Source organism: Neolamprologus brichardi, chromosome 20 (assembly GCF_056152115.1).
Source record: "Neolamprologus brichardi isolate AB-2024 chromosome 20, ASM5615211v1, whole genome shotgun sequence".
NCBI lineage: Eukaryota > Metazoa > Chordata > Actinopteri > Cichliformes > Cichlidae > Neolamprologus > Neolamprologus brichardi.
The window spans coordinates 3,896,743-4,026,843 of NC_142123.1; the positions used below are offsets into that span (position 1 = coordinate 3,896,743).

The window sequence follows — 130,101 nt, forward strand, 5'->3', positions numbered from 1 at the left end:
ATACTGTCTTGTGCCATATCATTATTTATTTAACAATAACCAAAACAAATGCAGAAACTGCACCATGTGACTCAATAGCTTGTAGAACCAGCTTTGCAGCAATAGCAACTTTTCAGCTTGAAGTGATTGTTTTCAGTGATGTAATAGGATTTATCAGTCTCTCACATCATTGTGGGGAAATTTTGGCTCTTTTTTCTTTCCAGCATTGCTTCAGTTCACTGAGATTTATGGGCATCTGGTAACGTGCGGCTCTCTTAAGGTCTTGCCACACCATCCTAGTCAGGTTGAAATCTAGACTTTGAGTAGGTCGTTTCAACACCTTGATTCTTTTCTTTGTCAGCCACACTGTTTTAGATTAGCTGGTGTGATTGGGACCATTGTCCTGTAGCATGACCCCGTGTGGGCCGACAGATGGTCTCATATTTGACTCTAGAATACTTTTTGTTTGTCATGAACTTAAACATTTAACATGCTAACTAAAGGTTGTAGGGTGTGAGATGTAGCTTCGGAGTTTCTCTGAGTGTTGCACTGTCCGACCTTGGGTTGATTTTGGTGGGATGTATGGAAGACTTAAATGCTTTCCACTTTTAACACGATGGACATTAATGGGAAATTGTCTTAAAACTCCTCTCACATTGATAGGCAGCAGCAGTTACTTCTCAAAGATTTTTGCTGATGTCTTCTCTCTTTGGCTACTATTTCTTAATTCCTATGAAAGCAGTACTTAGTTTCCACACACTGTTTCTGCATTTTAGCCGAAACAGGGGTGGGCAGCACGGTGGCACGGAGTTTAGCACTGTTGCCGCACAGCAAGAAGGTCCTGAGTTCAATTCCAACATCAGACTGGGGTCTTTCTGTGTGGAGTTTGCATGTTCTCCCCGTGTTTGCGTGGGTTCCCTCCGGGTACTCCGGCTTCCTCCCACCGTCCAAAGACATGCAGCTTGTGGGGATAGGTTAATTGGATAATCCAAATTGTCACTAGGTATGAATGTGAGTGCGAATGGTTGTCTGTCCCTGTGTGTTGGCCCTGCGACAGACTGGCGACCTGTCCAGGGTGTACCCCGCCTCTCGCCCTATGACAGCTGGGATAGGCTCCAGCGCCCCCCGCGACCCTGAAAAGGATAAGCGGAAGCGAATGGATGGAGGTTGCATTTAATGATTCTCGTGATACTTAACTTTAGAAGTCAAAAAGTGTGCACTTTCTTTTTCATGTGACTTTAATGGCACAGCTAAATGGCCTGGAAGTTTTACAGATATGTAAAAGATGCGGACCATTACTGCTGCTGTTCAAGGGAAAACAAAGCGAATTGCAGACATAGAACTAAAAATATGTTCTTCATGAGAAGATAACATCATTTCTAGTGTACGTCAACAAACATTACCAAATGGCAAACAAAGGATGTACGTGTCAAAATATATGAAGCATCAACCACACCAGGAAACCATGAATTCAGAGATGCAGAAATACATCTTCCTCAATAAACCACAGGTCCAAAATTTCAACCCTCCTCTTCAGTAATACTGTATGCACACCATTTCCTTTACCAAAAATGGTAACCCAACATCTTTAAGTCAGAGGATGTGCACACAGTTCTTCGCATTTCCAAGTTCTATTTACAGCCAACTGATCTTATAGTCATTCACTTTACTTAGTAAAACTTTATTCTCAAGTTCTTGGACAAGACATACCCCCTCTGCTTTTTACACGAGACATTTGACTCTGCAAAACAAGTTGTTTATTTTCCTGCATCTGTGAAGGTACTAAGTAAACATGTTTGCACAGTAGAAAGGATGTGTTCACTGACAAAAAGCCCCATATCTGCAGTCTTGACCATTCATGTGGGAACAAGTGAGTCATGGCATGCTGGCTGAGACACATCCTCTCCCAGCTTGATATTCACATCTCCCAAAATATCATCATTTCATGGTTCAGCATTCAAACAGCAGTACACATAGTTGGCATTCTCTAAAGATTAAAGATTAAAAAACAAGTTTTCCTTAAGTCATATCTGTGTTTTGGTGTTTTTCAGTGATGTCTCAAATTGTTATGAAATCAATGCGTGCATGAGAACTTTATGGGAAAAATACAAAAACATTTGACGCAGTGCTTCTTGCCAAATAGGACATGTTAGTGATTGCTAATGAATTGAGTCATTCTGGGGATAAAGCAATTGAAGATGTTGCACCAGCAGTTGTGCATGGCAATGATGAAGCAGGTAGTTCCCAAAAATCTGAACCGCAAAAAAGCAAAACCAAAAAAAGCATGTAAACTGCAAAGGAAGTAAATGTGAGTGTGTGCTGATTTCATTGTTACCATTTATGATGATACATACTAATGCTTAATGCAGCAAATAAAAGAAATCATTAGGTTACTGCCTTAACAAAGCAACATTTTCTTTCCAAGTTTTCGATGCGATCCTGCGTCTGGCTTGACTTAGTTTGATGTTTCCTTTGGTTTCAAAACTTAACAAAAAGAGGAAACAAGTTGTATTTATGAAAAAAGTGGAAGCAGACATCTTTTTATATCAATAATTTGAGCAGAAATAACAGAAGTGTCTAGCTGAGTCCCATGATGACACGATGAGTGTGTTATGCTTTAAAAATACAAAAAAATAAAAAAAACAACAACTTCACTGTTCAAATTTAACCTTTTGTTTATTTTTTTTTTTAATGGTGTTAATATCTTTTGTTATTTCCTGAATGTTTTTATGGTGTTTTTTGAATGGCTGAAAACACATAAAACTTTCAAAGTACTTCATCATTTCCTAATTTTTTTTGTGGGTATCTGGCATCATACATTATTTATTTATTTTTTTTAATCAAAACACAAAACAAGCATTGCTGTTTACCAAAATTGGTCTTATCAGCCATTGCCAGGTAGTCAGTCAGTAACACTCATTTCCAGTCTGACAAATCTACCCAAAACTACATTAGGTCAGTCACTCATTAGCTGTTATATGTAAAGCTAAAAGTGGATATTTGGAAAGTCCCCATGTTCGTTCAACTAATGCAGTTTGCCAAGATGTATGTAGGAGGGATGCGGTTTTTATGTGGGAGGGGAATAAGGTCAGGTGACTAAGAGTTTTTTTGTTGTATAAATACAAGGATCCCTAACCCTTAACCAGGAGCACATCACAGCAAGAGCCTCCAGTCAAAACGAAGAAGGGAGCCAAAGCTGCAGCAAAATCCAACATCAGAGGAGAATCATTTTGACTTTTCTTTTAGTTTGTTTCTTTTGGTCTGAGTCCTTGCTGACTGCAAACTCTTAGTAAATATTTTCGTTATATTTTGCGCCAGCCTACAGTAGATCTCACCATGAGATGCTGTACTTTACTTGTGTGTTTACTTTTGGGCATAAGCACACAAAACGGATGGAGCCTTCCCTTGAAGTCCGTCTTTGTCACCTTTCCAGGAGACATTCCCAAAAACATGACTGATTCGGAGCTGGCAGAAGTAAGTATGAGGGCTATTTTATTCAGACAGAATAAAATTACATAAGTAGGCTGTTTAACCAAACTACAGTGTAAATACAGATAAAGTTAATTTCTGCGGAAGGATTGTAACAGTAACACAGTAATGTTGGTTTGTCGTGTTCTCCTTCCAGAATTACCTAAAGAATTTCGGCTACATGAATTCTGTGGAACGCAGTGGCTTCCAGTCTATGGTGTCCACCGCCAAGGCTCTGAAGAGGATGCAGAGGCAGCTGGGGCTGGAGGAGAGCGGGGTGCTGGATAGAGAAACCCTGGATGCTATGAAAAAACCTCGCTGCGGAGTTCCTGATGTGGCCAACTATCAAACCTTTGCAGGAGACCTCAAGTGGGACCACAACGATGTTACTTATAGGTGAGCAAGAAAAAAAAAGTCACTGAGTTCACTATGTTAGGGGCGGACTGTGCAACGAAGTTCTGACTGTGTGTGTTATTTTATCTCCTCCACAGGATCCTTAACTATTCCCCAGACATGGATAGCGCTATCATTGACGATGCTTTTGCCAGAGCGTTTAAGGTGTGGAGTGATGTGACCCCTCTGACTTTTACCCGTCTCTATGACGGCACGGCTGACATCATGATATCGTTTGGGAAAAAGGGTAATGTGCTTTACGATGGTCGTTTGATTTGTTTTACGCGCGCTGACGCAACATAGTTGCATAGAAAACCAAACACTAATGTGAAGTGCACATTTCTATTCAGACCACGGAGACCCCTACCCATTTGATGGTAAGGATGGCCTTCTAGCCCATGCCTACCCCCCTGGTGAGGGTATTCAGGGAGACGCCCACTTCGACGATGATGAGTTCTGGACCTTGGGGAAAGGAGCAGGTAATTAGAAACACCGACAACAAGCATTTGTCTCCCCCTAGTGTTCACTTTAAATGTAATTAAATGTCCGGTCTCTTCTGTCTATATAGTTGTGAAGACTCACTTTGGAAATGCGAATGGCGCCACGTGCCACTTTCCCTTCAGTTTTGGGGGCAAATCTTACTCCACCTGCACCACAGAGGGCCGCACAGACAATCTGCCATGGTGTTCCACCACAGCTGACTACGACAAGGACAAGAAATATGGCTTCTGCCCAAGTGAACGTAAGCTCGACACTGTATTCTCCAAGGCAAATCACATGTCACAGGTCACCCAGATAAGCGGATTTGCTTTTGTGACATGCTGACTTCAATTCTCTTTTCATCCTAACAGTTCTATACACTTTTGATGGAAATGCTGATGGAGCTCCATGCGTTTTCCCTTTCACCTTTCTGGGGGAGGAGTATGACAGCTGTACCACAGAGGGCCGCAGTGATGGTTACCGCTGGTGTGCCACCACAGGCAACTTTGACCAGGATAAGAAATATGGATTCTGCCCCAGTCGTGGTGAGGGAACACATAAACCACAACACATAAATGCAGTGCAGCGCTGCCACAGTGCCTTGTTATTTTGGTTTAACTGCTGCTGTTATGTCTCTGTTTATCCAGATATAGCTGTAATTGGTGGAAATTCTGAGGGAGATCCCTGCCACTTCCCCTTTGTGTTCCTGGATAAGGAGTATCACTCGTGCACAAGTGAGGGACGAGGAGATGGCAAGCTGTGGTGCAGCACCACCGACAGCTATGATGATGACCAGAAATGGGGCTTCTGTCCTGACCAGGGTGAGCAACAAACACAAGGCAGAAAAAAAGAGGAGGTTAAAATGACTCATTAGTCATTAATAATATTTAATATATTTGTTACAGGTTATAGTCTGTTCCTGGTGGCTGCCCACGAATTTGGACATGCTCTTGGCCTGGATCACTCCAACATTAGAGAAGCTCTCATGTACCCCATGTACAGCTATGCTGAACACTTCTCCTTGCATAGCGATGACATTAACGGCATTCAGTTTCTCTACGGTAAGCGTTTCTTCTTAGCATGCGGCATTAAAGTGTTAATGTACCTAACTTCGCAGCAATATCTCTCATGAAACTATATATTTTTTCAGGAAGTGGAACTGGCCCTGTGCCCACCCCACCTAACCCCAACCCCCCTACCGCTGAGCCCACTGAGCCCACTGATACCACCACCACCACTACTGCAGTACCTGTGGATCCAACCAAAGATGCCTGCAAGCAGGACACATTTGACACCATCACTGTGATTCAAGGAGAACTACATTTCTTCAAGGATGGGTGAGCAGCTTACTCATCCTACTTTATCGCATTCTTCTTTTCCAAACAAGTAAAAACAAAATTTCCAAGCACATGAAATGTTAAATTTTGTGTGTCAATTTTATAGACATTACTGGAAGATGTCCGGGAGCAGCAATGCAGGGCCCTTTTCTATTTCTAACAAGTGGCCCGCTCTTCCAGCTGTCATCGACTCTGCCTTTGAGGACAGTCTGACCAAGAAATTGTACTTCTTCTCAGGTAATGAACCCTCGTGCAATGTTTAACAGCCTGTATTAGCCAACAGTGCAGACGGTCTAATAATGATCATTTTATTGTTTACAGGGAACAGATTCTGGGTTTACACAGGACAGAATGTTCTGGGTCCCCGCAGCATTGAGAAACTAGGCCTGCCCAACAACATTCAGAAAGTGGAGGGAGCTCTGCAGAGGGGGAAAGGCAAAGTTCTGCTCTTCAGTGGGGAGAACTTCTGGAGGTAGGTTAAAACTCAGCCTTTACAGTCCTGAATTTAAGAGAAAACTGCTACTTTTTTGCCATTTTAATGACATTTTCTTTCTTTGTTTTGTTTGATCTAAACAGGCTGGATGTGAAGGCCCAGACAGTCGACAAGGGCTATCCAAAGTTTACTGATGTTGTCTTTGGTGGTATCCCCAATGATGCTCATGATGTATTCCAGTACCAAGGTAAATAAACTACAAAATGTAAATTTTCTCTTAAGTTTAAGGGGGGAAAAAACCCAAAACATCAGAAAAAACAGCAGTAAAGCACTTTAGGCTGTTTGCTTTAATTTATATTAACTTCATTATTTTCCTTATAGGTCACACTTACTTCTGCCGGGATCGCTTCTACTGGCGTATGAATTCCCGCAGGCAGGTGGACCGTGTTGGCTATGTCAAATATGACCTGCTCAAGTGCTCATCAGACACCCGCTACTGAATACACACATACTGAGCTGGGAATTGTAATGTGGTGGTACCCATTTCTCCCAGCTGCTGTCTGGCAGAATGTGACACAGTGTTTTTGTGTAGCACCTGCTGCGCTGATTTACGTGCTTTCTGGGATGTGAATAATTGTCTTTCAGTCATACTGGTTATAAAACATGTAGCGCCGGCCTAAAAATGTGCCAAAGTCCCAGTACACTAGAGCAAATTGCAATGTTTGGCACTGCCTTCCCTCAGTCTGATTGTCTGTGAACTGATGGTTATGGTGGCCTATAACAGAAACTTAATTATTCTTAACAGCGCTCTGGCTCAGACCCCGGAGCTGCAAAATAATTACCATGTCTGACAGGCTCAGACTATTAACAGTATTAGATTATTTTGATATTTATAGCAATATCTAACATTAATATTATTTTTGTCTCAAACTTATTTGTTTTGTACGATTATTGTGTGTGTTTTTCTGAAAATGGCTTCAGAGCCAATTACTTGCACTGGAAGACAAGGTATGTCTCCTACACATAAATTATTTAAGAGGTTTAATACATTTTGTAGGGATGCACCAAATATTTTCTTTACTGATACTGATATGATCAAAATTTGAAGTTTGCCAATAGCCGATGTTTTTGTTTTGATTGTTTTGGTTTATTATTTATTCACCCTTTGTGCAAAGAAAACAAAGAACTGCCATTGTTAAAAATAATAGTTCATTACTTTATCTTTGAATATTAATCTGTTTAACCATCAAAATTGATGCGATACAAGAGATATCATGAACTAGTATCAGTGATTGCCATCTTGTTTGTGATAGGCCAGTGGAAGTCAATGAGGCTGATATCAATCGATATGAATATGTTGATGTATCCCTAAATGTTTCTATCAAAGTCTTGCCTATCAATGCAATAAACTTTCTGTGAAAACAATTTAACCCTGTGAGCAGTATTAATCATTCACTAAACACACTGAAATGCTTTGAAGACAATTCAAGACAGCTAAAACATACACAGTGAAAAGTGTACACACTTGTGTTAAAATGCCAGAAAAAATAAGAGCACAATAAATCATTTCAAAACCTTTCTTAGCTTTAATGCGACATATAAACCAAACAATTCAAATTAAAAAACAAACAAATATGTTACAAAAATTTAAAAAAAAAAAAAAAAAAACTAAACAATACAATAACCTTATTGCATAAGTGTAGACACCCTTCAAGTAATGCTTGGTTGAAGCGTCTTGAGTAAACACGCCCACCCATCAATTTAAGAGACTCCGATTAACCCCAATTAAAGTTCAGCTGCCCTGGGAGGATTTTCTTGGCATTTACTCAGTTGTAAGCACAGTCATGTTTTGTAAAGAGCTCACAAAGCATCAAAGGGATCTCACTGGTGAAAAGTATCAGTTACTACAAAAATAAAAATACAAAAATAAGGCCGGAGAAAATATGGGACAACATTGACATTGCAAAGAACTGAATGACCCCCCCTAAAAATTAATTCAAAGATGAAAACTGGTCAGGGAGAATTTCAAGAGACCAATAGTAACACCGAAGAAGCTGCAGAAGTAGAAGTATTGACAGAAGTGGTCAATACTTGGTTTGGAGCATATCTGATTTATGAATATGAAATTTTCCTACAAGCAGCAAAAATTGAATGCAGTATGTTAGGTTTTTAATTATCATTTCCTCAGTTTTTGTCCAATATATTGCTGTACATCATTCCAAAACATTCTGACACACACACACACAACAAGAATAATTAATATCAAGGGTCAGTGTTTGTCCTTTATAGGAATATTGCTTTTAGTGACACTGCCATCACCAATCAGTATTGGTAATTTATTCAATTTGACTGGTTGGAGAGACATTATGCTTGCATACAAGATTCCACACTAGAAGAGCTTGTTTATGAAAACTAGAACATTTCACAGGTAGCTTCTCTGTTTTATAATCACATTTAAGCAAAAATGTAACCCCACCCATCAAACATGGTAAAACATGTTTTAGAAATGTGTTCCAAAACATATCTTTGACACTGAGTAAGTTGGTTAACCATTTCGCTTTAAATGAATTAGTTTGCATTTTGAAACTTAAAGGTTTAGTGTGCACGCATATTACTCCGCACCCAATTACGTAATACGTCTTCCTCTTAAAAACAATAGTCCACTCAATGAGTAAAAACATAGTAATATCTCACGGATATTTGCAACAACCAAAAACGATCAAGTGATTATTAGAAATAAAATGTTGAAGTTAATAAAAAAATATTAAGACTGGTTAAAACAAAAAGCTCCGTTTTCAATAAAAACAATAAATAAGATCCGGTTGCACGGACAGGAAGCGAGGAGATACTCATGGTGCCCGACTAGAATGAAGCAACAATTATCGGTTAGTAACTTCTGTTCGAATTAGCGCCTCCACACCAAAGGACACCCTACTACTCGAAAATATACGGTAAGGAAAAAGAGCTGCGATTCTCCTACCGAAGATGGAAATTGTTTTTATTTTCTTCAGGGAGAGAATTTGGGCGGTCTGCCGCAGCGGAGGCCCTCGAGGTCCCCAGTAGAGCTTTCAGAATGCCTGAATGGAAAAGTGGGTTAGTTGGTATAAAATGGCGACGCGGAGCAGGCAGGATGAAGGGCAGCTAGGCCCGTTTAAAAAGGCTAACGCATGCTATTTTGCACCACGTAACACCCGATATGGCGACTTAGCAGCAGCATTTAGGTTATAACTGTACTGTGCTGCTCAAACACAAGTTATATGATTGTAAGTGTCGGTTGTTAGCCCCACAAAAGCCCGACGTTAAGCGAACAGCAGTGCTGGTTAGCTATATGGAAGCTAACCAGTTAGCTGTTTTGGTCGTGAGCAAGTTTATAAAAAACTTTGTTCCTGGGTCTTCAACAAATTATGATAGTGTGAAAATCACAAGAGTTTCTTCCCCTGAATCAAGATACCCATGAGATTTACTAAAAATTAAGAATAGTGCCCCCGAGTCAAAAGATACGATGTTAACAGAAGCAAAAGGCTTTGGGGTAAATGCTCAGAAACAAACTCACTTGCACGTAATCCCTTTAAGTTAAACTGTGTAACAATATCAAGCACTGCAGTGGTTGCGGGGCGGAAAACTACTACAGCACACATTATATGAAAATAGTCTGCTATAACAAATGAAGTCATATTTAACTCTAACTAGTAAAGAAGTATAAAGTTTATGAAAACTGACAATCTATCGGAACTACACCTAAGTAAACTATTAATAATGTGCACTGTTCAGTTTGGTCTTTCCAACTAAATGCAAACTATAGAGAGTTCAATCTGACCTTGGAAACAGAGAAGTGACCACAAAACCTTCAGAGGTCATTTAGAGTTGGCTCTGTTTGTTGACAGGAGTTAGGCAGTATACAAGTTATGATCCACTGCAACAGCCTTATTCAGCAAATACACTCTTACTTAAATACAGTTGATAAAGTTGGACAAATTTTTTCAGCCCCTAATGTCCGCAGGTCTTACTGGTTTTAAAGTTATGAAATACGTTGCTGTTTAACTCCATATAACATAGCTTAGAGTGTCTAAATTTTAAAATAAATAGTGAGCTTCCCTCCTACTTAAACTATGTGCAAGTTGCATATATCTATATATACAGCACTTGTATGCATATTCAAGGTATGTTTAAGAGATGACACCTTAGATTTACAGTAGAGTAGTATAGTAGTGTAGATCTATTTTGTTTGGAAAATAGAAATAGGTGGAGTGGTTTGGTTAATTTTTTTTTGTTTCATTCTTGTGGATAGTTATGGATTTGGAGGAGAATGAGGTGGAGAGCAGCAGTGATGCAGGTCCCTCAGGGATGGAGGAGCCATCTGAAAGTGGCATGGGAATGGAGTCATCAGAGGCGATGTCTGCAGACAGCAGTGATGCTGCTGCTCCTCATGCACAGGCCCCAGAGTCTGACTGCCATGTTGGACAGAGCTCGGAGGGACTTGTGGTAAGTTTAAAAATATAGTGTGGTTAAACAAAACAAAACAAAATAAAACAAAAAAACAACAGCGATGAATGTAGCTTTTTAATCTGTAAGTTTCCAGATGTCATCCTTTCTTTCCCTCACTCTTAAGGTGTTCATCCCAGAAACAAGCTCTAGCACAGATGTCAGAGTCTCATCAGTCCATCTTCCAGACTCCTCTTCAGTGGCCCAGTCCACCAGTGTGTCCAGTGTCTCCACGGTGACTCAGTCGGTTCTTGTGTCCGAGTCAGCTCAAGTGCTGGTCCACTCGAGTGCTGTCTCTGAAGGGGCTATGATGGTTTCTGACTCAACTGCTTCTACCTCATCAGATCTGGGGTCTGCCATTGACAAGATCATAGAATCCACCATCGGCCCCGATATCATGAATGGTATATGTTTTTAACGACTCTTCGTTTTCCATCATGTCCTGACAAGAGAACAATAAACTTGTCTTAAATTGAAAACTTTATGACATGAGATTTTATATCTTTTTCTTTTAGGTTGTATAGCTGTGACCAGTGCAGAAGATGGGGGTGCAGAAACAACCCAGTATCTAATACTACAAGGTCCAGATGACGGTAAGTGGGGTGTTCCTGCTAACTTATCACCTTTCAATTGGCCAGAATAATTTAAAATAATAATTCTGATAAATGACTCTTATATGTTTTATATTTGTTTACGGTGCTTGTAAATGTCATGTATGTATGAATTTAATGCTTTAATTTTATCTTTATCCACTAGAAAAATAATTTTTACATTAGAAATGTTTATATTTTAAAGCAATATACATTTATATTGTTATACTTAAAATCTATTTAGGCTGATGACAACAAAGTTAAACAAAGTTCAGGAATTTTTTTTTAATCATTTCCTTGTTTATTGGTGCAGGTGCTCCTATGGTAGCTCAGATGTCATCTTCTGCCCTGTCCAATCGTATAGCAATAGAAGCTCTCGCCGAAGGTCCCACATCCACCTGTCTTGACCAGAGAGACCTGCAAGGCAACGTTGAGCCTGACCAGCCCGATGATCAGCCTGGACATTCAGGTTACTTAGAAGACAGCAGCAGCCAGCCTGACCAGCCACAGCACTCCCACCCCTCCCAGTACATGGACTGCAGTGCAGATGGTCCAGACCAGACAGAGGAATCTTCCTCTTCCTATGTGGAGTGTTCAGGTGAGGAACCTGACCAGACACGCTCCCGTTCAGGCTTCCCTGACTATAGTGGGAATAACAGTGACCAGGATCTGCCTGGTTATGTGGGGTGCAGTGGAGCTGACTCAAATCCTACCAGCCGAAGTCACTATGTGGTGGAGTGCAGTGCTGGGTATCCTGGGCGTGCAGCGGATGAGGGGGAGCGGCCACATCATTCACGCAGTTACATTGACAGTAGTGCAGACCACCGGACTCAGACAAGTCGTCAGTATGCGGCTGAGTATGGTGGGGAATGTGTTGTAGCTGCAGATTCTGAGCAGCCAGGTTGTTCTCGTTACCAAGCGGAGGACGACGATGAAGATGATGATCAGAACCAGGATCCAGATCAGCCACAGCACTCTCAACAGCAGCCCCAGCACTCCTGTTATATGGAGAGCAGCAATGGCCCAGAGGCTTCTCTCTATACTGACGACAGTTCCTCTTCAGACCATCCTCTGGCAGACACGGCAGGTTCAGGTGGACTTCCAGAGGCACTGGAAGGCAGCGAGAGCCAGCCGGGCCCATTCATCAGCAGCAGTGGGACCTATACCTCTAATGCAGAACCTGAGCTGGCCCAGCACTGCTCACCCAGCAAAGAGGAGCCCCAAGGCTCTCAGGATGAAGCTGGGCTCGACAGGGACATGGAGACATCAACTGTAGCAGAAGGCTCTGGAGAACGACCGCCAAACCTGGCTGAGTTAGAGGAAATGATGGAGGTAGTGATCGTGCAGCAGTTCAAGTGTAAAATGTGTCCATACAAGAGTGCCTCCAAAGATACTCTTATCAACCACATGAGAGACAAACACTTCAAACCTGCAGGTAAGCTAGCAGAATAATAGCCATGACATTGTTATCTCACCAAGCTTGGTAGTATATAGATAGATAAAATGTCTTTTTTTTCTTTTTTTTTACAATTTTAGGGGAAATGCCAAAGAAGCGTAAACGTGGACGACCTCCTAAAAGTGAGACCTTAGCCCGTCAAAAAGCAGAGAGGGAGGAGGCAGCAAAGATGAAGGCCGCAGAGTCCCAGCAAGCAGCAGAAGAAGAGGAGGATGACATTGTGGATGATGGTGCTATTGATGATCCTGAAAGTTAGTGAAAAAGACATAGATGTAATATGCAAATTTCTGTCTTTGAATAGATTATAACATTAATACTTTTCTTGTTAATGAGCATTTACTCAATCACATAGCTCTCACTGTCATTTCCACTTATCCCTCACACTGATTAAAAATAATCTGTCTCCAGAGGACAGCGACTACAACCCAGCTGATGAAGATTCCAAAGGAAGACCACCTGCCATTCTGAAAAAGTCAGCAACTCCCACTTCCTCTTCCTCTTCTCCTCAAGGGCGTCCCCGACGTAAAGCTGGCCGTCCAAGGAAGTACTCAGTTGTAGATGAAGGCTACAGCAGCAAAGGTGAGTTTTCAGCCTATCACTGCGAGCCTAGAGAGCCTACATGCAAAACTTTAGGCAAATATATTCTCCTTTTTCCACTTTTGTTGCAGAAGCAGAAAGTATTGCTAAGAAGCCTAGGGTTTGTTCGGATGCTAATGAGTCTGAAGAGGCAAGCTCTTCAGGCCTAGACAATAGTGCACCCACGGTGACTGATGGAGATGCACCTGAGGCAGCAATTAGCCAGTCAGACTCTGAGAACAAAGATCCTTCATCCAACCAACGGACGGAGGTCGAGTACTTCCCAAGAAAACGTGGCAGACCATCCCGGCGCTTCCTTCGCAAGAAATATAAGAAGTATATGAATCGGAAGTAAGTCTTTTTAACATTTTATTATAAATTCCATTAAAATATTTTAGAATGCACTAATTTCTTCTTTCTCTTTGTTATCTCCCAGTCGGCACTATAAATCTCTCAAACCACTCCTGAGACCTCACAACTGCTACATCTGTGGGTCACGTTTCCTCACTCTAGAAGACCTGCGCTTCCACATCGACTCACATGAAGGCAATGATCCGGAGCTCTTCAAGTGCCTGCAGTGCAACTATCGCTGCAAGCGCTGGTCCTCGCTCAAGGTCAGCTGCAATAAAACAGATCACAACACACTCAAGTTAACCTCAGTTTATTTGCATGTTTCCACAGTTTCCTAAAACACTTTTTTTTTACAGGAGCACATGTTCAACCACGAGGGCACTAAGCCATTCAAATGTGAGGAGTGCGATTACACAAGCGTGTACAAGAAAGATGTCATTCGGCATTCGGCAGTCCACAACAAAGAGCGGTATGAACGTCGCAACTGTGGTCAAACTCAGTTATTCCTGAAAAAGAACATGTTCATAAAGTCTTCTGTTGATGATATAACTGATTATTTCTCTTTCCTCTTGCAGGAAAAGGAAGACAGAGTCGGTAAGAATTTATATTTGAATGCCATCTACAATACTTATTGGCTTATATGTGGTTTAAGAATAATTCTACAAAATAATCTGACAGAATTTCAGTTTCTGTTGTTGCTGGTTGCTACTTACTGTAAGAGGCCGGCATTGTGATTTTTAGTGTGATTATTGCAGGTGCCGAAGGCGTCGGAGTTCCCCTGCCCTGTGTGTCACAGGGTGTATCCCATGCAAAAGAGACTTACTCAGCACTTAAAAACCCACAGCTCAGAGAAACCACACATGTGCGATAAGGTCAGAAAGAGGATTATGCAGTTTAAGAACTATTCTTTTCATATTCTTATCATTTTAAATTAAATATGGCAACACAAACGAACAAAAAACAGGGTAATCTCACTATCTCACAGAGGTGTGTCACCAGTACTAATGAATATTCTCTCCTGCTTTCTTCTTCCACTAGGAAGTTCGCTTACTTTCTTGTTTAAGATGCCTTTCTGTCTTTGCAGTGTGGAAAATCCTTCAAGAAGCGTTACACTTTCAAAATGCACCTCCTAACCCACATCCAGAGTCTTGACGACAACAAGTCAGTACTCAGACTTCTATTCCTCCTCTTTTACTCTGTCATCTACCAGTCAGTTTTCTTTTAACCCTTTAAAACCAGTCAGAGCGGGCACGCTCCGTTTTGTGCAACTACTTTTAAATCCCGGTAGCACTGCAACCACGTGAGCTAGCGCAATAATTTTTTTTGCATATGAAACCGGAGGAGTTGTACTTACATCTTATGCCATCAGCTTGTCCTCGGTCACAGTTTCCTTCCACATATAGCTTTGCAAAAACTGCATAAAAAGCACTTGCAGCAACAAAAACATAATATTCCAGAAACACGCTTTGCCGATCCGATCAGCTGTTCATAACACTTCCTACGTTGAAATAGACGTCAGCACGAACTATCGCATGTCCACCATGACCTGCCCGAAACCGGAAGTGACGTCATTTTGCGGAAATGTAGTTTTTTACCATCAGGGCCTCATGAGCCTATACTGGTGTTTTTAAAAGTTATGTTTGACTTTATGACTTTCTGTGTCGTTTCTGGGATGCTTAGGACTCATATTGCACTGCTGGAAATAGTTTATTTTGATGCATATGCTGCTTTTTTGCAAATTTGCACTATAATATTTATTTTAGTTTTTCCTGCAGTGTATAAAAATTGGTGTATTTCAAAAATAAAACTATGAAGACACTCAAAATAAATTTCCTGTGGTGGGAAACTATTTTGTGCAACTTTTTTGTATTTACAGTTTTGAGGGATAAGCCTCTTAAATTTCTCTAACTAGAAATATATGTTAAAAAAACAAAAACGATTTTAAATTGTTTTGTAGTTTATTGCTCTTTTTTGCAATTTATGTAATTACTATGCACTTAATGCAGACATATTATTAGAATTTAGGCTGTAATGGTTGTATTAATGTATAGCAACTTGAAATGCTCCCAAAAATGGCTCCACAACATGTAAAAGTATAATATAAGCTCTGGCGGACTTGGTTCTATGGTAGGTCTTAAAGGGTTAAAAACAAGGCTATCACAATAGTTAATAGTTTTTGGTAGAATAAGTAATTTAGGTGTTAGTGTGATATCATAACTAATGCCCCTCTGGTGTTAATGTGACAGGTTCAAATGTGAGTTTTGTGACTACACTTGTGACAACAAGAAGCTGCTGCTCAACCATCAGCTGTCCCACACCAACGACAGGCCTTTTAAATGCGACTACTGTAAATACTCTACTTCCAAAGAGGAGTTTCTCGTCTCCCATCTGGCCATCAAACACACAGGTCAGTGCAGCAGAAAGACAATAACGCTATATTTAAACAGCTTGAGTTTAAATTCACCTATTGAATTCACTTATTGATGTCGTGTGTGTTTTAAATTTCTCCAGGCGAGAAGCCTTTCTCCTGTGATATGTGTCACTTCATGACTAAGCACAGGAAGAACCTGCGCCTTCATGTGCAGTGTCGCCACGCTGAGGCATTTGAAGAGTGGTCTTTGGCTCACCCTGAAGAGCCTGTAAAGACACGGCGCAGACCTTTCTTCACCCTGCAGCAAATAGAAGAGCTGAAACAGCAACATGAAGACACACAGAGCTTGCAGAACACTATTGTAAGTTTGATTTGTTGTTATCTTGTGTTACTTTTATGCCAATGGGGGGTGAGAAGGGAAAAAAATCATGAAAATAACAAAATAATGAGATTGTTTTGTTTTTTTTTTAAATTTGTAAATGTCCATATTCATGAAAATTCAGCAATTTGCAAAATTTAGAAATATTATTTACTCTTAAAGAATAACCATAGTTTTTGTTTTATTTTTTCTTTCTGTCTTTTTTTTAACATGATCTTATTAGGTCACTGTGGATTCTGCAACACTGCAAGCCATGCAGGGCATGGAGAACGCCTCAGTGTCCCAGGACGCTTTGGGAAACACCACGATCATCTATGAACAAGGTCAGTAAGGATTTCTCTGAAAACATATTAAATATTTATGGTGTTATATATAACCTGAATGACAAGCTCTGAACTTTTCTCCACGTGCTTCTCCTCAGCTGAATCCAGCGACCTATCTGCTCAGAATGCCCTGGACCTACTGCTGAATATGAGCAATGCACGGGAGCTGGTTGGGAACTCCTTACAGGTCAGCTCATCAAAATTTCAGAACGGTTACATGAAAGATAGCATTGTATTCTATAAAATAAACGAACAAAAAAAATAATAACGGTAAAATATATCTTGATTGTTTTTCTCAGGTAGCAGTGCTGAAGTCAGATGGAAAAGCTATGGAGAAGGGAACATGGAGCACGGTGACAGCAGCGTCCGGTCAGGCCCAAAAGATCTTGACCTTCCATGTTTCTGAGAATGGCGAGACAGTGCTACAAGAGGCCTACGAGGCTGCCACCTCTGAAACAGGAGAGCTTACCCACATCGCCATTGAAGGCTATGAGGGGGGAGGGGACTTCAGTGTGGTGGAGCAGGCAGCTGAAGAAATCCGTAGTCCTGGATATAGGTAACATAGCACACACAGTCCGATTTGTAGCTTATGTTCAAATATTTCATAAGCAAGAGATTACTTTCATATTAAGGACATTTTGGTGTCTCAGCAGTTTCTAATCTTATTAAACTGCTTTCTTTTCAGTAATGTGGAGTCTAGCCCTTCTCAAGCTTTAGAGGTTTCTGGGTCAGAGAGCTTGAAAAGTGACAAGTATTATCTTACATCAGCACTGGCTGATGGTGTATTGCAACAAGTGGAGGTAACTAGCAACTGTAGTTTATACCATAAACAGATTTACTATCTCTGTCTTCCACTCCTTGACTGTGTTGTCTGTTCTCCGTTAGCTGAGCAGCGAAGCTCCAGCTTCTCCCTCTGCAGTGGGCTCTCCCAGTCTCACTACGAAGAGGTTTTCCTGTCGAATCTGCATGGAGTCTTTCCATGGACGCTCGGACATGGAGAACCACAAGAGGGCGCACGTGGATGCCAATACTTTTAAGTGTCCTGACTGTGACTTCACCTCCACCTCCTGGCCTGAGGTCAAGGTGAGTCCTTCCAAACCCCAGATTTATCAGTGGAAAGTTGGCAAACGTTAGCTAGATTTTTCCACTGGAGGCAGTGATGACGATTAAAATTGATGAACAGCTTCATATTAATATAAATGGGGGAAAAAAAACGACAATTGAGAGGTATACACCCCCATATTCATTTAGTTTGACATTTATACTCTAAGCCATTTTAATGACATTTGAAAAACATCTCTCTCCCTCTAACTTTTGCTCCTTTGAATTGTGATTAATGTTCTGTTTTGTTTTAGACCCACATGGGACAGCACTCCTACCTGCGTCCTCACAAGTGTCCAAACTGCAGCTTTGCCTCCAAGAACAAGAAAGACCTACGCAGACACATGATGACGCACACCAATGAGAAACCATTTTCTTGCAAACTTTGTGGACAAAGGTGGGAGCATCTAACACATCTGTATTCATTAGGCATTAGAGGTACAGAACAGCTATTAATGTGAGTGTTTTTTTAACTCAGGTTTAACCGCAATGGCCATCTGAAGTTTCACATGGAGCGTCTTCACAATCAGGATAATCCTGCTCGCAAAAGTCGAACTACTGCGTCTCAGCAAACTATAATAGTTAACAGCGATGAGGAGGCATTAGCCACACTACAGTGTAAGAAACACAGGATCATACAAGCCAAGACTTACAGTTTGTGCTTAAAAGTAATAATAAGAGTAAATGTAAAGGTGTCAGTGGTCAAAAGTCCATAAACAGAGGCCTCGGTGTAAAACAGATAAAAAATGAACACAAAGTTAATATATTGTGATGTGTGTATGTGTGTGTACATCAGCCCTGCAGGGACATCAGGCAGTGATCACTCCAGAGCGGCTGCAGGCTCTAGGACAGGAGCACATCATTGTAGCTCAGGAACAAGCACTGTCAGACCAGGTAACAGCTCTCACACAGTACAGCCTATATGTATGTAATGTACTCTCCAAAATGGATTGATTTTGCACGTGTAACTGCTAAACATTTTATAAATAAGAACCCTTAAATGTGCATTAATCAGGAGGAAGGTGCATACATCCAGCAGATAACCACCATAGACGGGCAGACGGTCCAGCATCTGATGACGGGAGACAACCAGGTGACTGAGGTGAGTTCCATTTGAATCATTCTACCGCTGTGCATGTAAAATGCGTATGCAGAAACGTGATTTTAATGTATATTTTTTGCTTAAACTTACTAAAATAAAAAGGCAATAACTAGAAAAAACGTGTTTGTATGGCCACCCTTGCTTTTGACTCATGGGTGTCAGTTTATCTCACTTGGTTGAGGTTCAGGGTTTAATTTTGACCCAGTTCCTTTGCCTTGTGTCTCCATTATCTCTCCTTGTTTACCTGCTGGAGAAGCTTTGTTGTCCTATAAAATAAAGGCAAAAGAAATAATGTTTGTAAAAAAAAAAGGTCTGATTCTGGCTCCATGCATCAAGATAAATTTGGGGCCTCAGAGGTGGTTTATAGTCTTGTGTGTGATAGAACACAATAATCATGACAGTGCCTAAGGCTTCTTTGTGGTATTGTATAATCAGTATCAATGTTAGATTTAATCTCACCTTATTTGTCCCATGTCCACTTTCAGGTCCAGTATATCATCTCACAGGATGGAGTTCAACACTTACTTCCTCAAGAGTATGTAGTAGTAGCTGATGGCAACCACATACAGGTAAGTATTTAACTGCCTAAACGGTGCATATATATGCAGTATTTAATAGTGAGAATATCTGTCTCATTTGTAACTGGCTCTGTGACTGGCCCTCAGATGCCAGACGGACAGATAATCCAGTACGAACATGACAGAACCATTGTTCAGGAGCAACAGGTGAGACAGGTTTAAGATCTAAAACATGCTGAAAGGACCTCTGTGTAGGATGCACGATCTGATATCCTCGTGTTGGTGTTGTTCCCAGATCATCATACTAAAGGTTGTTCCAGGATCAACATTGCAAGTGACCAATCAGAATGTTGTGATGTCATACTTTTGCGACTTCGGGAAAAACCGGCGTAAAACAAAAAACTGTACTTAAGCTGCGAGAAACCGCCTTTGTCCGCCGATCAACGGACCCTAACCCTGACCCTTTAATAAACGCTAAGCAGAATTGATATTGTCCTTGCAACATTGGAATTTCATAAATGCACGAATGGGTTGGTGCGCAAAAGAATAACGTCACAATAATGTGATTGGTCACTTCCAATGTTGAACCTGGAACAACATTTTCATGATGATCTGGGAACAACACCAACACGACGATATCAGATCATCCGTGTAGGATGGAGCGGGAGCTGTTTGGAGAAGTCCAATAAAGTATTCACAATCTTGTTCTCAGTGTGTACTCATCTGTACATCCAAATTTAGAAGCTTTTGTATTTTTAAATTGAAGTGATGGGAACCAGTATCTAACTGGTTACATTGAGCAACTTCACAACTAGTGCAACTGAATCATACACAATCATATACATGGAATTCTCTATAAAGTTAAGTCAAACTTTATAGACAAATGAAATATCATTATGTCCAAACATAACTCAAATTTAAAAACAAATATAAAAGAGATTATTTAGTCATTTTGGTTTGTGAGCTTAAACTGTTTTGTGTGTATTGTATATGAGTGTAAACTTGTATATAGTTAAACATGTATATTATCTGATTACATGCCAAACTCTGAACATTGATTTGCAAATTGGGCGGGAACAAATAAGTGTAAACTTCATCCTACTCCTTTTCAAGCATAATAATTGTGTGGGATGCAGAGATATTCATGACAACTTGATGTCTTTATCTTGTTTTTTTTGTGTGTGTTTACAAAGTTTTTGTTCTTGTAACTCAGTTATTTTCACATTTGAAATAAACTCTATTCTCTTCTATTTGTAGATTGCTGTAAGTCACGACGGTCAGATCCAGTACCTACCTGTCAGCTCTGATCAACAAATCGTGAATGCTGAAGATCTGGAGGCTGCTGCCCACTCTGCTGTCACAGGTTGGCTCTTATGAGAGTGCTCAGTTGATGTTCAGTTCCAAGTTTTTGGATTTTATGAATTTCTTATAATTTTGTCCCAAATATATGATAAGGTTTCTTCAGGAAAGCCACTAAGTAATTCCTTAAATGCAGACATTTTTGAAAGTGATAAACAAACATCATCAGTAGGTTTAAAACTTGCCAAAATATAATTTATTTCTAATATTAGCTTCAGTATAAATAAAGCTAAAAAGTATGAACTCTGATCTTTGTTCCTGCAGCTGTAGCAGACGCAGCCATGACACAGACCCAGACAGTCTACACTGAGGCTACACCTGAGCAACTGGAAGAGCTGCAGCAACAGGGCATCCACTATGATGTCATTACTTTCTCCAATGAATAGAGATACAAGTGCGCCAAGAGGAGGACCAATACAAACCACTATGAGCTAACAGAACAGTGACCTCAACTTATTTATGCATCTAGCTGGTGAAGTGAAAATAGGCCTTATCTCCTGCCCAGCATCACCTGCTCGGGGCGGCTGCATCAGTCAAGATCAACAGCTTCTTGTAAATTTCAATTACTGTACGCAGTGCTTCTAATTTATTCATCGGTACTGGAACGTTGGGCTCTTCTCTAATTATTCAAACCGAATTGTGTACATGTGCCCCAACAGCTCCCATGTGCAAGACAATGTTATTAAAAATTATAAAATAGCTTATTTCATGTTATTGAAAGTGTCCTAATGAACATTTTAGTTTTTGAATGGAATGAAATGAAAAGGCACGCTTTATTTTTGATGTGTAATCAGATAAGTTCATTAATAAAATGCCACAATATTGTTTTTACATAATATTATGTACATACATTTCGCATGTGTCTTCTGTTGTGCAATGGAAGACATGTTTTGATTTGATGAGTATAAAGTGTTTAATATGTTCAAAGCTGACACCAAATAAATCACTTTATACATGTATGTAATCCTTAATGTGTCTGCTCGGAATTATTTTTTAATCTTGTCCGTATCTACTTTAACATATCCTATCTATATAATATCTATATAGAAAAAGGATGAGTTTTCTGTTGTCACTGAGTGGTGCTGAGGTCTGAATCTGAGGGCAGCTCCTGAGTATTGGACAACAAATATTAATACTTGAAATTATTTCTCTCAAAGGATGTAAGCTGTATAGAGCACTGCACGGGTAACTTTGTGAACAATGGACCCTGTGCACGAGAAAATGCTAACTTCCTGGTTTGAGACCGGATGTGGGGTTGTACATTTCCGGTAGCTTTACTTTGCGGTCAATCGCTACTGCGAAGATATACTCCAAAATTGATGTCCAAAACTCGAAAACGGAACGATCGCGTTAAGTTACAAAGAGCAGAAGGTGGGAACACTCACCACTGTTGTGTCATAAAAATCTAATGATCAATTTTGACGTTTAAAGAGTTTAGATCGATCGGTTGTTTACATCACTAAACACAAGCAGAACTGCAGCAGAAGACACATCGTCCACATTCAGAAGCACATCTCTGTATAGTGACTGGTCTTATGATTTAAACAGGCAAATGTTCAGCATTCAAACTACAGGTGAACAATAGTCAAACCAGGTGTTTTCCCCGTTATGTCGATATCAGCTAGTCAAGTACACACCTACACAGCATGTTAACAAACCGTGAAAAAAAGCCACACAAAAAATTAATGATTGCTGGTAACGGTTTCTATACATTAGTATTTACGAAGGGTATGTTGTGACTTACCTTCAAAATTACAGCGGTCCCTCGCTATAACGCGGTTCACCTTTCACCTCGCTGTTTCGCAGATTTTTAGTGCAAGTTTGCATGCTTATTTACGTCCTGCGTCCTGATCGCTGCAGACGATCTCCTCTGTCTCTCCTGTACAGTACAGAATCGCTGCATCTATCGCTAGCAGTGTGACTCTGAAGTGCAGTGCTGTATGTCCACGATGTACACGAAACGTTTTGCACCGTCAAAAAATAAAATTGGCTACTTGATTTCACATATTGCTGGTTATTTTTAGAACATAACACCCGCGATAAACGACGGACAGCTGAGAAATATAACGTTTGAATCCATTTTCTCTTTTCCCCTGAGGCGTGGGGGGAAAATATCGACAAGTCGATGAACATCATTTACAGATATATTGGGTAAATGCCCGAGACATCTATAGAAATGTGAATCGCCGCTTTATTTATTTATTTGCTTAACTTGTTTTGGACCGTAAACAGGGCGCGAATAGGATACCGGAAACAAACGTCCCCACAGGAGTTTCCGCACCGGAAGTAGCATATGCTAACGTGCACATAGTCCATACCTCACTAAGAAATATTCAGACGATATCAGACATTTGTTCAACTTTGGCATAGCACAGTGACTGGACAGACTTCATTTTATTCAGCCTTACTCAGTGCTTGTAAGTAGAAGCAGGTAACTGCGCTCAGTGCTGGTTGAGCTTCTGCAGGGTTTATTTGTCAAGAGCACGTTAACTTGTTAAAAACGGCTGCTAGCTAGTACTGCTGGAACGTATTTAGGCTAACACGAGCTTAAATAAACGGAGCTACGTCAAAACACAGACAGTGCGCATGCGTGCGACGTGAAGAAGCGAACGCTTTGATCGCCTGTGACGTCGCGAACGCTTTGACGTGTCCGTGACGTTACAGTCAACTGAGCCCTTATATAAACCCCGCCCCGCCCTCACAATCTACTACTTACCGTTAAGTAAATGAGATGTACAGACCGCGATCTTCACACTCTAGAAACTTCGATTTTCAAAGTCCTTCAAATAATTTTACTGAAACAGAAACGTCCACAATGGCTGAATTTCAGACTACAGGCTCTATCCCCATTATTCCCGAGCATATTTTACCTGCTTTAACCAAGTGTTTCGATCAGTTCTCCCAGGTACAATGGGGAATGATTGAACAGGGAATCTGGGACTCTGATCTCCAAGCATTACTGGCTGATATGATAACCGAAATCATTCAGATAGTTTCTACCGGCATCCTGAAATCTGTACTTCCCACATTTCAGGAGTTAATGACAGACGAATTGTCCCAAACAGATATTAGCATACCTGTGGCAAAAATAGCTCCGTCGCTGGGAGACTCTCTTTCAACCAGCATTGGCATCGCTCTTAACATCCCCCATGAAAACTGTCCGTCCAGTAAGACGCTGACAAAACTGATTGAATCGGAAATCTCAGAAAAGGTTAACTCAGCTGTGACTCTCCTCTTAAACAACCCGAATTTACGGTCAGATCCTGCTGTTTATGTCAGTGGAAAAATGATATCCACATATAACCTTCGACGCATGGTCTCTCACGCAGCCTCGTGTTTGGAAAAATGTGCAGGTAAGCTAAGCAGCCAGCGCATGTCAAAGGGCGGCGCAGCTAGTTCCCCTAGCCCGTCTAATTCAAGAGCAGAGAGTCCTGAATCAAAGATCTCTGAGAAGGCAATGGTTGTTGAGGAGGTGAGCAGCGCTCTCACCAAATGGAGCACAGACACAGGAATCACAGAGGACAATAAGGATGAAAATGACATGACGCCTGTAGAGAAAAAAGAAAGTGAAACTGGAGAGATGGCGGAAAGTCGTTCCAGCACCCCAGGTGAAGTGATCGTGGCTGATGTTGTCAATGCAATATTTGACACTCTGAAGAATTCGAATGCCGAAGATGACACAGAAACTGAGACAGCTGAAAGTCTCCAGCGTCCCAGCACGCCAGCACAAATAGCTGCAGCTGACATTGTAAACACAATAATTGATAATCTGCAGTCTTCTGATGGTGAAGATGTCACATCTGGTGAGAAATGTGACTCACACAAACCTGCTTTTAATGTGCAGTTAATTATCCAAAAGGTGAAAAACTTTTTCGCGTCACCCATCCCATCCAGAAAAAGCAATGACCAAAAGCTGCACAAAGACCACTTCTGCGCTTTTGCCAAAAAGCAGTTTTACAAACTGATCAGAGAGATAAAACACCTGGTGAAGAAAAACAAAAGGTTCTTCGTCTGTCTCCACGAACCGGTCAAGTCTCTTGATGATCAGAGAGCAGATTGTATGGACAACTACAGTTCTTTTTGTAGCTATGTAAACACACCAGTGATGGATAGCACGCTTAAAAGTTCTTCCCCAGTTGATTATAACACCATCAAACCCATTCTCGAACAAATGTTTAATCAATTAAACGGGCCAGAACATTTTAACCTTATCTGGAACCCCCTGGAAAAGATAAAGGCAACTGAGATGTTTTCCAGGGAGTTGACAGATAAAGTGTATGACCATCTCCAGTCAACTGAAAGATATGTACTCCCTGTGATGCTATCAGGAAAACGTCTTTCAGACTCTGTGATCTCTAGGTCTGCAGAGCCAACAGATGAGTTACCCTTTTCGCCCGAGGTCCTCTATGTGACTGTAGAAGACTCAGTGCAAAAGTTTTTGCAAAACACTCTTCTGTGGTTAAAGAATGATGCTTTGGATCAAACTGTCCAAAGTGACAAGATTTCTGGTGCCGTGGGAGACATCCAGGATGTGATTTTAAGAGCACTGACTCCAACAGAGCAAAAAGAAAATGACAGACTGTCTGAACCAGAGTCATGTCCAGATTGTCCTCCCAAAAATGAAACAGTCTCCTGCGTGAGTGTACTAGAGCAGGGCCCACCCCCAGAAAACAGCCCTGAGCCTGAACCAATCACTGAAGCTGGGCTTACAGAAGCTCAAAGTCAGCCATCAACCTCTAAAAACTTACAGGAGGAGACAGGAGACCTGCAGGGCCCACCCCCAGAAAACAGCCCTGAGCCTGAACCAATCACTGAAGCTGGGCTTACAGAAGCTCAAAGTCAGCCATCAACCTCTAAAAACTTACAGCAGGAGACAGGAGACCTGCAGGGCCCACCCCCAGAAAACAGCCTTGAGCCTGAACCTATCACTGAAGCTGGGCTTACAGAAGCTCAAAGTCAGCCATCAACCTCTAAAAACTTACAGGAGGAGACTGAGAAAATTGTCAGAGACTTCATTAACTGTCTGTTAGATAAGCTCCTGGAGAAATGTAGTTGCGACACAGAGACTCTGAATATAGAAAAATACGAAGCGATCACCAGGCGTCTTACAGATCTGCTTCTAGATAAGGTCATAATCCCAGGATATCTGAGTGCTCTTAAAAATAACAAACGGCGGATTCTAAAGAAAATGAGTAAAGCCCTTATAAAGGAGCTTGACTCTGCAGATCAGTTTGTACACTCGGCTCTTACACCAGATGATTCCACTTTTGATGAACTTTTTCAGGATCTCCTGGACATGATTATTGAGGTTGTACTCAAGCCCACACTGAAGTCTAAAATTACAAGGTTCTTTCGAGCAGTGGGAAAAGCTTTAATGAAGCCGTTTAGGAGCTGCTTTAAGGGCAGCAGCGATGACTAAAAGACCAGCTTGACACCCCCACCCCCCCCCCCCCACACACACACACACACACACACACTACAATGCTTCTTTAAAGATCTCGAAGCATTTAATAATTTATTCAAAAACAATGTAATTGGCCAACAGAAGTATATTTCATCTTGTCTCCCTATATTGTCTCTCCATCACCCCCAACCGGTCGCAGCAGATGGCCGCCCCTTCTTGAGCCTGGTTCTGCTGGAGGTTTCTCCTTATAAAAGGAGTTTTTCCTCCCCACTGTCGCCTAGTGCTTGCTCAAAGGGGATCTTTTGATTGTTGGGTATTTTCCTGCTTATACTGTAGGGTTTTCACCTTACATTATAAAGCACCTTGAGGAGACTCTTGTTTTGCTGCGATGCTATATAATCTTAGATTTAACTGAATTTTAAAATCATCTATTATAGCATCAAAGTAAAACAAAATGAAATGTAAAAAAAAACCTGACATAAAAAAATAGATTTACCATCAAATAAAAATCCTAATCTCAAACATATTCTGATTTTTCTTGTGTTTTATTGTGTTGTCAAGTATGAGGATTTTTAGTAGATCAGACTCTACTGTATTAGAGAAAAGAGAAGCAGGTAGAACTGGGTTAATTTACTGTCATTGTCTTTGACAAACTTAATTAAAAGTTAATTACAAAACTCTTACTGCCTATATTCTGCTCAATAAAGTTTATCTTATCTTATTCTGTTTTCATTGCGCCATTCTCTCTATACAGTTTTTGAATTTACATACTATAACGTACACGGCAGTTGGTTTCTGTGCTTCTGCAACCTTTTCTTAGCTTTTCCTATAAGGTATTTGTAATTAATTAAAAAAAATATATATATATATTATTTTGTTTTGAAGTTTGGATAGTGCTTTATAGTAATTTAGTAAATGTTTTGAAGTCATCTGGCTTCTTAATAATTTAATAAAAAAATTAACAAGCCATGTAATAATTTGAAAACCACTAGGGACCACTTATTACTATGTCACCAATTTTTTACTTAAAGGAAATTTAGGATTTATGTCTGTCAAGTCATTTGTTCTGGCACAAGTCACCATTTTGATATATCTTCATGTGACTTTAAAGTCTGTCAGCTAGTTAGATACATTTTTGCACTGCTAGTGTTTGCTGCTTGAATTAGTCAGTTTACCATATAAACACATGCAGTGCCTTTCAGATTTTTAATTACACTGTTCATTTTTTTAGTAAGAGAATCTTTTATATTGAATTATCCTGGGAAAAAACAAAAATGTTTGTATTTATTTTCCTCACGCACTTTCTTTCATTTCCTTATCACATTAAGATTCTTCAAGATCACAAACACCATCTTTGACATGTAAGTAACTTTCATATTATTTGTATTACTGATTATTATTATTATTATTTTGAAAAGTGATGGTCTTTGGGGCATCCTTGAAAGGAGTGCATTACTTCATTTTTTTTTTACTGGTATTCAGTATATATATATTTATTTAGACACAGGAGGCAATGATCAATTTTAAAATTTAACATTTATTTAAATTTCCATCTTTTATGCTAACAATAATCCAAAAGTGTTCTCTTCACTTGTCCCACAACTCTTAGAGTTTTGGTCCTCTGCTCCCCTCACAATTGGCTGATTTCCATCTGAGCTGCTACTGTCAACTGCATTAAACTGATTTTACATTGCCTTGTTATTCTAATCTTGATCTGCGTTTTGGACTCCAAACATTCACACCTGCTGTTAGTAACCAGAGTTCACAAGAGTGTAAGGCGTGTAGTTCAATAAAGTGATCGATGTGTTCACTAGCTGATTTCAATAAACCGGTAACTTATCAAATCTTTATTTTATAGGAAGTACATTACTGATAAAAGTGGTAATAAACACGGTAACCAATAAAAAATTAAATTTCCTGTTATAAAAAAAATACTGCTGTGAGCTTGGTTTTCTAACAACAGGTGTGAACATCTACAGTCTTTAAGCTCTGGTAAAGATTTAAAAATAAAAGCATTAAATAACATAACATTAAACACTAAATTAGTTTGATGGTGTTGACTGCAGCAGCTCAATGTTAATCAGCTGATGGTGATGGAAGCAGATTAGCGTTTTTCATCATGGTTGTTGGTGATGTGTTGGTCGAAACAAGACGGCTCTTAGAGCCGACTCTTTGCTCCTTATCCGGTCGTTAAGTCTGACGTAGTGATGCACGAATCATGAACGAATCGTTCAATACTCGAGAATCACTTTACTGACTCATGAATCATGATTCACAAGGCCAACTGACTCACTGACTCATCCCTGTTGCTGTTAGCAGCAATGTATCTAGCTTATAATTATAATTGTGGAGAAAAACACAACATCCAGTATCGTAACAAAAAAAATTCTGCTCTGAACTGGAAGAAAAAACCCTGAGTAGAAGCTCACATCAAGAAAATAGCTCCTCCGTTCACAGTAGCATCGCTCTGCTAACATGCTAACAGCACATTTGAGCTACTCACCCCCTCCCTTCCTGTGCTGAATCGTAAGCGAATCACTCAGGACTCGCTCACCCCCTCCCTCCTGTGCTGAATCATAGAGCAAACGAATCACTCACTCACTCACTCGCTCACCCCCTCCCTCCTGGCTAACAGCTTCTTCTTCTTCTTGGTTGGCAACCAATGTTAAGGCGCATTACCGCCCCCAGGCTCACATTTCAGTGGACATTTAGATGAGAAAATATATATTTAACACATTTAAGGAAAATACTAATAAAATCAAATAAATGTTTATTAAGCAATTTTGATAGGAAATTGCTTAATTTTAGAAATGTTTTTGTTCTTTTTCGCTCTATAAAATAGTTGTTTTCTTTTAGAATCATTCATCTTAGCAGTAGGATTTACATGAAAAGAGAAACAAATTAAGTTTGAGTGAAAATGTACATTTTTTGCACTCTCTGGTCAACTGACTCAGTGAATCAAATGATTCAAAAAATACGAGTCACTTTGGTGAGTTACTCATTAAAACTCGATTCAGTAAAAAGAATCAAATTTACCATCACTAATGACGACAGTTGGTCCAGTGATGGGTTAAAAACAGATGAGGCATTCAAGTAGTGCTTGGAAATTTGATCATTGAACATGTCTGTGTGTTGGTCTCTGTGTGTGAGAGACATATGTCGTGTCCAAATTCATGGGCTGCATCCTCCTGAGGACCCGGCCTTCGCGGTCTACGTGGGCCGGGTCCTCAGAAGGTCGGGTAGGCCGGAATTAAACGGCTGGGGAAATTGGACGGTCTAACCTTCTGATTAGCGTCAGCGCTGTCTCGGTGGAGTTTAGTAAACTCGGCTGTCTGCTCCTTGCTATCTAAAATATAACAGGACACTGGCGTAAATTCTCGACCGTCTCACACTTCTGTTTAATCAGTTTTCTGTTTGACGTTTATTCAGCTGTGTGAAAATCCCAGAGGAACCCACCCGGGGGATTAATAAAGTTTTATTTTATCTAATCTAATAACTTTAGTCTCGGCCAAACCGATTTACTCACGAACAAATAAAACACAGAAAAAAGCCCAACAATATCATTTTTACGTTGTCTAAGTGACTTATATATTACGTTTAACCTGAGTAGCGAAACTCCGCGGTGATCTGAAAATGATGTGCCGGGAGTTGTGCCGTTCTCGGCGGCTTCAGTGACCCTCGAGCTCCCGGCTTGTTATCGAGCTGGTGGGTAGCAGATGCTCCGAAAACGTCGAAGCACTTTTGCAAATATGCGATATCTTGATAAACCGAGCAGATATTTGATGTTTGCACAGCTACTTTCTCGCCTGAAAATATGTTAAAAGTTTATTTTGTGACCCAGAAAGATTAGTAAGAGTAATTTTAAAACTTAGTAGCGGCCGCCATTATTGGAAACTGGAGTTTGGCTGGGCCGCGCTATGAATTCTGGGATATGGTAGGCCACGAAGGACACACCCGACCCATCCTTCAAATTCGGGGAAAAGGGGGATTTGTCGGCTGCATTCGGAGGAGTCTACGAATTTGGACAGCCTTCGGCGCGTCGCTGTGACGTAATCGGTCTACAAATGCGGCCTCAGGAGGATGCAGCCCATGAATTTGGACACGACCATAGAGAGATAGAGGGAAAAAATACACTAGACTAGTGCACAAATTGGTACTTTTTGCCCGAGTATAAGCGAATGAGTGACATACAGAAAAACACGGCAACTGGCATTACATGAGCAAATAAAAAGTATTTCATCTTGAACTGTTTTGTGGGTTTCATTTTAAGACTACTTTAAGTGTGTTAGTGGGGAGATAAACTATACAGACTATAAACAGAGACATTAAATGAGATTAGATTAGTTAAACGTTAATTAAAATGTGGGGAAATCAACTACAGACAGGTAGATGCTGTGAGCTTTAATTATCCAGTCAGAAAGGATGATTTTAAAGTCATCAACTGACTCCAACTGCCCAGATCTGAAAAACCTGTGTGCCAATCACAATGCTCTACTTAGTTGGCATATTCTAACTACTGACAAACTATTAATCTGTGGCAAAACCCTGTCAAATCTGTTTTATTGTACCTATTGAAAAAGTTAATCTTACTACAACTGCTTAGCTGCAGCAGACATTTTTAGGTTTAACCTTGGCAGAGTGAGAGGCCCTTTCTCAATTCTCAAGTACGCGAGTACGTACTCGCGTTCTCGGCGGGTACGTACTCGCCGAGAACGCACGGGAGTACGGACTCGCCGAGAACGCGAGCACGGACTCGCAATTTGTACAATTGGAACACCAGCGTACTTGATGATGTCACAGGTCCGGAGTTTTTACTGCCGTCCTTAATTTAACTGTGAGTAATATGTTATGAAGCTTAACTTTAATCACAGCCAAACCGGTTTACTCAGGAACAAATAAAAAGCCGAAATAAGCCAAACATTAACATTTAGAAGTGATCTAAGTGACTTTTATATCATGTTTAACCTCAGTAGTGAAATCTCTATTAATAAAAATAGTGTACATGTACATACGTGTACATACCTTAATAAAAACAAGCAGGTGAGATGTTAGAACGCTTTTATTTTTATTTTAGTGGACACTCAATACAATAGACAGCTACTGGGGTTTGGGGTTTGTTTAACCTGAGTAGCGAAAAGACCGCGGCGGGGTTTAAAACGATCTGCCGGGAGTCCGCTGTTCTCGCCGGCTGTAATAATCCTCGACCTCGCTGTCTGCTATGGAGCTGGCGGGTCACAGACGTCTCCGAAAACGTTGGACCTCGTTTGGAAATATATGATATCTTGATAAACTGAGCAGATATTTGAAGTTTACACAGCTACATTCTCGCTTGAAAAGAACTTAAAAGTTTATTTTGTGACCCAGAAAGAGTAATATTTAAAAGTTTTCAGCCCCGCTCGTCCGCCATTGCCGCGTTTGAGTTTTGGACGAAATGCATTCTGGGATATTTAGCTGTACCAAGTCCACACAAGTCACCACCGATGCATGCTCGATAAAACGGGCGGAGCAAGAACACATCCGGGACTTTTTCGCGTTCTCAGCTTGATGCGTACTTCGAATTGGAACAGTACTTGGTCTCCGACTGATGACGTATCACGAGTACACGAGAACGCAAGTACGCACAAGTACGCATATTGAGAAAGGCCCAGAGAGAGCTCGTTAAGCAGGCAGGTGTGAGCCTGGTTGCTATAGTGACTGCACCCAATGGCACGCACACAGACATGCGCCTCACTTCTGCTGCTTAAAATGAACAGAAAAGTCAGCCCAAAACAAATCGTTCCCAAATGAAAAGTACAAGTCATATTGACAAAATTCTTTCACCGTGAGCACCAGCAATGTCTAGTCTACTGACTTCTCAGTTTTCATGCCTGTGGAGTTTATTATATGGACATGGTGACAGTGTAAAGACAGCCTGTACCTCTGATTTTCAAACAAACTTTCTGAGCCATTTTAACATTGGAGTCTATGGAAGAGTTGGAGGGAGGAGGCTGTGCATTGGTGACATTTATGAAAGAACCATAAAACCTATTACAATAATACACACATTGGATGAAAGAAGACAGCGATGGCTACGTTTTGAGGGTAAAATGATGGCTGTAGAGCGAACATTGTGGACACAGCAGCAGTTTTAAGAAAAGATTTTAAGATTAATTCCCCCCCTCCTCTCACTCTGGTAGTTGAGCTGTCTCACTCTAGCGCCAACATTCCGTCCCATACACACCCATTATAAACTCTGAAACGGCTGGAAAAAAAAGGATGACATTTAAACTGGAACTGAAGAAAAAGTATAATAGATGTTGAAAATATAAATGCAAGTTGAATAGTTGAATGTTTTGGCTTTGTTTTAAAGTTTGAATGGTGGCTCTATGTCAATGTATGTGGAAGTGGTAAGAGTTTAAAGAGGAGTAAGTTGAATGAGAATTTGAAGGGTCTTTCCACTGAAATACATGGGAAATTTTTGTTGAATAAAGTTGAATAATTTTAAAAATATAAATGTTAAAAATGAGAAAAATAGAAGCTAAAAGCTAAAAATAACAGAATAAAACTAAACTCACCTAAAAAAAAAAGAATCCTCATTCAGTTATGTCATGTGACAGCCTAATTCCTATGACATCATACTACGATCAAAGGCACGTAGTATGACATCATACTACGATCAAAATATCCCTTTGATCTGAAAGCCTTAAATAGGGGTGGAATCCTAAGCATTTAGTCAGTTTATTCGCAGCACTCGTGTTCGCAGCATTCAAACGTACGCCTTAGAAACATTTTGAAACAGTCATTTTATCAAGACTACAACATGTCTGAAAGAAAACACAGCAAAAAACAACAAGCTTACGCTGGCTGTCCTCTCGAGGGTGCACAGCCAAATTCCCCATCAGCTGAAAGTAGGCAGGTAAACCAAAATCTAGAGGACAGGATTAAACAAATCCAAGCAGAGAAGATTCAACTTGAAGAGCAGTGCAGACAAATGGAGACCCATAATAAACAGCTGGAAGAAAGGCACAATGGGTTTGTCAAGAACCAACAAGTCTTGCAAGTAAAGCTTAATGAAGCACTGCACAGAAATGCAGAAATGGTTCATGAGAATAAACAATTGGACACTAAATACAGAGAACTGGAGGCCCGAAATAAAGACTTGGAAGAAAGGCACAAGGAAAGTCTCATAAACCAACAGAAGCAGCCCAACGTGGATAACATAAATGACGGCTGGGGAATAATGTTTAATCAAGCAAAGCAGCGCATTGCAAGTCTGATGACAGAAAAGAAGCAGAACAGGCATGAGTTAAGAACAATGTCCTGCCAGCTTCAACAAGCGCAAGCTGTTAGTCTGGAGATCTCTGGGAAACTCCAAGATGCTGTCAACTTGAAACAGCAGCTGCAAGTACAGCTTGATGAAGCCCTGGAGGATAACCAAGAGCTTCTTCAAGAGAAGAAACAGCAGGACATAAAGGAGAAAGAGATGGAATGCAAACTTCACAACATGAAGAAACAAAATGATGTCTTGCAAGTAAAGATTAATGAAGCACTGCAAAGAAATGCACAAGTGCTACATGAGAAGAAACAACTGGACACTGAATACAGAGAACTGGAAGGCCGAAATAAAGACTTGGAAGAAAGGCACAAGGAAATGCTGGTGAACCAACAGAAGCAGCCCAACGTGGATAACATAAATGAAGGCTGGGGAATAATGTTTAATCAAGCAAAGCAGCGCATTGCAAGTCTGATGACAGAAAAGAAGCAGAACAGGCATGAGTTAAGAACAATGTCCTGCCAGCTTCAACAAGCGCAAGCTGTTAGTCTGGAGATCTCTGGGAAACTCCAAGATGCTGTCAACTTGAAACAGCAGCTGCAAGTACAGCTTGATGAAGCCCTGGAGGAAAACCAAGAGCTTCTTCAAGAGAAGAAACAGCAGGACATAAAGGAGAAAGAGATGGAATGCAAACTTCACAACATGAAGAAACAAAATGATGTCTTGCAAGTAAAGATTAATGAAGCACTGCACAGAAATGCACAAGTGCTTCATGAGAAGAAACAACTGGACACTGAATACAGAGAACTGGAAGGCCGAAATAAAGACTTGGAAGAAAGGCACAAGGAAATGCTGGTGAACCAACAGAAGCAGCCCAACGTGGATAACATAAATGAAGGCTGGGGAATAATGTTTAATCAAGCAAAGCAGCGCATTGCAAGACTGATGACAGAAAAGAAGCAGAACAGGCATGAGTTAAGAACAATGTCCTGCCAGCTTCAACAAGCGCAAGCTGTTAGTCTGGAGATCTCTGGGAAACTCCAAGATGCTGTCAACTTGAAACAGCAGCTGCAAGTACAGCTTGATGAAGCCCTGCAGGAAAACCAAGAGTTTCTTCAAGAGAAGAAACAGCAGGACATAAAGGAGAAAGAGATGGAATGCAAACTTCACAACATGAAGAAACAAAATGATGTCTTGCAAGTAAAGATTAATGAAGCACTGCACAGAAATGCACAAGTGCTTCATGAGAAGAAACAACTGGTCACTGAATACAGAGAACTGGAAGGCCGAAATAAAGACTTGGAAGAAAGGCACAAGGAAATGCTGGTGAACCAACAGAAGCAGCCCAACATGGACATCATAAATGAGGCCTGGGGAATAATGTTTAATCAAGCAAAGCAGTGCATTGCAAGTCTGATTACAGAACTGGAGAAAAAATGCAAGAAACTTGAGGAGGAAATTACAGTAACAACCGAAGAACTGAAAACCCTCATCCTACAGAAAAAAAGAGCTCCAGGAACAGTGGCTGAAAAAGAAGGAGGAACGCTTCTGGTTTTTCAGGAGGAGGGACCCTCCTGCTTCCTCACTGGATCATGAGGCGGCATAGCCTGGTCTTCCTCCACCGCTTTTCTCATCTCCTCACCCCTATACCTCCCCTCTTGCCCTTTCTCTCCTTCCACCTCTCCATCATTCTCCATTTTTTCTTTCTCCCCTCCCTTCTTCATCCTTTTTCTCCCCCCCCCCAAATAGTCAAGGCAGGTGACCCTCCCAGAGCCTGGTTCTGCAATAGGTTTCTTCCTTTAAAGCGAGTTTTTCCTATCTACCGTCGCCGAGTGGATTTACAACCCAGATTTACGGTCAGATCCTGCTGTCAGTGGAAAAATGACAACCACAAAAAACCTTCGACGCATGGTCTCTCTCGCAGCCTCGTGTTTGGAAAAATGTGCAGGTAAGCTAAGCAGCCAGTGCATGTCACACACACACACACACACACACACACAAACACACACACACTACAATGCTTCTTTAAAGATCTCGAAGCATTTAATAATTTATTCAAAAACAATGTAATTGGCCAACAGAAGTATATTTCATCTTGTCTCCCTATATTGTCTCTCCATCACCCCCAACCGGTCGCAGCAGATGGCCGCCCCTTCTTGAGCCTGGTTCTGCTGGAGGTTTCTCCTTATAAAAGGAGTTTTTCCTCCCCACTGTCGCCTAGTGCTTGCTCAAAGGGGATCTTTTGATTGTTGGGTATTTTCCTGCTAATACTGTAGGGTTTTCACCTTACATTATAAAGCACCTTGAGGAGACTCTTGTTTTGCTGCGATGCTATATAATCTTAGATTTAACTGAATTTTAAAATCATCTATTATAGCATCAAAGTAAAACAAAATGAAATGTAAAAAAAAACTGACATAAAAAAATAGATTTACCATCAAATAAAAATCCTAATCTCAAACATATTCTGATTTTTCTTGTGTTTTCTTGTGTTGTCAAGTATGAAAAAACAATGTTGCATTTGTGCACTCTGGTCATGAGTACTGGTATTGTATTAGAGCAGAATTTAGAGTAGAATTTGATAAAGGTATACAATAGTAATACTGGGAAAATGTCGGTAGCTGTGATCATGTGCTTGTCTAGACCTGCTGTGAAAACATCCATTCTACACTCTTCATAATGTAAGTAAGCAGGGGGCTTCTTTCGTTCTAAATTGTTTAGTTAGTAGGGAAGTTACGTCTGTGTCGAGGCCTTTGTCGTTCTTCAGAATGTCATTTAACCAAATACAACCGAAGCCCCCTTTCTCTTAAACAACGTTACTCCCTCGTTATGTGATTCAAGCTTTTGAAAACACATTACAGAATTCCAGGCAGTGTTTTACGTGATCTGGGTCTGAGGTGATTCCGAGGAGAAGGCAAGCACATTATGGAGCCACTAAAAATGTTAAAATTATCAGCATTTTGTGACCATGTGACATATTCGCAAAGCAATCGCAGAGTGGATGGGTCGTTTCATAAACACACACACACACACAGACACACACACTGGACCTCATACGGGTATTCTGCAATTGATACCTGATTACGTTCACATACTCACTGATATATCACAGCAGGGCTGTTGTAGAGTGAATGACCAGCAGATGTCAGTATTTCCAAATGAGCTGTTGAATTGGGCTTTGTGTGATATTCATATTCATATTCACAGGGTTTTATCACAGCATCACTAGTACTGTAGTTAGTGTAATGACACCCGATTACAGAAAAAGCAATGTGAATGAATGTGAAACACATAGTCACATCAGACTACAGCAAAACAAATGCAAAAACAAAACAAAAGATCACGTGAATGTTTCCACGATGAAAAGAAGAAAAGCTTGTTCAGTGATCACTCGGGAGATCCGGGAGTGCTTTACTACTATTGTTTAGTTCATAAGCAGATTTGGTAAATCAAACTTTGTTTCATTTTTTCTCTCTAGGAGTTTATTCATCTCATATACCTGTTTTTAAGAAACTCTCATGTAGCTTTGGGTTCATGTCCAGGCTCAGTGGGCTTTATAAAAGATCCTTTTCTTGTATTTTAAGTGATTTCATGTTTGTATGCCAGCTTTACTCACAGGAGTGTTCCAAGATTAATTTATCAAACCAACAAATTGTGCAAAAAAATTGTATAAATAGTTTTGTGTATTAGAATGAATACATATCATACTGATACAATGCTTAAAACATTTATTAGACCAGCAGTCATTAATAACAGGAAAGCACAAATATTGTTTTTAAATCTGGCAAAAACTTGTTTAAATAAAATTTAATATATATACTTCAGTTAACAGAAGTTGCATTCGATGTGGTTTTCTTCTGCTGTAAAGAGTCGGCTTCAAGGTTCGATGTCTTGTGCATTCAGAGGTGCTTTTCTTCATATCTTGGTTGTAACACATGGTTATTGGAGTTACTGTTGCTTTCTTTTCACCTTGAACCAGTCTGGCCTTCTTCCTCTGACCTTTGATATCAGCAACACATTTTCTTCTGAAGAACCTCAGTTTACTGGATATTTTCTCTTACAGAGGACTGTGTGGGAAATGCCAGTGGATCAGTGCTTTCTGAAATACTGAAACCAAAACCAACAACCACGCCACATTCAAAGTAAATGCTTGGTTTAAGCTTCAGCAAGTATCCTTAAATTTTGACTGTACCATCCAAATGTCTCAGCAGAAATCGAAATGTGTTTTCTCAATACTCTGTTTTCCAGCTTTGGTAAATATTTGTTTTAATGTGCAATATTTTTGGCTCATGTGCAATTATTTTGGTCCCAGTTTGTTTCAATGTTTCCTACACATACACCATGTATATAGTTCCACTCCCATATGTATACATATACACAGTTTTTTATTTTATTCTATTTATTTAATTTTTTTCCCCGCCTTCGTTGTATATTGGTTTCTCTTCTTCTTACTTTACCTTTGTGGTCCAGCTACCCAATTTCGCTGTGCAAGAAACTGCACAATGACAATAAAAAGCTCTAAGTAAGTCTAATGACCTCACAAAGTCACTGGCAGGTGTAGTTGTAGTTTATGACAGTATAACGTGTTAATGGAAATCACAGCATATGGTAAAAAATTTTAATAGTATTGGAGGCTGAATCACTCACACACACACACACACACACACACACACACACACACACACACACACGATGTAATAAACACAAATGTTGCATCAGAAGTGAACCAGTTCGGTTAATCTCCTTGTGTCTTTGTCTGTGCAGTAAAATAAAATAAAGCTACCAGCATATGTTTCATGTAGTTGGTTTTATTTTATTATTGTAACCATATAAAAAAGCAATAGTACATTTTGTGTTTTGCAAGATTTTAGTCATGCAACTTAATGAGCTGCTAAAGCGATCACATTCTTGTGTAAATGCAAAAACTATGAGACAAATGTTCGCTGTTGGATATGAGGTGAAAGCATTTTCATATTTCTTTTCCAGTGATATTGACTCTCCATTGTCCATTTCCATTTGTGTCCATTTCCAATATGCAGACACATAACACAGTCAAAAAAAGAATCGGCTACAGACGTGTCCAGCAACAGTTCCCAAAGCCTCGTGAGGAGCACGTCTTTGTGCCTTCCAGCTGTTGCACAGACAACTTCCTCTTCTTTCCTCTTTAGGAGGAGCCTTCAATCCTGCAGCAAGACTTCAAAACTAAAACTGTCCCAAAGTGCTGAGAATTAGCGATGAAGATGAAGCTTTCCATTGTTTTTATTCTTTTAATAGGTATGAAAAAAAAGGCTATTCCACTTTTTTCAGTGTTTGAGAAGTTGTATTGACAGCTGTTTGTTTTCCAGATATCTGTCATCTAAAAGGCCAGGAGAGGATTAAAGAGTTCGAGCACATTTTCCTGAGACTCTCCTTTCCTTCATTTTACAACAGTTACAACAAGGCTTGCTGTAAACTGTATCCGGGAGGCTGCTACAGGCTGATGGACAGTTCAGGATATACCTGTGAACTTTTGAAAGGAAGAGTGACCAAAATAGAAAATGATGGCTGGATTGAATTTAGAATATCAAATGTGCAATTTGTAGATGGAGGCTTTTACAGGTGTGTCGTGCTGGGAACCCCAAATCACATCTACATGGACTATTATATAGAAGTGTCTGGTGAGTATTCTTATAAAACTTTTGACAGGATGCTCTAAATGCATTTCATGCAACAGTCGTTACTGTCATTGTTTATTAGCTGTATTTAAGCATGATTTTTATTTGACTTTGTTATTTCTGAAATTTGCAGAAGTTTCAGATCACTTCAGCCATTCACAGCCTCCAATCACAGGGACCACCAAAGCCCCCGGCACATCCACAGCACTTCCAGAGTCCACTAGACCTGCTTTAGCAGAGGACCACGGTGACAGCAACAGGTGGTCACTCTGCACATTGCTCATTTTCGTTGTTGCTCACTGATCAAATTGTTCCTGTGTCTGAAACATGAATAGTTTTTTTCATTTTTGTGCTCTGCTCCTCTTCAGAGTCTCCTGGAGTTTTAGTTTGCCGCTCGCTGTCATTGTGGCAATTACAGTGATGATGTTCATCAGTTCAGTGATTGGTGTTGTTTGCTGCAGAGTCAGGACAAAATCCAAACAGCTAGGTAAGCAGTTCCCTGAAAACTGTTGTCGCAAAGCTCAGACTGTCTGCCGAAGTTTATGATAAAATATATTCTTTTTTTCCTCTTATAAAATGGGTAAATGATGTGAAGTTGTGTTGTTTTTCTTTGTAGACAAATATGGAGAAACTCACTGTGACTCACTGAACCAAGAAGCTTCGGTACGAGCTAAACAGGGAACAAGCAGTCGCTGTGACTCACTATCATGTTAAATTGGAGACATGTCTATGCTTTAAACTTCCTCTAAAACACTGTCTCTTGGCAAAATGTGTCTCTACTAGGAAACGAGCGGCATAGTCTACACAGTGGTGGACTTCAGGGCTCTGCAGAAGCCCGAAGAAGTGTATGCAAATGTGAGGATGCACAAAGCACCAACAGGAGCTGCCGACGAAGAGCATGCTGGGATGGTGGAATACTCCATACTGGCAATCCAACCGTGAATTTGAGTTACAGATTTTAATGTCGGATCTACTTTAATTCTTTTGTCAGTGTTTTGTTGGAAAGTTTTTATGTATATGTCAGTTAACTGCTTAAATACTAAAAGATGTTTAATGATCAAGCAGAGACTGATCACTTCTACTTTGTTTTGATTATTTTGTATCCCAAAACTTGAATGGACTGTAAAATCTGATATCTGATGATGTTTATAATAATGAGCTATTAATGGAGAAATATTGACAGCGTAAGAAATGAAATTAAAACAGTTAACTCTGTCTCTGCAGTAAATGTGTGCTTTGTCTGTGTTTGAGACTTCCCCATTCTCATGTCCACAGTTTGAGATAGCAGCAGAGTTGTGAAATCATGTCATCAGGTTATCATCTGTTCAATCGATGTTTGTCCTTATCAGCTTCTTCGATGTCAGTGGCAACCTGCCCTTTTTTCTTCTGAGAGCTGTTCGGTCATTTTTTTCTTAGCCTGTTGTCCTTACCATAAAAAAGTGAAAACTTTTAGATCCTTTGTAAAAGGTCGAGTGTATAAAAGAACACGTGGACTGATTCTTGTTCCTGTGACATTTCAGCACAACACAGAAACACTTTATTCTACTGATGTGCGATAATAGTAGATAGGCAGTGTTGGGGAGTAACGGAATACATGTACCGCCGTTACGTATTTAAAATACAAAATATGAGTAACTGTATTCCGTTACAGTTACCGTTTAAAAAGGTGGTATTTAGAATACAGTTACTTTGTTGAAATAAATGGATTACACGGTACTTTCCTGTTTCATATTGTGGCGGGTCAGGACTGTTTGGGTTTTGTTTGACAGCTACGTTCTGTTGTTCCAGGCGGCAGCGTTACGGTTGCCATGGTTACAGGGTGCCACTCTCTCTCTGCGTGTTTCCTGGGTGAGAGAGGCCTTTTTGTTGTTGTTGTGCTAAGCTAACAGGCAGAATGCTACAGGTATAGCTCTAAAGAATGTAGCATCATAGGCAGTGTAGTCCGTGCTGCAGGGAGAATGGACTGCCATACACGTTATGTGTCTGTGAGCGCGAGGAGGGAGAAAAAGGAAAAGTACGAGCTGTCATCGAGCAAAAACGGGAGCTGGAAGCATGTAAATAATAATAATAACCACTGCAGCCAAGAAGAGTGCCTGACGAGCCCAGTTGTAAGTAAGCTATTAAGACTCGACTGTACACCGTGTTCGTGTTTTCCTCCAAAAACAATAAGTTCTGTTAGAGCAGCCTTTCAACGCCTCTCTCTGTCTCTCGCTAGCAAAGTTGACCCAGACAACAAAGTAAAGCTAGTTTTCGGCTACGAGCCGACACAGAACCCACAGTATTAGCCAGAGGTCTCTTTACTACGGTTCGGAGCCGCGGACCTTCAGTAACAGTAATAAATCACAGCAATAGTACATTCATGTAGTTGTAAACAGCATGATAATATATTAAGTAATCCAAAGTATTCAGAATACGTTACTCTCATTGAGTAACGTAACGGAATACGTTACAGAATACATTTTGGGGCATGTATTCTGTAATCTGTAATGAAATACATTTTAAAAGTAACCTTCCCAACACTGTAGATAGCCATGCAAGTCCAGTCGACACAGATACACACACACAGAAATGCTATGCGTTGCTATAATCTGTTTAATGTAAAGGCAGCTACAACATGTTCACATGCACGTTTTCCACAAACTCCTGTTTGCATAAACTCTCCCATGCCATTAAAATACATGCTTGGAGTATTTATGAGATTACTGATGTCATTACGCTGACTTGGCCAGACCGATGTTCTGGGACTGGGCATTAAAGACGGCATAGTATTCCCGGATGAAAACATCTCCCAAGATCCAGAGCTGCATGGTGCCACCCTGACCAAAGCCAGTCATACAACCAGAGGAGCTCTGTGGACAGGGGAGAAAGAAAAGATATATTTCTTCAAATCGTCATTATTGTATTGTATTATTTGGCGCTGTGGTTGGCAGGACGGTCTTACTGACCTGAGAAACATAGGCAGATGCAGGGACTGTGAAGGCGTTTCCATTGAGAGTGAAGGTGACATCAGGCATGCTCGCGATGTTCTGGCAGTTCACTGTAGCCTGTCAGCAGAACAAAGTCAGAGGCCATGAGGCAGAAGAAAATCTGTTTATTGGTATTTTACAGTTTTCCAACTGAAGCAGCTATCCGAATCCCACTTAATTATTTTTATTTCAAAGTTCTGACGTCAGAGTCTTAAATGTCTGTTTACTCTGGGTTCAGAAAAAGGGGAAAATTTGTGTCACGATGGTATGACTCACGTCTCCTGACTGGTCGGTTGAGGCTCCAACCCAGCTATTCAGATTGTTGATGTCAGTGGTTGGACCAACAATCAGGGAGGTGCCAGTGTCGATGATGGCCTGGCACCCGCCAGAGCAGGCTACAGTCTGCCCGTTGATGGTAACACTGTGAAGAGGAAAGTTGAATTACAGTCAAGCCAAGAAGTTTTATAACCTTGTGATTTTTTTGTGTCTGATATGAAGCTATAAGCAAAGATGTTGGGTAAACAGCTTTTGGATGACTTATTGGCACCTGTCCATGTTGATCTGCCAGTAGGTGGCAGAAGACAGAGGGATCCAGGTGATTGTTCCAGTGTAGTGGGTGCTGTCAGTACCACCAAAGACCACCTCGCTGCCCTGTGCACTATTGCTAAGATATTACAGAGAGAGAGAGAGAGAGAGAGAGAATCATATCATAAATTCACAAAATATACTCAAAAAGAAAAACCCAATAAAGATTTTCCAGCCAACTGAATTCCATTTTATTTCAGTACCCGCTCAGGTAGACTGAGAAAATGGGCTCTGACACCAGCCCCTGAGTGATCATGTTGTTAAAAACTGGTACAACATTGTCAGAGGCGATGCTCTGGAAGGCCAGTCCTAAGATCCCATCAGCCTGCATGTAAGTCATGAAGGAAGCTTCTGACTCACTCAATCCAAACACCTGCTTGGCCACAGAGATGCCGCCCACCTGGACATGCAAAACAGCTGTCACTCACAGTTCAGCAAACCACAGAGAGATGCCCATCTGAAGTCTAAATAGACTATGATTTTTGTTCCACGGCTTTCGGTTACCTGAACAGTGTCGCTGCCCAGTAACCCAGTCATGCTGCCAGTCCCGTACTGGATGGACAGAGACTCGTCACCCCACTGGAAGGTGGATGACTGTGATGGGTTGAATTGATTGTGGTTCTCTGCAGAGGAATGCATTTTTAAGTTTTGCAATTTTATACAACTTGGATGTCTAACATTTCAGTGATGGCAATGAGTGTTGTTCTGCTGGTAAAGTTACAACTAGAACAAGCTAGAAAGAACGTGCTAGCAAAGTAAACCAATTCATTATGTGGAGAATCTTGCAAGTGCAAATACTGCAGAAATCTCAAGTCACTGTGATAGTTCATCTAGGCTTGTATATTGATTTCGCCTCACGAGTTAAGAGCATATTTTCTGTTGGAAAAAAGTTACATTATGGATAAAATTCATGAATGAAAAAGAGCCTAAAATGAAAAAGGGATATTTTTGAACAGTATCTAATAGCAGAAGTACACATTTCTGTATGTTCAAACCACACTGGCCAGGTTGTACCATGTTGTCCGAGCTTCGGTAGTCATCATAGTGGCACTCACCACAGGCTGAACTGTTGCAATACACTGAAGGGACCCACAAGTTGGAGGAGCCGGTGTCAAAAATGACAGAGAAGGACTGAGGAGGGGTTCCAATGGAGATCGTACCATAGTAGGACAACTAGAGGGACAGATAAAGAAGGCACATGTGCACAGATGCAGGTACAGATTTAAAAAGACAATTTTGAAAAAGTAAAGCAAGGTATGTTTTCAACGACATGAACAAAATCTAAAGCTTTTTACTAATCTGGGCTTACGTCAGCGTCATTGGTCATGGACTCGGTGCCACTGTTGTAGAACTTGGCTGTTGGGTTGTATGGGTGATTCTTCCTGTACTCCTCCCACAACCCTTTCTCTTTGAGGGTTTGCCTGGCAGATTTTCCCTTAATCAGGGGCATCCTACATGTAGCAACGTGAGCAGAAAATCATGCAATGAGCAAGGCAGGCCTGAATACAGCTGGAGAAATGTCTGTGCGATATTCAGGTGAGCAGGAGGACCTGTAGATTTCCTCATAGGAACAGTTTCACAATTTTTTATGTATTTAATGTCAAATACCTAAAACAAATAAAGAAACAACCAACCAAGTCAGACTTACTTATGGAGACATTCAGCGAAAGCCACGAGGGCAGCCAAAACGACGAGCCACTTCATGATGTTGCTGTCTTTACAGGTAGACTCAGATGAGTGAACGTCCAGTTGCTGAGGCCAGCCCTTATATACAACTAATCAAGGTTGTTTATCCGAAATGCCCTTTCCTATAAGCTGATATGAAAGATGGTGATAAGAAGCATATGATTTGGAAAACGGACTCTTATCTGGGGACAAATATCCCATTAAGCTTGTGAACACTGAAAGTGTTTAGGAAGATTGTAAAAAAAAAAGTTTTGTATCAACTTAAAAGTTGTAACTCTAAAAGTCAAACTTGAATTTACAGGGTATCTACTGAAAATGACAACTAACTTCCAAAGGATTGACTTTATTATTCGTCACATCATTTAAATACACTGTAGGTGTTAAACAGGTACACCAATGTGTTGGTGTGCAGTTCAGGAGATATGATGTCCAGACCTTCTACTTAATACCAGTATGTAAACTTTCCTCAAGGTTTCCAAAGATGTGAGCTTGGATTACTTGGAAAGGTTTATCTGATAACAATAAAACAAAGGACAAGCAAAGATGTAATCATGTGAAAGTGTGAGCTGTAAATTACAGAAACATGTTTCCACCACTGTATTTATTTGCTTATTTTGCCATCCATAAGTCAAAATTTCTCATTATTATCTCAAAATTTTGACTTAATAAACTGAAATTAGGGTTAGGTTTAAGATTTAGACAAACACTTTTTCTCAATTTTCATAAGTTCACTGAAAAACAATAGCTCTTTTTCTGTACTACGCTGCAGTAACATTTAACAAATTGGTAGCATAAAGTATTCACACCCATTAAAAGTAGCAATTATAGTACTCCAATCAAAACATACTCAATTACAGTTAGCAAAATGTAATCCTACATTAAACAAATGACGTATGTGGCTAGTATTTGAATTTATTCTGGTTTATTATTATTTGCTGTGCATTTACGTATAAGTGGTGTTTTATGCTGTAACTAAGGTTGCAGCTCTTTATATACTGTAATGGTGGGCTGTATTTGACCTAAAAAGCAAAGTAGTTACTGCAGATGTCAAATAAATATAAGTACAAAGGAAAATATTTTACACAGATGCAGTGGAGTATAAATATAAAGAACAAGTAGAGTAAGTAAAGGACAGCACAAGTACCTCACAGCTGCAGGGTAATACCAGTACTCCCAGTTCATAACATCTCTGGTGATCTATAATACTTTTTCCCTTAACCTCCTAAGACCCGAACTCTTCCACGGCATTCATTTTTAATTTCTATTTGGGCTAATTGGGGCCCGATGAATGTAAAAACAAAGAATTACCAGATTTTATTTTTTACCTTTTTTTTGTTTTTAAGAAAAATAAGAGCCATATATGAGGATATTCGTTTAAAATTTTGATAGAACTGTAGCAGTATAATGTCCTCGTAGGTGGATATCAGGCCCTTCTTGAGCAAAATTGAGTATTTTGGTCTAAATAACCCAAAATGTGATGTCCACATATGTGGACGTCAGGTCCTAGGAGGTTAATGTTTTCCTGTTATTAATTTTTTATTAGTTAAAGCTTTAGAAGTCCACGTGTCAGGTCATGATTTCACACTGGACACGGACAGAAGGAAAAAAGAACTACTAACGATTTAACATGAGAGAATTTCACCTTGACTCACGTATGCACTAATCAAATATATTATCCAAGGTCAGTTTGCTTGTGAAAGTATTTGCACTAAGATTCTGTTTATGACCGTTATCACACCGTGATTAAAACCAGTTGACATTTCCATTCCATACAGAACATAATGTTTTATGTAACAATATTAACTGAGCCCTCTATAAAACACAACTTTATGTATATGTTTATTGACAGTAATACTCGAACACGTCTCATGATAAATTAATATAAAATGAGCACGGAAGAAACAGCAGATGTGCTAAAGGTTCACAAATAACTCTCGGGGTAACATTTGGCTTGTTAAATGAAAGCTGTCTCATGTTTATTGTAGAGCTTGTTGGTTACACTTCCCTGTTTCTTTTTATGTGCTTGTTGTGTGCATCGGTAGAACCCATACATTTTAGTGCATAGAGTACACAAATGAAGAATAAAGTCACTGAAGAAGATTTTGATCCGCAGGCCGTTCGGATTTCCGCTCTGTTCGCTGTGGTGCTTGCATCATTCTGGGTGTTCTCTCGTCCGCTAAAAGTCCATGTTTTTGAAGTCCTCACTACACCTGTACTTGCTGTCATCATACCTGGTGCACACCAAGTGGGGGAGACAGGGGCAGGTGTGATGTTGCCTTTTCCCTGGATAGGGTACCTGGAAGCGTGAAAAAGGGGAAAGGGAAAGTAGCTTTGGGGTAATCTGACAGCTTAAATCCTTTATGAGCTGACAACTGGAACTGCAGGCCCTAAAGCTTCTCTTAATCGGTCTGAGTTTCAGAGATGGATGTGGTGTTAGTAGAAGTAATCGTCGCCTGTTCCAGATAATCAAAGAGATATATGGCTCAGATCTGCTGAGTAGAATCAATACTCCCTGCACTTATCAGCAGCTTTTCTAAGGCTTCAGCCAGCTTGACAGCACTTGATGCAATCTGAATTTCTTAAAACAGGAAAGAAGGATAAAAGTGTGTGTGTGCCTATGTGCGCGTATGTGTGAGTAACACTGGAAGATTATTATAACTGACGTCACATTTATCCCCACCTTGTGGCTAAAGGGATGGCAGTCATCCCCTTCCACACCTCTTGGGACACACATCCTCAGACCCCTCAGCCATAGACTGACAGCACAGCAAAGGCCAAAGCCACACTGCACATCTCTCTCACAAGCCTGCAGGAAAGATAGAAAGACAAGGTGGCAGAGGTCTAGACAAAAAGTAATATAAGCAATTCTATTGTTGCCAGTAAATCTGTTTCATCTTCATATATGGTAATAGATATAGAGTTTATCTTTTCATATATATAACTTTTACTTATTGTAATAGAGATACCCTCCCATGTTTGGACAGTGAAATCCATTTGATTTATTCCCTGTCCTCTCCCTAACCCATTTACAAATGAATAGCATTCAGGGGGCTGAGATAATTTCCTCTGATTTTTCCAGTTAACTTCAAGCGGGGGCGGATATGATCTGTCATTAGTCATTTGTAATGAAATTTAACAATATTATCCAGAGAAGTGATGTGTTCAGTTTTCATCCACACACAAAAACATAAGTTAAAATAATTTAAAAAAAAATTTATATAAAAGATTATGTATAATTTTATATATAATTTTATATATATATATATATATATATATATATATATATAAAATATATATAAATAAATAAAAGGATTTTGTGATGATGAAAATATAATGATAGAAACAGACATTTTAAATATTTTTCTTGATTTAAAAAAAAAAACTGAACTGAAGCAACAGTTACAGTTATGATAGACACAATGTAAAATGCACTTTCAGTATGACAACACACAGATTGATGAGTTAAATAAAATATTGCTCTAGTCTGATAAATCAAAAACCTTAGCATTGAGTTGCTCCATTAGAAATGTCCATCTTACCCCTGTGATAACAGCTCCTCTGCACCAGCTCCCAACAGACAACAGGAGGAAGGACAGCAGCACCTCCCTGAAACCCATGACAGCAACAAGAGAACCGGACTCTCTCAGCACCCCCAGCACCACACAACAACTGTGAACTGTCTCTGTGGCACGTCAAGCTGGTTCCCCGACTCTTCAGCCACTCCTCAACGTTTACACAACTCCTTAGAGAAGGCAGCCTCCCTTTCTCCTTCTCTTTATCCACCTGTGACCCCCCCACCCAACACTCTCCCCTCCCTCTCTTCTTTCCTCCCTCCTCATGCCAGAAAAATCCCCCTTACACCCCTTCTGCCTGTCCACTCAGAAGCTCTGTCATCTCACCTATCCAGATGATGGCTTATGAAGACTCACTTTAGGGTTCGACTACATCGTCTCTGGACCGGAGCTGTAAGAGTTTCCACCAAGCTAACAAAAACAAAAGAACCAATTCATGAGTTGATGACATTCATACAAACTAAAATAAATATCACATGTCTGTGGAAGAAAGGGCACAAGTTCTGAGATATTTGTCAATCAGAAGTGGTCGAGACAAAACAAATAAAAATCAAAGCCATCTAATGAGTTTACTGACATTACCACATTACTGACTTGTGGGTTGGTCTTCTGGTAAAACAGAAACGAGAACGCGATATTTCTTATTTATCACATTACTGTATGGCAGGGGTAGGCAACCTTTCTGATGACGAGTGCCGTTTAAAATTTCCTCAGAAGTCAGTGTGCCATTTGATTGCATTAGCAATAAATTTAATAACGCTCTATATTAACAGCTACACACTATATAGAACCACTTTATAGAATTATATTTGTTCACAGATGTTGGCAGCTATCAGTGAATAGTTATCAGCTATTTTGAAACAAAAAAAGACTTGAAATCCATGACAGCAAATGAACTGTACAACAGAAAATACAAATGCTATTTATGGTCTCCTCACAACAATGATAAGAAAATAAATAAATAAATAAATAAAAATTTAAAAAAAGGTAAACCTGTTTCTCCATCACCTGTTCAGCTCTGATGATTCAGTAAGGACATCTCCTGGTTTCATCTTCATGTTTCCCTCTCACCAGATATACAAACCGATATCATGACCAGCAGCTTTTACAGCTGTGGCTCCAGCAAACATCAGCTGATACTAGAAATTAATATTAAATAAATTCTAACAACAGCTGATCAAGCTTAAACGTGCTGCTGTTGTTTAGCACGAAATACGCTGGTTTCCTCTTTCTGGTGCAAAGTGGGCGATAAACAAACAAGAGAGAAAAGCCGATCATCTGATTATTGATCAGTTTTCATGATTGAAGTAGCAACAGGAGAGAGAGGGGTGAGAATGAGAGAAGAAGAAACAGCTGCAGCGTAAAGACACAGAATAACTCCAGCTTTGTGTCTTTTTCATTGTAGCTGAAGTCCGGAACAAACTGCGTCCCTTCTCAGCTCAATAATAATTATTGATGCGTAATAATTTCTCTGAATACGGGACGATTTGTCTTTTTACGGGACAGTTGGCAACTCTACTAACTAACCTTATGAATAAAATAAAGTTCACTATCAGTAACATCATAGCACCCACCCAGCTGAATAGAAACTCCATCATGCTAGCCAGTACGCAGTACGAGTTATTGTAACTGACGGTAAAAAGCCAGCACAACAAAAATAAACTCCACCTAAACTTGGTTTATATCCGACCCAGGTAGACTGCAGGTCATAACGTCTTACCTGAAGTTCTGTTCACCTGACACTCGGACCGGCAGCCGCCTCGGGTCTCTCCTCTTGCCTCCCCTCTCCCTCATCCACCTGCTGACATCCACCACTTGTTAATGTTACTGAATCTGTGGAAGCTCCGCCATAGCCACCACCAAACAACTGAGTTATTTTTACACACCGACCAGCATCTGGCCAATCCAACACCTTCCATTGTTTATACCATTACAAATAAATAAAATAAAATAAATAAAATAAAATAAAAAGTCACCGGGCCACCGAGCAAATGCCCGATGGCCAGTCCAGCTATGGTCGTGCCATCAGTTAACCCTTTCGCGTGCCAACTGTGGCACGCGGGCCTAGGGTTGCCGACCCCTGCTGTATGGTGTGTGTCATGATGCTATGTGTTTTAAAGAGGTTTAAATGAATGATTAAAACCTCGCACCACTCCTCACTGAGACGTGGAAGCTACAGTGCCACTAAAGTGATACGAGAATAGGAATAATGAGTCTTAATGTCTCTGAATTATGGTAGCGAGGATCGCAGTGATACATCGACTCTGAGTCAGGTCTCTATTTCAGACCCAGCTCATTTGCAGATTTACTGCAGCTCTAATGTATAGGTCACGAATAACTGGATTTATACCAACCTCTGGTTGTACAAGATTAAAGATTTCCTGTGTGTGTGTGTGTGTGTGTGTGTGTGTGTGCAGGCCTGTTCTGCTATCTTTGGAGGACAAATTTTAATTTGAAATTAAGGAAAAGACTTAGATTTAGGGTTTCATTGAGAATTCAGTAAGGTTAGAGTGACTGGCTTTGCTGTGACGGCTAAGGTTACAGCAACGGGCTTATGGATTTAGTATTTTATTGGCTGTCCTCATGAAGATAGCAGGAGTTACTGTGTGTATGTGATGTGTACGTGATACATAAGCATGCATGTATGGCATAAAAAGCAGGCTGAAAATTGTTCCTTATGCACAGACTTTTACTTTTACATGCGTCTGTGAGTACGTGACTGCTTGGACAGTGATGAGCAGCTGGTTGTCAGAGAAAACGGGCAGACTGTGATTTAAGTTGCGAAAAGAGAAATATGAGCGAGAGAAGACGAGAGCCAAAGACAGAAAAAAATTAGAGGGAAGGAGGGAGGGGGAGAGCACCCCTTGGGTTACTCAGCAGGACATTACCCTGCTGCTGTACAGGTGATGGATTCCTCCAATGCAGTGGCCATATAATTACATTCACCCATTTTTGCCCTGTCAGCAGGAGCACTGAAGCCAAGCCATCCTGGGACAGGCAGCAGAAATCATGTGGAGGTGTGCCCAGAGGCCTCACACTAACTTCTAAAGAAATTACATTAACAAAATCTGCCATCAAGAGGGTACAAGAAACACGATTTCTGTTTTAAACCCAAAGTATTATTGCTATATTTTACATGCAATAAAAGCCATTGTTACCGTCCTTGTATTTATTATGCTGAGCCATTCTGTTATGTTACATGGATGGTGGAGAAGATTGTGTTTGAAGGGGTGATTTTGCTTCTCAGTACCGAGGAGCACCTTCGACATTGGAGTTGTTTTAGGCAACCTCCGCTTATTTGTGGGTGTCGAGTGACTGCTCCATAGGAATACATTGGGAAGTGAATAATCAATAAATATATTCAGAAGAAAAACTGAACTAATCTGATTTTATATTTATACACCTCTGAGTACCAAAATCAATTTCTAGTGGAGTTGGGTATGAAGAGAGTAACAGATCAATGATGAAATATAGAGCAGCAAGGTTTCATTACATAACCTATCTAGTGTAGATACTTCAGTGACTGAGGACCTCGGGACACGGAAGACTGTACTGAATATTATACTCATGAATCAAACACTTTTCGCAGAGTGGGGAATATGAAATCTCACCATGATGTAAATGTTATGGTCCTGTGTTTTGTCCACTGTTTGTTTTTTGTTCAGTGTTTGGGTTTTGAATTTTTCCTTTTTATATTTGAGTCTGGAATCTTTTTTTAACTGTAATTCTCGAGGTTTATTCATGTTATGCAAAGTTGTTTTTTTTTTGTTTTTTTTTATTTAGTTCTGGCTCCTGTTTAGTTTTCCTTTTCAGATGGGTAACAAACCTACTGCTTGTTTTGGATCCATGATCTTTATTCAGCTTCAGTTCCTAGTTTGAGTTATTTCTCATGCGTTAAGTTCCTTCTGTGCTTGCCTCTGTTATTCCCTTCATCTTATCTTTCTGTGTCCTCCAGTGTTCCCTTCATTTTTAATATGAGCTTTCCTGTCTCTGTGTTTATTTGTAGCCTTTGGATTGTTTCCTGCTTTAGTGTGATTTATTTCTCTCTGATTTCCTGTTTTTGAATCTTATTTTCTGTCTGTTGAATTGTCTTGATTGCTTTCATCTTTGTCATGTTGGTGTTTTGTTCCCTGTGCATGTGCTTTTGTTGTCTTTAGGTCTCCTTGTATTCTTTGTACTTTGTGCTTTTGGACTTATTATCAGCTTTCTATTGACTCCTCTGTGTTGTGTCCTGCATTCTGGCTTCATTGCACACACAACTGTGACATACACTCACTGGCCACTTCCTTAAATATGCAAGTTTGATGACTCTTTATTTAGGCATGTAGACAGTCGAGATGACATTTTGAAATTCAAACTGAGAGATCCAGGAGATTTTTTTTCTTCTTTCTCTTTTTAAGTGCCCTTTCTCACTGTTCCTCTTCCCTTCTGTTTTTCTTTTCCTTCATCTTTCTTTCTCCCTTTCCCTATCCCTCAGTCATGTCTGTCCCATCTGTAACAACTGAAAATAAAATAAAATAAATAATAACAACAAAGGTCGATCAAATGGACCAAAACGGCAAGGCTGTGATGATCCATTTGGCAAAGTAAATCCGTTGGGTATCCTTGTTGGTCTTCAGACAACAATTCTGACAGATAAAGAACTAAATGGGACAGGCAAAAAGAAAAGAAAACATGAATAAGATAAAAATAAGTTGGTGTGTTTCTAGAAAGCAGTGTTCTTTATAATGAAGATCGATGGGCTGAAAGAAGATGTAAACAGAGTGTAAACACTTTCATCACTTACCGGCTTCTTTTTCACCTGCTGATTGGCTGCTTGTGCAGAAGGAAAAAAACCCCAAACGTTCCAGTTATTCTGAATAAAAAAGCAAACATATTTATTGTTACTCCCTTGTATGCACATACTGACCTTGTGATGGAGGAGTATATTTCTTTGAGTTCATATCTTGAGCTGCCTGAGATGCAGCTTTGCTAAAATGCGAGGAAATATCTGATTTAGTTTAAGTCTGCTACATCCAAACGCTGATTTTACCACACTCTGAATTTCAGTGCTTTAGTAATGATAAAAATAGACCACCATGTTTCTATGGAATAAAGGATTTTGGTGCTTAGAGACTGTGTGTCTATTTATAGCACAGAAAGTAGAAAGAAAAAATGAATAATAAAGAATAAAAAAAAGAAGAAGGAGAAAAAAAAAGAAAAAAGTATCAGAATGGAGAACAAAGGTGATTAAAGTGACTTTGAATGCAGCATAGTTTTTGGTGCCAGAAGAGCTGTTCAGAGTTTTTCAGAAACTACTGATCTACGGGGATTTTCCTGCACAATTAATTCTCTAGGGTGTAAATATGGAAGTTACAAAAATGTATTAGCAAATATCGATCTATCTAGTCACAAACTCTGTGCTTTATATGAATGTAAGAACGGCCAATATATTATGAATTAGATAATATGGAAGTTAACCCCACAGAAAACAGAAAAGGCGAATGCAAGCAGGCAATAGATTTTCAACTGGGGAGTGGCAATCATCATTTTAAATGTCAGAAATAAATTTGTATTTGTAATTGATTTTTAAATCCATTTAGTGATGTCTCTTTTATAAATTGCATTTTTTCAAAAAGATTTTGAAAAAATAGTTTTTAAATTTGGCATTAAAAAATGTATTTTTTTTAAAATTAAGTTTTCATTTGTTAGTTTAATGCCATTTTATTGTAAATATTTATTAAATTAATGGATTTATAGTCCATTTAGAAATATTTATTTATGATTAGTTCTTTTATTTTCGATTGAATTATCAAATAATTATTGACTTCATTAATGCCTGAATGTCCAATAAATGAATGAGGGAATGTATTTTAATGCATCATTCATCATTAAATCCCGAAACGCTTTATTTCAATGCGCATGACTCGCTTGTTCCTACATACTATTGTATATTTCCGCGCTTGGCATATTTTGGTCCTCATATGGACCCTTAGTTCATGTGACAGTCAGCTGACTCTACCCGGAAACGTTGAGGTAGCAGACAACAACAAATATACAGCTTCATTGAACAAACTTCGATTTAAGTTATTTCCGATTGATAACAATGGAGTCGACCCTCGAACAGCATCTCGATGATACGTAAGTTAAAACCACTCGAGCACTGAGTATATGTTTTACGATTTTGTGACCTTTAAAGCGACTTTCGCTCCTTCTGTGTGTTTGTTTGTGGCAGCATGAAGAATCCAGCAGTGGTTGGTGTGCTCTGCACGGATCAACAAGGACACAACCTGGGCTGTAAGTGAGGAAATCCCAAACTAGTTCACGTTAACTGGCCTTTTACTTGTCAAAGTGCACTGGTGTCACTGCTCAGATGCTCAAAGTTATGGGTTATTTAGCCATAAGTCATTACGCTTTGGATGGGAGAGAGAGTACCGAGTGGTGTTGTTTTCACGAAAACATTAAGTTCTTATTGATCAATACAGGGCTACAAATAAGCATTTAATGTAATACATAAGACAATATAAAACAGATTCAAGACCAAAAGAATAATTCAAATAAACAAAGTAAAAACACAAGATTTAATTTTTAAAAAATCCACGTTAAGCTCCTTCATAATAAAAAGGTTGTGGGCATTTCTTTGGAAATGTGGGGATTTTTTTTTAACCTGCAATCTGTTAATTGTTGAAGCTCAACGGCCATACTAAAAAGCATTCATCATAATGGGTTAGTGACATTTGTCACTGCATGAAACAGAAAGACACACTTACATCATTATGAAGGGAAAAAATATTCAAAAAGAATAGAAGCTTCTCAACTTAAAATTGTAGTAAAACTATATTGTATACTGATCTGAGTATTAGCATTGTACATACTGTATTTGTAGTCAAATGTAATAATTAGTTTTAGAATAATAAGTTCTAAGTTGTTTTTAAACCCTCCACTACTAATATATTATTCTAATACAATAATAAAATACAATAATTAAAAAACTTTAACTATGCTGATGGAGAATTAATTTTCATTCTGCATATAAGTCAAGTGAGAATGAAAGACAGTTAATTATGAAAGCTGAAATTTTGGGGATTTGGTGGTCTGCAGTATTCAGGTGTGTGTTAACACACAATGCCACAATCTTCCCATGAGTGGATGTCTCATGGTAAATGTGTTAAATGTTAAACATCATGAATAGATGGCTGCAGTGTGCTCCACCGAGTCCCGTGAAAACATTCTTTTTTTACATGACTGAGAGTCATGTGCAGCCTGCTGCTATGCTTGCTCTATCAAGGATTAATAAATGTTTTAGTGATCCCTTGATTAACTTTGATGTAGTTCCTGTAAAAATCATCCAAACATGGGTACAAATGTTTCAGACGGTATTTTTCAAATATACAGTGGTCCCTCGTTTATCATGGGGGTTACGTTCTAAAAATAACACGCGATAGGTGAAATCCGCGAAGTAGCCAACTTTATTTTTTATAATTATTATAGATGATCTCCAGCATTATAGAATGAAACCAAAGGCACCCGCGGTTGCCCTTGACGGTGCAACACGTTTCGTTGACATTGTTGTGTTTGTTGGGGAGAAAACGTACAAACATACAGTACAGCACTTCCGAGTCACACTGCTAGCGATTGAAGATTTATGTAAATTTGACAAGCTGAACGCATTCTGTACTGTACAGGAGACACGGCATGGAGGAGATTGATTGACAATGGTCTACAGCCAATCGGGACGCAGAACACAACGCGCTGTAAAAATAAATAAATAAATAAATAAATAAAATAAAAATCATGCAAAATTGCACAAAAAAAATCTGCGAAACAGCAAAGCCGCAAAAGGTGAACCGTGATATAGCGAGGGACCACTGTAAATGTAAAAGTTTTACTAGGTTTTCTCTGATATAAAAAATTGCTGCTCTTTAATAACAAATTGTGTGTCGTGTATGTTTCATTCAAAAACATAATTAGCATATTGATAGTGGTATAACTCAGCTGGACGGGTTATCACTTACACCAGATTATGTGCTGCTTTATCAGCATTTGTGGATTTTATTACATTTCACCATCAGACTTTCATATCATTGAAATACAAGTAGACTCTCTACTCACAGGCTCACTTTTCACTGCGATGGATTTTGTCCACGGTGTGATAGTTGTGTGTATTTGAAGTATATGCTTCAAAACAAACAAAAAGTTCATTAAAATATTATAAATAAAATCTTACTGGCCAAACAATTTTGCTGTCTGACACTCTGACAGCTTTCTGTATTTATTTGACTTCTTCCTACGATTTAGTTCAGTAGATTCACAGCACTCTCCTGTCTGCGTAGTAAATATGAACCTAGAGCCAGCAGCCACTCAACTTGCATACAGACTGTCTGTCCTAACGTGACAAAATCTACAGACAAATCCAACTAATTATCCACATAATGCTGTAAAATGTTCATTTTTGTTCATCTTACAAAAACTGAAGTGCAGAAACAGCAAATTGTGTTTTCCGGGGTTTTGTGTGTCTTGATCTGACTTCTTGACCAGGTGCAGAAACTTTCTGGATTGTTGCTAAGAGTAGGCCTGGAAACGCAGTGAAGTTAGCGTGCTTGTCCGAAACCGTGGATTTGTTCCTTCAGGTGTAGCCTGTTTTTCCTTATCAACAAAGGAATGTGTTAAAATCAAAAAATGTTGGTTTGGCTCCTCAGCTAGAAGCTAGAAAACATGAGTTTGTTAGATGCACGATGACCTTAAAGGGAAATTAATCAACACTGGTTTGAGTGTTTTTTCTAAAAAGAAGTCTTTTATTTCCAGGCCGCGGGTCCCTGTCTGATGAACATGGCGGTGTTGTGTCCGTTTTGGCCAAACAAGCTGCAGCTCTCACAAAAGACCCAACAGAAACTCCAACCGTATGCCTGGAGTCCGAGTCGGGGTGAGCACTGACACAACCTTTGTCTTTTTGGATTTTGTTTGACTGACTTTCATCTCTCCTTTTTTTCTCCATCTCAGTGAATTCAAGCATGTCTGTGCTTGCACTGATTAATATGCAGGGAGATGAGTACTGTTACGAAATCAGTTTCACCCCAGTTCTTTTTATTCCTCGGGCATCCAGAGACGGCACCGGAACTCAGTAGTCATTTTCACAAAACCTTCATTCATCTTCATTCATCTTCATTTAAGCATGCATCTTCTAGAAGGGAAGACGTGCACGGCCGGTGTCCCTCTGCAGATCTTTACTCCTTTGTCTGTGAAACACAGTTTTGTAGAAGCGACCCTATCAAAAAACCACCATGGTGTGCTGCAAACTGTGTGTCTGTGTGTGTATGCACAAGCACGTACCTGTGTGTCTATGTGAGTGCACGTGAGTGACTGTGCATGTAGGTGTGGGTGCGTCATAACAGTCAAAGCACTGTGTGTGTGTCTCTGTGTACGTGACTTCCTGCCTGTCATAAAAGTAATCTCCTCACCTAAGCTACACCAAATTCCTCTACACAACAGAGAAAACAAGGTTAACATATTACAAACACTGAGACCTCCACCCAAGTCTCACCTGGGGAATTTCCACTCAACATTAACTTCTCTTTGTTTTACTTTCACAGCTCAAGTGGGGGAAGGTCTCCTAGAAATCTACTCCTAAGTTTATGACACACTCAGGCCTTTATTACATCGAGGGCAGTGTCAGTGTCTCTACAATAATTCTACATTTCTGAACTCTAAAATAGGTTAAACATATCTTCAGTACCTCCGAAAAACATCTGAAAACAGGCCAAAATCAAATGATTAATTTCTCTAACTGATCACAGGCTTGACAAAAAGACTTTATTTTTACAGCTCTGCTGCCCCCTTCTGGTGCACCATTAACATGAGCTCTCAAAATACTTGTGACCATAAAGGAGAAGTTATTAAAAAGAAAATTAAGACTTTAAAGTGATAGGATAGAGACAATGGATGAGCCTGTTTTTTGTTGTTATTGTTTTTTGACTGTTTCCTATTATTTATTATATTTATTTTGTTCTGATTATTTCTAGAGTTTGATCATTTGTAACCACTTGATAAGAACAAATTTGTGGTTTTGTGATGAAATCTAGGAAGTGGTGCTTTCTTTCTGTGCTAGTTTACCTCGTTTACTGAAATTCGTGGTAATGAATTTTTTTTCTTTGAGTAATAATCATTGATTGATTGCTCATACTGATCATCAGCAGTGTACGACTGACAGGTCGAAAAAGATTTATCAGTCAAAGGTGAAAATATGTCATAGAGAAAAACAGAGCATTTCCTGAACTTTGTCACCTTTGACTAATCCCTGTTTGTCAGTACAGTTTTTGTTTATCAGCTCAGAGTTTCTACATTTTTGTTTTATCTTTATTTGTTCTTTAGAAACATTCTGGTGAGGAGTCACGGGACCATCACAGTAGCAGTTCATAAGATTGCATCTTGAAGACAACCGGCTCGCTGAGGATTTTTTTCTCTCTCTGTTTTTGTAAAGAAGTGTACGCACAAGTGTGAACATTAAGTTTATTCACGCAATCCAAAAACTGATTTGCTGTTTCTGTATATTCAGACTCCATATTTCAATAAGAAGATGCTTGTTCTTTAAATTGAAAGTAATACTGTTACTTTGATATCGTTTCCAAAACCAGCTCCGTGCTTTGTTATATCAACGCTCTCTGTTCCTGTCTTTTTGATTTCAAGGCTGTTGTGCACAGAGTAACAACCCCTAATAAACTTTAACTTGACTTTGAGATTGCCTAATGTGTGTTAAGTATTCATTGTTTTCTCCTTTGCTCAATCTTACATGGTTGAGCCATTTTCTTAGAAGCTGGAGGATATTCGCTGCAGAGGTGAGAAAAAACTGGTTTCAGAGTTTGCAATCATTAAACGGAGCTGCTATAAAGCCCCAGTCGTTTTGAGAGTAGGTGCAGGTGGGAACAGGTATCATCCGGGTGCTCTCCTCTCTGTAAGAACTTGCACTGATTTCGTAATATTGCTCGCAGATGGCCTATTTTTAGATATAGTTCCCGCCTATCCTGCTTTCTATAGCACATGGTCTCCTATTCACATACTAGACTGTGTAATGTGAGTAAAGTCTGCCTCGCTCTAAGGTTCTGACCGCAGAGGGGATTTTTTTTTCCTTCCTAGTCTCCGAGCTTTCAGATTGGGGCTCACTGGTGCTACAGTCACGTGGTTCTCCTCCGCGAAGGCTTTGCCCTCTGCAGCTCCTCGGCGCAGAGAGCGATGCTGAGGCTGAGATGTGAGATGCAACTCAGAGGGTCCCGCGCATAGAGGCAAAGTTATGGCACGATCATCCCCGGAGAAAAACGTCCCGCAGCAGTCTCTCTGTGCCGAGAAGTCCCTCAATGGTGACGCGCACGTCTTTCATGGGCGCAGAAGCTCCGAGCGAGAAAACCCCAAATTACGCGTCAAAACAAACTAGTTCAAAGCGGGACAGAAGCAAGTCGACGGCAGGGGGAAATCAAAGGTACGAGCAGCTTCTTCTTTAACTGCAAACACGTTTCAACTTACTTATTCCTCAGACGAGTAAACGAAATGTTCGGATTAAATTTTAACCGGATTTTTCTTTTATTGGTAAACATCTATGTTCTCCCACACACAAAGCTCAGACACGGACAGAAATCTAACTGTCCAAAAACAGACCGGTATCCTCGTTGACCCATGAAAGTTATTTTGGGGTTAAGAGAGTTTCACCTAGATTGCGTCAGTCCAGGTTCGGGCCTCTTTTTTTGGTCTGGTGGATAAGAGATATAATCTCGTGTCAGTGCCATCCCATGTCTGCCTGAATTTTCACATCTGTTTGAGCGACCCTTCTCTTCACTTCGCAGCGGTGCTGAGTTGAAGTGAGGGGCGCAATGCAACCGGCCTGCGAAGTGAAGATAAGGACTGGCTTGCAGCTACACAAGGTAAGACCACCCTGCTTTTTCCCCACGATAATACGACTGCAAATCAAAGGCTTGCGCCATAATCTCACTATTCCTGATGTAGAAGCAAGACTGCTGGGAGATATGGGTTATTTTGATTGATGGGACCAAAAGTCATAAAGACTGTCACCAAGCAATAATAAACGAAGTATAATTAAATGAACTTTTTTGTGAGTTTTAGCAAAGTAGTAGTTTATGTAATCTCCTAGGAGATGTAAACTCCCATTTAATCTCCCAGGAGAAAAAAAAGTTCAGCTATCGATGCATAATCCACACAAAAGTATGCCACTGGCAGTGAACAGGCCTAATTACTAATACTTGTGCTTTGTTAACACTTTATGTTGACTGGAGTACTCCAAATAAAACATGTTATGTTGAAATGGTTGACTTGTTCCTCTGCTGATCACCTGGAGACTATGAATAGGACTTTGCATCTCCGGTCCTGGGGCGATTCCAGTGTGGTTCCAAAGCCCTGTGTGCATATGAAAAGTGCCACAGGTGACCACAACTATGTCCATCACTATCTTTTATTTTCACAGGTTTTGCATGCAAGGGCATGCCTTTTACTTTTAAGTGGAATTATAAACAAGCAAGTCTCAGGTCCCAAGCTGCACACGAGGTGATAAATCCATAAGAAGAAACTTAATGCGAGATAATTAAAAGGGAACAAGGCTAAAGGTTGATGTAGCATGTTTAAAAGTTTTAAATAATTTGAGTTGTCTTTCTTACTAATGCAGCTATAGAACACTTTTGGACCGGATGACTGTTTTTTTTTCTTTTCTCTGACATGTTAACAGAGCACGGTAGATGGCAAGAAGACTAACACACAGAAGTACACAGCATGCAATTTCTTTACAGTTGCATGAGAAAAAAATCACCCATTAACTGTATTAAGACTAAGACACACCCAGTAGTTTTCCTGTCAATTTGTCAAAGATTGTAAAGCCAGCTTGGCACTAACCTAGTACTTTAAGGTCTTCTATAACTAAATATTGTTATTTACTAAGTCTGCATTCACAGAACGGTGTTCTCTTAGTTACTGATGGTGACTGTAGCTAGGATCATTGGAGTGAAAGATCAGATGCCGAGGCTCACTAATCGCAGGTTTTGACATTATGCTGTGCAAAAGATCACTAATTTAATCATCCATTCATTTAATCTTGAGTCTATAACATCATTAATCTAGTAAATACCTCAACCATACCTGAAAAAACCTGAAATAATTCTTGACTTTTTATGTGACCTCCGCCTGGAAAATGCATCTTTTCCAGCCTGAGGAAACACAAATAATGAACAATCAAATCTATGCAGTACGTGTTGGATAAGCCTGTTAATGACAGAAGTGAAACTGTGAAGCTTAAAGTGCAGGACACGGAAAGTCAAATCAGGTATGTCTGTGAAGGTTCTCAGTCATCCAGGTCATTGTAGTCAAAGGAAATCAGGTATGTTACTTATCAACTAAAAGCAAAACTTCTGCTCTTGCCACACCTCTGTGTGGCAAGAGGACAGAATCTTGGTCGGATAGGACGCCCGTCCTGACACATTCAGAGGATGTTACTGAGGTTAGCAATGTGTTCTTGTTACCTATTTTCTATCAAATAGGTTGCAAGCGAAGAAGCCAAACATCTGTGTAAAAGCAATGTATTGATGAGTGCATCTTTCACGTTGAATTGGTCAAATGCACTCTATCTTCGCTACAAACAACATTTCCAGTGAGGGTGCAGTGGACTTTTGACTTTTGGCTTTACAGTGTTGGCCTGTAAAGCTAAAAAGTCCACTGCGCCCCACTGCACAAAGCGTCCCTTTCCATTATGAAAATGTTTTCAATCCCCAACGAGAGCATGCTGTTCCCTGCCGAGTTAGAGGGACACGTCTTCCGTCAAACCAAACCCACCTATGCCCTATTCACTCCACCTCTAAAGAACTGCCCCAAAATTCATTGGGTTCTCATTTGCTCATGTCCCCTCTCCCCTTTATCCCCACCCCCTCACTCCCCCCCCCTCCAGTTTCATGAAATTGGATGCAGGGGTGGTTGCATAATGCTGCAAGCAAAGAAATGACAGCCCGGCTTTTCTCATTGGCTGAAACAACTTTAAATTACCCATTTTTTCGTATGTATGGTTAGTCTACAATGTTACTAAAGCATGTAATGCTGTATTAGTGACACTACAAAGAGGGCAGGGCTGTTTGCACTATCACAACAATAGAAAAATAGATGGCAGTATCTATTTTTCTATTGTTGTGATAGTGCAAACAGCCCTGCTAGTCTGGATACTGTTTTAGTGACTTCGCACAAATATGGGTATGAACCTGCTGCAAGCCACTTGTGACTGTTTGGAATAGGTTGTGATTCTGCCATAGACATGCCAGTTTATAATTACTTTGATAACTGTGTTGTCTTACTGTGAGCATTTTACACTTATACACCTGGTTTAAAGACTTAATGTATATAATTAGATGCGTTTTTCTTATTATGAACAGGCCCCGAATTAATGTAAGCTTAACGTTAGTCTGATGTATACAGTTATACAGTATCCAACCAGCTACATTTGTAGCCTGCCAGCAAATTATTCTTGTCCTGTTTTTTTTTTCCTTTTACATATAGCTTTTTGTGCATCATAATTAAGACTGTCCTACTTTTTTATATGGATTGGCTGCTGTCTAGAATCACTTAAAATGATACCACAAAGGAAAGAGAATGCGCGTGACTACTTGATGCCACCTAGTAAAATAGCTATTAAAGTTATACTGAATACATTATTGTATGGACCCTCAGTAATTTTCCTACCTGTTGCTATAGAAGTTGAATAGCCCTGCTGTCAGTCAGCACTGATAACGGATATCTCGATTGTGCCCCTGTTTTCTGTAAACAGGCCCTTAGAGAACTGTACAACCGAAGGTTTGAACATACGTCATACATACATAGGTTGCATCCTCATGGGTTTTGGGTAAACCTAATGGAAAAATGATGAAAAAAGATCAATTTCATTAGTCAATGCTAAAATAAATACAGGTTGACCTTTTTTGATCAAGTATCGCTGTTTATTAGGGGCCACAATTAACGGCATTTGGGCAAGGTAATTACCCAGCTAAGGGTGGAAGAAGGCAAAGTCACACAGGTAGGGGATGAGGTGTCAGGCAGGCACCCACTATAATGAGGGGCAGAGAGATCACGTGGGCCTTTCTTTGTGCACAGAGACACCTGACACAGCAGCTGAGGCCAGCCGTGGCTGGGAATTTGAATCGGTAGGCTCTCAATTTAAAATATTTTTAAAAGCATGGCATTAACATTAAAACTGTAGAACCATTCAATAATTATTTAAGCGCATAACTTTAAATTATAAAAGTGTTAAAAATGTGTTTTAAAAGTGTGTTTGGTGAAGGAACTTTAGAACTTTGGTCAAGAATGAAAAGTTTGGTTAAGTTTTATGAGAAACAGGTTTTTAGTTTTTTGATATATAATCAAAACAATTCCTCTCGTCTCTGACAGAAGAGGGGAAAGTGCTCCAGTTCAGCAAGTTTTAAATGAAGGCACTATTAAAGAAGTCAGCTGTTGTTTTTCTCACACTTGATGTGCCTTTAACTGACTAATAAATGGTAGTTTATGTGTAGTTATAAGTAACATACCTCCTCCTTTTAAGACATTTGCCCTTTTTAACATGAATTCTGCGCTAACCTGCTTTTCATTTATACTCCATCCCTCTTTCATTATGGCCTACATGTGGAGCTCGGTGCTACCCAGTTCAATAGAAACATCCTTTGATTTTTTTTTATCAAAATCTTTATTTTTTTAGAGTACTTTTTAGATTCAGTTTATTTTGGATCTTGTGGTCAAATGAAACCCATTTTACAGGCTCTATCTGACAGTAGTAATGCAGCACAGGGAGATCATTTCACCAATTTCAAATCATGGTACTATAAATATTACAGTGATAGAGTATGTTCTCAAACTACCCTGTTTTTCAGGCTCCTACCCAATCGAATGTTTTGCCATATCTGAGTAAAGTGTGTTACTATTTTGGAAGTGTGATCTTTGTTTGACCCACTTTTTGTACAATTGCTGCACCGTGAAGCTGATTTTCCTGTATTAGCCCTAAGTCTTTAGACACAGCCCACTTAAGTAAGAAAGTTATTATTCGCTGTTTAGCCTGTAGTGAATAACTACACCTAGTTAACTCTAGTCTTAAAGAGCTTTATATGTCTCTTTCAGTCATAGTTTTTGTCAAAATGCTGACATGCATGACTTTAAAAGGACCACGTAACCTCTGTTTCACAGTTTTCTTAAAAACCTGTTAAACAAGATAGGCTGTCTGTTTTGTTTTTTTCAACACAAACTCCTCTGTAGGCGTTTACACTTCTCTCAAAGTCATAGTTTAGACTTCAACAGCACAGGAACACATGGATAACTTGATTTAGACTTTTTTGTAGCTCGGGATGTTAAAGGTAAGACACTTCTCTGGGTGAAATAGACACATTTATTTATTTATTTTACGTTGTTCTACATTTATGACTACATCTTGATGGGTCTTCTTTACGACTGATGAACAATAATGCAACTAGTTTGCTTGTATTCTAATTAGTGTTGGGAAGGTTACTTTTAAAATGTATTCCATTACAGATTACATGCCCCAAAATGTATTCTGTAACGTATTCCGTTACGTTACTCTCCTCGAGTAACGTATTCTGAATACTTTGGATTACTTAATATATTATCATGCTGTTTACAACTACGTGAATGTACTATTGCTGTGATTTATTACTGTTACTGAAGGTCCGCGGCTCCGAACCGTAGTAAAGGGACCTCTGGCTAATACGGTGGCTTACGTGTCGCTCGTAGCCGAAAACTAGCTTTACTTGTTGTCTGGGTCAACTTTGCTAGCGAGAGACAGAGAGAGGCGTTGAAAGGCTGCTCCAACTGAACTTATTGTTTCGGAGGAAAACACGAACACAGCGTACAGTCGAGTCTTAGAGCTATACCTGTAGCATTCTGCCTATTAGCTTAGCACAACAACAAAATGGCGCTCTCTCACCCAGGAAACGCGCAGCGAGAGAACGTCACCCTGTAACCATGGCAACCGTAACGCTGCCACCTGGAACAACGGAACGTAGCTGTCAAACGAAACCCAAACAGTCCTGACCCGCCACAATATGAAACAGGAAAGTACCGCTGTGTAATCCATTTATTTCAACAAAGTAACTGTATTCTAAATACCACCTTTTTAAACGGTAACTGTAACGGAATACAGTTACTCATATTTTGTATTTTAAATACGTAACGGCGGTACATGTATTCCGTTACTCCCCAACACTGATTCTAATGTAATGAATTTCCCTACAGACTCTGTGGTTTTATTTATCTTTCTTCATTCTAGGGTGCCTCATTGACAGGTGCTAAAACATATGCTTCAACACAATGATTTCTTCTGTTTTTATTTCACTTATATTTGTAGGTTATGAAGCTGATCTTGGTGCAGCTGTAGTTCCAAGTGCCCTTCAATCATTCTGAGGGTGGCACTCAGAAACGAGGACTTCTGAGATTTCTCTTCACCTACAGTGCCTTCAGGGATTCTACCTACAAAACATAACAGGTAAGCTCTACTAAAGGAAGATTTTCATCTGAATAAGAAATCGATTTAAACATCTTAAAATGTAATTCGAATTAAATAGTCATTCACAGCAGGTGAAAAGAGAACTGTTTCTCTGCAGGATGGTGGAACAATAATGGAATAATAATTATATTCTGTCTCCATTTCAGTTATTATGCATATATAATTAGTGGAGTTTTGATTTTTTTATTTTTTTTTTGTATAACGTTGATGCTTTTTGAATATTCTTTTTCTGCAACCTCTGAATGCAAAGGTTTCCTTGATCTCTTTAGTGCCATGTGTTTCTAGAACTAGTGTGTGTGTGTGTGTGTGTGTGTGGGGGGGGGGGGGGCAGTATTGGGGGGGGGGGGGGCAGTATTGGGGTCACAGAAAATGCTATTAAGAGGAGTCTGACATAATTTCTAGAGACAAACAGTCTTTGAGTTTACTGTGCACGAGTCCAAAAGACGAGAACTTGTATGAGTTGGGAGTTTGAAAACCACGGTGCCTGGTTTTTTTTGGTGCCATCAGAACTTCAGCTCAAGCTGGAAGAAATTCATACTGTTATGCTATAGGAACCCCCTGATTCGAACCCTCCAGCTGCTAAAGTCTCATATTACTCTTAGCACGTGGTTCTAAAACCATGAGCCGGGCCCCATAAGTGGGGTGCAGAGCTACATCAATTGGGACACAAATAACCAGGTGAAAGATTTTGTGGGTGTTATTCTAATGATATTTTTAACACTAATAATTTTTTTTAAGTGTGTTAATGGAGCACATTTTTTTGTTATTTTTTAAAATTTGACACAACATTTTTGGGAAACTCTACCTTAAGCAGAAAACTCAAGCCTCTGTGGGCAAGAAGTTCCAACCAGAGCAGAATAAACCTGCATGTACGATTCTAAAATAATGAAACATATCACATTTTAAGATGTGTACTTAATTAATCTGTTTCTCACCTCTCCTTCAAACTGTATTTGGCTTTCCTCGGGTTTGGATCCATTAGCTGCCAAACCAGGCTGCTTTTATAATCAAGATCCCGAAGTAATGTGCCAACTGCAGTACAAAGGAGGGGCACATTTGGGAAAGTGTTGGGTGATGTGTTGATTTTAAACAGTCTGAGATTATGTTCATTAATATGCTTTTTGTTAAATACTGTTTTACCTATTTACAGTTTTCTTTTGGATAACAGATAAAACACAGTTATGAAATATTTCCTGGAGTGAACTTGAGGATACATAGAGACGAGTTTAGCTTCTTGTAAGGGTCAGACAATGGTGTCAAACAGTGGCTGTACTTCAGGGGCCGCCCTGAAATGAAGTTGTTTTTGTCTTTTGTTATATTTAGTTGGCAATTTGTCATATTTAACTTCATAAGTTATTTTCTAGTTTGGGTTGTTTTTCTTAGCCTGAGTTTATCTGCAGGTTTCGACAAACTGATCTGCAGGCTGCACTAGTCCGCTTCTGTAAAGGAAAAGGAGAAATAAAGAGAAACTTAGAATGCTGAAGAGTTAAAATACCTTTTATTTTTGCCGTCATTTCTAAGCAAAACCTCAGAGTAGCCCAAGGTATTAATAGAGAAAAAAATGTCAATACTCAAAATCAAGTGCTGTCTAGATTGCAAATTGGAAATGCAAACTCTTGAATGCGATTGCCTTTTTTGCATTTTCATCTCAAATAAGGTTAGTCCAGTCACCAGTGATTGCCATTGTCCTGTTCACAGTATAAAAAATTCAGTCCAATTCATAAACCAGAAATATTATCCCACAGATCAGGTTGCCATAGATACTGCATAGTGGAGAAAAGAAACTGTTGAAATGAGTTAATTGAGCACAAAAGGGCGTTAAGTGTCTCCCCTGTACTCAAAAACATTTGTCTTTAGAATCAGGTGAATTAAAGTTGACACATTCTTCCATTAGATCCCTGAAAACCTCATAGCTCTTCTCAGAAGTTCATCCTGGTAGTAAAGGAAATAAAGCACGTTATTTTATTTATTCAATTAGCTCTCCCTTCAGAATGAACAAAAAATGTCTCTCTAGTGAGCACTAAACTGGTCTAATAGGTGTACTGTCATGGTTGGATAATTTGCATAAAGGCCTTTGGATATTTTTAATATTCTATACTTCAGAGTTTGAATTCTCTCACTGGTTTAGACCCCTGTTTAGGCTAATTGTAGCCAGCTAAACCTAAAGCAGAGTGCTTGAGTGTGTTCAAGACACGGTGACTTAACATTAATGTTGGATCTTTGAATTTTGATTTTATAGCTCCAGTTTGCTCTCAGGTTAGGGAGAGGCTTGCATGTTGAGAAAACTTTGTTATTGCCTCACATCAACGATAGCTGGGTGATAATTAGTGGGTTTATTTTGAATAGTACAAAGCCAGACTAGGTGTGTCTGCCTGGTTTGACCACAAAAGGTGCTCTAGGACTTGACTCATCTATAGAAATCTATAGACCTGCTCTAGCAGGTCTATACCTGTTACTCTGTGAAAGGTTTCACAAACAAGATCAATTTATGCAATGTGGAGGTTACATGCAAATATTTATGGTGATTTGCCAGTTAGGAAGCGGGAGACTGTAATTCAGTATATACGGATGTGCTGAATTGTTAGATGGATGTCATAAATACTGGATTTGCCATACTTAAAAAATATAATTGCAAGTGTTTCACGGGAAAGTGCACAAGTTTGCTCAGTGTGGATGTCATGTAAAGTCTTGCACTCAGTGGGTGGAGCTGCAAAATATTTGTTCTCATAGTGTTTTTGTGGGCAGTAGTTTCATTGATAGCAGTATGAAGGAACAGGTTTTGGAGAACATTACACACACAGTAACCTCACTGAAATGCTGTATTAGATCAGATGCACATATGAAGTCTTGCAAAGAGAAGGTTTGCATGAAAGATCTGCGGTAACACAGTGTGAACACCACACTACAAAGTGCTGGACTCCAGTCCCCTGTCGCTCAAACCCTGAAACTCGGCACATTCACAAACATGCGCTCAAGCACTCTCTAAGGACAACTTGTTAACCGCACATAGGGCGAAATACTTTTCTTGCACTACACTGGCCCAATTCATTCCCATTTAATCCGCTCTGTGTGCTCTCTCTCTCTAGTTTGGTCCTGGCTTTTTATACATTTCTAAGTCAGACTGAGTTAGCAATGCTGGCTACAAAAGCCTTAGGACAAACAGGTGGTTAGGACTGCTCTCTGACAGCAAACAGTTTCGAATAACTGCCTTTATGTCAGTAGTAACCGATAATTATAGATAATGAATGAAGTTACTGCTGTTGTGCCATTTGTTTAAATGCAGCAAAGGTTTAAAGTTGTTGTGATGCTCATATGGTTCAACTGGGTTTGGGTGGCCCTTTGAAGCTGTTGGTTTTTAGTAAACCAAGCGGGAAACAGCTGTGAACACCAAACACAACTTCACCTACTGTTAACTTTAAAAAAAGTCAAACATGGATTTTGTTCATTAGTTGTTCATGACATTATTAATCTCATATGCTTCTTTACCATATAAACTTGTGTGCGCTGTAGGTTTTATCCAGTGTTAAAGGACAGGTTTACAGATGAGGTCAGACAGAAGTCTACATGGGCTAAGATGTTCAGACACAACATCGTGTTTTGTAGTGAGAGTAGGGAACAGGTGGAAGAGAGTGTTGAGAGGTGGAGGTATGCAATGGAGAGAAGAGGAATGAAGGTCAGTAGAAGCAAAACAGCTGTGTGTGACTGAGAGAGAAGGGTGTAACAGGAAAACTGCAAGGAGTGGGGATAGTGAGGGTAGATACCTTTAAATACCTGGGTTCAACCATTCAAAACAATAGACAGTTCAGAAGAGAGCACAGGCAGGGTAGAGTGGCTGGAGGCGAATATCAAGATTTTTTTGCAGAAGTGACTAGAATGGACAGGGTAAACATGAGTATGTCAGAGGGACAGCTCAGTTTGGAGACAAAGTTAGAGAAGCAAGGCTGAAATGGTTTGGACATGTGTCGAGCAGAGATAGCGGATATATCAGTCACAGGATGCTGGAAATGGGGCCTGGTTAAAGAAGAAGATCACAAAGAAGCTTGGTGGATACTTGACTCCCACAATAACACTTGTATCCTGTGTGTACCTGGTAGATGATTTCTTGGAAACTTGAAATATGAGTGTTAGGTCACCTTTGACTCAGCTGCTACATCCATCCATCCATTTTCTTAAGTATGTATGAAGTATGTTAAGTATGTTCTTATGTAATTTAGGATTACCTGCTACATGACAAAAGTTGATGGAACATCTGTGTCAATACAATATAATTCATATTAGAATTCATCATATTGTAGTTATCATAGAAACATCAGTAACTTGGTTACTCACTAGCAAACGAATCATCTGAACAGCTTTAAAAAAAAAAAAAGTAAGGTTATTGGCGAGTCAGCTGCATGTGCTGTGCCCTATCTGTCTGAAGTCACCACTCAACATCAGCTCTTTACTGCAGTGTGAGAAATGCTCATTAAGAATGTATGGGATGCATCAGGCAACAGTGGCAGTGTTGAGGAGCAATGACTTTGGCTTCTGTCCAGCCGGTGCAGCTGCCTTGTTAGCCTGAGCCAAAAACCATATGTGGTCAGGATGGAATCACTTTAGAGTTGCATTGTTTAGACTTTAGGATAGCTCTGTTCAAATATTGTCTTTACATTGCACACTGGAATCCTGCTTTCACGTCCTCTTTTTCAGAGCTATGTGAAAGACAGTTCTGCCCTGTGTTAGACTGTCCAGTACCGGCACAGGATAGGCAGTTACAGCTAATACTTTGGTAAACTTGGAGTGCCCCGTGGTTGTTGTTTTTTTTTTGCAGATTTCTTTTTTACAGCTCTGCTCGTTTCTTGAAGTACCGTCTTCTTATACACACATTGTCTCTTTCTGCAGAACTTACGATTAATATTTAAAGTCACAATCCTTTATTCTGCAGATACTGCAGAACCGATTGGCTGGTCACAAATACGAGGCAATCTTATGTAACTGACTGTCAAACACTGAGCAGGGACGCGTTAGTATTTTATTGGGATCATTTACGGTCATGTATTCTGCTAAAATCACAATGGACAGGGGGCTTTATAGTGTAAAACTTGCAACGGTTGCTGAGATATAATAACAGTTATGTTAACGAATGAATATTGATTTATTGTAACACACAGTTATTATGATAACTTTCATAAGGCGTGTCTGAAGATGAGGTAAATTGTGATTTAACCCTTCAGTAAGATCCTAAATGCATGTCTTTGCCAACTTATGAGGTAGTTGTTTGGCACCTCGCTGCACGTTTCCATTGGCTGTGATGATTCAAAGCTTTTAAAAATGAACACGCCATATGATACATTCGGCAAGGTCTAAAAGGTCTTCGTGTAAAGGATAGCTTTGCCGATTATGGTAAGGACTGCAAAAAATAAAGGAGCTTTTGAACAAACATGTAAAACATGTTGAATGGCATCATGGATTGCTTTGAATCCAGGCTGATCCAAGAGATCACCGCAACTCTTGTTTGAAAATTGGGCATATCGTTCAGAAGTTAGGCGCAAATCCAACTTCAGTCCATTAGTGGTGCTAGAGTGCCCAAGGCCCAGACATGAAACTTTGTAAAAGCAATCAAGGGACTGGCCCCAGTCAGCTCCAGCTGCTGCCATATTATTCCGTGGCAGAAGAAAAACAGAAGAAACATTTTGGGGGTACCTAAGCGCTTTTATTGTTTGGTTGCTAAATAACATGTGTGACTGTCAAAGCTATGGTTGGATCTATGGGTGGAGATGGCAACTGTAAAGATATGAAGTTTATCAGTCAAGGAGTGTCCAGAGCGCAGTTTGGAGAGGAAGCTGTCACAGTAAAACAACAGTTACAGGTAAAACAGGATGTTAAGGATAAACCATCACTACGAAAGCTAAAATGCACATCCTTCTGTGTCTTGGATCTCAACACAGATGCTTAACTTTAAACGAGTTTCTAAACTTACAGCTGAGTTTGTTTACTGCTGTCTGCATTGTTGTTGAGATGCATTAATCTGTGCTGCTGTTTGCCCTTGTGTTTTATCACTGACCCGGGCACAGCCTGCATTCAGCTGCTGACTCAGTTTGTCATTATTCCTTATTGTGAGAAAGTTTTCATTTGGTTTATTTAAACTTAACTCTATCTAGCTGTTACCTTTTCACCTAAAATCACTTCTGCCTTTTTTCGCCTCCATGGATGAATTTTTTTGTCTTGTATTTTCGAATAAGGGTAATTATACAAATATATCTTTGCTAATACAAGTCAGCGTATTTGAAAACGTGTTCCAACAAGGGCCCGAAGTATTTCAAGGTCACATGTTGCCCGTTGGGAGTCAAACTGCAGTGAAGCTGGCTCACAAAAGAGCAAGTCATTTTTGAATCTGTTAACAACAGAGGCATGGGTTCATTTGAAATAAGCCAAAGTCTTACAGCTTAAGTCTTAACTTGTTTAGTTACACATAGACCACATAGACACACACGCCCAATGGGTGTAGCACAATACGTTAAAAATTGTTTCATTATTAAACCACTCAGTAATCCATTATTATCCTCTTTCACCTCTTCTGGTATCGGCCAGTGAGGACATCACTACTAGTATAAGTTCATTTTATTTTAAGATACACTCTGGAGGAGAGATTTAGCTTTAAATTAAGTCCTAATCCCACAAACTCTTGTGCGTATTCTTGGATTCATAGATCTGTTTGGAATGCTTTTGTTCTCCTATACTGGATTCTAATAAAAACCATTGCTCGCTAACAGTTGTCTTCCTAAATTTGCTGTTGAAAAGTGCAGACCATCAACAGGCCGTGTGCATACTGTACACGCAGCAGCGTCTTTACATGCAGGAGACAGTTGCAGAACATGATACACAGCATTATTCCACATGACTGGTAATGGTCAGAATCACCATGGGATAATAGTAAATGAAAAACTTTTTTATCAATGCTGCATTTCTGTTTTACATTTCTACTTAATTACCAGGTTATCATGTGCATCACTTTGAATTCAAACAGGGAAGAAAAGTCAGTTCTGTTTAAACTACAAGCCAAAAACGATAGTTTGAGCAAGTCGCGTATACTTTTTATACTTAAATGAGCTGTGGCCGCTGCTGGCACTGACATCTCATTGGAGGGCCACTTTAGTGTCTAAGTAGTACCAAAAAAAAAAAAAAAACCCCAACCAAGCAAACAAGAAAACACCCACAAATATTTCTGAAAATGTAGTGTTGTGTTTGTTTGTTTTTTAATTTCAAATATTGTATAACACGACAAAACTGCAAATATAAATGCAAATATTTTTCTCACTCTTAACTAAATGAATATTATTATTATTGAACTACCAAATAAACAAATTGGCCAGACAAGTGGCAGCACCTCTGCTATCATTTTGTTCATATTTAACAAAATAAATGACTGTTAGTGACAAATGTTTTTTCTAACAAATAACTCTCTCACTGAGCTAACCTAGCCAATCCCTCACATGTTTGTACTCTCTGCTCATTTTGCCTTTATATTAAATCATTTTTTGCTTTTTAAAGAACTTATTTTAACAGTGCACTCAACAACAAACAAATCCTCCCCAACAAAAAAGCCAAATTGCATTATCTTTCTTCATGTCAATATACGGTCCGCAAGTAGCGGTGATGTGGTCCACAAGTGGCCCCCGGGCCAAGTTTGAGACCCCTGCTTTAGAATGTGTAGTTTAAAATTGTTGAAATGTTGCTTTGCAGCTGTAGGTTTACTTTGCTGCAGGTTTAAGACAACTACTTCTCTTTTAGCTGCCCAACCAAACGAAACATTTTTTTATTACATAACAAAGACAAGAAATCATCTACCGGGTACACACAGGATACAGTGTTAGTTCTAACAGGGACTTAGAAGATGCTACAGTCAATAATCAACACTTACACATTACACATTGCTAGAGACAATATCTCAGTAGTGTTAGCATTATCTCCAGTCCAATAGCTGAATAGGGTGCAAAAGAGATGTTACCAGGTCTAGTAGTACTGAGATCACCCCACTTCACAGCTCAATGAAATGAAAAAGTAATAGAGCATTACTCTTGAATATATATCTGTCTGTGTGGGTTCTCTCTGTGTACTCCTGTTTCCTCCCACAGTCCAAAGACATGCAGTTAGTGGGGTTATGTTAAATGGTAATTCTAAATGTGAAATTGCCCATAAGTGTGAATGTGAGTGTGAATGGTTGTCTGTCTCTCTATGTTAGCCCTGTGACAGACTGGTGACCTGTCCTGGGTGTACCACGCCTCTCACCCTGTGGTACCTGGGATGGGCTCCATCCCTCCCAATACGCTGAATTGGATAAGCAGAAGGAAATGGATGGATGTTTTAGTCAGTATCATATATAATATCAGACTTTACTTTTATTGATTCAAAATGATTTAACGTTTTGGCTTGTGGGTTTCTGTAAAGTTAAATCAAAAAGCAGAAAGTCACGGTTTTAATTAGAACATTGTTGTTCTATTGTTTGTTTGTCTTTACTTGAAAAAACTCTGAAAGGCTTCTTGGTCTTATGCTGAAAATAACTTTTGATATGATATCCTTTTTCTGCAGCTTTGAGGTGATTGATTTTATCTTTCTTCTCCAAGTGAAACCAGGGCCATAATGAACCTGTTCAGGAAGGATGCCATGACCTCGAAGAAGGACAAAGAGAAAGAGATCCAGTATGAGGACCCTCCAGATGGAGGCTGGGGCTGGATGGTCGTGCTACATTGCTTCCTGGTATGTGTACCTCTGTTCTGTATAATCTCCTTTTTTCCCCACTGAACCATTTATTTATATATAATCAACTGGAAAGTTTCTCTCAGAGAAAATATATCTGTCATTATCTGTATATTCTCATTTGTGTCTGTGCAGGTAAATGTCCTCGTTATGGGCACCCTAAAGAGCTTTGGGATCTTCTTTGTGGCGTTCCAAGATGAGTTTGGTGGCTCAGCAGAAAGTATCAGCTGGATCGGTTCCATCATGTCAAGTCTGCGTCTGTCTGGAGGTTCGAACTGAAAAAAAATATTTTCCTTCTATTGCGTCACCTCTTTAAATCATTTTCCACAGTTTTATTTTCTTGTGACTTACTGTCTCTCCTTCACAAAATGTATTTAATAGCCTTTTCTGGTCTGTATGCCTGCATTTAGCTTTTTGCCGTTGTGTTTCTCCTCCTCTCACTTCTGTAGCGCCCCTCGCCTCTGTGGCATGTGCCAAGGTGGGAGCCAGAGTGACCTCGATCACCGGTGCAGTGCTGGTTAGCGGAGGCTTCCTGTTGAGTATATTCGCCAACAGCGTGGTATTCCTCTACATCAGCATGGGCGTGATAGTTGGTGAGTTTAACTAATTGCTAAACAGTAAAGTACCTTAATGTTGCTGTTTCCACACGAACTCTAGTAACCAGACGACTTCTGTGTCGTGTTATTAATTCGGAAAACCAACCTGTGTGTCCCTGTGACTGACGCAACGTCGGATAATAACCTTGTTTGCTCCTCTCAGGAATGGGGTTTGCACTACTGTATCAGTCCTTCTCAGTGGTCACAGCACTGTACTTCAGAAAAAGGTTAGCAACGGCATATGCTATTGGACGCTCTGGTATGGGTTTGACCTTTGCTCTCGCTCCCTTCACTCAGCTCCTTCTGGACCGGTATGCTTGGCAAGGTAAGAAGGAGAAATTTTGTGCCTAAGTGTAGAAATACAGGCCATGGAGTGATCTAAAAGTGATATTTTAGATCCTAAACTCTCACTGTCATGTTTAGGAGCCATGTTGATTCTCAGTGGTCTCATGCTGAATCTGGTGGCCTCTGGCATGCTGCTGCGACCCATCAATGTAAAGCCACCTGTTTCAAACCCTACCTCCTCTGACATCCAAAAGAGTCCTGCTGTTTCTCTCAAGAGCTCCTCGGAGAAGGAGTACTCCAAGAACTGTTTGAATGGGTCCACTCACGTTTCCAATGGCGTCTCCAAATCAGACTGTCTTCAATCCCCTCCTCCCTCTCATAGGGACACCGTGAACGTGGGGGGGCAATGTACTCAGGGACTCCAGGACCAGTCAGTGAACCCTGAACTGACTAGACTGGTCCTGAATGGAGTAAATGGCCATGAGCCCCATCATGACCTGGGTCAGTGTAAACCCACAACTCCAGATTGCTCAGCGGAGCTCAATGGCAGTATGAATGGGTCCACGATTGTTGGATTTTCCTCACATGCAAGCTCGCCAAGTGAGGTGACTGTCACAAAAGCCAAAGTACTGGATTTCTCTTTGCTGAAGGACCCTTTCTTTTGCATATACACTTGGTCTTTGGTCTTCAGTCAGCTTGCCTACTTTATTCCCTATTTCCACCTGTCTGCCCGAGCCAGAACCCTGGACATTGATGCCATGGATGCTTCCTTTATCATCTCTGTCGCAGGTAAGGTTTATGTTGGCTAATAGATTCTCTGTGTTACTGAAATCAGCGTTTAATGAGTAGTGTGATATTTTGGAAAATAGAACTTTTTTTTCCGTCTGTGCTGTAAATAATTAGCTAGAGCAATACAGCTTATGGCCTTCATGTGGTCTGCAGTCGTGGTGAGAAGTTTGTGCAGTGGGACAAATTTTGTTTTTATACACTTTTCTGCTTCTTCTTTTTTGCTTCCTTACATGTTTCTGTGATGTAGTCAAGAACAATTACAAAGATTTGATAAGTTTCAAAAACATTTATTTGAAAATACATTTTTAAAAATATTTTAGCAATAGTATATAATATAAAATTAATATATAATTAAATTAAATTATTATGAAAACACAATTTAAATAAATACAAGCCATCTAAAGTCATCTATAAAGTTTATCAAAAGCTACAAATATTATAGGGTTTCTGGGGTCCAAGCCTTTTTTAACATCACTGTTGAATTAAAGATATAAAAGCAGACAGTCACTTGCAGATTACAAGATCACATCTGTAATCTACAGCCAGTGGCCCCCTTTTTAAAGAAGAGTCATCAATATCAAGCTTGTTTCCAACTTAATGATAAAGATTTATGTGTAACTTTTTTTTTGTGCCAATGAGAGAAACATTTGCAAGCGTCACTTAATTTGCAACACTGTTGCACTGGTGCATGACATCTAACTCGTTTAAGCTGGATCAATGTGGAATCTTATTGTCTGGTTGTCTTCTGGAAACAACTGGCAGTATTTCAGGGCGTTCCAGAGTGTGGTTACAATATCTAGGCTACGCTGGCCATGTTTCAAAAGCATTTAAAACAAAACAAATAAAATTGCTGATAGTTTTGAGGTGGCTTTTCGGGGGAAGGTTTCCCTTCTGTTGTTATCCACATGGATTTTAACGTACATGTGACCAGTGCCAGCTCAGCTGCTCTGTAGTACTCTGACTATAAAAAGAACCAAGAAAGCTTTGGTTTCCAAAAATGTTGCTATTTGCTTACAGGTTGTGAATGTTCATATGCAGAATTTCTGTATGTAGATTAAAGTAGAAGGGAATTTTTGGCTTGATTCTGCAGTACTAGAGTGCTCAGACATCCTTAAGTTTATGACAATAAGAGTCAAAGTATTTTCACAGATGTGACAAATTTAGAATTAAACAGCTATATCTTATAAAAAATAACCTTTAGTAGTGACCTTGAAGTATAAAGATGAAGTTCCAGTTTTGTTTTGTTTTTTCAGACTGAGTCTGAGGAGTGATGCAAAAAAGTGTTCAGTCAACCTCTAGCCATTAATTATTTGTGAGCTGCTCAGACTCTGCAGTCTTATGTAATGGATGTTCTTACATAAAAGCTGAACTTTGGTCTACTGGCCAGGGTGGGTGGGTTCAGCAGTGTGCCACTGATGAGGCCACTCCATATGAACAGAGAACAGCATTAACATTATGCACACCATGCATGTAATTCTGTAGATTTATGAATAACTGAAAAGCTCCATGTGTGGTTGTTTTTAACCACTTTGTTTTATAATCTGTATAACTGATCATCAATAACTGTTACCCAATAAAGACTGTATTAATATTAATGAAAGGTATACTTTAGCTATAAATAATGACACATAGGTACATCTATTATTGATTAGTGTAGTAGTGATAAGGGGTTTGAGAGGAAAGGGGGTATCAATAAATCAAACTTCTTTTATATCACAGCTCTTATGTGATAACACAGCAAAAGTGCATCTATTTGTTTGAATTAAAGCAAAACTTTTTGTGTACAGTTTTTTTTATTAGTGTCAAAATCCTGCATTTTGAGCTTTCAGAAAAAAGCCCATCTTTTTTGTTTTAAAACTGCCTGTAGCCAATCTGTGTCAGCATTAGGGGTGGGAGAAAGGATCTCAGAATTAAATCACAGGACATCTAGAAAATGTGATGCTTGCAGCTTGCAGGCAATCACATTAAATGTAAATTTTCCATCCTTAATCAGTGAGCTGCTGTCACGGATAACCTAATTCGAGGTGTGACTATACTATAACAATAATGCAACAGCAGCATATAGCGCAATAACAGCCACTCAGCTTTAATGAAATACCAGTGTTGTGTTTTTCCTGGATATTTTAAGTAAAAGTATAAATAATAATTGCTGAGCACATAGTTTAACAATAACTAATGTGATGTAGCTTTGTGACTCATAAGGAGCTGCATAATATTATCACAGAACATTTTCTATCTAAAAGTTTTTTATCTTGGCTCAAACTTTTTCACAATCTGCTTAAAGCCCTGCTCTTCCACCATATAACCACATCTGTAATTTCCATCTACCGTTTGTTAGCAGTACTATTACTGGTAGCAATACTGTCAATATCTGGATTAATCTGCCCACCTCTTACACTCAGCAGAGTCATTTGTTTACATCAAAGTCACGTATTAGCACAATTAGCTGCTAGCCTCTCCTACTTTTCGTGAAACTAATTTGTTTTTTTAGTGGGAACAATTTTCTTGCACATTTTGCAGAGTACTATGTTTTGTTGGGGGTTATTGCAGTAGCTCCTTTTTAGGTACTAAATCATCACTGGAGCCTGAGACACTCTATATATCTTTTAATTCATATCAAAATTGATAACGTGATCATTGTGGATTAAATGATGTGGCACAATTCTAGTCAGCATTGGTATGAAAGAGCAAAAAGGTCCAGACATTTGTCATAGTGCATACTTGAGTTCTAAGTTTTAATTTAAAAAGAATTAACACTGTTATTTGCATACTCAACTTAGAGGACAGAAGCAAAGTATTGATCCTATCTTTCTGGTATCAGTTCAGTACCAATACTAGCATTGGTATCTATAGTATGGAGTCATTTGCTTAGACGTGAGTAGCACATAATCAGCTGCTAGCATCTCATACTTCGTAGCCTGCTTTTTTGTCTCAAGTGGTGAAACAAGTTTGTTGTTTCCACATTTAGCAAGAACAATTTTCTTGCATACCTTACAGTTGACTGTGCTGAGCCGTTCTTGCTCTCAGATATGCCCGGGCTTGTCTCAATGTGTCTCTCAGAAACAGTTCATAACTTCCCTTCAGCTCATTCATGTCACCTAAAAGGTAAACCTGTTTCTCCATCACCTGTTCAGCTCTGATGATTCAGTAAGGACATCTCCTGGTTTCATCTTAATGTTTCCCTCTCCCCAGATAACCAAACCGACATAATGACCAGCAGCTTTTACAGCTGTGGCTCCAGCAAACATCAGCTGATACTAGAAATTAATATTAAATAAATTCTAACAACAGCTGATCAAGCTTAAACGTGCTGCTGTTGTTTAGCGCGACATCCGCTGGTTTCCTCTTTCTGGCCCAAAGTGGGCGATAAACGAGCAAGAGAGAAAAGCCGATCAGCTGATCATTGATCAGTTTCACGCTTGAATGAGAGAAGAAGAGACAGCTGCAGCGTAAAGACAGAGAAAAACTCCAGCTTTGTGTCTTTTTCCATCCTAGCTGAAACCGGGACAAACTGTTCCTTTTCACCTCAATACGAAACACTTAATAATTTCTCTGAATACAGGACGATTCTGTCTTTTTACAGGACGGTTGGAAACTCTACTAACCTTATGAATAAAATAAAGTTCACTATCAGTAGCATCATAGCACCCACCCAGCTGTAGAAACTCCGTCATGCTAGCTAGTACGCAGTACAAGTTATTGTAACTGACGGTAAAAACTCAGCACAACAAAAATAAACTCCACCTAAACTTGGTTTATATCTGACCCAGATAGACTGCAGGTCATAACTTCTTACCTGAAGTTCAGTTCACCTGACGCTCGGACCGGCGGCCGCCTCGGATCTCTGCTCCTCCTGCCTCCCCCCTCCCTCATCCACCTGGCCTCTTGTGACAGCTCCGCCATAGCCACCACCAAACACCTGAGTTATTTTTACACATCTGCCAGCATCTGGCCAATCCACCACCTTTCATTGTTTATACTGTTATAAAAAAAAAAATCATCGGCCCATAAAAATGAAAAATCACCGGGCCGATGGCCAGTTACTATAGTAACGTGGCGTTACTATAGTATTGTTCTCCTCATATAACTTTTAAATCTTGTCGTAATTTATATGGGGATCATTGTGGACGATATGATGTGGCACAGACCGAGGCAGTATTTGTATGGAACAGCAGCATTTGAACTGGAGCCAGATTCATACAATTACAGAATATATGAAGATTAACTGTCTGTTGTTTCTTAAAGCTGTAAAGCTTTAAGTATAATAGTCTGTGGGTTTACTCAGAAGAGCTTCCAGAAAGCAGCAAGACAGGTTCTTTTTTGTCAGCCACGTTTTTTCTGTCACTTTCTCTGCTCATGTGCTGTAATGGTGGAGAAAGCGAGACAAAGTTAAAGAGACGGGGTGCTGCTCACACCACAAAGCCACAATCCCAATGTCCCGCTGTCCCTCTTTCTCTGACCCAGTGCTTGTCATTGAGGCCCATTAACTTGGCTCGGTTAGAAAGGCCGCTATCGTCCGGGTCAGTCTTTTCGTCAACCCTCAGTCACCAGCACTGGAACAAACCGGAGTCGCTAAGCAACAGCTAATGGAGTAAAGTTGTTGGCGTGTTGACAAGTGGGGCTCCCAGTTTTTTTTTGTTGTTGTTGTTGTTTTGTTTTGTTTTTTTAAATTTTGGAGCCCAGTCCTGAAGTAGCTGATACTTTGCAGAGGAGCTCTGAGGCAGAAGTGTGTGCAGAAGAAGAGACGAGACGAGAAGGCAGCAGTTTCATAGAAACTGAGAAAACCAACATGCCCCTCCCTCCCTCATGATCTGTTAATTCTCAGAGGCATTCACAAATGTCTGTACCTGGTAGTACTACTAACAGAACTGGTCAAAACCAGTGTACCACATGAACTTGGCGTAAGGTGCTACTTGGTGAAGCCTAATTTAAATAGCAATGTGCTGAGTTTGAACAAGGACAGCTGCAGAGCTGAATCGACCTGCTGAGGCTAAAACACACAAACAAACTCACAAGTTGTCAGTATGCAAGCAGGAGACACTGCGGGATATGTCTTGGATCACAAGAGGAGGACACATAAACAGTGAACAGCTGCCTCATGTCAATTTTCTAACCTCCATGGAGAATGCTGTCATATAAAGAAAGCACAGATGTTCGATGATGAAGCATTTTATAGTCTATTCTTTCACTAATTTACTGTTGTTACTTAACATCTGCATGTTAATGTAGATTAATGTAACATTTATTCAAATTTGCTATGAAGAGCGACACTGTAAAACATTAAGTGGGAATTTAGAGTACGTAAGCTCATATTCAGCAGGATTTTTATATCATGCTGAGTTGAGAGTTGCCTACAGCCTGTGGAGTTGTGCTGCAGAGGCTGTGCAAAGGATGGATAATTCTGAATCCGTACAGCACCAGTTTGTTTCATTGATTAATTGCTCAGCACTGCCTGCTTGTAGCTATTCCTGCGACGCTCAATACACCACTGCAGTTTCCACATCACCTATCGCATTCCAGTTGACCTCAGCAGAGAGCAGTCCATATCTGCCCAGTCATCATACCCAAGTAGAGCAAACAATCAGTCAGATGAGAAGAAATGCTTAATAGATAGTTTGCTTATTGTTGCTGGTGTAATACAGATGTTAACAGGTCGGTGTGTTGCCACCAACTGTGCCGGTTACAAAGTATTCTTGTGTCAAGAGAACAGGAGCAACAGGAAAGTTAGGTTGGATAACAGTGACCTATTTTATTTAGTTCAGTTTCCTTCTCCTCACAGTCTTTCTTTACCCTTTCCTTACACATCTACACAGACACCCTTCACATTGAGAAATGTACTCACAGTTCCTCCTGGCGTTGTTTCCGTTAAGCACATAATAACTGCATCAACCTGTAACCATAATCCTAATTCCCAACACCAAAGTTAGCCTCGAACCAAGTTCTAAAGTAGTAGTTGATGGATTTAAATTTGAAATGTGAGATCTCAATTTCATGTTAATCCATCTAGTAGTTGTCAAGGTATTTTACTAAAAAAACAACGACCTTATTGTGGGAATAGAAGAAAAATCAGGAGATACAAAACGTCATTTATTTATCTGAAAAAGTGTTGATAATGACCAATCATTAAATGACTCAAAAACCTAAAACAAAGCAGATTTTGTGCTCTGTATCTTAGCTCCATGTTAACCATCTACACTTGGTTAACCCAGTGTGTTATTCCTGCTGTTGATGCACACATCTAGTGAAGTGTCAGTGTAACAGACTCGAGGAGCATCTAGTTCTGCCTGGGCCCCTTTCTTTTGAAAGCTGAGCTTGTAGATGATTTAACACTAAAATGTTTCATAGATGTCGAAACAAACACTTGAGGAATGCAGTCCAACATGAAGCTGCTTCTTATGGCGTTAATACTGAAATTGCAATGAAATGTTGCATCATTTTTATGCAGCTGTTATGCATGTAAGTAACCGCTAGTGGAATATTTTATCCCTTTACTCCAGTGATATTTATACAGATAAAACTGGTGATCATTTGGTTTGTGGACTGTTACAATCCTGGTTTTTGGTCATCATCTTTTTGGGTTTTTTGTGGGATTTTTTGTCATCTTTGTTTTAAACTGAACATCAAACTGATCATTTTAGAGAAGAATGTAGAGCTAGGAAGTTCCATCAGCTTACAGTCCTGCAAAACTAGCTAGATTAGTGCTTCACCTTGATATGAAATGAATTGAAAGCTTATTTAATGAGCAAGACAGGAAGTAATGCACTTACAAAAAAACTTAAAAGTTTTTTTAGAACATTGGAAAAAAACACATTAGTTACCTGAGAAGTGGCCACACCCGTATGTATGCAAGATTTGCATACTAGTTAAATGTGTAAATTGGCAGGGATTTTAATAAGGGTGCTTTGAGACTGAGTTGCTTTTAAAACTATCTTCAACTGGATCTTTGTGAACCAGAGAAACTTCAATTCAGTTCAATTCAATTTTATTTATATAGCGCCAAATCACAACAACAGTCGCCTCAAGGCGCGGTGAACTTCTGTGTTACCTTTATTTTACAACCACAACATTCTAAAATGTGAATCGTTTTATTCATTGTTAACACTCTCTGCTGTAATGAATTCATCAGTATAAATGCACAGATCAAAAATGGCCCTACACACATTTATATCAAAATTTTAAGTCATATAAATATATATCTTTCTCATCCAGTTGTCTGTCCACCTTTGCCTGTTACAGGTATCACAGAGACCATCGCCCAGTTGGCCTCGGGCTGGGTGACAGACAGGAATCTTTTCCACAAGTACCATTTCCACAAAGCCTACCTGATCCTGTGTGGCTTGGTCAACCTGCTTTCCCCACTGGCAACTTCTTACATGCTGCTGATGGTCTACGCAGTCTTTTTCGCCATCTTCTGTGGTGGCTACATGGCTCTGCTGCTGCCTGTTTTGGTAAGGGGGATGCATGCATCTCTTTGGACACAAACAACCTCAATTATCTGTTCCCCATGGTTTCAACACTTTATAAGTTTTTTTGTAAATGTATACAGTGTATATAATAAAATGAAATATATAAATACATAATTCAAAATACCATCCCTGGAATAGACGTGTCATTTAATATATGTTTAAGATGAAAAGGTTCAGTTGGTGCATGTGCAAATAATCAATTCTAGTGTCCTTTAGTCAGTGAACAACAGGTCAGTCTACAAGGCTGTGCAGGTATACCATTTAAACACTAATGTCAGCATGCTGATATGACCACGGTGATAACAGCAATGCTAACAAGCGTATGTTTTTAAGTCTTGAGTATGAACAGAGCAAAAATCTCCAAAAACACTTGGAGATGACAGAACCAGAAAACTAAAATGTGAGTCAACCTCGATGAACAAGTCACGAGGTTTAGACAATGTTTCGTCCATGCAATAGGATTAAAATTGTTGCTTTGTTACACCGTGCAGGAAAAGATTGCTCAGTGTTTTTTTTTTTTAAAGAAAATGCATGAAAACTAATAATGGTGGTTAAACGCTATATATTCAGTGGTATCTTTGGAATGAAACGCAGGGTGCTCTCGTAGTGTAGTTTGACTTTTTAACCAAACTTGCCGCTATCACCCTCACTATACCGTTAGTCTGTAGTTCATTCACCTTGCAAAGTCAGCAATATCAGATTTGTCTGGCAGTTTAAGGGCCATGTAAAGGTGAACTGGCTTAGTAATAAGATTATATCCCACACGGAAAGAAAAACTTTGAAGCAGGTGGTATGAGATGTTTCCTACCTGCTATTATGGGCGGATCAACACATTAAGTCAGTGGGTATCCAGTGTCTTATAGTTATATCACCCCTCAAAACAAAAGCATGAGGACACACGTTTGACCTCACTTGCCAATGGTATGGTCTCAAAGGTCAGGACATATCTATGGGCTGAAGGGATGACGTCCAATTCTTCTTTTTTTTTAGAACATCTGACTGGAAGAACCAACAGACAGTGACAAACAGATAAAACTAGCCTGCTGATGGAAATTACTTATTTTCCAGGCAAAGGTTTTCTACGAAAGGAAGATCATAGCAGTAATCTGTAATTTATTGAACTAAGAGTCTCTCCAACATAAAGTGCTTATTTGAAGAATGCTGTCACTAGCAAACTGAGTGGTTTATCAGCGCAGCGGCGGAGACTATACAACTAAATGCAGCTAAAGCTTTTTTTTTTTTAGATCAATAATGTTTGAGGAGCAGAATCATGCTGGGCTATTACAGATATAAAGGCACAATGCAGGTTTATCTTTATACATCTACAGTAGAGTGCAAAAGTCTTCAAACAGCAATTATTTCTGTGTCTTGAGCGAGTTTTCCATTCTTTCTGAAGGTCTTTCAAAGTTTTTCGTGGACATTGGCTGTTTTTAACTCATTTTCAGTCCATTTTGATCTTTTTTTATTTCTTTTAGTAGCAAAAAAGAAAACGAAAACAAAATTATCTACAGCAGATAAACAGTAACTGATAGTCATGTCCTTAAGAAATAAGAAAGAAAAACGGGAAAGACCTGACACACAGCATGAGAGATGCATCCAGCTCTTCTGTTCACTGAGGCCTCATCAGGAATGATCTCTGTGGCATGGTGCCTATCAAGAAGCCATTCTTAAGGAAGTGAAAGAGGGAGGAAAGGCTGAAATATGACTAAATACGCAAGAACTGTACTGAAAAGCAATGTCATGAGGTCTTATAGAGTGATCAATCCAAATTTGACATTTCTGGTGCAGAACATCACCAGTTTGAGGTCAGGAGAGAGGTACACCAGTGAAACATGGTGGAGGCTCAGTCGGCAAAAGTATATCTTGATAGAAAAACATACAGTCAGAGTTTGGACTCCCAGATCTCAACATTATTAAAGTAGTGTGGGATCATCTTGTCAATTAACAGAACCAAAGGCATCCAAAATCCAAAGAGGAGCTTTGAATACCCTTTAGGAAGCCTGGAGAACCATTCCTGAAGAATACTAAAGAAATTACAAGAAAGCTTATCCAAGCGTATTCAGGCTGTGCTGAAGAAAAAAATGTGTTCTTACCAAATATTGAATTTCAAGCTTGTTAGAACTGTACAAACTGGTTTTGCCTTATGTACTGTATTTGCATTTATGTTTTATGTTTTTTCATATAAAGAAAAGATGGGGGCTCAAGACTTTTGCACAGCACTGAAGATCATATTTGCTGTACATGGAAATTAGGGATTTTTTAAAAACAGATTTTAACACATATTCCATTATTTTGAACCGGCTTTTCTATCGTTATCGGGCTAAATGTTTCCAGTTTCTCGCTCTATTTAAAATTGTTGTGCTCTCAAATGTTTGTTGGAAAACCTGCAGTAATGTTCGTGGTTTGTAGTGCTGCAGAATGGACTGTTTAAAATGCAAATAGATGGCAGTGACAAGTGCTTGGTATGTTGTTTTGCCCCGCAGGTAGATCTCGTGGGGTCGGAGAAGCTCAATAACTCCATGGGCTTCTCAATGTTCTTTGTCGGCCTGGGCTGCCTCACGGGGCCTCCTTTGGCAGGTGAGTGATTCACATCATGGAAAACATTCAAGCGTGTGCTGTCTCACTTTTCCAAAGGTACATAATGAGAAACCCATACTGTAACACGTAACCATATGTACTACATCTGTATGTGATGTGATGATAGAAAAGATGTTACTTTTGTGTTTGTGTGTGTCTGTGTGCTATTTCTGACAGGGAGTGAGTGAATGTGTGTATGTATATATATATATATATATATATATATATATATGTGTGTGTGTGTGTGTGTGTTTGGGGGTGGGGAGAGGGGGACAGTATGGGTTGACAGACCTTATTATGCACATGTATTTTTATATGTGTGTGTGTGTGTACATATTTTCCTGGGGCCCTGAATTCCTTGTGGTGCTTCCCAAATGTGTGTCAGCCTGTCTGGGTGTATGCAGTCACTGTGGAGTGTGAAAACTGAAACACAGGAGAAAAACAACCTACAGTCAGAGCTCGCCTGGAGACATCGAGACTAACTGGAATTTAGGTTTAAGGAAATGTATACAAAGGTTACTGGGTCAGATTGCATTCTTCATGTCAAACCCTTAGAATAACAGCGATGTATCCATGGTAGGTTTGAGAGAGCTGCTTTGTAAACGGTATTATTGTTACACTGATTTTGCAGCGTAAGATTGTTGCAGAACTACCAGTAACATCTGCCTGTGTGCTCAACTGGCAGGCTGTCTCCTTAAATATACAAAATGCTGACTCATAATACAGATATAGTGCCCTGGATTTTTTTCGTCTTCATATGTGTGAGCTACTTCTAGGAAAAATAAATGTGTCTGGTAACATTTGGCCCACATTAAAGTGAGAGGCTTTGAACCCACTCACACTGTGTTGAGCAATCCCCACAGAGGAGCTTATGGATTTCGGGAGTTTTAAACGTGAGTAATGGCCCCCTTTATGGCCGTATGGAAATAGCGTGTGGCTCTGTTTACTATCCCTTCTGTTTAAACGTTTGGCAAGCCATGGCCCTTGCCTCGGGCTGTAGGGCATTAAAAAAAATGTTATCAAATATTACAGTCAGGATAAACGCTCAAACTTCAGATGGCCGTGTAATGTGTTTACACCTGCCTTTCTGCTCCGTCTCATCTGCTTGTATCAACACGGCTTGTGTAAAGGAAATAAATAGAAATACATCAATGAAGAAAGTAACAGTTGAGTTGCTTTGTAGTTTATCGTGAAGTCATGACCATGTTTTTAAAAAGGGAGGGGGGGTGACCAGAAGAAGAAAACATAATAACTGTATTCACAGATGAACACACAGGCTCTTAACGCATCCTTGTGATCTTTGTGCTTTCTAGGGTTCTTATATGATTACACTCAGACCTACGACTGTTCCTTCTACCTGGCGGGGCTCTGCTATCTACTCTCCTCCCTCTCTCTGTTTATGGAGCCGCTGGCTCAGCGCTGGAAGGCCAAGAGGAAACTGTCCCAGGCCAAAAGAGCAGAAAGCAGCTGTAAGACCAATGGCTGTTTCACCCCTGACCGCCTGCAGAACGGCGCTGTGTAGGAATTAACTCCAGGGTTCAATCCGGAACCAACGCGCTCACGATGACAGACCTGCCCACTGTTCACCTTGGACTCCAGCTTGAAGTCGGGACCTCGTCCGTTCATTTCGGCGGGAGCGTAACGCGGGCTGCACAGCAACACGATGTTTAAGAACTTAAAGTTGTCGGGATGTCGATGAGGAAAAAAAAGACTTTTCTGAACCTTCAAAGCCAAAATGTTAGTGCTCTTCAAAATACTTTATCCCCCGGTGTTCTGATGAGAGGCACACCGATTCAAAACTGGAGAAAATCCTCGCGTACAACACCTGCCACGATTTATTATACGCACATATGCAAGCATAACTTATTGGGAGAGAAACATAAAACTGCACTGACTCCGCAGAAATGTTTTGTCGCTTATTACACTGCTCGGAAAGAAGCTCTGCAGTATAACTCGAAATCCTGTCTTCTGTTGAGTTTCCTTCTTCTTTTTTTTTTTTTGTAATGATCCATGGAAGCACGCATCCATGATAAAGTACTTTTCACCTGATGTCTTTGGGAAGCTTTTACCTGTATCTGGTAAACATTACTCACTGATATGCACTTTGGGCCAGCTTGTGATTATGCTGCATGACATTCTCTCAAGATAGCCGAGCAGCCGTGTTATTTCAGCCTGCGCCTGTGAAACAACACATAATCTTTGATACGAAGCCAAAAAGCCTGCATTGCTTCTGCAGTTTAACCGAGAAAATGTGTCTCTTTGCTAAGTTGATTATTGTAGGCGTGTGTTTTACTGGTGTACTCACTTTGAGACTCGCAGTGGCATTCTTCATTTTTCCAAACACTTTTTATGATGACACAAAATTCAGTCTTGTTGATCTTCTTCTCAGATGTTTGAGCATCATGCTTTCAGTTTTTTTCCCCCCACAGAAATTGTTCTGCTGTGCCTGTCACCTCTGGATTTTTTTTTTTTACCACATTCATATTCATTTTCAGTTGTGCCCAGATGCTAATGGTGGCATTAGCTCAGTTTTTCATACCTTTCATGGCTTTCCTGGAGTCACATGAGAAGTTTTATGCTTTTTAGAGCCCAGGAGTTTTCATGGGTGTGCATTGTGCCGTGGGAGGGTCTTCAGCCAGCTTGAGCATTTAAGGTCTGCAGGACGTTCGCACGAAACGCAAGCTGCTTGTGGGGCGTTCACTTACCCCAGCTCTTTCACTGTTGTCATGCAAAATAGCCCTTTTAAAGCTTTTACACATCAGCTCCTTTTAGCAGTAAATGCATCTGCTGAAATGTTTGTCCCTTATGTTTAACTGACATTTAGGCTGCTTTCAGCACCGCAGGCTGACACTTTAACTGATTCTACTCAAATGTCTATTGAACTATTTTAACCGACATTCAGCTGCTGACATTACTCACCGAACACTTTCACACCGTACTCTCCAGCTATCTTTAGTGCCTCAATTTATTTATTTTTTTGCTTTCTCCTGTGAAGTAACTTGTTTTACTGGTCAGTAAACTGAGAATTCAGTTGCAACACTTTGAGTTCGCCTAACCTCCTTTCGGTGCTTCAAATACAGCTCAGACTTACTTCATCTTTTTTGATCACATAGGATATTTTAATCTTTTACAGCTGCAATCTTCTGAAGTATTTTCTTCAGATTTTTAAACAATGTATTAAATTAGAACCTTAGGTAGTTTCTAGTTATATAAGGAAACAACTTTCTCCTTTTCTAGGTCACTGATGATGACAAACATTCAGATGTCAGTTACGTTATCTTTAACTTGTCAGCACCCGCTCATGAGCTGTTCTATGCAAACGCACAGAGAGAGAGATTTTCCTTTGGTAAATGCGCACATAAACACACGTCTCCTTCTCTGCAACGATCACCAGCTCCCGAAAGCCTGTTGTTCAGTTAAGGTTTCGGTGTTTTCTTTGTCGCAGTTAGACTGAGGAGCGATGGAGCCGCCGAGCTCCCCTGAACAGCAGCATTTTGTTCTTGTTTTGTTTGTTATTTTGTCATCCTTGTATGTCTCTGACCAACTGTGTTGATGGTGTAATGTTGACCATGTAAATGCACGGTGCCACAAGTGGACTGTTTAAAACTGTTGCCCAGTCTTTACAGTGCCTGCAGGCAGCCAGCGAATGGCAATGCAACTTCTAATGATATTGTATTTGTACATGGGAGTCTTAAATCTTTTTTTTTTTATTGTAGAGAGGGTTTTGTTTTGTTCTTTGTTCATTTGTTTTCAGTGGATTCCTTGTTTTTCACCACTGTTTGCCTTACAAGGTAATGTATCTTTTACTAACGTCCTCTGATATCAGCCAAAGATCACATTAGAAAAAACCTTCAACTTGAAGCTTATTGCTGGTTAAAAATGCACGTATTTTAAACCACTATGACCACCCGCTATTCAGTTATTTTTAATGTCTTAATTGAATCGTGTGCTTTGTTTTGCTGCCCTCGTGTGGCTGAATGAGGCTTTTGCTCAAAGAATGCTGTCTCAATTAGTACCAAATTATTCCCCCTCAACTCGTTTTCACAATACTGAGCGAGGTTCTTTGTATTGTTTCTATAACAGCAGTCATGCACAAAGGCTCTTTCGGCTCACGAGTTGCATTCACCATCAGTATGCTTTTGTGATTTAGCTCCACTGACTGTTTTGTACTATAATGCATCTTTTATGAAAAGTATTTGATGCTTTAAAGGTAGATTTGGGTTAGGGATCATTTTACTTGCTAGTTATCTGGATATGTTAAGAAGCTGTACGCTTAAACAATATCCATGTGCTGTTTGATGACAGTTGATTGGATGCTTTTGTTGCAGCAAACACATTATTCGGTGAGGCACTTTTGACTCTCACTCCTGGATTTTTTTTTTTTTAAAACTGATCGACTTTAGGAGATATGGTTAACCAATCATAGATTTCTGGTTCTAAGCCAGTAGAGTTCATTTTTAAGCGTTGTAACAGTGTGCAGGTCAGCTGTAATAAACTGATGTGTACCTCAGTCTGTTATTGTGTGATTCAGATGACAAACTAACACCAGGCCAAGAAACACAAGTTTTAACAAATAAACTTGTTTTATTGACACATTATTAAGACATGCTAAATAACAATTACACTCATTTTCCTAAATACCAGATATTCATCTACAGCTGTCACAGATTTCATGCTACAGCTACTCACAACATACGGGGTACTTACTGCAGATGACACCTGATGGTGTGTCAAGTATCCTGGGAACAAAAGGCTGTCCAGCTGAACCCTGAGAGGAAAAAAAATACAAACATGGTTTCACTCATAAAGGTGCAAAATGATTGCAAACTTTAACGCTTTAAAGTGTGTCAGCTAAAAAAGAAAATAGAAACACTTATCAAGAAATAGGAAATTTCACCAGCGTAAAATGCTAATATACAAATTGGTGCTTAATACTACAACGAACTACACTGCAGTCAGCATGGATACTACAAGTAAGTATGAATGTGTGGTTTTTGTGGCCATAACAGCAAATCAGATCATCTTTTAACAATAATGTATTAACAAGGATATCATATCGTACTACTACATACTTCGCTTCAGATTATTTGCAAAAGTACTGGGTGTTTGCAAACATTGATTGCACAACATCCTGTAAGTAGTGACACTATAACCAGAGTCAGTATATTTGGATGATGCAGCGCTTAACAGATTTTTGCCTGCACGTGATAAAAAAAATGAGAAAACACAAATATTTTAGAAATCTAAATTATTTTTTTTTTAATTATATGTCTTGTTTGTTTTTGTTAACAAACTGAATTCATGTTTTCATGTCCAAATTTGAGAAGTCAGAAATTAATCAAGTATAACATTCAACCACTAAAACTCATTTTTCTTAATCAAAAGTTTAAAAAAAAAAAAAAATCACGTGCTTAATTTTTTGAATTCATGGATAAAAATAACAGGTACATTTTAACTACTAAAATATTTTGTGCTGGACCAAACATTACAGAAACATTTAAAAAAATATATTATTTTAATTACCAAAACTGTTAATTTAGTTGTGGCATGAACCGTACATTGGCTGGTGGTCTAATAAGCTGCATCGGTTTCAGCAAATAATCTTGGAAATGTGGGAATCTGCAGAATTCCTTCTCTCAAAAAGTTAAAAACTTTATACAGCTGTGATTTAAATAATCTTTCTATTTGTGTAGATTTTTCTATAATTGGGAACATTTAAAAAACAACAACAACAACAGAAGAAAACATTACCAGCTATGATCTTGCTGCTGACCTGTAAGATACATTAGTGTACAGTGATACCTAATAACATCACTGCACTCTGCTTTCCATTAAACAGTGTCCTATTTGACAATATCTGAGCTCACTGTTTCTGTTTCTATTTACACAGCCTCAAAAAACACGCACTGAAGTTCTGACCACTGATCGGACTTTTTATTTTTACTAGCTTCAGCTGCTCTATGTTGGATTTAGAGGATCTGGGACTAGATCTCTGCAATCAATCAATCAATCAATTAATTAATTTTGCTTGTTTTTATTAACTGGAGACTATAATCTATTAAAGGTTTCTGCATGCATAATCAATAATATTATCTATGACAAAGCACTCTTAAAAGGAACTACAGTGATTTGAAACAGTTTTGGAAGAAGTATTTAACAAGTATTATAAAATACAGATTAGAATTACTCATTCACTAGTGTCTGCATCTCACTGGTAAAGGTGGGGCTTACATTTAGTTATTTTATATTCCTATACATCAATAAAGTTGCTGTTTCACTTGTAATTTAGTAAGAGTAATTAAGATCTGCACAGCAATCAGCAACTACAGGTTACAAATGCAGTCGAGTGAATCTCGTATGAGCATATGGATACATACTCAAACTATTTGTTCAATAATGCATTCATTTATCACCAATGCTTAAAGCCATCTTTTGCCACACAATGAAAGAATGAGATCTTTATAACTGAATTTAACTTCACAGAGCACAATAGTGTTGCCTTTAGTGCCAGTGACATGATTGATCTTTGAAAGAATGATATTGATCTGAAAGCTGCAGAAACAATACCCAGGATTTTGTACGTGATCTAGAGGCGTGGCAGTCGCAGTAGCCTAACAAGCAAATGTTTCCACATAATTTGTTCAATTTTAATTTGCAATTGTTGATCATTTGGGACAGTTTATCTTTTTATTTAGCTTAATCTTAAAACTGGCGACGGTCAGCGCAGCACTGTATTCTCATTCTGTCCTACATGCCCTTTGGGATTCGTGCCAATTGTCATTAAAGAAAAATAACCCCAGTAATGAAAATCACCGTACTGCTGTCCATTTGTTATTGGAAAACGTGAGGTGTTGACACTCAATACTCACCACTGCTGCCAAAGCCAACGATACAGACCTGGCGGGCAGCGCTCGGTCACCTTACTCACCATCGTGCTGTCTCTGTACAGCAGTTTTAGTGATAGCAGCTCTGTGTGGTGTCAGGTAGATGGTGAGAGAGGAAAGCAGGTGCTCCGTGGTCCTCAAGATGGCAATGTTTCTCTAGTGAAGCAAGGGCTCATCCTCAGCACAGAACACAGCATTTGCTTTCACACTAACATGACTATAACAGGTTGTTGGGGGGAAATGGAAGCTTTCTTTCCTCTTTTTTGTCTACAGCGGTCTTAAACTTATAAAAGGGAATTGTCAAAATAAACAAGTCTCCTAGATGAATTTGGGGAAGTGGTGAGGTGCATCGTAGATTCCTTCCAGCGATGCAAAAAAGGGTAAAGGATTAGGCCTGCTTGTGTTTCAGCTCCACGCAGCAGCAGCAGACCTCGGGTGATGACGGCACACGACTTCAGAAAAGCAAACGAGCTTCCTCACTCGTCTCCTCGGAGAGAGTTCAATCAGAGGAGAACACAAACAATATTCCTAGCTGAGGTTTGGCCCAATCCTCTTCCCTGATACAAACATTTAGTCAAATCAACTCATATAACTGGGCAAAGTGTAATAAAGACAATCAGCCCAGTGGTTCAGCTTGGCCTCTGCAGTGAGAGTGACAGCATGAACTGTAGATGCTATGGAAATTTCAGAGCGGCGCCGCCCACAATCTCCCGAGTGGAGCGTGCGACGGAGGTGATGAGCTTCCCTCGCCTCGTATTCAGACCCAGGAACACTGCACATGAAACCTTTAGAGTAACGACCACAGGAGACAACAGGATACTGGCACGTGCCGCCACTGCAAACCGGACTCTGGCTCCTCGATCCTGATCGGTCATTCGCATGCCAACAGGAACAGTTGAGGACACAAGCAGGAATCGTGAGGGAGGAAGTAATTTAGGCAACTTAGGAGGTCAGAACTGGCCTGCAAGTAAGCAGCAATCCTCACTTGAAATGGGGGGGGGTCTCTCTTCACTGGTGCTAAAACTGCAAATCGTCTCCCCTCTCGTGTGCAGAAACAAAATTTCAAGTGACAACTCCTTTTTCGAAACACAATAAGGTACGGGCAGCTCGTTTCTTCAATTCACTTCCATCGAAGAAACATGTTTCCCTTCAAATGAACAATTTATTGATAATCGGTCACATTAAGTGCCCAAATGCACTTGCAGGTATGTGAACAGCTTCGCATGGGCTCTACGGATTTTCCTTCCCCATGACATCAAAGTGTACATTGCTCAATTTTTCCATTTTAAACAGAAGTCATCACAGGTGCAGATGGGCTACACAACTTAAAAGCTGCCTCATCAGCGAGGACTCACAACCACCAGGGTGCCTTCTCTGCAGAGGTTTTCAGCTCTGTGCTCGTCTCCTCAAGAGTCCAAAGCCGCAGTGGGTGTGATGTTCACATATACAACAATTTTCTCTTTTTTTTTCTCCCCCCCCCCCACATATAAATGTTTTCAATACATATTAAACCAAATTCAGCAAATTATAGTGCATGGCAGGTTACTACTACATGGCAAAACTACAATGGCAAAACAAAACAGGGTAGGCCTTGGGGAAAAATAAATAAACGTTGGCAAGCGTGAGTGAAATACTGTCAAATTTAGACTGCTAAAATAAATCAACATTAACTGTTAAGATAGCTCTAAAACTATAAAATTGCACAGACCTACTTACTGTACAAATATTAGGTTTGTACTGGCATATTTAATATTATTATTATTATTGAAGGACCTACTGGTTTTAGGGTAAATAAATGAAGCAGTCTGTCAAATCAACACAAAATCCTCTAAGCTTTTTATCCATGACTATTATACTTTTTCATAGTTCACATTTTCACAACCATTTCTAAAGACAGGGATGCACAAAATAAAATATTTTGTGAAAAAAAAAAATGTTAGTAGCTGTTTTTTTGTTTTGTTTTTTTAAACTACGCTATGTGTAATTGGCTGTTCCCTTGAAAATAAATTCTGTTAGTATTCAGCAATCCATACAGAGATGACATGACCATTTAGCTTTACCGGTGGACTCGCACTGAGTTCATTGTCTATCTTGCAATTTTGGCGTTCCAATTCAGAGGAGTACAAGACAAATACACCTAAACCCAAACGACAAGCCTGAACAGAATTTGTACTTTTGTTCCAACCTGAATTTCTAATAATTAAACTGAGCTGTATCAGCTGTATCCAGCAAAGTTGAATCTGCTGACCTTCACAATGTTTTCCAGTTTTCAAAATCCACAGCGACAGACAAGCGTGAGCATCGTAACACTTAAAACGCATTGCACAACTCTTCCTCAGTGAACCACGCTCCATTTGCCTGACTTTTTGTTAAGGATGAAAATATATGAGCGATGGGACAACGCTGTAACGTGGTGGCTGAGAGAAAAATTGTGCAACGTGTTTTTGACCTTGAAATGTAACCAGAGATAGTTCACCGACCCTCTAACACACACACAAAAAGAAAAGAAAAACAATTCAAATCACGTTTGTCTCCCTTCATCAAAAAGTGGTAATAGACGTATTATTGCACTGTAATTCAAAACTTTGAAAAAAAAAATTTGTATTTTCTGAAAGCCTGATGCAAATATCAGGACACAATAACAGCACCTGTTTGTCTAATGCATGACATTATAATAGAAACATGTTACTGTTAGCGCCCTGTGGAAGGCGAGGTGAGAGTTTGTTATGAGCTGTTATTGTGTCCCTTTCTTAAACTTCTAACTCTCCTGCTTTTCCTTTTTTCCGTTGCAGACCTGGATGGCTAACATTTTAAATCTGCAAATGAACTCCAAAGAAAAATATAGTCTGCATGACTTCTCTGTTCATAAATTAAGCTTACTAAACTTTAACCGCTTTACAGAATTTGGGCTAAATTACTGCCGATTTATGATTGTGACTGACACCTCTGAAAGGTAACTTCAGAAACACACATACTTTTAGCTTTGCAGGGGGGCACTGTTTGTCCTTTAAGTGGTTTACATGGTAACATAACACTCAATAACCATACTAGTGTACTCCATGATGCAGAACACACAGCATGCAATAGTTACTGACATACAGCAGATTTTTTTTTTTTTTTAATTCCATTTGAATTTAGTGTATTTTGTTTCTTTAAGATGCTCCGCGGACCACAATCATGACTAGATAGTCCTCTTCGCTTTTTGCCAGAGCTTTGGCAGAGGAATCCAGGAACTGCTGGGAGAAATCACAGGGAGGGAAAGCATGAAGAACCCCTGTGTTGTCTTTATCTCTGCTTCCTCCCACAGGCAGGCTGATGACTCCAGCTGCTTGTTTTTGGTTGAGGTAGGACACCAGGTTGCGAAGCGGCCGCTGAGTTGAAGCTGCGGGGTCGGATGAAGATGCGTCCTCTGTGGTGCCGGGAACCGCCAACAGGATTGCGTAGCCGCCCGGACCTGCCACCTTGATGCGCCGAGACACCTCGTCGAGCTTGGGCTGGTCCAGCCGGAGTCGCTGCGTGATCTTTAGCTCGCTCACTCGCCTTCCTGTAGCGCTGTCGACGAGCAGGTCGCTGGCGACGTTGTGGTCTCCCTCCAACAGGTGCATGTTGGCTGGAAAGTTGCTGTTCTTCAACAATAGCATACCGTGCCACGCCAAACTGAGTTTGGTGCCATCCGGCTTGGATGGCTGGCCTCCCTTTGAGCTGCTCTCAGAACGTTCTCGCTTGGCTGGTCCTTTGCCACCATCGATTGCCTTGCGCTTGCGCTCTCCAACTGCTGAAATAATGTTGCTTGAAAGTCCCTTATCAGACAGACTCTGGCTTTTGGGCCTTCGGTCTGACACGCTTCTTTCAAGGCTGCTGTGGCGTTCTGTCGCAGGAGAGGCTCTCTCGCCCCGCAGGGGGCGTTCTGAGTCACTAAAGCGCCCCCCGTCTCTGCTGCTGCCTCCAGGACTGCCATCTGGAGAAGCACGCCTGCGTCTTACTGTCCTCTCAGTGCTGTCAGGGGAGTGGTCTATGTGGCGTCCGTCCTCCAATATGCGCCGCTTTCGAGCAGGCTCTCGCGCAGGCTCTCGCCCCTGCAGCTCTCTTTCCAAAGACCAGGGCTCACGAGTTCGCCTCTCACGCTCCAAATGCTCCAGAGGCTCAAAAGGTGAGGCACGTACTCGCTCGCGAATAGCAGGATTGGGCCAGTCGGTTCCAGGAAACAGCTCTCTCTCCCTGAAGTGAAGCGGCGGTGGAGTTCGTTCCCTGACCCTCAGCGGTTCAGGTGTGGCACGGTGGACAAACGACTCAGCCACCATGTCAAATGGTGGTATTGGGAGAGGCTGCAGGAACTGCTGCTGATAACGGTGTTCAGTGTCTGCAAAGTCCACTCTAAGTCTTCTCTCTGGACCTCCCAGTGGGAAGCCTCTCATGTGTGTGCATGCTGCTTGTGCAGCATCTAAACTTTCATACTGAATATAGGCCCAAGTGTCCCCTTTTCTGTAGTCAATGGTCCTTATAGTGCCAAAGCGATCAAACTCTCTTGCCAAGGCAGCTAAGGGAACCCAAGGTCCAAGACCACCCACCCACAGGCGTGTGGTTGGTGTTGCTTTCCCATAGCCTATTTTTATGGGATTGCGGCCCACTATTTTACCAGACATGCTAAGCTTAGCACGATGAGCCATGTCAAGATTCTCAAATTTCAGAAATCCATACGTGCTGGTTTGCCCCCGTGTTGGTCTCTTAATGTCCACTTCTGTTATGACTCCAAACCTGTCAAAGGCCCTCCTGAGGTCTGCTTCTGTGACAGTTATATCCAGATTGCCTAAAAACAACGTCCTATTAGCTCTTTGGTCATCTTCTGGAGAAATAAAATCCTCTTCTCGGAAAGCTGCCCGTTCTGCAATGAAGGCTGGGCGTGCTCTGGCTTCAAACAGAGCGAACTCCCGATCCCGCTCCAGTTCTCTCGGCAAAGGTGGGGGTGGGGGTGGAGGAAGCCGTCCCAGGGCTAGCTGCTGCAGCCGGTAGTCTCTATATCCCAGCCCGGTGGGCGAGAGGGGTCTCTGCAAATGTCTGTGGCTTTGAGCCGCACCGTACACGTCTCTCTCCACCGGAGACCGACTTCTCCTCCGGTTGATGTAGACCGCCTCGATTTTCAGCGGCCGGTCGTACAGCACCAGCCGTCCCCTGGCGTGCTTAGCCGCTCTGGCGTCCTCCGGCTTCCTAAAATTTACGAAGGCTATCCGCTCGTCGTTGCTACGACCTATCTTGACGCTCACATCCCCAAATTTTTTAAATTCGTGAAAGAGTCCGTCCTCGATGTCTTCGTCGCTAAGCTGAGTGCCGAGGTCGCTGATTTTGAGCGTTTTGTACTCACTCTCTGTGCTGGGCGGCTGCAACCGCGGCTCACCCCGAGAGGTGGTCCTCGGTGAGGCTAAATCCAGCGTCAGGCTCAGGTTGTGGTTTTTGCCCACGGAGCTCGCTGCAGCGGCGGCGGCAGCTGCAGACTGACAACTGTGATTATTTCCAGTCCGGCTGTGACCGTCGAAGTCTCGGTCTCTTTTTTCCCCGAGGAGACTCCGTCTTGTCGAGCCGCCGTCGCTTTTGGACGAACTGTTTCCATTATTACTCCCACTGGAAACGGACAGAGCCCCCATTTTCTTGCTGGTCGGATGGCATCCTCCCCTGTCTCGAATATCGTCCAGGGCCCGGGAGCGTTTTTTAATCGGCGACCGCTCTTTACCTTTCATTTCGGCCCACTCGGTGTCGACCGTCGGGACACTTGCTCTTCCTTGGTGCGATTTTTTCTGCAACTTAATGCAGAAATTTACTGAAGTGAAAAACGGGTTTATTCACTGACCCTGCGGCAAAACAACAACAGTCGCCATTTTGTAAAGATTAGCTCGAAGACCCACCCCTTCGTTCTGATTGGTTAGAAAGTGGGTGGGAAACTTTAAAGCGCACGTCAATCACCCAGCGGCAGGCACTATATTTTTATATTTTCTTAATAAATTGAGTATAAAATAAAAAACAATAAATAATAAGTTATCGAAATTGTTTGTGTTTGTTTAAATATAAACCTACATACTACTTTATTTGTATTTTGTATTCCTTTGAAGTTTCAGAAAAGCTTTTACCTTATTAAGACACTTGCATTGTCATATTATATTTTTATTTTGTTGAGCTGTATGCCAACTTATTTACATAAAAGTTAAATAAAAGTGGCCTATTTGTTAGGTCTAAATGGCTGCACCTTAAGGCTTAAGATAAATCTTATTGCTTATATCACAGCGCCAGTTTCTGCTGTCCATTCACTGTTAACTGTAGCATAATACTGTAGGCAGGTTTTGTAAGAATATTATTCATTTCGTTTTTCCCGGGAGGTCAGACTTAATTATGTTGTGGGAGCGAGCAGATAATCCTTTTATCTTCAATTAGATCCAATACCACAAGGTGGCAGTATTGAACAGAAAGTGCAGCAGCCCACTCCCCTTAGCATTGAGCGGAAAGGGCCTTTCCTGGCAACTATATGAGCAAATCAAGCTGCTGATATTGACTAATATCTGCTACAGTGTAGGCCACATGTAGCAGTAGATATTACAGCCGATTAAAACACTTTAGTTTTTAAGTTGAAAGCATGTCTGCTCTTTAATGTCTCACAGTATTTCCCCATTTTTTACAGTCATGCTTCGGCTCAAATCAAGCTCTGCTGTTTGCACTTCGGCACAAACATTTTATATTCTGAATATTTGATTTTCTTGAATGAACTGCCAAAACATTTTTCCTAGCAATAAAATTTTGGAAGCAGCCTTGACAAACTGCTGAAACTGAGCCAATCACACAGTGCACTACTTTGTTTACCTTAGTGGGATATGTTAAATAAAAGTAGCCTCTCAATAGCTGCACCTTGAAGCCAAGATAAATCTTGTTGAGATCAAAGCTCAGAGCAGTGGCCAGCAGTCAGCTTTACAGACTTTAATGAGCCTTAAATCATATTTTTTTAGTCAAATAATGAGGCCGAGGGTATACTAGCTTCCAGGCTCTTGTGACAGTCTACAGCTAGCAACCCTGACATACTGAGTGATGATTAGCTCTAGCATTGTGCAGCGATGACTCATCATCTTTCATTTCTTTCTGAAAAAACCATAGAGGCTCTTTGGATCCTGATACATTGATTTAACACAGATCAAAGCCAATGCAACAGCATGATAACTTTAATGAGAGCTTGATGAAAACCTATGGCCCCCTATAGTGAAATGACATCACTGTACGTTCACTCTGAGACATTTTTGAAGTAGAATAAGCCAAACTATGATCACGAGCCCCTGAGTTAATCTATTACAGCTGTTCTGACTGTTTTAAGGAATAAAAATATCAAAATCAGTAAACCACCAAGCTTCCTCTTTTGTTTACGGGTGGATTTGATTAACCTGCTCACACTGTAAAAATAAATATCAAAATTAAGCTCTGATCCACCATCTGCTATTTCTCTAGCTTTCCTAAACACAGCAATCTCCTCAATCCCTTATCCCTTCTGACAGGTCTTCTTATCTTCTCCTCTTAATCTGGGAATTAATCAGGGGGACTATGTGACTGCAGTGAGAGCTGCCGTCTCCCAGGGACTGGCTGGAATTTGAAGCTGTGGGTGTGGAAAGTGTTTCTGATGGCTTTCTGCATTCTTCTATTGGAACCACATGTTAGTGGCTTTCAGGAAACTCCGGCACAGACTCAGGGGAAGGCAGCTAATCCGCCCCTGCATCGCCGTCAAACCGAAGCAGGCAAAGACAAAGGGGAGCCAATATATTCCCCCTGAAAGCCATGCACACTCCCGGGGAGTGAGTTCAGCTTGGCGGGGCTTTGTCCCGCAGCGAAACTCTTTTTCTCAATTCACATTGAGTTCTCAGTCTCACAGTTTGACATGAATGCCCTGGCATTTAGTAATTCACACCACATGGGATGTACCGTGCAATTCAATGTTTCCTTGACAATAACGTAAATTGTTTGGGGAGATTTTTCTGAAAACGATTATTAGGACAGCATTCAGGATCATGTGAGTGTATTTCTGTTAGATTCTGCTTGTATGGATGCAGAAGACATTTGACCTTGACCAGCATGCAAAATATGCTGTGAGCCACAGTAATCGATTAAACACCTCACATGGTAGGACATGCATGACAAATACATAATCATCTGTGGTTATCTACTTTATTATCAGTAGTGAAGTGTGGTCACCAGGTTAGTTTTTCCATTATGAACCTGCCACTTTCCCCTGATGCATGGAGTGCAACTTGAAGCGAAGCCTAGCGGGCTGCACATTCACTCTGTACACTTTCTGCACAGCAGGAACCTTTTTTCTTCCTCCACAGCCTGTAAAGTATTTTTGCCTCATAACCACATTGCCAGTTATATTTGCATCACAAACGTGGTGGCTATTGTTTTGCAAAAGAGTCATTGCTTAAATTATTATAACTGAGATGGTTTTTGTTCATTTTGAAAAAAGAAAGAAGAAAAAAAAAAAAAAATCCATCTTCCCCAAAATAGTTTGCTGCTGAATAAGACAGTTAAATTTACATGGAGCCCTTTATTACTCACGCACAACACAACAGACATTAAAAGGGATTAATATGATACATTTTTTACATGCTTAAATAATTCTCCTCTTTGGTCTCAGCACTGTGATACAAAACAAGAACTGGAAACGAGAACGTTCGTATTAATAAAGTTGGGTTTTGTGCAAGATTCTCAAGTTGGCCTTATTGTTTGCAAAATGCCTGTTCCAACAGTTCTGCATAGCAACACGTCTCTAAGTTGATTTATATAAACGTTTGGAGGAAATATTCGAGTCAAATCCACAAATGTACATCTGGGATCGTGTATGGGTGACGACTGTAATATGCTGCGGCTCAGTCAGTGCATAATGGCGAGCTGGCATTATTATGGTCATGTTGGCCAGGAGAGGATGCTGCCTGGTTCTTTGGCTTTCATCCTCAGTGCCACCAGGCCTGTTGGCTTGTATTCGGTCTCGGGGCCCTCGATGGAAGCTGACCCGAGGCCTCCTGGGAAGCCGTGGAGAGAATAGAGACTGTTGATGCCTGGATGGTGAGGCGGGTGATGGTGATGGTGCGGGTGGCTGGAGGATGTGGGCATGCCCATGAAGCCCTGCAGATTACTGTGGGGGTGAGGGTACGGACTCATGCAGGATGAGGAGATAGAGTCGGCCCCTAGGACGCAGCCTGCACCCGAACCGCCGCCTCCTCCTGAAGCTGCCCCCGGCCACAGATTGCCCTGCATCTGGATAGGAAGAGATTTAGAATGATATCAGCAAAAGTTTTAATATTGTTCAGTCCTGTACAGTGAAACAAAAGCAATCTCTCAGCAGGTTTTATGATGTTAAGTTTACTGCTACAACATACATGCCATGTGAGAGCTACATTGGCCTACCTGGTATGCGTCATGGCGAGGAAGAAGAGAAATGTCATATGTAGCAGCAAAATGGTTGCGAACCTCCTGGATCTTCCCATAGCGTTCTCGTTTCCTCCATTTGGCTCTGCGATTTTGGAACCAAACCTTTTAAAAATAAAATATATTATAACACAAAATAGTATAACAGTAAATTTCCAGAAGACAACTTTTCGTTAGGGCATCATACTTTCTTCTGATTAAAATAAAAAAGGTGTCAACTGTGATGGAGTTGCCCTGGCATACCTGAACCCGAGCCTCAGTGAGCTCCGTCCGCAGCGCCAGCTGCTCCCGGGCGTACACGTCGGGGTAGTGTGTCTTTTGAAACACTTTCTCCAGCTCCTCCAGTTGAAATGTGCTGAAGGTCGTGCGATTACGTCGCTTCTTGTTTTTGCCAGATAAGTCAATGGAGTCAGCGATAGAATCTCCTTGTAAACCACCGCCTGGCTCTTTGAGCTTGCCACAACAGTCCGTGACAATCCCAGGATAGCCCATGGTTTTTGGAGTGCCTTTGTCCCGAACTGAAGCAAGGCAGGAAAACGCAAAAGTTACACAAATTCTAACAGTTTTTTTTCTAAGTCCATCTGCATCAATATATACACTGAAATTTAATCATTTGAGACTATCATTGCTTGAAGATACAGCTTAAATGACTTTTTATGGAATGCCAAATTTGATTTCGATTTTATAATTGTTTAAGTACAAATCTCTGCAAACATAATGAATGATCTGTTTTGTTTGTCTTGCTGCTGCTCATTTTGATTTTGTGTACTTTCCTTTTTCTTTTCACATAGTTCATACAAAGCTGCTGAAAGGTTTGTCAGGCCCTTGTGCAAAGAAATAGAGATGAGCAGTCCTTTTGACACCAGCACAGCTCACCTGGAAACAGCTTTGGCCCACATGGGCACATTTTAAAACCAACACGCTGCAGTTAAAATAAACACAAATTGTGTATCACATCAAAAGTTTTGTTTGTGATGTATGTGACTATTTTCTCAGTTTGATTCCCAAATTATGCTAAAAACCGTGAGCCGCCAGAGAAAATGCACAAGCAACACAAATTCAGATTTACTCCAATTAGCCAGACGAGCCATATTTAGGTAGAAAATACTCAAAAAGCTGGTGAAACTTTAACCTGCTGATTTAAATATGCAGAACAAAGGGCATTTTCAGGGTCGCCTACACTTGATAGGAACTTGTTGAAATATGTCACAAATATCTGAAGAGAGGAATTAAGTGTTATTTATACAGCAGCAATACACAGCAACAGTCCCGTCCAGGCTCTTTACATTGCATGCAGAGAAAGTCTAAGAGAAACACAATTTTTTTTATCTGTTAAAGCACATGATTGTTTTGGACTAATTCTATATATTCTGCCATTTACATTCAGGAGTGAGGGGAAATCTCAAAGCGTTACTTTCCTTCCTGTTAACAGACCATGGAAAGGCCTCCTCCTGCAGAGTTTGGATGTTGTTGTCCAAGTTCATTATGTTTAACCCTGAGCTACGAAACAAAACCACTTTCCATCTTTCAGGGGGCACTCACTCGCTCTGGGCAGCTGAAACACTACTTTGCTGTGCTCTTAATTCAATATAGGGCCCAACAGAGAACACTCTTTATTGCAACATTAATTTCCTCAAGTCCATTAGTTCCAACCTTACACCACATGCTGAAAATATACTCAACTGCAGGAAAAAAAAGGGGGGCATTGAGCTTTTACCTTGTCAAGCACCCATATCCGCTATGACTATACTCAAGTGTAATTGGAGATCTATATGAAATGCAGGAAAAGGCAAAAAGGAGATAAGTTCAAAATGAAAAGGCAGGAATATCATGCTGCGAGCACGATGAGCTATTGTTTTGCGACTGTGGAAATTTAAATGGCATTTTTCCAGGCATCTTGCTGTGGATTTTAATGTTTTAAATTTGGACAAAATGTTACTCCGAGGTTTTAAAATATTCTGAATTTGTTCAGTTCTGAATAAAGAATATTTATTAGCCGTGATTTGTGTAGTAAGTTATTATAGCACATAGTATCTGTGGAGTATAAGAAGGTTAAACATGATTGCAAAAAAATGAATATGTGTGGCCTATTTCTGAGGAGTAAAATAGGAATAAAAGAAATATTAAGCCTGTGCATGCAGTTTATCTAAAAAACTCAACTGTGGCAGCTACGCTACAGTCACAAACACAAACAAACTGACGTAAAGAAAATGAGGGTCAACGAACATGATTATAATAAATACAAAAACAACGAGCAATCATTAAAACTGAATTTTTCTCTTTTCACCAAAATAATTTACATCTTCCCAAATAACAAATGAAAGAAAGAAAAGCAAAAAGAAAGGACTGCTTTTCCATTTCAGAATCGTTGGGTTTTTTCTATATAGTATTTTAAATTTTTAATCTTTTAGTGCCCGACGATAAAGCTTGTTGTGAACCGATGCCACAGATCGGCTAATCACCATAACTGAGTTAAAATCTGACCGTTCTAATTTTTTTCAACTTTTATAGGAGAATATAGCTGCTTGCGAAAAACTAGAAAATATTGCAAACCAATGTAAAAAGTTGTTTTTTTGCGTTAAACTTTCTTCTCACTGCCGACGAAACAGGAAGACGCGTCTGCTTTTGAAAGTTTAAAAGAGAAAACGTAAGAACACACGCGCGCGCACGTGTTCTGCACGTACATGCGCTGGTTCACACACTCGCACCAATAAGCATTAAACTGCAAAATAAATCAAACTAAGTAAATAGTTATGAGTGGAAATCTTGCGCATGTCTGTGTGTGCGCACGAGATAAAGACAGAAAAGGAAAAGGGGACGCACGCACACCTCATTTTCCTTGAGCAAGAATTAAAATAAAAGTTAATTTCTAAAGAAGCCGGCTGATATTATCGTGTTATCATAAGTAATTGTGTAAAAGAAAATTTAATTAACGTGTTCGCTGTCTTTGGCATTAACTTGAATGAAACTAATGTATATTATTCTGGACACTGATATAACAAGAAGCTTATCGGGGCTGATATCCTCTGCTCCTCTGCAGAATCATCAGCACCAATAAACAAGTGAAAGACCACATAATTTCTTCAGGCTTCAGTTCAACATATACAGCGGTTGCTTTCCTTCCCAAGATGGACATTTGTGGGCGATCGTGTCAGACATTTGTGCAACTCCGTGCTTGCAAAACAAAGTCAGTTCTGTTTTGTGTGACCAAAAAGTCTGCAAAAGAAGGAGAAACTGAAAGCGTGAGCGTCTGCAAAAATACAGAGATACCAAGCTGAGTGCTGGCCTGAAAAGAAGAGTAGTAGTCTAATGACACACCCAACTTGCTGTTAGGCTGACCTTTAACCTCTGTAACTTCACATCAAGGACCGTTAAGTGAAAAAAGAAAACTTGGTGACATTTTTATTGCAACCACACTTTTCTTTGCATAAATGCACTTTTGTTTTGTTTTTATTACTATATGAAAAATACACAAAATGCAGCATACTAAAAACAATTTGTAAAAAGGATCCATTGAATTGAATAACCAGAAAAAAAGTGTAAAATGATGTCCATATTTGATTTTCCCCATTTACTTATTTTTTTCAACCAGTTGCCAAGTGAATGATGGCGAGCATTTTCTTTAGAAAAACCTAAGTTACAAAAAATTAAATAAAATTTAAAAAGGGGGTGGGGCAAATCAAACGTAAAGTACTTTTAATGATTCTTATTTGACCAAAGCCCGCTATCAAGCTACTGCACTTTGTTTTAGTTAAAGCTGAGATAGTTAAGACGCGGCTAATCCCAGTAAATGTTCACTTTTAATTGTAGTAGAGGTAGGGATGTAACTCCTACTGCCACTTTCTGTCTTAACTCAAAAACTCTCTAACTCACCGTCCGTGTTGTTCTCATAAAACGACGGTTTGCCGCTTATTGCCGCCCCTTTCTGGTCCTGGTTGATGCTGTCCAAGAACTTGCTGTGTTTGGACGGTGAACCGGTCGGGTTCGCTGGAGAAGCGCCGTGCGTAAAGTCCACCGCAGCATCACCAAACCTCCCCATTGCGGTCGCGTAGAGATCCCCTCTCAGGCTGAGACGGTGTGGAAGAGGAGGCGGAGGAAGGTGCGATTTCTGGAGCTCATCGCAGGGGAGAAAGGAGCTGGAGCCGCCGTGCTCGAGTCCCGGAGAGTTTGTTGGCGTCCTCCTGCTGGTCTGCGAAGAGAAAGGCAAACAGCTCTCCGTCTCCATCTTACAGGTCCAGCAGGCTGCGTCGACAACAGCAACTGGGTGCCGTTAACGTGGGCGCCCGAGTGAGAGATTTTTTTTCTCCTCTATGTTCATGTCAAGTGGGTGGGATTTAACAGATCAGAAACAAAGACCCGTGAAACCGGGACTGATCGCGCGCCCGCGCACGTGTGTGTGTGTGTGTGTATGTGTGTGTGTGTGTGTGTGTGTGTGTGTGTGTGTGTGTGTGTGTGTGTGCGAGAGACAGACAGAGAGAGAGAGAGAGAGAGAGAGAGAGAGAAAAGGAGCGAGGTAGGGGGAGAGAGAGAGCGTTTCTCCACAAGTCTGACATAATCCGCCAAAAATTCAATCACGTGTGGTTTCTGTCCTTCCAATTAAGCATTTAATTTCTGTTTCATATACTGTTACGATCCTAATCACGAAATCAAGCGAGACAGGAGAGGCAGGCAACAGACGGCGCAGTTTACGCACAGAAAAGTGACAAGATAAAAAAATAATAATAATAACGATAAAAATGGCGGATACCATAACTCTGCCCGGTAGTTCTTTATTTCATTGAACTTAATTTTTTTTCATTCTAATATATATGTTATATGCATTAAAATTATATATATTATAATTCTGATCTATATGAAAAACAGGTATGAAGTATTGAATACGTAGCAACGTTATTTTTATTATTATTTCTTGTAAATCCTATTGATGATACATATATAAACTTGTCCTGTGACCAGAAAAGGTGACATATATATATATATTTTAAATAAAAGAAAAAATAGTATTCGCTGTTTTGTGACATTTATTTGTGATATTAAAATGACTTTTGACAAATGGGGGAAAGCCCCAGTGTTGCTCTTGGTGTCTGCGGTGTCCATTCAAATGACATCGCTGGGACGATAAAATTGTTATAAATGATCAAATAAGGTAATTAATGATAAAAACATTAAAAGTGTTTTTTTTTCCACTGTGATAACTTTTTGTTTTGTTTTCATTTCTTTTGATTTCTTTTGTTTTTGCTCTTTTTTAATAGATCATGAAAATTATAAAATTATGTTCGTTAAAAATACGCCGTCAGTGACTAAAAAAATGTTATAAATATATATTAAAGAGCACATATCCTTCCCAGGAGCTCGTTTGTAAAGGACGAGATTTTAGAGGCGGTATGAAATGCTTTTTTAACCGCAAGAACATTTCTAATCCAAATGTGAGTAGGAAAAAAAACCCTCAATAAGCAGCCATCTCTGAAACCCAATAATCGGCCGAAATATCGGTAATTGTTACCGTAGAAGTCAGACAGATTAAATGCAAAAGTTTGTTGCATGTGTGTGAGTCATGTGTCTTCAGTGTGTCGTTCTCCTCTAAACTCTGATGCCGAGTTCATGCGGCTGTGCTAAATAATAGTGAAAGAAATAATAAAAACAAAACAATAGTTATGAGGCTCATAACATTTCCCTGCTGACACACAGTTTTAATTATGTTATTTTATTCTTAGATTGTGCCTTTTTTTCTTCTTTTTGTCCTGTTAACTACGTGACATCGGCTTTAATAAGAGTCTTCTACTATAAAACAGCGATATCAAAAATAAGGTCATAAAATTATATTTTGTGCACTAGATCAATGTTTCATTTTTGCCCTTTAGATGAAAACATCCTCAGAAACAGACTCAGCATTAACTGAAAAGGCTTTTTGATTAACACCTTATCTCTGATCTAGACAAACCTCATGTAAACACTGTGCACTTACCGGGTTCTGCCATGGTGCTGTTGGGTTTGGGGACATCTCTCTGGATACCTGAGGCCTCACACGGCTCCGATGATGGACAAGTGCGTAAACAAGGGTCCATTTGGCCAGAGAGGCCACATGAGCTTCCTACAATTCCAGTTTATGCTCTTCAGTATCGTCGTATCCACCTTCCATGCGGCTGAGTGTGGGGAATTCTCTGCAGAAAGAAATTTTCCACACAAAGTGAGCTACAAAAAAACTTAAAGAAATCTGAGAAAACTTGCAATTCTTTCTATAAAAAGAAATAAAACAAAAAACAAATCCGCCAAATGAATCAATGAGAAATATATTAATAACAATCACTGTCCATTATGGAGTGAGCAGATGATAAAAAAATAGCTTCCTCCTTTACCCGTTCTCTCACAAAAAGTGTGTTTCTGGAATAAAACAAAACTTTTTCTGGACTCGAATCTCGAAGACAATGCTGCTTGTATTAAAGAGAAGAGCCCCTTAAAGTTTAAAATGATTAGTGACCTTACATATAAGGCATAATGACATTTATGAGTAACATGACTTAGATTAACATGTGTGGGTCAGTCGAGTTGTCATGTTAATCACAACCACAGTGCCACCTTTTATCCTCCCACACTCTAAGTGTGTTCCTCCTCATAAATTTAAGCTTAGGTGTAGTTGCCTACTTGTCTGGCTGACCACCATTAAAAACCTCTCGACACCGTTAGAGGTGTACAAGTTTTAAGATGTACATATTGCAGCCACGTATATATGCTCCTCAAATCTCATGACAAGCGTGCCCTCGGCGGCCCGAGGCAGCAGAGCACTCTTTCACAGACCCAGCGGAGTAAATGCATTCCAGAAATGTGGGCAAGAGGAAGAAGGACCATGCTATGATCTCTGAGCTGCCCCAGGTTACAGTGTTTATATGAATATTGCATCAAGAGAGCACAAGATGCAGTGGATTGTGCGGGTATGTTAGAGTTGTTGAGGAATCAAGGTCTTCTTTAGGTCTATAGAAATTCATGTGTGCTGTGGCTCGGCTAATCAATCTTGGTGTTGAGGAGGATCCATTCATTCAAGAACTTAAAGCTCCTACTTTTAGACTAAAATAGATGTTGAAATTCCAGCCTTAAACCAAGTAATGTACTTTTCCATTATTAAACGAGCACATTATGTGCAAATCTGAGTAAATCAGACAGATATGTATGTTTGTAAGTATGTGTTGGTTAAAAACACTGAAATAGCAGAAAATAGCATCAACTCTCCTGGTATATGACATGACCAGCACCGCTCACTACTCCCTGCGGTCTTAAACCCTTGTCCTCCAAGTCTGTCCTGGGCATGACCCTGTACAGGAAATCAGTTCAGCCTGTTGGGAGTCCTACAACCCCCCCACCACCACCACACCACCACCCCAACCTCCTTCCACTGCCTCCCCTGCTCTGGGCACAGACAGATAGGATAAAGGTGACCCTGCACTCTCACTGCACACTGTGCAGCCCTCAAGCTAAAGTCACTTCCACGTCTACGGGGCGACCTGTGAAACCTTACATCCTCTCACTTACACACACACACACACACACACACACACACACACACACACACACACACACACACACACACACACACACACACACACACTTTAATAGTCTGCTGAGCAAAATATTCAGGCTCTATCAGTGCAATATGAAGGTGAATACAGTTTGTCACATGTGATCTAGTCTTTCTCAGTAACTCCCCCAACATCCAGACACACACAAACACACACACACACACACACATGCAAACACACCCCATCCCACCCCAAAAGCAAGCAAGAAGATGGAGGGGTTGCTACGATCCACCTGCCACATGGACACCATCACAGACTGCCAGCTAGAATGAAGTACAGCTTTGGCTGTCTTTGTCCGGGTATCAGTGCCTGGGGCCTTTCCTCTCACGTTCAGGGTGGCGATTCAACCTGAGGTTTGCATTAGAATAGGAGAAGGATTGCTAATTTAATTAGGCACCATGAATGCACAGAGATGATCCCATATGCAGAGCCGGGGCTCCTCTCAGAGGCCTCCCTCACATCCTCCAGTCTATGTCCAGAAGCTGTAGAGCCAGCTGAGGCTGAGATTGACAGCTGCCGACCTCGGGGTCAGTTGGCTAGAGAGGTGCATTATGGGAAGCTAAAGCTTAAGTTGGTCTGCTGTAGTGGTGCTTGTTTGGGGAGTGGGGGGTGGGGGGGTGAAGGAAAATGGGAAGTAGGACTGCTGTCCTCTCTCTGACCTCATACGAGGCGTCATAGTGCACACTGGAACCCAGTGAGCGTTAGCAGCAAAAAGGACCCACAGCCACAACACACAGTAGAAGACCTGTCCACATCAGTGATGAAGGGACACAGACTTACGCAGACAAATCAACTATAGATGTTTTGTTTTTTGTTTTTCTGATAAATTTGATTGCATGAAACAAAACTATTTTCCATAGAACTTTGCAGGAGCATAAATCGCTGAACAGAAACGTTTTTCCATACATCTCCGCTACAAAGATCACCTCATACTAAACTGCTCAGTCAGCCCCCTGATGATTTTCAAACCAGAAGACACCGTGTGACAGTCTGCACTGACAAAGAGTGCAACATTTCAGAACTAATTAGAATGGAAATTGGCATTAATATGACTAATTTATCAATCAATCAATACATAAATAAACAAAATAAAAAGATCTGCTCAGTGCAGTTCTCTATGTGTTTTAGAAATGAGGGATTTCTTGATTAAAATTCAAAGGCAGAACTACCATAAAGGTGCATGTAGGCCACAGCAATACTAAAGTTTATGAAAATTGTCAGTTCTGTCAGTTTAAAATAATAATAATCACGATGAGAACTTTTATGTTATACATTTTTAGCTTTTTGGCGCAAATGCACAAAGGAACCAGTCTCTAACAGGCCTAGTTGAACCAAAAATCATTGATGTTATCTGAAACATTTGCAGCTGAAGGGTGCAGTCATACAACAAGCTAAAGGCCCCTTGCAGGCGTTAGCTTCAACTCTAACGTCTCAGCACTTTAAAAGGAGCATTTAACATCCTCTCTATCGGCCATGAATGAGGAGGCTCGCTCTGCACAGTAGCGCAGACACAGAAACGCTGTGTGTCCGGCAACATGTCGTTATGAAAGCGCAGTCTGTCGTGATAAAAGCCTCCATGCTCTGAGTGGCTTAATGAAGGACAGACCGGTGCAGCCTCACTCCGCACAATCTCCAGGAATCCGTAAACATGCACCTCAGCAAAACCATCTGGATGTATCGGCAAGGCCTCGATACAGCGGACACACGCCAGAGCCAAAAATAAATAATCCCTAAATGCGTTTAAAAGCAGGCTGGGGACTTTTGGCAAAGCGGCTCTGATAGGCGGTGACGCATGCGTAACGGAGACTGAAAAATAGCCCGCATTTTCCCGTAAAACAAATCTGGGTCGTTTGTCAAGTGTCAATTTATGAAGCCGCATATCAATTTTTATTTTTATGATTTAAATGGATACTTTGCTACTCTCAGCTGGTCCATTTCCCCCGAATGAAGTCAAACATAAACTAGCAGACAATCAACGTCGCAGGTTTAAATAAGCATGGATTAGAAATGGTCAATAAGGCTGTTTCCTTGATGTCGATGGATTTTTCTGTAGGAGATTTGCGTCTGATATTTGTTTGCTTTGACCACTGGACAAGTTTTTTTGAGTTAGCATTTTTTTTTTTTTTTTTTGAGGTAATGGTTTATTTCTGGGGGAAATATATAATATAGGCCCAACATTGGACAAATTGCTCCTAAGCGCTGCTCTTGAGGTGAGTAGCCCAAATTTGATTGATGCTGGTTTAAATCTACCCACGACCAGAGTCTCGGAATTGAATTAGATGTGGTGACCAGCAATGAACCGCACGGACCGGAGATCATGGGATTTTCATTATCCAGTGCTAGAAAACAGGAACCTCCCCAGGTTGTCCTGTCCTGCAGACACTGCGGGTTTCCGGTGAGATGATTAATAAAAAGGTCCAGATAACCGGTGCTGCTAAGTCTGGAAATGGATAAACAGCACGCAGAAAGCAATGTCAAGTAGGCTCTAACACGAGTTTAAAAAATATGTAGGTCTAAATACAATAGTTCTTAAAATGCATATGCAAAACCTGACGATGACAAACGGAAGCATAAAGCCGATTGGTTTATCGCCACTTCTGTGACATTGAAATAAAATCGCTGCTTTAATACAGAACTCCAAAATTGATTTTTAGAGACGTTTTTTATATTCATCATTTCTTTGAAGAAGCCATTAAAACGTATTTTCTCACGTGTACGAACGTCTGCTTTAGATATTAAAAAAATATTTATGGTATAAGTTGTATTTTTAAAAGAAAATCGGTAATAGAAAGAAGAAAAAGGTTTATTTTTTTCCTTTTTTAAAAACACATTTTCGTTGCGCAATAATGAATTGTAACATAATCAAAGAAATACAATTTATTTCTATTTGTTTATTGAGTTCAATTTTTGTAAAGAAGTAGAATAATATATATGTAAAAAATGCCAAATACATTTCAACGAACGAAATGAGATATTTACACTGTGACGCTGAAATTTAGTGACATTAATTATGAACTGCACGAAAAGAAAATAGAAGTTATTCTGCAACCACTTGATGGTCAAGTGTGTGCAGATTAAAACATCGAAAACATGTCTTATTATTTATTACATCATTTTTTTTTAAATTTAAATCAATATAACAGATTTGCAGCTCTATTTGACGGAGAACGTCAAATAGCTGTGTTGTTGAGTTAATGTTCCTCGTCTCATCTTCTTCTTCTTCTTTTTCAAGATCGCAGCTTCCATTTTACCGTGTGACAGTCTGTATGATTTGTCTGGCACTGGCACAGATAAACAGACGCACACAGGTCTGTAATCCTGAGGCTCCAGACAGGACCTGCGGGTTTGGCAGCGGCTTCCGTCTCCAACGCATCAAATGAGAAAACTCCTGACGCACAGGAGGTCTCCGGTAGCCCAAAACCTTTCAGCTATATATTCTGGACAAATACTTGTAAAAGTCTCCAGAAGAAGAACAATTTTTTCTTAAATTTGTACTTTTTTCACGGAGTGTCTCTCAATAAATCAGCCTGTTTGGGGAGTTCAGGGAAGGGAAGGGTTGACAGCTGCAAAAATGATAAGCAGTTAAACGTGATAATATTTCTCTGTTGCTGTGATAGACTATAATAGCATACTTAAAGAGGTGATAGATAGATAGATAGATAGATAGGAAATGTTGCCTGATAATAAACATTCAAATTGATGAAAAATAAAAAAATATATACATTTTTTAATCAATTTTTCCATGTAACCTTTTTTTAATCAATTCATAATAATCAGATTAGAGAGCAGAGATCGCTGCCTTGATGAAATATATATATTATACTGATGAAATATTGATGAAAATATAGTTCTGATTCAAATCAGAAAACAATCAGTTCCTATCTGCTGAATTCCAAACCCCCTGGTGCAGCACAGCCCTTTGTTCCTGTCCAACCAGATACAGCTGTACAAGCCAAACTCCACAGGGATAGCGGAGGTCAACCTCCCAGCGGATGCTCTGGCCCATCCTGCTACTGGTGCCCCGAGGGCCTGGGCACAGTGCACGACCCCCAAGACAGCCACCCAGACACACCATTCAACCACTGACTTCATTGAAGCCAACATGGTGGCTCTAGCTTTTTGTGTCAGCTCTGACTCAAACACTTCACATTTGCTTTTATTGTGAGTCAGAAGATGCTGCAGATCAACATCCATGACATGCAGTGGACACAGAGATTCACACTTTTGCATTTTCCCTTCTCCAACCTGGAAAAGATTACTTAAGAAGGGATCTTTTTCCATGAATGCACAAAGTCGTCACTGTGTGACCTGAAAGGCTTCACGCAGGTGAAAGTGGTCCAGTTTTTTTCTCAACAGATGGCTTCCAGAGAAGGATGAGTCGGTAAATGAAAAGAACTGTGACACATCTGAATCAGACTGTCACAGCTCTGCTGGGGAAGAGCAGGCAAATTAGACTGAGTGGAGTTCCACCAAAAAGGACATCTGAGAATTCTGCCTGTTTATAACAAGAAAAAGCAAATGACCTTGGGGGCTGAAGTGGCTGGATAGAAAATAAACTGTTTGGAATTACTCTGCACATTGAGGAATAGAAAGCAGCTGCAAAAATCTGAACTTACTCACTTGATTTCTCAGTGATTTGGAAAAGCTTTCAGCGGGCATATTACACTAACCTCTAGGCTTAAAGTGCAAAAGCATGAATCGTAATGTTTTCAACATGTTCTCCACATTCTTAAAGCATATAAATTGTGCTGCTGGTGTTCCGAGGTATGCTCAAATAGGGGTTTTTTTGCATTGAAATGTAGGGAAACAGCCCTGCTACAGACAAAATAAAATAAAACTAGCTTGTTGCAAACTCAGATAAGTTGAGTTACGTGACAATGGAGCAGCAAAGTTTAAGGGGTTTAGGTAATGGTAATGAAAGCTGCCGTGGGTGAGTGGTGCTCGAGCAGTCCAGTGAATGACACACTGGAGGCTACGCTTGCACCAAGTTTCAGAAAATCTAATTTATGGCCACTTCGCAGCAGCTGGATTTGCACTTCCGACCAGGGGATACTATTACCAAACACCACGGAGAAGGCTGATGGATATGCAGGGCGTTGGAGTCTTGGTCTTGTTATTTTGCCTTTTTCTGACACACTAATACACTGTATATTTACAGAGACGTTCACTCAAGCAGATATGTGCTCGCAAAAGTGCACGCTCGTCTAAAGGTTATCACACCTCAACATATTGTGTGCTCTTGATTTGATTTGAATTTTTCCCATTAAATATCCTTGCTTTTATTTTCCCCACTATGTGTAACTAAATTCTCAGTAAGTGGATGGCACTGAAAAGGAAATAGCACATATTTATATGCAACGTGTCTCACTGAGTAATTTAGAACTAAGTAACCTAGAAAGACTTAAAGCCTGACAGCTACAACATTAGTAACACTTAGATCTGTGCTCTGGGGCTACCCTAATGTCTATAAATTGAAGACTGACTTTGAAGTCTGAAACGTACTAAAAACTATCACTGTTTAGTGCTATTTGGTGAAGAATCTGACCCTTTTTCCCTTCCTCCATTCATTATTCAGGGAAATTTGACAGTGCTGATTATAGGTATGAGTACTTTTTAGTCCAGTCCATAAAATATTGACTCTGTGCACAGAAAAGTAAGGATTTTAAGCCCTGCCATGGAAAGTCTAGTCAGCTGTGACCATAATTATTCCCCAAGATCCACCGGTCACTGCCTCTGTGAGAGTGTAATCTTACAATAGACCTTTCTACGTTTGACAGCGTTGTTGTCCAAGAATAATTATGTATCACCGACACTAAATTTATTATCCGATGTGCTGAGGTTTATAAGTTTGTTGATCAGATAATCCCCAAAAAGACATATACAGTCATCATTTAGTCTCAAATTTCAAATGTTCAAAAGATTTCACTCCTCAAAGCAACAGTTGTTGCAGTTTTGGACTGGTTAATCCTCGGTGTCTTCAGTGGTACTTTTAGTCTGATGGTTTGTTGGTGTAGCGTGGAAAACAAACCCGCTACACTACATATTTGTCAAAGGTCATTTGACGAATGCTAGGCTAGTGGAAATGGCCACTATGCTCTCGGTTTGGAGACCTGACAATGAACTCGGAAAGGTCAACCACCCCCCAGACTGCTTCCCCTCTGGCCTCCAGTCTCCACTCTCCAGTCATTGCCTGGGGACCAATCACCCCGGCTGCCCTCTCTGTCTCTCTTTCCCCCTTTCCCTTCTTGTTCGCTATCTGTCTCCCTCACTCTCACTCTTGCGGTCCCTCTTTCTCTCATTTTCTCTCTCTCCAGGCTCTCTTCACTTAGTCCTTTCAAGAGCTCCCTGTGTCACCAGACTGATTAAAACAAACACTGACCCTATTTTGCTATCTAATCCAATTGTGCTCTTTTTCTTCTCACCGGCCCTGGAGCACGCAGAGTATTAGGTGTCCTGGGAGCCACAGGGCCCCCTTCTGTGACTGATCTTAGATTTCAAACACTCAGGAACATCACATATGGTGGGCAAAGAGTAAATAAAGTCTTATTAAAATCAATTTTAGCACTCGTGCAAACAGGATTTCCCGTGTATCTTGAGTAGGATTCTTTAATTGTTGTAGTTGGTGAAACTGTGCCTGACTGTATACATTTGCAACTGAGGTAAAAGTAATGAGCTTCAAGCCTTGGTTTGAGCCCTGCTGGTGAGGTTTGTTGAGAAAAGACTGCTGCTTATTGTTTTATTAATAAGGGCATGTTGGTCTCAGGTCAGGGCTTTACCTTTGACCCTAAGGAAAAGACTACAGAGAACCAGCTTTTGAGAGTCAAACAGGCCACTGTGCTTATTGAAGTCTGTGTGTGTCCACAAGCTTTAACAAACCATTACATTTTTTAGGACACTATTAATTCTTATTGCCTTATTTTTAGGACTTCATGTATAAATTTGCTATTTGTCCTGTCGAGTTCCTCGCTCTTTAACTGTGGTGTCAGAAAATATTTCTTGCACATGAAAGCCATTTGACTTCGTTTTAGTTAAATTAATTTTAATCTATAGAGACAGCCTAGGAGTGTTGTTTGTTTTGTTTGGCTAGCTTCAGCGCTATTGTAGATATTAGATATCGCTGTGGATTTTAATCATCATGCTCTGAAACACAAAACGAGTCTTCGCAGTCAGCCTGAGCATTAAGAGCCACGTCACAGTAAAGTAAAACAGGGTTTATGTGCATGGAAATGCTGCGGGATGACGGTAGTCCATCTCACGGAGCAGCATACGGCTTGTGTCTCCAACTGTTGGGAGCCGGCAGCAACATGCTGACACTTTAAAATGGGTGGACTCTCAAGCTTCAATTTCATTACATCAGATCATCATCCACAGTGACATTAATGATACCATCTAGTGGCGATCAACAGTTATGTCAACTATAATTTAATGTCTTTTCATTTCACCATTCATTCTGTGCTTGAGGGCTAACATAAGGTACTGCACTTTACCTTAGCTTAAAATATAAACATTGGAGTTTATTGCATTGATTCAGGAGCTTTATTTAGACATTACATATTAAAAGGTTACATGGCTTAATGCTTCACAATGACTCTTTTCTGAAATATGTTTAGTTTCACTGTTTTATTACGTTTTCAGATCAGCCCTGTTACTAGTAATGAAGTGATTTTTTAAAAATCACTCTACTGTATCTTTATTTTGTGTCTTTTACACATTCGTATCCAGTAAATATGTATAACATAGTTGTGTTAAATGTTAAACACAGAATGTGCCTTTACACACTTAAGTAACGATGAAATTATATCATCAAAATTCTGCAACTCCAAATGATTTTGCTCTTAAGGTTGGCTCATATATCGAGAGCTGAGAGTGTAACAAGCAGGCAGCCAGACAAATGGCCTGTCAAACAGGCACCTTCACTGTATGGAAACCAGCTTTGATTATAGCCAGAAAGTCTTTCGTGGGCTTTGTGAATTATGGCCAATTACCTTTACTCTCTTATAATAATCATTTGTTTTCCCTACTGTCACAAGCAGGACCTTGGAGTTGCTATTACCTAAAGCTTCAGTAGGCGACTACAGGTTGAAATATATGGCCATAATCATTCCCACTAATGGTGGCAGCTCAAAGCAAAGGCAGTACTTTTTTTTTTTCTTACAGAACCCAGAACTGTACATCAAACTCAGAGACCAGCGGGATTTTATGGCCAGGTCATTTCTCCCTTTACTCTGTTGTTTATGGTTTTAATGGCAGACTGTTGCCAGCTTTCATGGCTGCAGTGGGTGATTTTAACTCAAAGGCAAAGTGCTGCTGACCCCAAAGTTAAGCATCTTTACAGCAGGAATGACACTCTTGCTTAATCACTTGAATCATTCTGTCAAAGCAGCAGCTTGTGGATATAACAGAGTTATAACCAGCATTCAGCTTGGTAAATGAACTGGTACTTATTTGGTGCCTTTCTACTCAATTTGAGCACTCAAAGCTCCTTTACCCAATCAAACACATTCATACAGTGCTTTTATCTTTATCTAAGCGCTTTTATCGAGCATTCACGCATGCATCAGGGGCAACATGGGGTTCAGGGATGAAAGGAGGAACCGGAGAACGATCCACTGACCCTCTGATTGGTAGACAAGCTGCTCTACTGCCTGAGCCACATCTACCTTCTTGTTTATTGTTGGTCAAGATGCTAAATAGGAGGAACACTTATCAGTGAGTACTGGTATTCTAATCGATTTCTTCTTTACGATCATATCCATTATGTTATTTAACATTTGGTATTGAGGGCACTATTTGTCTTCACTTTATAACAGTGTGCATATGTGTGTGCTTGTGTGTGTGTGTGTATCTTCATGTCAAAATGGGCTGCTAGAGACACCTACTGTGGCAAAAAATTACTGCAAATATGGTTTTAATTAATTTGTCAGGTGTTAATATGCCTGTCTGTGACTTTGTCAATTTCATGGTGCAGCATCAGCAGCATCAGCAACAACAGTCACAACGATTTTCAGGTCTGTAGTTGAGATCACAATAAACACTGAGTTTCAAGGTAAGAGTGGTCAGACCTGTGAAAACGGAGTGAACGTTAAAGTGAACTCACCCCCACCTTATGAAATTCTCAGCACACCTGCTTTCTTTAAAAAGCATAGATTACGTTTATAGACTCTGTAAAGAAAACTGGTGAGAGAGAGATGTATCTAAAGACCCCGGAACAACTGCTAAGACACTCATGAACAGTGTTGGTCAAGTTACTTGAAAAAATTAATCAGTTACTAATTACTGATTACTTCCCCCAAAAAGTAATCCCGTTACTTTACTGATTACTTATTTTCAAAAGTAATTAATTACTTAGTTACTTAGTTACTTTTTAAAAACACGATTTACAACCTGAATAGGTGATAAAACAATAGATCTTTCAGCCCAATTCTACTTTTTCTGCATAATCCATCATACAAAATGTAATCAAATGGAAAAGTCTCTTTTTTAAAACTTGTTTTATCAGTTTTAATCGTTTAACTTTATGCATCAAGCAAAAATTTAATTATCTGCAACATTCTCTGACTGGAAGAAATTTGTTTAATATTTAAACCTATTTTCTGCACATTCCAGCACATAAAATAAAATATTTTTTGTGTTTACACTCAGTCTTTCAAATAGATGCAAGTAAAACACAGCAGAAAATAAATAAAGTCAAAGACTAGCGGTCCTTTTGCTCTATTTTCACCTGCAAAGCAGGAGTAAGTTAGGCGGAGGTTTACCCTGGTGCAGGTGTGCTGCAGCGGTCAGTGAAAGAATCCACGAGTTTCTCTGTGAATTTCCCATTAAGTCGTAGCGCACTCAGTGCTTGCTTGGAAGTTTAGGGTTTTTTTCCGCTATAAAAAGAAGTTTTCTTCCCACGCACAACGGACACTAATGTTTTTGTCACTTTTTATGGAATCAAACTCAAAGTAAGGTCAGTACTTCCACGCTTTAAACGCTGCACGCTCATACTCTCTCCCGCACTCGATATATGATCCATTGTTGATCTGCACACAGCTGTTGTCAGGAATGTCGCACTGGCTTACGTCACTGTCATGAGACATTCTAGCAAAAAAATCACGGTTTTAGTAACGCAGTAACGCAGCGTTCCTACGGGAAAGTAACGGTAATCTAATTACCGTTTTTGCAATAGTAATCCCTTACTTTACTCGTTACTTGAAAAAAGTAATCGGATTACGCGTTACTGCCCATCTCTGCTCATGAATGACAAACGAAGAAAAACAGTTCTGCTGAAGAGACACCTCATAACCAAGCTGAAGCGTGCTAAGATTATAGAGAAAGATTATGCATACTGGAAGCATGTCCTTTGGTGAGTAAACTAAACTAAAACTCGAGCTCTTTTGCCACAGAAACATTGCTTGTGTTTAGAAAAAGGATGGGAGAGGCGTACAACAGCATCCCCACCGTGAAGTATTTTACTGTGTATTTTACAGTTTCGTACTGTTCTTCTAGCATATCATTAAATTTACATAAATAGACTGTGATTTTACATTTCAAATGTAAATAAACGTAAAATCACTGTAAATGTAATAAAACATAATTTTCTTGTTTTTTAAATGTATCTGTCTGTACATATGCATATTGAGATTGTTAAAATACATTCACAAATGTATCATAATTTCACAAATATTTGTCCATTATTTGAAAGATTGAACTGTTAAATTCAAATGTAATGCTATGGAAAAATATATAAAATGATTCTTATAAACTTTTTTTTACATCAAATAATTATTATTGTTATTGTTATTTAGGGCGATCGTGGCTCAAGAGTTGGCAGCTTGCCTTGTAATCAGAAGGTTGCCGGTTCGAGCCCCGGCTCGGACACTCTCTGGTCGTTGTGTCCTTGGGCAAGACGCTTCACCTACTGGTGATGGCCAGAGGGGAATTATAAAGCAGTATATGAATGCAATCCATTATTATTTAAACCAACTGTTAACTGTATATTTCTGTACATTTAAGTATTATTATTCATATTGCCGCATTCATTGACCTTTTTTATAGGTAATTTCATTGTTTAATCACGTTAAATTGTTCCTAATTTAATGTTTAAAAGCACTTGAAAAAGGCAAAATCCCATGTAACATTAGGGTGCCTGTAGCTCAGGTGGCAGAGCAGATCAGCCACTAATCAGAAGGCTGCTGGTTCGATCCCAGGCTGCCTCCTGGCTGCGTGCGAAATATCCTTGGGCAAGACTAACCCCATGTTTGCCTACTACTCGCCTCAGTCAGTGCTCCCCAGGGCAGCTGTGGCTACAATGTAGCTTGCCATTGCCAGTGTGTGAATGAATGAATGTAGCGTAAAGTGCTTTAGCTGTGTTGTCATTACTGAAAATAACCGTATTTTCATGGGAAAGTTATTTTATGGTATTATTTTGGCGCCCCAGCTGCTGGAATATTACTGTTTTTTTAGGATTTCTTTTTACGGTGTAGGAGTATTATACTATGGGGCTGAAACTGGGAATCTCATCAGTGTGGAAGGAATGATGAAGAAAAAAGGTAGGTGAAGATTTTGAAAAAAACTTCAAGCAGGCAACAGCAGAACTGGGTCTGGATTATCCCTTTGACCCAAAACATACTTTGCTTCTGGTCAAGAACTACCTGCAGAGGACCAAAGTGAACATTGTTGACCAGCCTGCTCAAAGCCCTGACTTGAATCACATTAAAAATCTGTGGTGTGAACTTTTTCCAGTCACCTTTCTCACTCACTATGTATTAACAGACCTCTCTGCATTGAATCATATCTGTTATTAACCTCTGTCTCTCTTCCACAGCATGTCTTTTATCCTGTCTTCCTTCTCTCACCCCAACCAATCACAGCAGATGGCCCCGCCCCTCCCTGAGCCTGGTTCTGCCGGAGGTTTCTTCCTGTTAAAAGGGAGTTTTTCCTTCCCACTGTCGCCAAAGTGCTTGCTCATAGGGGGTCATATGATTGTTGCGTTTTTCTCTGTATCTATGAAGTGCCTTGAGGTGACTTTTGTTGTGATTTGGCGCTATATAAATTGAATTGAATTGAATTGAATTAAACTGCAGACCAAAGTTTGTGCCAGAAGACCCTCAGATCAGGAGGAGCTCGAGAGACTTACCAAAGAAGAATGCACCTGAACTGCCCAGGATGTGTGAAAGACTTAATAGGAAGGTACAACTGCTACAAGTGTAGCCTGTTATCAGGAAAAAGGGTACACAATTAGGGTCAGGGTGACTAATATATTCTGAACCTGGCAGTTTTTGGCTTTTGTGCAACTTTTTTGTTTCTGTGTGCAAAATAAAATAATGTAAGCATAAAAACAAACAAACAAACAAACTCAGATGTTTGGAATTTTAAAATACGTTTTAAAAATGAAAATTTCATGTCTGCCTAATAATTATGTCCTCATTTGTAACTTGTAACTCTTCATGTGTGGTCTGTGAGCTCATTGACTTCTCTTTGCTCCATTATCTTTGCTTTTAACCTTTGCAATGACTTTAAGGTCCAACTACAAAAGAAACACCAGACTGCAGTAGAGACATAAAGATTTTGCCACCCTGCATTCCAATCAATAAGGCAACAAGGGGTGAAGAAAACAAATTAAATGAGGTATAAGAAGAAGGTGGGGTGAAGGGAGAGCGAGACGGGAGCGGTCATAATCGATGGCGGCCGCGGTGGGATGACAGCGATGAGGTCGTTTATCTTTGTGAGAGGGAGAGAGAGCGGCACGCAGAGAGGGAGGGGCTAATAGACCAACCTGTCTGCTGAGAGAGCTGGCAGCTGGCCAAGCTTTGTATGAGGGCATCTGAACAACTGCGCTATTTGTCACAGTGACTGTTGGCCTTGTTACTGATGAAGACATGCATCTGAACAAGGACAGCGAATCAAGCCGAAGCGGCGGGTACGTCAGACATATTCTTGGCTAAAATATTCAGATGAAGCACCCAGTAAAAAAAACAACCCAAAAAACATTTGTTCATTTCCTATTGCAACTGTATATGCCTCATTTGTGTGCACACAGATTTGCTCATTAGTGTCACAGCAGATCATGGAACAACGCTCTGCTGTAGCCTTCTCTCCTGTTTGAGAATCATTGGTTTTGGTTCTTGTTTTCTGATTATATTACCATATTAATTCCCCTCTAATCCAAGCTTTTTCAGATGCACTCTTTTTGGTCACCAGCAGTAAACACATCCCTGATTCGAGCTGTAACATGCTATAATCCCAGAACAGTTTGCAAAAAGGCCTTGAAGCTGGATACTCTGCAAAGCCTGGCATCTAAAGCTTTCTTTTAAAGTACTGGTTTTGTTGTAACTGCAAATGGTTTTAGAGATGATGTCTTTGATTTATGCTATGGCCATACCTACATGCCATCTTGGTTATTTTGATGGCTTTAGATTTTTTTCTTTGTCCTATCCGATTATCCTCAGTTCTAAGCTCTGCAGACTTGGAAAAACAGGCTTTTATTCACCCATATCTGGGGTACATTTGCTGGTGCTGTCTTGGTTGCCACTCCCTGCTGCAGCCCAGATGGCAGTGAAGCCCTCCCTCCACAGCAGAGGTCTCACCAGCCTGCCTCGACAGCCGGAGAGGAGATGGAGGGAGGAGCGAGGATTACGATGGTAATCGTTCTGAGACATGAGGAGAATTGCGCAAACCTGTGGAAAAACACCAATCAATATTTGAACATTTCTGATGTTGTTGAACAGCAGACTCAATAAAACACTTGTTAAAATCATCTCTTGATGATATTGCATTAATATGTGTAATATTTTCTCAATTCACCCTCCCATTTATTCAACAATGCAGACATAACAGGACACTAGCTGTATTGTAGTTATTTAATTACCTAGTTTATCTTTTCACATTGCATGGTGCTTTCACAATTTTAACCAACAGAGGGCACAACAATATCACAGTGGATCTCCCAGAATCATAGAGAACACACTGGTCACTGGTCACTTAATTAAGTAAAACGTCTCAACTGTGTGTTAAGGCAAATATCTAATCAACCAATCACATGGCAGCAATTCAGTGCATTTAGGTATGTAGATATTGTCAAGACAGATAGCCAAAGTTCACACCGAGTTGGGAAGAAAGGTGATTCTGGTGGCTTGTTTGTTGGTGCCAGATGTGCTGGTCGGAGTATTTCAGAAACTGCTGGTCTGCTCTACTGGGATTGTTCACGCACAGCAATCTCAAGAAAGGAAGAAAATATCCAGTGAGTGGCAAAAATGAAAATCCTTGTTGATGTCAGGTGTCAGGAGGAGTATGATCAAACTGCTTCGAGCTGATAGGAAGTCAACACAAGAACATATCTCAATACATCTCAGTAGATGGGCGACAGCAGGGGAAGATTACACCTGGTGCAACTTTTGTCAGCTAAGAACAGAAAACTGAGGCTCCAATTTACCAAGGCTCAACAATCTTTTGACGGAAGTCTGGAAAAACATTAGATGGGCTAATGACCCTTGAATTCTGCAGCAACATTCAGGTAACAAGTAAAATGTTGATGTAAAGAACACGAAAGTATGGCTCCATCCTTTACTGTGTGGAGGATATTTTCAGGGCATAGAATCAGCTAATCATGGTATCATTTATATGTCACATCCTAGCTTAATATTTTTACTAACCATATCTATTCCTTTGTGACCAGCGTGTACCCATCTGATGCTTCCAAAAGGATAGTGCACCATGTAACAGAGCTCAAAATTATCATTACACAACTAAAATCAAGGAGAGCTGAATGATGGCACAAGAATTATGACTTAATTGATAAGAGACAATACTGCACAATGTATTTTAATAATTTAAGGTATTGCCCATTGAGTAAATATTGCACTTGGCTGGAACATTACACCGGAGAGAAATTATTGTAGGAAGAGGAAGTGGAGGTAGTGGTAGAGGTGATGGGGAGGAAGAAGTGAGGGTTTCATTGTTGTTATGGCACTTGAGTCTGCTGTCCTTTATTTTAGGAGCCTGTAGTGCAACAAGGGGGCAGCAAGTTGAGCAGGTGAGAGCCATGCTTTCTATGGAGGAGTGGAAAAAGGTGACCAGCAGCTTTTTGCTCAGGTTATTCTTCCTGAGCTCTCAGGAAGTGAAGTCACTGCTGAGCTTTTTCAGTTACTGCTGAGGTGTTTGCAGTCCAGCATATGCCAGCAGATATGAAGATAGCCCAGAATTTGCTGGTTGGGTCCCAGTCTGCAGCGTTCGTCCTTAACTTTGCTTTCCTGATGTTCAGTGTCAGGTTGTTCTCTGAACACCAAGCTGACGATTTTAGGATCTCTGTGAGCAATCTCGCATTCTAGGTCACTCAGTGCATTGGCGAGTTATGGCAATGGCATCTTCAGGAATATGTGTTGAATGTGGTTGTTGAAGATAGGAGGTTTGATATGATGTGAAACCAGCCTTTCAAAGCACTTCATCACCAGAGATGTAAGTGCTATTGGGGTATACTCACTGACATTGTCATTTTTTTTATTTTACATAAATGATTTTTGCAGTCTTTTGTTGGCGAAGACGTGATAGTTGGTCAGCACGCACTTTTAGCACCTTCTCCTGTCAGGACCGGTCTTCTTTGTGTTCCCTAACCTGAGGACCTGGCTCATTTAATGTTGTAATTGTATAGAGAGTCTGGGCTCTGGAGTGTGGAAGGGGCTGAAGGAACGAGACTGGGTGCTGCTGTGATTTTCTCAGTGTCTAAAACAGTAGTTCAGTTCCTCTGTTAGTGGGGTTGCCGAATCCACGGATGTTGTGTTGCAGCCACTGTGCGATATCCTCCCTTCCCTCCCACAATCACCTCCATTCAAATTGCCTCCACAGGACCAGATCTCAGTCCAACAGAGTGTGTTTGGGATGTGATGGAATGGAGATTTACATATCATCTGACAAATGTGCATTTTTTAAGCATTGCTCTGAAACAGCACTGGCTTTACATAAGCTTAGAGTATTACCCACCACAGTCGACGCAAATAAGAGCCTGGACTGTGAAGCTGAGGAGGAAAATAAGGATTTCTTATATTGCGCCAATCCAAAAATCCTTTAGGACTTTGAATAATAATGCCTGATGAATTTAAAAGAAACACACTATTATCTGTAATAATAGTAAAACAACTTCCTGTTTTTGTGACATCTTTACTTGACAGCTCATTTAAAGCACTGTCGGCCATGCAGACCAGAGGCAGAGAATCATGAATCACCCTGTTTGTGAGCAGTGACCTTTAAAACAGGTCCATTAGGTGTTCATTCATGAACAAAATAAGCCATAGGTTTTGACGCTAGAATTGAGTAAATTAATGCCATGAAAAGCTGAATTCATATTACTGATGTGACATATTGACAGCACAGGAAGTTGATTATGAAACCTTGATAGAATAAACAGTTGGTATGACATTAATCCATTTGGGTATATGAGCTTACTGCAGCTTACATTCTTAATTGTCCTACAGCATTTACTGTGGTTTAGGCTGGTTAACCAAAACAGACATTAGCAGCACGGGGAGTTTAGTTAATACCGCTGCACAAAGCATCTCCAACAGTATCCAGACACACCGCACACCCACAACACAGTGCACTTACATACACTCACAATCTCCCCAGGGAGTATAGTTGTTTGACATGAATGCAGTGGACACGGTGCCAACATTTTCTCCAGTCTTTTTTGTTACAAAAAAACAAAAACGATGCATTTTCTGCTCCTTTACGTACTGCAGTGCCCTCCTGGCACACATCACCATGGATTAATCATTGTGAGGTGGCATAGAAGTGTCAGTACAGTCAGAGGTGGACTTTTCACAGGCCACTGACTGGGTCAAGATGGTTTTCATATCATAGTCCCTGTTTACAGTGATCCTCTGGTTAAAATGGTTAATATAGTAGTGCTGCAGCTGTAGTAATGGTTCTGTATTATGTGATGTTGCATAATAAAGCAATAGGCAACCATCACAAAAGTAACATGGGTTAATATTTTGCCTTTTAGTAAGACTGTTCTGTTTGTAGTCTTTTTTAAAACTTAGGAGGAACAACCCTGGACCTAAAGTTTTGTTGTTTCTATCCAGGCAACAAGCTCGTGCGTATTAAAATCAACAAGGGCCAATAGGTTTCCTGATGATAAGGCTCAGTGTACAAGTTGGATGTTTTCCCTGTTTTTATATTTCTTTTAGTGTAAAGCAGGGGTCCCCAATCCCAGTCCACGGGGGCCGGTGTCCCTGCAGGTTTTAGATGTGTCCTTGATCCAACACAGCTGATTTAAATGGATAAATTGCCTTCTCAACATGTCTTGAAGTTCTCCAGAAGCCTGGTAATGAACTAATCATGTGATTCCGGTGTGTTGACCCAGGGTGAGATCTAAAACCTGCAGGGACACCGGCCCTCGCGGACTGGGATTGGGGACCCCTGGTGTAAAGCCTGAAACACTGAGGCTAACTGTCTATTGGAGAACCAAACAAGGAGGATAAGTGTTTACATAAAATTGTTGCTGTGAGCGCGTTATGCTGCTGAAAGAGGCCACAGCTATCAGAGAATACTGTTTCCACTAAAGGGTGTACATGGTTTGCAACAATGCTTAGCTTGGTGGTACATCGCAAAGTAATATCCACCTGGATGTTGCTGTTAGTGTCCCAGGTGAACATAGGTGAAAGCTGCATCTTTGGAGATGCTCTGAGTCATCTAGCTCAGCGGTCTCCAACCTTTTTTGCGCCACGGACCGGTTTATGCCCGACAATATTTTCATGGACCGGCCTTTAAGGTGTCTCGGATAAATACAACAAAATAAAAGTAGTACCGGTACCGAAAAAAAGAAGATTTATTCATAACACACGTGAAAAAACCAAGGAAAACCGAGTAAACGATAAAAACGATAACAAAATAACGCTGAAAACCAATAAAAATCCTGAAAACTATACATTTCACACCTGAGCCTCAACTCTCGCGGCCCGGTACCAAACGACTCATGGACCGGTACCGGTCCGAGGCCCGGGGGTTGGGGACCGCTGATCTAGCTGTCACAGTTGGGCCCTTGCAAAACTCATTCAGATCCTATGGCTTTTTGTCGTGCTTGAAGCAATTGTTGAGCTGTGATGTTGCTTTCTGTTTGATCTCAGTAGGTCTAAAGATCACCTTTGGTGGAAGTTTGTATGATGTAAAAAATAGGAAATCTATATTAAAAAGGTTGAGTTCCACTAGAACATCATTTTTCAAAATTACATGTATGTTGTAAAAGTTTAGTGCATCAATGAAGAACAAGTTTGGCCCACTGCTGGAGCTTAAATGCTGAAGCAGCTTACCTGAAACTTGTGAAAAGACTTAGGGGACTTGTGCCATGTTCTGCGTTGTATTACTGTTCTTGGTATAGCCATTGGCACCAATAGAAGACTAAAGTGATGTATGAAAAGGTAGAAACATTAGATGATCATACAGCTTCACTGCTTGGCTCCTAATTAGGCCATAATACTATACTGCCGATTGGCTCAAACACCCTTCACACAACTTGCATAACATATTCGACAGAGAATACAAGAGTTGATGCAGTAATCCTGCTGACATGATAAGCTGTTTGATCTATTTTCAGCAACCCCTGCTTTCCACACACCCACAGACATGCTATGTTATAGGATACCACAGAGAATAAGGCATGCATGGTAGATGCACTAGAGCCATAATCTATGAAGTAACTGTTGTGAGCGAGTGCAGGGGAAAAAAATCACAAAAGAATTCAAGCAATATGAAACTATCGCCGCATTTTAAACAAGCAAAGGGCAGCACATAAGGACCTGCAATCATCAACAGCATGAAGCAGTGGAAAAACGAACAGGCGTGATTTTTCCTTACAGCTGAAGGTTTCTCTTGACAAGAGGTTGTTTTCATTGTCTATTTATATCATGTATTCTTCTGGGAAGCAGCAAGGCTTCTTCATATACGCGAAAGAAAAAGAGCCTCAAATCCAAGCTTCTATTTGAGCAAACATAAATTGTCAAATGATCATGCACCATCATGAAACATCAGAATGAATCTGTCTCACAGCTAAATCACTGCAATTGATTTTTCCTCCCCACATTCATCACAAGTATCAATACCCATGCCTGTCCTCTTGTGGTCATGACTTTGGTGTATTTTTCTTTATCTCTGGAAGAGCAGTGAAGCTTTAGCAGAGTGCTAATGAGCCTCTTGTCACCTGAATAACACGGACAGGTGATTAAAGGGAAATAGGCAGAGGCAGGTGAGGAATACAAATGAGTTATTTCTCCTCAACAGTGTGGTGATGTTGGACGAAAAAGGCTTTACTGCAGAGTACAGTTGCCCTGCAGTACACTTCTTTCCCCTTATTCACAGACAGAAAGGCAGCAGTTCAGTCAGACTGGCTGAATCATCCATCCTTCCTCATTTGCTCACCTCTTTCCAGTGTCTGCACTCTCACACCCAAAGGGGAGTAGGAAAGGTGTCAGCACACTAGCAGAGTTGAGACTGCACCATCAATAGCAAAAAAAAAAGGGGGGAGAGCAAATAGACAAAATTGAATCGTAAGCCCCGGCGAGGCTGAGCTACACAGAAACACCCCCGGAGACGTGGATCACATTTTACCCGCTGGTGCTCGTCAGCATGTTTAATTTGTGACCTGGCAACTTGGTTCTCCTGAGGGTGGAGGAAAGGAAAGGGCTGGTGCTCCACTCACAATACTATCTATTATATAAACGTCACCTTCATTCACAATTATCGTTCAAGCTGAACAAAACCAGTACACCTAATTGAGCAGTGGAGTGGGTAAGCGGGTTATCTATCACTTGCTCAATCCTATATTCACATTCAGAATAAAATCAATATTTGATGGGGCGCTCTTTGTAATTTAGTACAAGAGCACTGAGATGAAATTGCAGTCGGTCTCCGCTTCAGTGTGTCTCAATTTTCTGGGTGTTTAGCAGTTCATCTCCACAGAACTAAACACTTATAAATGATCTTAAAAGGCTCAGTAAATCACAGTCCAATCAGGTGGCTCATTACCCCTCTGTTCTGTGCTCTAACTTAACAACATGTGAAATATTAAGGCCGTATCCATCGGTCTCGCCCCAGCTTGTCCCTCACCTGCTGTCTGTGCTGTACATAAAAATAACCCGGCGCAGGGTTGAGATGTTTGAGATCAGAGCTGTAGTGATGGCGAGTCGTGTTCATGCCCATAACATAAATTTCTCCTTTGCCACTATTTGTCACATATGAAATGTGATTTTCATCTAGTTATTTAAAGCCATCACTGAGAGTTATAGCTTGTGGTTATTCATGAAGCTTTAGGTGATTAATGCTGCACTAGAATTGCAGCTACGACAGGATGCGGGAGGACACTGTGTCTTCTGTTGCATAATTTAAAGGTGTGATAAACTCTATATTTACGAGTCGAGTCACACATCAGAAGCAATGAAGTACAAGCAGGAA

General features: G+C 40.2%; 10 protein-coding genes across 11 annotated transcripts; 6 read left to right on the forward strand and 4 right to left on the reverse strand.

Moving 5' to 3' along the window:
- Positions 1 to 3,112: 3,112 nt before the first annotated feature.
- mmp9 (matrix metallopeptidase 9) lies at positions 3,113 to 6,633 on the forward strand. The gene is made up of 13 exons (XM_006785578.3): positions 3,113 to 3,453; positions 3,605 to 3,843; positions 3,939 to 4,087; positions 4,191 to 4,319; positions 4,409 to 4,582; positions 4,692 to 4,865; positions 4,968 to 5,141; positions 5,226 to 5,381; positions 5,471 to 5,657; positions 5,764 to 5,894; positions 5,979 to 6,129; positions 6,234 to 6,337; positions 6,472 to 6,633. Exons 1-13 carry the CDS (start codon positions 3,316 to 3,318, stop codon positions 6,588 to 6,590), a joined length of 2,025 nt encoding a protein of 674 aa, XP_006785641.2. The 5' UTR covers positions 3,113 to 3,315; the 3' UTR covers positions 6,591 to 6,633.
- Positions 6,634 to 8,919: 2,286 nt separating this feature from the next.
- On the forward strand, positions 8,920 to 21,660 carry LOC102788404 (zinc finger protein 335-like). 2 transcript variants are annotated; one of them, XM_006785576.3, is made up of 28 exons: positions 8,920 to 9,041; positions 10,379 to 10,572; positions 10,700 to 10,976; positions 11,088 to 11,165; positions 11,476 to 12,597; positions 12,699 to 12,869; positions 13,027 to 13,197; positions 13,287 to 13,545; positions 13,631 to 13,808; positions 13,902 to 14,014; positions 14,121 to 14,139; positions 14,301 to 14,417; positions 14,630 to 14,706; positions 15,792 to 15,952; positions 16,057 to 16,277; positions 16,519 to 16,618; positions 16,717 to 16,805; positions 16,918 to 17,174; positions 17,304 to 17,418; positions 17,504 to 17,701; positions 17,974 to 18,116; positions 18,198 to 18,337; positions 18,516 to 18,613; positions 18,735 to 18,821; positions 19,307 to 19,390; positions 19,487 to 19,546; positions 20,597 to 20,702; positions 20,963 to 21,660. In XM_006785576.3, the coding sequence occupies exons 2-28, from the start codon at positions 10,381 to 10,383 to the stop codon at positions 21,082 to 21,084; spliced, it is 4,755 nt and encodes a 1,584-aa protein (XP_006785639.2). In that variant the 5' UTR covers positions 8,920 to 9,041; positions 10,379 to 10,380; the 3' UTR covers positions 21,085 to 21,660. The 2 variants fall into 2 exon arrangements, with proteins under 2 accessions (XP_006785639.2, XP_006785640.2); XM_006785577.3 differs by having other exon boundaries at positions 11,527 to 12,597.
- An 11,166-nt stretch (positions 21,661 to 32,826) lies between these two features.
- On the forward strand, positions 32,827 to 35,090 carry LOC148096885 (uncharacterized). The gene has a single exon (XM_087834070.1). It carries the CDS (start codon positions 32,902 to 32,904, stop codon positions 34,948 to 34,950), a length of 2,049 nt encoding a protein of 682 aa, XP_087690196.1. The 5' UTR covers positions 32,827 to 32,901; the 3' UTR covers positions 34,951 to 35,090.
- Positions 35,091 to 38,328: 3,238 nt separating this feature from the next.
- Positions 38,329 to 40,185, forward strand: LOC102788124 (uncharacterized). The gene is made up of 6 exons (XM_006785575.2): positions 38,329 to 38,628; positions 38,700 to 39,011; positions 39,142 to 39,268; positions 39,377 to 39,495; positions 39,625 to 39,671; positions 39,792 to 40,185. The coding sequence occupies exons 1-6, from the start codon at positions 38,589 to 38,591 to the stop codon at positions 39,948 to 39,950; spliced, it is 804 nt and encodes a 267-aa protein (XP_006785638.2). The 5' UTR covers positions 38,329 to 38,588; the 3' UTR covers positions 39,951 to 40,185.
- Positions 40,186 to 41,719: 1,534 nt separating this feature from the next.
- On the reverse strand, positions 41,720 to 44,263 carry LOC102787832 (pepsin A-like). The gene is made up of 9 exons (XM_087833366.1): positions 44,208 to 44,263; positions 43,869 to 44,010; positions 43,615 to 43,732; positions 43,064 to 43,182; positions 42,763 to 42,959; positions 42,522 to 42,638; positions 42,251 to 42,395; positions 41,954 to 42,052; positions 41,720 to 41,857 (listed from the first exon to the last, which is right to left on the reverse strand). The coding sequence occupies exons 1-9, from the start codon at positions 44,261 to 44,263 to the stop codon at positions 41,720 to 41,722; spliced, it is 1,131 nt and encodes a 376-aa protein (XP_087689492.1).
- Positions 44,264 to 46,058: 1,795 nt separating this feature from the next.
- Positions 46,059 to 47,939, reverse strand: prok1 (prokineticin 1). Its single transcript, XM_087833998.1, has 3 exons — positions 47,785 to 47,939; positions 46,926 to 47,051; positions 46,059 to 46,541 (listed from the first exon to the last, which is right to left on the reverse strand). Exons 1-3 carry the CDS (start codon positions 47,860 to 47,862, stop codon positions 46,422 to 46,424), a joined length of 324 nt encoding a protein of 107 aa, XP_087690124.1. The 5' UTR covers positions 47,863 to 47,939; the 3' UTR covers positions 46,059 to 46,421.
- A 5,862-nt stretch (positions 47,940 to 53,801) lies between these two features.
- lamtor5 (late endosomal/lysosomal adaptor, MAPK and MTOR activator 5) lies at positions 53,802 to 58,529 on the forward strand. The gene is made up of 4 exons (XM_006785573.2): positions 53,802 to 53,937; positions 54,032 to 54,093; positions 56,602 to 56,719; positions 58,165 to 58,529. The coding sequence occupies exons 1-4, from the start codon at positions 53,903 to 53,905 to the stop codon at positions 58,223 to 58,225; spliced, it is 276 nt and encodes a 91-aa protein (XP_006785636.1). The 5' UTR covers positions 53,802 to 53,902; the 3' UTR covers positions 58,226 to 58,529.
- A 426-nt stretch (positions 58,530 to 58,955) lies between these two features.
- slc16a4 (solute carrier family 16 member 4) lies at positions 58,956 to 90,334 on the forward strand. The gene is made up of 11 exons (XM_087833305.1): positions 58,956 to 59,266; positions 59,628 to 59,705; positions 65,174 to 65,311; positions 73,936 to 74,068; positions 74,204 to 74,336; positions 74,518 to 74,661; positions 74,828 to 74,989; positions 75,088 to 75,738; positions 82,975 to 83,186; positions 85,688 to 85,781; positions 87,095 to 90,334. The coding sequence occupies exons 4-11, from the start codon at positions 73,952 to 73,954 to the stop codon at positions 87,301 to 87,303; spliced, it is 1,722 nt and encodes a 573-aa protein (XP_087689431.1). The 5' UTR covers positions 58,956 to 59,266; positions 59,628 to 59,705; positions 65,174 to 65,311; positions 73,936 to 73,951; the 3' UTR covers positions 87,304 to 90,334.
- Positions 90,335 to 94,140: 3,806 nt separating this feature from the next.
- rbm15 (RNA binding motif protein 15) lies at positions 94,141 to 98,550 on the reverse strand. The gene has a single exon (XM_006785571.2). It carries the CDS (start codon positions 98,395 to 98,397, stop codon positions 95,818 to 95,820), a length of 2,580 nt encoding a protein of 859 aa, XP_006785634.1. The 5' UTR covers positions 98,398 to 98,550; the 3' UTR covers positions 94,141 to 95,817.
- Positions 98,551 to 101,240: 2,690 nt separating this feature from the next.
- alx3 (ALX homeobox 3) lies at positions 101,241 to 106,384 on the reverse strand. The gene is made up of 4 exons (XM_035904137.2): positions 105,983 to 106,384; positions 102,353 to 102,627; positions 102,089 to 102,214; positions 101,241 to 101,938 (listed from the first exon to the last, which is right to left on the reverse strand). Exons 1-4 carry the CDS (start codon positions 106,332 to 106,334, stop codon positions 101,588 to 101,590), a joined length of 1,104 nt encoding a protein of 367 aa, XP_035760030.1. The 5' UTR covers positions 106,335 to 106,384; the 3' UTR covers positions 101,241 to 101,587.
- Between the last annotated feature and the right edge of the window lie 23,717 nt (positions 106,385 to 130,101).

What these genes read in the sequence shown, in the direction of transcription:
- LOC102787832 (XM_087833366.1), bottom strand. Translation starts at nt 44,263, where the DNA reads ATGAAGTGGCTCGTCGTTTTGGCTGCCCTCGTGGCTTTCGCTGAATGT. An exon ending in TTGCAACAGTTCAGCCTGTG is followed by an intron (nt 43,183 to 43,614) that starts GTGAGTGCCACT and finishes ATTCCTCTGCAG; the next exon opens with AGAACCACAATCAATTCAAC. An exon ending in CATCTGCCTATGTTTCTCAG is followed by an intron (nt 41,858 to 41,953) that starts GTCAGTAAGACC and finishes CCCTGTCCACAG; the next exon opens with AGCTCCTCTGGTTGTATGAC.
- slc16a4 (XM_087833305.1), top strand. Translation starts at nt 73,952, where the DNA reads ATGAACCTGTTCAGGAAGGATGCCATGACCTCGAAGAAGGACAAAGAG. An exon ending in CAGCATGGGCGTGATAGTTG is followed by an intron (nt 74,662 to 74,827) that starts GTGAGTTTAACT and finishes TGCTCCTCTCAG; the next exon opens with GAATGGGGTTTGCACTACTG. An exon ending in CACGGGGCCTCCTTTGGCAG is followed by an intron (nt 85,782 to 87,094) that starts GTGAGTGATTCA and finishes TGTGCTTTCTAG; the next exon opens with GGTTCTTATATGATTACACT.
- lamtor5 (XM_006785573.2), top strand. Translation starts at nt 53,903, where the DNA reads ATGGAGTCGACCCTCGAACAGCATCTCGATGATAC. An exon ending in ACAAGGACACAACCTGGGCT is followed by an intron (nt 54,094 to 56,601) that starts GTAAGTGAGGAA and finishes TTTTATTTCCAG; the next exon opens with GCCGCGGGTCCCTGTCTGAT. An exon ending in TGCCTGGAGTCCGAGTCGGG is followed by an intron (nt 56,720 to 58,164) that starts GTGAGCACTGAC and finishes TTTGTTCTTTAG; the next exon opens with AAACATTCTGGTGAGGAGTC.
- rbm15 (XM_006785571.2), bottom strand. Translation starts at nt 98,397, where the DNA reads ATGAAAGGTAAAGAGCGGTCGCCGATTAAAAAACGCTCCCGGGCCCTG.
- mmp9 (XM_006785578.3), top strand. Translation starts at nt 3,316, where the DNA reads ATGAGATGCTGTACTTTACTTGTGTGTTTACTTTTGGGCATAAGCACA. An exon ending in CGGCATTCAGTTTCTCTACG is followed by an intron (nt 5,382 to 5,470) that starts GTAAGCGTTTCT and finishes ATATTTTTTCAG; the next exon opens with GAAGTGGAACTGGCCCTGTG. An exon ending in AGTGGGGAGAACTTCTGGAG is followed by an intron (nt 6,130 to 6,233) that starts GTAGGTTAAAAC and finishes TGATCTAAACAG; the next exon opens with GCTGGATGTGAAGGCCCAGA.
- prok1 (XM_087833998.1), bottom strand. Translation starts at nt 47,862, where the DNA reads ATGGGTTTCAGGGAGGTGCTGCTGTCCTTCCTCCTGTTGTCTGTTGGG. An exon ending in GAGGAGCTGTTATCACAGGG is followed by an intron (nt 47,052 to 47,784) that starts GTAAGATGGACA and finishes TCTTTCCTGCAG; the next exon opens with GCTTGTGAGAGAGATGTGCA. An exon ending in GCCATCCCTTTAGCCACAAG is followed by an intron (nt 46,542 to 46,925) that starts GTGGGGATAAAT and finishes TCACGCTTCCAG; the next exon opens with GTACCCTATCCAGGGAAAAG.
- LOC102788124 (XM_006785575.2), top strand. Translation starts at nt 38,589, where the DNA reads ATGAAGATGAAGCTTTCCATTGTTTTTATTCTTTTAATAG. An exon ending in GACAAAATCCAAACAGCTAG is followed by an intron (nt 39,496 to 39,624) that starts GTAAGCAGTTCC and finishes TTTTCTTTGTAG; the next exon opens with ACAAATATGGAGAAACTCAC. An exon ending in CACTGAACCAAGAAGCTTCG is followed by an intron (nt 39,672 to 39,791) that starts GTACGAGCTAAA and finishes TGTCTCTACTAG; the next exon opens with GAAACGAGCGGCATAGTCTA.
- LOC148096885 (XM_087834070.1), top strand. Translation starts at nt 32,902, where the DNA reads ATGTCTGAAAGAAAACACAGCAAAAAACAACAAGCTTACGCTGGCTGT.
- LOC102788404 (XM_006785576.3), top strand. Translation starts at nt 10,381, where the DNA reads ATGGATTTGGAGGAGAATGAGGTGGAGAGCAGCAGTGATGCAGGTCCC. An exon ending in AAGAAGTATATGAATCGGAA is followed by an intron (nt 13,546 to 13,630) that starts GTAAGTCTTTTT and finishes GTTATCTCCCAG; the next exon opens with TCGGCACTATAAATCTCTCA. An exon ending in TCTGGCCATCAAACACACAG is followed by an intron (nt 15,953 to 16,056) that starts GTCAGTGCAGCA and finishes AAATTTCTCCAG; the next exon opens with GCGAGAAGCCTTTCTCCTGT.
- alx3 (XM_035904137.2), bottom strand. Translation starts at nt 106,334, where the DNA reads ATGGAGACGGAGAGCTGTTTGCCTTTCTCTTCGCAGACCAGCAGGAGG. An exon ending in TCACTGAGGCTCGGGTTCAG is followed by an intron (nt 102,215 to 102,352) that starts GTATGCCAGGGC and finishes TATTTTTAAAAG; the next exon opens with GTTTGGTTCCAAAATCGCAG. An exon ending in CTCGCCATGACGCATACCAG is followed by an intron (nt 101,939 to 102,088) that starts GTAGGCCAATGT and finishes CTTCCTATCCAG; the next exon opens with ATGCAGGGCAATCTGTGGCC.